Genomic DNA, 144,179 nt, shown 5'->3' on the forward strand with positions numbered 1-144,179 from the left:
TTCCACTTCTAGATCCGCGCATGGAGAAGACCGATACCGGTAATTTTACTGTAATTTTAACCATTTTTATTTAGTTATTCATGTTCATAATTATCAGAAAACCAATATTACCTTTCAAAGCAGTTAAAACTTAAGATACGAACCGTTTAGTCTCGGTGAGTATTGCGTCCGCGTACGAATGAAATGGCAATTTTCAAGAAATTCGGATGGACGATCTGTGTCCTAGGTCGTCCATCCGATTCTTTTTCAGACTAAAAGCTACAGACCTACAGACTCCATGATAATTCAATTTTTTATGTAAATTTAAAAAAAATAGTTGCTGCGAGAAAAAGTGGGGAGAGGACATGTTTATGTAATATAACATGCGAAACTGATTTCATTCCACCCACAAGCTTGAAATAATAAAATAATTTTAATGAAAACAATATAAATAGACGTCATAAATCCCAAATCAAACGACATATTACCACTTGATTCTGCGCGTCTTTTTAATGAATTTATAAACAGCGGCAAATTCTAAAATGTATTTTTAAAGGTAATGTTAGCTGCAAGTCTGTAGACCTTGTATGAAAAATTTCGGATGGTAGTCATTTTTCCGGGATACAGACCGAGCGGTACATATATTCAGCTAAGGTAACTAAGAATGCTTCCAAAAAAATACTTATATTTGTTTAAAATATAACACCCCAATACCTCGTCTTACATTCGCTATTTCTAGAACAAGCAGAACCAGTATCAGTCCGACCGGCCTCACCATATACATTGTTGGAATTTAATTGTCCTAGCATTGCATTGCTCTGTATGTACACAATTTCTTTTAAAAATTAAACACTTAAAGAGTTCATCTATATGGCTACACATAACGTACACACGTGATTCAAATTAACCCAGACGGAAAACGGTAAAGAATTCAGTCATTGAGTCTACATGTTATAGAACTTGTAACAAAAACACGTTGCGGGTCTGAATGTTTGTTGATATGTCAATCTATCAATATACAGTTTGTTAATTATTTTCGATTGCTAAGGCTACAGCGTATTTGATGGACATTGAACAACATTTTTTCCATGCCACTTTTTTCCATATAGCGAGATATAGCGAATAGAAGTATAAAGCATTTATAAAATTTATTTAATTACCTCTTTAGAATTGTGTATGGAATAAATAATTTATAAGTTGCTGCTGAAGGTTGTTTGGTATTTTCGTTTGTAGATGTTTTGCAAGTAAAAAATGTGAAACGCGGGGCAAGTCATAATTAATATCCCTAATAACCGTAACTTAAAACTAGCGGCTTTGGATTCAAATATTATCGTATACGAATATTAAGTTCACCTTTTAAAATCATCTCCACGATGATAATTATATTATATCCATAGCAAATCAGTATTTTTTTTTTTTGCTTTTATCGGGAGCAATCCCGCGTTCGTTTAAATTGATAGCGTACATTTGTCATGTCAGTAATACACATTGTGCTTTATAAGACGGCCGTGTATACGTATTGTAGAACAGTTGAGTTTAATTACCATGCATTGGAACCATTTTATTAACACATCTCCCAGTACTGAAACAATTCAAAATGTCTCTGTTACAGTAACACAATGGGGCGTTAAACGTGTACGTCCAGCTCTACAAGCACATGCACCAGTCTGTCGTCTAGGCGACGGCCTGAATACAGCTAGCGACTCGCCTATCGATCGGTTACCTGAGTTTCGCAATGCATCTAAATATAGACAGGGGCACAGTAATGAAACAAACAACAAAAATAAGGTCAAAGAGGTTCATCTTTATGAAATGAAAATGTATATATCAATAAAAAACATTTGGGAATTTTATGTGGAATTATTTTTGCGCGCTATATGTATCAGTTAGTGCATTACAAGAAGCCCTTTCATAACCTCATAAACGTGCGCACCCCCACAAAAATGGACCGAACTGACAATAATTGTTTCTGCAAATACTGACTATAAATTACGAAAACATTAAATTGAATACCATGGAAGGATTCAAAAATAATTTCTTTACTACTTTGCTTCAATAATGCATTAGAAATTGTTATTCCTTTTTAAGTTATTGACAAGAAACTTTGGACGCCTCTAACTCCCTAATTATAGGGGCCAGCCCCTTTTTCGGTATACCGAATGAAAGGTCTGGGTAAGACAAAGAACTTTTAAATACATATTATAACAAATTTTTATCAGGTAGAAAACTAACACGGAAAATACGCGAATTTTTTTGATTTTTTTTCTTACCTTTGTTTCAACATCTATACCACCCCTTTTATTTGCATTTAAATAATAAATGAAATATATCTCGCACAAATTCAATGTATTAGCTTCCAAACCAGCCCATCTTTGAGACTCTGCCAGTCATCGTTAATCCTAAACCCCCTGGACAAAAGAAGTCGTAAAATTTTACTAAAAGGGGAATAACTCAAAACCGGATAGGGATTTTCCTCAACTAAATTATGCAACGACAACTTCACGCGGCATGTTATCAGTCCTGAAAATTTCAAAACAATCGGTGAACAAACGAGCGCGATATTAAGGATCAAAGTTGGCGTCTAGAAGAAAAAAAAAATAATAAGAAATTTGAAAAATTTTCAGAATAATAGTAAGGTTTTCCGCTCTCAGCGGAAAACCTTAATAATATAATATCAAAATAATGGTATGGGATAGTTTAATATAAATAAGTCGAAAAGTGCGTCACAGTGAAAATAATGCATTGGGTCAAGAGATCGTTGTTTTTAGGGCTTACATAGATTTTTTACGAGTTGATGTTATCAACTCAGTATATTCACTGCAAAGGGGTTTCCGTATATATATATATATATATATATATATATATATATATATATATATATATATATATATATATATATATATATATATATATATATATATATATATATAACTCACCAATATATAGATGATAACTTTGCCTCAAGTTTTGTAGACAAGAATAAATTTGTTTTGTACCCGAACCAAACATATCGGTTGCTGGCAATCTACGACGATCGGATAGGTACACTGTAAGCGTGTTTCATGTGGGAATTTAATCAAACTGGTATATCTCGATAGATATCTCGCAATAAATCACTGTTTGCATTAATAAATTCGCTATATATTTATGATAAGTTATTGTTTCGTGGTGTTACTGAATTTGAAATATCTTATATGTACCTATGAATATGAATGGTTTGGAAAGATAAATGACTTACCATGATTGCAATTGTATTGAAGTATTAAAAATTGTTTTAGAACTTACCGTAAAAGTTACCTTGAAATGAACATTTCAAAATATCAATAATCTATTATTGCACAATAATTTATATGTAGGATACTCTCAATTAGAATTTAAACGGAGCGATATAAGTGGGAACCTCTCAATGAAAGAATATACACTTTTTGTTTATTAAATGTAATAGAAGATGAGTGTCATTTTTTCATTAATTGTACTAAGTATTTTAATTTAAGAACTGAAATATTCAATAATTTCAGATACAGCCCATTATTAGTAATATGAGTAATATGTGTTTATACCATCCTCTATATATTATCTCTCCCAAATTCTCCATGAGTCTGCTATGTTTTTTGCAAATATAAAACTTTAAACAGATTGTGTTGAAAAATAGCATTTATCAAAAAATGACAAAAGTATTGAAAAAATTTATTATACAATGGTCACACTTGGTAGAAAAAAATATAAAGCATCTGCTATCAATAAAAAATAAAAAGTAAAAAAGTACAAATCACCCTTGTCTTCTTTGGCATATCACAAAATTATGGATATGAAAGCATATATAACGTGTAAAAAATGCCAAAAACCTAAAACAAAGATGGTTAAATAGAGTATTACAAATTTAAAATTGTAAACAAATAAAACAAAGATGAAATACAGGATTTTATATTACAGTAACTTGAGCAATGGTAGATATATATTTGACATATAAAATATTGGCGGTCGAAAGGGGAGGAGGTGGTTCGACAATATTTTCTTTGTAAATTAAAGCATGATTGTTCGAAATATTAAATGGCGAGTAGTAAAGAAATAAATGCAAGTGCCTCAATAAATTCAGGAAACTAAAAAAGAAACCGAATACTTAAAGTTAATGATACATGTAATACGGACAAATAACAAAACAGTATATAAGGTACACAAATACTCGAGATGGTATAAATTCCTTTATGCTGCACATATATACAATTATACCATCCTCTTTGTATTATCGCTCCTAAATTCTCTATGAGTATACTCTGCTATGTTTTTGCAAATATGAAACAGATTGTGTTGAAAAATAGCATTTATTAAAAAATGACAAAAGTATTGAACAAGTGTATCATATAATGGTCAAACTTGTAGAAAATATTATACAGCATCTGCTACCAATAAAAATAAAAAGTAAAAAAAAATAACAAATCACCCTTGTTTTCTTTGGAATATCACAAAATAATGTATATGAATGCATATACAACATATAATTGACTAGGAATGGCAAAAAGAGGGGGTATTTATGTGTAAACAATGCCACAAACTTGCCCATAGCTATTAAGATTATGGGCAAGTGCCCGATCCAGAGAAGACGAAATCGAATTTTTTTTTTTTAAAAGAGGGTTTTACCAAGGTAACCACATTTACATTTTATTCAACAAAATACTACTCAAAGTAACTACCATCATATACATGTACTTAAACTAAAACACATGCACATTCATACATGTAAGTCCTTTGACATATTTTCCCAAATGCAATAATACCATACTTTAAAACGCTGCCTCAGACTGTTACTTTAAGTGAGCATCATCCACAATACAACAATTCATACAGAAAATAAAAAAAATTAAATTACTTTTCCTTCCTGAGCACTAGCCCTTGCATATGATACCTGACAGAAGAAATATAACAATTTCAGCTGCGTCAGACAGTCTGATAACATGCAAAACTTTTTAAGAGTAGTCATAGTTTAAACTCTGTCAGCCGCCTCAAACAGTCTGACTTCAGACGAAACATCTATTGCATTAAAAACCGGAATTCTGAAATACCGTTTAACTGCACTTGAGTTCCATCTGCCCATTAACCTTATTTGATCTTCAGAAATGTTTTTAACACTGAAATGCATAGGAGGCTCCCCCTATCCGAAAGTTGTGCGATTTGTAATTTTTGCAATCCAAACCAACAAAGAAAATGACATTTATGAGCTCTGACGTATAAAAAGACTGACGAATTAGTGATAATCCATCAAATGTAAAAGAGGGCCTTGAGAGTTTCCTCTAACTTCCAGATATCTCACCACAGCTCTGACAGGACATATGTGCTAACTACTTTGGGGAGATATTTGTAAACATACAGGTCTGCAAGAGTCATGATGCTTAAAATGACGAAGTGTCAATGTTAGAGATGTTTTCTGCCCAAAAGACTCATCAACAGTGTGGTTATGACATTGATTGATGTTCTTGTGTGTTTTCGAAAACTTTGCAGATATTTCCTCAATGCATAAAAAGGCAAAGAAGCTAAGAGTATACATGGCACTCAAAAGCCTCTTAGTACATTTTCTTGACACTGTAAAATGTAATGATTTGACCAATTTATGCAATATATTTGGTGTAATAGGCAGACGGACATCTGGAGTGCCGGATAACCGTTGTGCCCCTTTTATGGGCTTTTTAGTGATGAAAAACTTAGTAGGATCAGGAAGTTCTCGAATCCGATGATGATAAGAGATTCCTGCCAAATGCGTGCTTATAGTATTATGTGATTTCTTTTGGTCATGTAACCAAGCCACAAAATATAAAATGTGCATTACTGATGAAGGGTAGACGGAAGAGGAATGACATATTTTTATAAAATATTTTTTTATACACTGACAGCGCGGTTCTGTAAGATATTTGAGGGCTTTTAGACACTGCAGCATCCAACATCTTAGATGCTGTTTCTGTCAAATATGCAGGTACTTGGGAGGTATAATGGTTTGGTACAATGTACCTGTCAATATGTGGGGCTAATTCGCTGAATTTCTCTACCTGCAAACATGAAAGTAAATCTGGTAAAATATTTTGTTTGCCAGGAATATGTTCTGCTCGGAATAAAATAGTATATTCCAGACAATCAAGAACTAGTCTTCATACTGATGACATAACCACTGAATCTTAAGAAGACATCTTATTAATAATGTGAACATCTGCCAGATTGTCCGAGAAGAACATTGTGGAACAATTAGATAAAGTCCCCATAGTTCAATGGCAACTACATGTACTATTGGAAAGAGTTCCTTTACCGTGATACTTAATTCCTGCATTTTTATATCAACCTACTTGCTATAAAAACCAATTTCAACCAAAAACAGCTCCATAACCTCAGCTACTAGCAGCATCAGTATACATCTGCAGTTTTTCGGAATCCTTCCAAACTTCATCCAGAAGATTAAATCTTCCATTGAAATTATCTATGAATTCGGCCTTTGCCTTTAGGTCCAACCTAGCTTGTTTATTCAAGGGAATCTTATGATATGGCTTACTGACACCTATCGTAAAATTGAAAAATCATGTAATTTGATTTTTTTTTCTAACAGCTTCCAATGCTAATTTAATTTGGAGTGGATTTTAATCAACTCTCCTATGCACTTACTCGGGCAAAGCGAAAGTGAAACAGTGTTTGGACCTAAGCACAAATCAATACCGCTGACAACACTTAGTTCTTGAAAGTAATCGATAAATTCGATGCTATGTATTCTGAAGCATTGTTTTTCAAGAAAACTTATTTATTAATACCATGAAAATAATAAGATTTTAAATTGTACAAACAGTTTTGATATTTTTTAAATATGTATTCCTACACAAGAGTTCAATGTAGTCTCGTTCAACCAGACGCTTGGCTGTCTCCGTTAATATCCGAGAAAACAGAGTCTCTCTTGCTTGTCGGAGATAAACGGAGACAGTCGAGCGTTAGGTTGAACAAGACAAGAGTTCAATCTTGCCTGGATCCATACAAATTCTCAGAAATATTTCGATTACTGATACTACTCGCCATGCAATATCACATATCGTTGATTTTGAATAAATGATAATCGATAACATCAACTCCCGTCAGAACTTCAATACTTTGATTTTTTGAATCTCATCATCAGGCAACCTGGCTTCCATGAAGCAAGTATCTAATTCAATACCCAGAAAAACTATAGTAGTTGCTGGACCTTCAGTTTTTTCTGACCTGATAGGAATGCTTAAGACGTCACACATTGATATGAACTGTTTCAAGGATGAACAACATATAGAAGAATTTGGGGGCCCAGTAAACAAAAAATCATTTAAAATGTGTAACATCTGAGGTATTCCAATCTTTTTACAAGCAATCCACTCTAAAGATGTGCTAAAGGATTCAAATATGGAGCAGGATATAGAACATCGCATTGGGAGACATTCCGTATGACGTTTCATATCCTTACTCACCTGTTGTCAAATATGTTAAAGAGCTATAATTCAAATCAATGTATTGGCAGGCATGTTGCTCTACTGTACCAAGGCCCACCAATTATTTTCATCTTTATGAAAGAACAACAATTGTCTACAAACAAAGATGATTTTCCGCTGCAATAATTTTTTGAGAACAGCGATAATGCTTTTATTCACATAATAATAATGTGTCAGGACTATGGAAACTGTTTAAAAGGCGTCGTTTTCATATACATGTGTTCGAAAAACTATCAAAAAGAAGATGGGGGAGTAAGATGGTACAACTGCCCACTTGGTTTAGTCGTAAAATACAACTTCAAATTTAAACATTTTTTTTCAATTAAATATAGTTGATGTGTTATAATACAAGTTTTACAAAAGGGTAATTTCTAACTATAATCAGTTTGAAATTTTTCAAAAAATGATAAGAAAAAAAAATCAAGCCTAAAGTTTTTATGGTATCTAACCTAAAACCTACATCCTAAAAACTTATGCTCTATAAAGTTACCTAATGTCTAGTGCTCTAACCACTAAGCCATTTTATTCACAACAAACGAATTTACGGACTTTTATTTTTCTGAAACGTTCACTTGTTGGGCTACAAAATGACATTTTTAAAGTATGGTGGGTCATCTCTCCACATATTTGTTGATTAAAATCTGTTTAAATTCCATCAAACCGCATTTAGACTATACCAAAAAAATGGAGCTCAAACCCACTCTATAAAAGAAAAGGCATTTAAGTTATAAAAATGACATTATTTGGATGTTTTTAGACACATACGCCAGTTTGAATCAACCTAATACAAGTATTTACAATACTTAAATACTTGTAATAGGTTACAAACCAATGTTACTTTAAATAAACATTGTTTTTAATTATTTTATTTTTTTATATTAGATTTAATGATATTTTAATTTTGCAGTATCTAATCATTTCTCATATGGGCGTTTTGCTCGCCTTATTCACCCATATTCTTTGTAAAGATTTTATGCAATTCATCGTTGAAGAAGGTGCACCAGAAAGTAGTTGCAGCATATCATCCTTTTTGGCAAGACATTTCTATTGATCAATCCAATTTTCAGCGTCAATCGTCGAGTTATACATGTGAGCAAGATACATAACTTGGTATTTTCTATTCAGAATGAACAACAGCGTGGCCTCAGTTCTGTGAGCAAAGCTCTGTATCTTGCTTATAATTCGAAACTTGACACAGTTGAATATGGTTAGTAAAGGGAAAATTGTAAACAAATAAAACAAAGGAAACATGCACTAAATTAAAAAAATATGTATGTTGTAAGTGCATCAGATTTTGCTCATTTTGCGCAGGTAAACAATCAACTGTCTGATTTACTGAAGTCTATATTTGATTCGATACGTAAAAATTCCAAAATACAAGCGATATTTTCATAAAGCATAAACGAAACTCAAAACAACGTAAAAACACGGTCACGAGTGAAAATGTCAACGCATTGAAAGATTTAACCTCAGTTCACTTTACGAAATCGACACAAATATATTTAGCATGTTTCGAGTATCCCTTCGTGCGTAAACTGTTGCACAACAAGGAAAATTATCTTTGTCAGTTTGACCCGTTTTTCATGCGTCAACATTCAAACAAACATGGCTGCTTTACACAAAGAACTTTCGTTTTCGATATGGGAAACCGAACCCGAAGTTATAAACTGATTGACCGCGATTTTCTCTTTATTTTTTTTTCGTAAATTACACAAACTTATCGAGGAATCTCATAAATGCTTTGAATTAGTTTTTATTCTGGAGTAGAAAAATTATAAACCTGTAATGACGAACACCTCCCTGCCTTAAATTTTTGGTGAAAAACTTAAAGATCTGATCTACAAAATCATGAATTCAGTTTTCATTTCAGGTGTGGAGTAAAGAAGATAAATTTTAATCATTATATGCATTGACACCTATACATCTATTATGGCCCTGCCCTAGAGTCAAAACTCATACTCCAGGGGACATGAAATTTTAAATTTTAGCAGAAGACTTCCTAGTTAACATAATTATGAAGTCAGTTTTTCATACAGATGTGTGAGAATAGAGAAGAAGATTTTTAAACATTATATGCATTAACACTATATCCCCCATGTCCTGAACCCCTGACCCAGGGGCCATGAATTTCACAATTTTGGTAGAGGAGCTAAGGGACATCATAACCACGTATTTAGTTTTTTTGGCCCACATGTGTGGGAGTTAACCAGAATAAGATTTTTTTTAAGCTTTAAGACATTCTTACTATATGGCCATATTGGCCCCACTCTGGAGCTTGAACTCCTGATACAGGGGTCACGGATTTCACAACTTTGATTGAGGGCTTCAGGGACATCATAATCATGTATTTCGTTTTAAACAAATATATATGGGAGTAGAGAAGAAGATTTTCTAAGATTTAATACATTTTTTTTGGCCATATTTTCCCAACCCGAGAGCCTGAACCACTGTAACAGGGGTCATGAATTTTAAAATTTTGGTAGAGGGTTTCATGGATATCATTATCATGCATTTAGATTTTAACAAATGTATATGGGAGTAGAGAAGAAGATTTTCTAAGATTTAATACATTTTAACTATATGGCCATATTGGCCCCACCCTAGAGCCTGAACCCCTGAACTAGGGGCCAGGAATTTCACAATTTTGGTAGCGGGCGTCATGGACATCATGACCATGCAACCATTTTTTTGTCACATGTGTGGGAGTAGAGAAGACGATTTTTAAAAATTTTGCTTTTTTTGCATATTTGGCCCCACTTGTGGTGCCCCGGGGTGGTAGAGCCATGGATTTCACAAGTTAGATTCCTCTTACCATAGAGATGCCTCATATAAATAAAGGTAACAATTGGACTTTTTAAGAAGTTAAAAATGTTAAATTGCTAACGCACGACGGACGACGTACGACGACGGTCACCTGAGATTACTCAGGTGACCTAAAATATAGGAGGAAATTAATGTGTTTGGAGCTGATTAGTTTTTGGGACAGGTGCCCTTTGATGGCCATATCTAAGTTACTACTGTTCCTGACTTCACCAAACTTGCATGGCTAATGCATATGGTGATATTGATACACGCCACGGTATCAGATGATAAATAGAAGCCGTATGTTTTGAATACTGGATGAGGTTAAAGTGTTTGCAGCTAATTTTTAAAAAGGGGTGCGCTCTATTGAATACAGTACCGATCAGACCCAACCTAACACCAGAGTAAACCCCAACTAAACCCCGGGTTTACTTTCTGGGTATACTTTGGGTTTACTTTTTGAAAATTTGGGTCCACTCGGGGTTTACTGTGGGTTTACTCGGGGTTTACTTTGGGTTTACTCGAGAATTGCTTTTGGAGTCAACTATACGCACTGAAGTGTGAAGCAGACCTGTATTTTATCTTATCATCCTACTGCCTGTACTTCCTGCCCCTTGTATATTCCGAATACACATGTAGTGTCTGCTCTCAGGGTATTCTTCTGATCGGAGTTTACTCTCTGTGTCCACTCTGGGTTTACTTGGGGTTTACTCTGGGTTTACCCTGGGTCCACTCTAGTAAACCCAGAGTAAACCAAGAAAGTAAACCCAGGGTTTAGTTGGGGTTTACTTTCTGTTAGGTTGGGTCTGATCGGTACTGTATATTTAAGTTATTACCGGTCATAACTTCACCAAACTTGCATGTTTGGTGCATCGTGTAATACCTGTGCAATCACCAGCCTTGGATGTTGTGAGCCATATGTTTCGGATGCTGGAGTAGGTGCAGATGCACTTTGATAAGCAAATCTCAATTACTACAGATCCAAACTTTGCCATACTTGCACGAACGGTTTGTGTTATGATACTTATGTCATTGACAGGCATGCATGTTGAATCTGACCTATATATTCTGGATGCTGATTACCATCATCAAAGATGCTACGAAACCTTACCCTGCCTCGCTCAAACTTACTTGATATATGAAATCGTTGATATATGATATATATCATCATGATTACTGTTAATATTGTATTGAATCATATAATAGCATATGATACAATATGATATTGTATCAAATTTCTTTTCAAAATAATTGATATTGCATCATATAATCTGATTTCATATTTTATTGTTTTTGTCATGGCATTACTTTACACCCCCCCCCCCCCCCGCCAAGGTTAAAGATGTAAAAATGGAATTTTAATGCTCATTTGAGAACATATTGTATTTGGCAACAATGTAGGGTATCCATAATAAAATATATTATGCAAGAAAATTGTCATTTTTCACAAAAAAGATAAAAATTATGGAGAAACGCATATTATAAAAATGTTTCCATGGTAACTGAAAAGAAATTTCAATAGGATATTTCTTAATTTAATATGTATTAAGGGTGCAAATCGTGATTTTTATTTTTATATACTATAATGATTGTGCAATTTAGAATTTAGAAATAAAACTGACAAGAGGCCCAGGGGCCACATCGCTCACCTGATCAACAATTGCCTTAATTCTGATCAAATTAGCATTACAGTATCAAAATATCTTGACAACTAAGTACAGTAGATCTTGCTAAAAAAAATAGAAAATCTGTCAATTTTTATCCACCTCTTTTTTTGGGTAAATACCAATCCCCTTTTGTTGTTGTACCTGTAAGAAGATTTTTCTCTATTCCAATTTACCCTCCCCCCCCCCTCCATTTCGTGGCCCCCCTTTTCTCTAGGGAATCATGGTTTCATCAAACTTAAATCTGCATAACCTGTGCTTTCACACTAAGTACTGAGTTTTGGACCGAAAACTTTCCCAGAATATTTTTAAAGATTTTTCTCTATATATTCCTATGTAAAAATTCAAACTGCCGTCACGGCCCAGCCCTATCACTAGGGACTGTGATTTTGCAAACTTGAATTTACACTATCCGAGGATGCCTCTACACAAGTTTAGGCTTTTCTGGCCAAATAGTCTTTAAAAAGAAGATATTAAAGATTTTCTCTATATATTCCTATGTAAAAATTCATCCCCCATTGTGGCCTCACCATACCCCATGACTATTATTTAAACAAACTTGAATCTTTACGATCTTGGGATGCTTCCACTTAAATTTGGGCTTTCCTGGCCTTATAGTTTTGAGAAGAAGATTTTTAAAGATTTTCTCTATATATAAAAATTTATCCCCCATTGTGGCCCCGCCCTACCCCCAGGGACCATGATTTGAACAAACTTGAATCTACATTATCTGAGGATGGTTACAATTTGAGCTTTCTTGGCCATAAAGTTTTGAAAAGAAATTTTTTTAAAGATTTTCTCTATATATTCCTATATAAAAATTTATCCCCTAATTGTGGCCCCACCCTACCCCTGGGGACCATGATTTGAACAAACTTGAATCTGCACTATCTGAGGATGCTTCCACTCAAATTTAAGCTTTTCTGACCTTATAGTTTTTGAGAAGAAGATTTTAAAAAAAAATTTCGATATATTCCTATGTAAAACATGACCCCCCTCTTGTGGCCCCACCCTACCCCCGGGGACCATAATTTGAACAAACTTGAATCTACACAACCTGAGGATGCTTCCATTTTAATTTGAGCTTTTCTGGACTGATAGTTTTTTAGAAGAAGATTTTTAAAGATGTTGTCTATATATTTCTATGTAAAACTTGATCCCCTAATTGTGGCCTCACCCTACCCCTGGGGACCATGATTTGAACAAACTTGAATCTACACTATCTGAGGATGCTTCCACTCAAATTTAAGCTTTTCTGACCTTATAGTTTTTGAGAAGAAGATTTTAAAAAAAATTTTCGATATATTCCTATGTAAAACATGACCCCCCTCTTGTGGCCCCACCCTACCCCCGGGGACCATAATTTGAACAAACTTGAATCTACACTACCTGAGGATGCTTCCATTTTAATTTGAGCTTTTCTGGCCTGATAGTTTTTTAGAAGAAGATTTTTAAAGATTTTGTCTATATATTTCTATGTAAAACTTGATCCCCTAATTGTGGCCCTACCCTAGCCCCGGAGACCATGATTTGAACAAACTTGAGTCTACACTACCTGAGGAAGCTTCCACTTTTATTTGAGCTTTTCTGGCCTAATAATTTTTTAGAAGAAGATTTTTAAAGATTCTCTATATATATTCCTATGTAAAACTTGATCCCCCCATTGTGGCCCCACCCTACCCCTGGGGACCATGATTTGAACAAACTTGAATCTACACTACCTGAGGAAGCTTCCACTTTGATTTGAGCTTCTCTGGCCTAATAATGTTTTAGAAGAAGATTTTTAAAGATTTTCTCTATATATTCCTATGTAAAACTTGATCCCCCCATTGAGGCCCCACCCTACCCCCGGGGACCATGATTTGAACAAACTTGAATCTACACTATCTGAGGAGGCTCCCATTTTAATTTGAGCTTTTCTGGCCTGATAGTTTTTTAGAAGAAGATTTTTAAGGATTTTGTCTATATATTTCTATGTAAAACTTGATCCCCCCATTGTGGCCCCTCCTTACCCCTGGACCCATAATTTGAACAAACTTGAATCTACACTACCTGAGGATGCCGCCACACAAGTTTGAGCTTTTCAGGCCGAATAGTTTTTGAGAAGAAGATTTTTGAAAAATACGAACAAATTTTCAATAATTCTCAATTATCTCCCCTTTAAAGAGGGCGTGGCCCTTCATTTGAACAAACTTGAATCCCCTTCACCTAGTGGTGCTTTGTGCCAAATTTGGTTGAAATCTGCCCAGTGGTTCTTGAGAAGAAGATGAAAATGTGAAAAGTTTACAACGCCAACGCCAACGCCGACAACGACAACGACAACGACGACGACGACAGACAACGGACAAATTGTGATCAGAAAAGCTCACTTGAGCCTTTGGCTCAGGTGAGCTAAAAACCGATTAAAAGAAGATTAAAAGCAAAAAGGTATATTTTGATATTTTGAGGAATTTTTAAATGGGTATTAACATATAAAGTATTTATATTTGAAACCAATTGGTAAGAACAACTCAAGAATGTCCTGACCTTCAAAGCAATTTGAAAAAAAATACTATAGACTTTTTGTAAAGTTTGATTTTTTTATGTGATTTTCTATAAAACTTGTCCATAGCACTTCTGTGTTGCAAAACAAAGCTATCTGTAGTATATAATAAAAATGTAGGCACATTTTTACAAGTTCTAACAAAATTAAGTAGTTAATTTCTATAAACTGAGGAATTACAGCATATCATAAGCATCTTCATTTTTTCCTATCTTTTGGACTTGTAGCCATAGCAACGGGTGTCAATTTTCATAAAAAAATGTATTTTGCATGGGTATTGATAATGATGTAAAACTTTTAATTTCTTTTTTTGACTTAATAAAACTCGTTAATCCCACCTTCAAAATTTCTTAATGTATTAAATGGTGACAATTTCGAATGGTTTCTCCATCATATAAAAAGAAAACAAAAGATGTGTCATATTTGTTCTAATCAAAGTTATATGTATTAATTTATAATCATTTGCTTTGATTTTCCTCAAAACATTGGTCTCATTCATTCATACTTTATTTCCCTCATATGAGGATTATTTTAGAACATACAATTATACATACATGCAACAAAAATCATTATAAGACAAAGCAAAAGTATTTACATCTATACAAATAATAATAATTATAAATATAAAAAAAAAAAAAGGGGGGGGGGGGGGTCCTACACGGGGGACGGGACACACACGTACATAGGTTATGCTGCTAACATTCGGTTAGGTTGACATTTGAGGGTCTGATTATAGCGTGCAGCAGTGTTTGGATGTAACAAAAGTTAAGAATACGAACTGCACGTATATCTTTTTCTGACAACCATGTGAAGTATTTCCCACCTAGAAGAAAGAAGAATATATCATCCTCAGTCATCCGCGGAGAGGTGAATATCAAAGGAGTTGGTGATCTGATCCCACCAGTATGTACGTAAGTCATTAGTAGAGGGGCAGGAACAAGCGATATGTTGAAAAACGTCTACAAACATGGTGTTGCATAGTAGGCAGACAAAGGGAGTCTGTTCCGGAGGGTAAGCTATAAGCTTGCAGATAAATTTACAAAGAGAGGTTCCGTGTGAGTTGGACGGAATAGACCAGATGAAACTTGGGTTTTGGTTTTGGATAATGGATTTGAAACGGTAAAAATCATTGTCATTTATCATTCTAATATTACGGTTTGTTTGGTGTAGCATAGATACAGCAGATCTCACTATCTTTTTCCAAGTCTGTTTCGGTGGAAATGAGCAATCAAGGAGCCATGTTTGTAGGTATTTAGTAAGGTTGTAAGTGGACAAAATATTGATGACATCCGGAATAAACCCTCGCTGTTTATTGGAAATGTTCTCCAGGAATGAAAATAGGCGTGTTGAAAATATCTTCTTTGAAAGAGACTGGTGATCCATGAGACAGAGTCGGCCTAGAAATAAGAGTTTGCAGATATCTATTTCCGATTTGATAGGTAGAACGTTGAAAACACTTTCACAGATATCGGATCGTGTTTTGGTCGACAGGTTGACAGAACTCCACCTTGTCGTACACCTTGTGACACGGGAAACCAGTCTGATTGGGTTTGATTGACAACAATTGCACTGGTTGTGTTTGTATGACAATCATTAATGATTGACCAAAGTTTTCCAGATATACCCATTTCGCGTAATTTGATAAGGAGGCCATGCCTCCAAACCGTATCGAAAGCTTTTGAGATAACTAAAAAGCATGCGTAAATATTGCTGCCCTGTTCAACGTTATGGTAAATAGTTTCTTGCATATTGAAGGAAGCGGTTAAACACCCAAGATGCTTTTGAAAACCCTGCTGTTGTCCGCAGGGGAAATGTCTGTCAATAACAAACTCTGATATTCTTGAATTGATAACATTTTTAAAAACTTTAAGGAAACATGACAACAGGGCAACTGGTCTGTAGCTATTGTAAGATGTCTTAGGTTTGTCTCCTCCCTTGTATAATGGTACGATGAATCCACGTTTCCAGAATTCTGGGATTTTCCCGATATATACAATTGCATTAAAGAGTTTAACGAGACACATATTCAAAAGGTCACCGCCAAAAATTAGATGTTCATAGGTAACAAGGTCTGGTCCCGGAGCTTTGCGGCGTTTGAGTTTGTTGAACACTGCTAATATGTCATTGGTTGATATTTGGCCACCAGGTAGTTCGTCATGCGACTGAGTACATTCGGTTTCGATGTTCGTGTATTTAGATTCAGTTTGAACATAAAAGGTTTCATCAAATGACGGATCCTTAGACGGGGTATATATATTTTCATGGTACATCGCAAATGAACTTGCGACGCCCAGGGTAAATTTGTTTTCAACGTATTTTAATAACACAAAAACATGGTCTTTTGTTCTTGAAGAATATAGATTCAAGAAAAACATTTCATATACTGAGGATACCTTGTTCTTGCCATCAATAGGTTGTATAACAGATATCAAGTATGTTTCTTCATAACCAAGAACATTTTTATTGACTGAAAATATCGCTATAATTAAATTCGACGTATATGTCTGTATATGAAACCTCAGTTATGCCCGCGCTGAAAATGTTAATGAACTCGGCTTAGTAGTGGGCTTTTAACGCTTTCACACACAAAAATTGAAATTCAAGAACATATGGATTTCATTACTTACACTTTATCTATGGTGAAATCATTTTAGTGTGACAAAACAACGAGTTGAAGAACTGAATCAATCTTTAATGATAAAACGCCGCCTAATGATACAAATATCATTAAGCGTTGCAATTGCAACCCCTAATGCTATAAATTCTTGCATTAACAGTTGACAAAAAGCTACAAGGCCAACCCCTAATGATACAAACATTTTCATTATTAAGCGTTGCAAGTGCACTCTTAATGATATAACAACAAACCAAAATGTAAAACTCACGCCAATTTAAAACATAAAAGACAAAGATGGATGGCAGGCAAATTAGAGATACAGAAATAAGATTTTATCCTAACATATTATGCCATACAATGTCATTTCATTCGGAACAATACCAAAATGTAACATATTACACACAACAATATCAATCATGTTACAATATTATATTATATTATATGATATAAAAATAAGATGTTAAGATACATATCATACATATCATATCATACATATTATAAAATGTTGCATTAACCTATAATATACATAACTCTAGGCCCTATCATATTTTATATAAGTATACAATATCGTATCATATGATACAATATTGTATCAGATTATACCATAAAATTTCATATTCTACAACTTCGTATCACATTATTCAATGCAACATCATATCATATTCTACAATATGATCCATATGATTTAAGGTATTAAGGGTTTTATTTTTCTTCTTTAGAGCCACTAGATCAAATTCAGCTAAGGAGAAACAGGAAGGTGGAACTCATTATTTACTTAATAAATATTTGTTAAAGACACTAGAATGTCCTTCGCAAAATATATTAATTTCATTGCCACTTTTTTTTAACCTTGATTCACTGAAATTTAAAATTTGTTTTTCAAAATCAGTTTTTTCCTGTTTGAAAACTGAATATACTGACTTTAAAGTCATATTTTATAAAATGAGTTAAAACATTGGCTTTGATTTATGATGAGCCCCATAACTCATAAAAACACATACTTATAAATTATCGTTTTAGACTCTTAAATTCATAAAAATGCAACATCAAAAAATATCTCTTTTTAGCTCACCTGAGCTGAAAGTGAGCTTTTCTGATCAATATTTGTCAGTTGTCCGTCGGCGTTGGCGTTCATGTTGGCACTTGGCACAAAGCATCACTAGGTGAAGGTAAAGTTTGAATAGGAATACATGTATATAGAGAAAAGCTTTAAAAATCTTCATCTCAAAAAACTATTTGGCCAGAAAAGATCAAATTGGAGTGAAAGCATCCTCAGATAGTGTAGATTCAAGTTTATTCAAATCATGGTCCCCAGGAGTAGGGTGGGCCACAATGGGGGGATCAAATTTTTACATATAAATATAGAGAAAATATTTAAAAATCTTCTTTTCAAAAGTAACTTGGACAGGAAAGCTTAAACTTGAATGGAGGCATCTTCAAATAGTGTAGATTCAACTTTGTTAAAATCATGGTCCCATGGGTTAGGGTGGGGCCACAATGGGGGGATCAAATTTTTACATAGGAATACAGTACCAATCAGACCCAACCTAACACCAGAGTAAACCCCAACTAAACCCTGGATTTACTTTTTGGGTTTACTTTGGGTTTACTCTGGCTTTACTTTTTGAAAATTTGGGTCCACTCGGGGGTTACTTTGGGTGGCCCCAACCTACCCTAGGGTCATGATATGACCTTATGTTTTTACAAAAATGCATATAAAATTTTATTATTTCCTTTTTATCTCTCTTGAAAAAGGGTGTGGTCCTTCTTTCGTACACACTAAAATTTCCTTGGCCCAAGAGTGATCTGTGCCGAGTTTGATGAAATTGACCTAGTAATTATGTAGGAGAGGACGTAAATTCGAAGTGTTTACAACGACGACAAACACGACGATGACTACGACAAAAACAGACACATTTTCATCAGAAAAACTCACTTGAAGTTTCGGCTCAGTTGATATGAAATTGTATAACCTTAGATATTTGTTTCCTTTGTTTCTATATGTTATCTAAGCTTTTGTATAATCTATCACTGCTTTTTATTTGGTCAAATTTAAGTCATGAAGTTTGGTAGACTATGAATGGAAAATAAAGAGCAAATATGTTTTTTTCATAGTCAATTACATAAGGATAAATGAGAACAAAACACATTTTTTCAAGGTATTCTTTAATCGTTTTGTTTCAGATACAATCGTGCATTATGAAATAATATATACACAATATACATCGTATGAATTCAAGAAAGATATTACTTGAAGACCTTGCTTCTGAATTTTTTCTTACAATATCTATTTACCATATATAGAGAGCATATGCTGCAGCCAATAATGCACGTGTAATGAATAATAATGACCTCCATAAAACTTTTCACAACGATATTGTGGTGAATAGTGGGCTATTATCTCCCTTTCTTTAAAGTGTACATCAAACGAGTCACATGGCAGTGGAGGAGACCACTAGAGCTATTATTTTCAGGTCTCAAATGTGGGCTGTATGGATACATGTACCACCAGGTGGTTTCGAGGGGTTTATATCTCCCTTGGTTTTTATCACAAGACGCATTTATATTTCATATTCAGTCGATCTTGACTGCCTCCGAAGTTGTCAATGCTTCTACAAATTATTGATGCATTAATGATCTTGATATTAATTAAAGTATGCCGATGATAAAGTATAATATATTTTCTGTTCGAGTATTCTCAGTACGTTGATGGTTTTTCTTATTGGTCGTTAGCTTTTACTGACTTAGTGATTGCTTACTTCAGCATGATTATTATGCCTAGCAATGGAGTATACTTTTATGTTTTTGGTTTCATCATTTATTCTGGGTGCTGCACTTTCTGGTTTGAAATAAAATGAAAAAATTGACAGCTGTATCAAAAAGAGTAGAGGCCAAATACAGAAGCATTGTATCACATTTTTACACAGGATGAATGACCATCTTTAAGTTCTCCTTAAAGATAGCTTAAAGATGCTTAAAGGTAGCTTAAAGACGATCTTTAAGCCACCTTTAAGCTATAAGTGTTGCTTAAAGATGGCTTAAAGAAAGCGTAAAGATGGCTTAAAGGGAGCTTAAAGGCCATCTTTAAGCTACCTTTAAGGACAACTTATAGGTCCTTAATGTCCAAACTTCTTTAAGCTACCTTTAAGCCACCTTTAAGCTACCTTTAAGCCACCTTAAAGCCATTAAAAATCTTTTAATTCAATATTGTGCTTAATTTACCAACAACATATATTAACTATATGATAATGATAGAAAAGGTATTAAAAACGGTTTTTGTTCTAAAAAATAAAATTAAAAAAAAATAATTAAAACGCCCAAGACGAGAATTGAACCCGGGATCCTTCGTTTACAAGTATCACCTCACTTCCTCTGCGCCACGGCAACTTACATATTTTACATGGTTTTTAAATCCTATATATCGGTGGATATTGAATCAATGTATTCAATGTGTATTTTTTACTTGAAAAGAGTTTGACTTCCATTCAAATTGTAACAATCAATTATATCTAATTTATCAATTACATGCATGCATATATTTAGAAGGAAATACGGAAATTGGTCTTCCATGAACAAAAAATATTATACCTAAATGGAAACCGTTAGGCTTACTTAGTAAAAAATTTAAACCAAGTAGATAATATAAACGTTTATCTAATTCATAGCTAAATGCAATGCAAGGGAGAAGATGAAATCATTTCTTTTATTAAATGCATTGAAACTATTAGGGTATTAGATATACGCAATTTTACCGGTTTTCATGATCATGGCGCCGTTCCAGTGTGTTTAAATATTTAATGGTATACATGATTTTTAGACTATCAATTCTATAACAAACATTATTACCAATTACGGGTGACGTATTTACCACATGTGGTAATTGCAAATGATGTATACATATACTTGTACATACAATTGTATGATGTACCAGGCCGGTATGTGACATATTTACTCTTATACATATATTTGAACAATTAACCCCTATTTATGATCACTGGTACAGTAATTAATTAGCCTCTAGATTTTACTCTTAAATACATGTATCTTTAATTTGTAGACGTAACATTTTTTAAAACCCAGGGTTAGGAAATAATACTTGAATTACAAATGTAAATAAAATTTTATTCACTAGACGTACAAACTAAGATTTCAACGTCTTTAGAAACACTGACTTGCAGCTGGGCACACGACACACCTGTTGTGTACATACTGTATTTTCTGTGTTAGTTCCACGGGTTTTCTTAAGTTGGACAAACTATGGACTCTAATTAGATATACACAAACGTGCACCTGGGCACACGACACAACTGTTGTGTATATCTTTTATATTATGTGTTAGTTCCTGGCAGAAATTAGGTCCCTTAGACCAATATCTTCGCCTTTTCAATCTTTTTCTCGATCTGGTATCTACGCCATTTGGATCAATCACCTTCAGCAATAGTCTAATATTTTCTCTTTTTACTTTGAAACCATTCAACCTACGCTTTTGATACATCCATCTGTAGCCATGATTTTGTCCAGATGTTTCCACCTGATTGTACACGAAACTAAAAACGGATTGTTTAGAGGAGAATTTTTTTGTTTTTGTAAGATTCAAATTTTTAAATTGTCTTTTCAACTGACGAGTGGACATCACGATGCCATTGTTCAGAATTAAAATGTTTACAATATCTTTGTATTGCAAGTCGAAATGGAAGTACTGGTGAATTAAGCTGTAGATTTTCTCCTGCAAGAAAATATATTCATGTATACAATTTAAATTAAACTATTAAAGGAAGCTATCCCGAAAAATACAGTTTTAGACCTAAATTGAATGTGATAAACGCTAGCTATGAGCGAGTTTTTTATGCTTAAAACAAATTATGAGAGAGAGAGAGAGAGAGAGAGAGAGAGAGAGGCTTGAAAAACCGGTATATTGAAACAATGTAAACTAAAACATTGCCTTTTTTCAAGTAAAGAATTGTGAGCTCTGTATTTCGCTGATAACTCGACGACTGACACTCAAATTTTAGTTTATCACTAGAAATATTTTCTAAACCAATGTTATTAATAAAAAGATTTTTTTAAAATGTTTGAATGTTAATACCAGCTGCCAGTATTTGCATGCTACCATATTTTTAGATAAATGTTTTATGATGACTGTCAATATCCAGTGCTTTCTGGCTGCAATATAATAAAAAATGTTTACAAATGAATATCTAACTAGGACAAAAATTGATTTTTAGATAAATTTTTTAGCCATTAATTGACGTTATCATATGCCAACTGACTTTGTCAGACTTATATAATCTAACAATTTATTACAAAGCAAGTATATTGATATAATGCATTTCAAATTAAAGGGCTGGGGGACAATATCTTACCTTTACATTTTGGAAATCGAAGCAAATTTGCTATTCCGTAGTATAGATCAATATTTGGTAACTTGTCCCAGCATTTTTAGGTTAAGACGTTTAAAACATACAATTGGGTTTAAATATATCACTGATGCTATCATTAAACGGATATAAAATAATTAAATCTCTAATCTTTCTCTTTGGTATAACAAATGCTATTTTGAGAACAAGGGTGCATTAAATAAAAAGAAACTTCTTTAACCTCTCTCCAATTATAATTGTTCTACTATTTTAATTATTGTTTTAAGGAAATACTGTGCAAATATTTTTCAATATTTTTTTAACAACTGTTTTTATTACCCCAGAACATGTAGAAGTATTCTTATAGCCGAGGTTGGGGAGCCTTGGAATCTATAAGTTGACATTATATATACTGAAATTTTTGTTTGATACAGGGTATTTTTACAAATAACATCATTCATACACCCACTCATTCAGTTGCATATATATGTACATTACTCTGCATCATAATCAAGGACAAAAATCAGCATTTTACAATGAAACAAAAAAAAGTACTTTGTAATATCTAAGACCATAGGGGCAAAAGGCTTAAAATCAGCAATCATTATTAAAGGACATCCTCACCCATCTCACATGAAATTTCTCTAATTCACAATTTTTCGTGTAAATAAATGTTTCACATTTGTAATAATAAAGTATTTCACGTTTGATTCCAGTAAAGAAGGGTAATTCTTTTCTACTCCTTTTTCTATATATATGTCTCTTTACAATACATAATATTATATTGAAAATGTTATAATATTTGTAGTACCTACCAAATATAACATCAATTTTGTTCAATGGAATATCTAATTCAAATTCTTCCTTCATCCAAACTAGTAAATTATCCCAGATTTCACTTACATATTCACATTCCCCAAAAAGATGACAAAGAGTTTCTGCATTACATCTACAAAATGTACATAGCTCTGATTGAATTATTCCTATCTTACGTAAATAAGTATTAGTCGCAAAATTTCGATGTACAATCCGGTATGGAAACCATCTTAATTGTACGTCGTTAGTTATTTTGAAAAATAATAAATGTTGTCTTTTCCACCATATGTTATTTACATTCATGTCTAGTTCCTTTTCCCATTTCAATTCTGATTTTGGTTTTTTCCATTTCTCATCAATAAAAATGTCATAAAAGTCTCTTGAGCCTTATTTATTTTTCCTAATTATCCGTACAAATTCTGGATAATATGGAATATTTTGAAGAATAATTTCTGTATCATAGTTTAACCGTAACTTTTTAATACAATCTACAATTCCTAAAAAAAAGTGTAAGCGGAGGTTTAATATCATATTGGTTACATAATTGTTCGTATTTTATTATTGTACCATCATTGTTGAAAAAAGTAGTATTTGATGCACACCTTTTAAAAACCATTGCTTATAAAAGACATATTTATTATTCATTAAACCATATCGGGCTTAAAAGACATAATTCACTGTCAGTACATTTTCTCAGTTCAAAGAATGACAAAAAATACGTCTTTCCAAAATAGATTTTTACAAGTTTTTGACAGTTGATATAGTATTTGTCTTCCAACAATTGTCAATTTTAAAATATTTGGAAAAGTACTTATATCAAGTCTTTCCAACTTGACTGACAAGCATCATTAAAAAATCTACGTATCCAAGTGATTTTCAAGCTTTTGCATAAAGACATATCATTCTTAGCCCACCCATTTCATAACTTTGAATACTGCTACTTTTGGCTACTCTCGATGTTTTTAAATTCCATATGTAATTATAAAAAATTGTTTCAATTTCCTTTAAATGTTTTCTTGGGGGATTAGGAAGACTTATTAAGAGATGCGTAATTTTTGGAAGAATCAAATTTTTAATTACTGTGATACGTCCTGCTGTAGATAGCATTCTTCTAGACCATGCGCTTATTGATAGTTTCATTTCATTGATTTTTGGTTTAAAGTTTAACTCGTACATATATGTATTTTCTAAGTTTACACAATAAGTAATGCCTAAAACTGTAAAAGGTTCTGAGACCAGTTAACTTTTTTCAAAACCTTGAAATATTCATTTGATTTGTTTGATAAGGGTCCTATTTTTACACACTTAGTTTTATCATAATTAGGTTTTAGTCCCGAGTATTTTGCATATTCAATAACCAAAGAAAGTGCTGACTTAATTGAATTTTCCGAACCTTATAATAATAACACTGTGTCATCTGCGTATTGTAGTAACTTATATTCTTTGTTCATTACACTAATCCCTTCAATTAATATATTGTGTCTTATCATAAGGCCCATTATTTCCGCACAGAGTATAAAAATAGATGGTGAGATAGGGTCCCCTTGTCTACATCCCCTGCCCATATTAAAAATTCTGAAAATATACCATTTTGTATCACACAGAGTTTTGCATTATTAGATAAAGTTCTTATTGCATTTTGGAAATTCTCACCAAAATTAAAAAGTGTTAAAACTTTAAAATTAAATTTCCACGAGACTGAATCAAATGCCTTTTCAAAATCAAGTAAGAGAATTAGACCTGGGGTATTAAATTCATTGCAGTATTGTATAATATCATAAAGTAGTCTGGAATTCTCCCCGATATATCTCCCTGCTAAAAAATCTTTTTGATTTTCGTGGATTATATCAACAAGAATGGGCTTCATACGGCTAGCCAGGACACTTGATAATAACTTATAGGTTACATTAAGAAGTGAAATTGGCCTCCAATTTTTAAGATATTCTCTGGGTTGTTGTCCTTTTGGTAGTATTGAAATGATTCCTTGTGTTTGTGAGTGAGAAAGGATACCAGAATCAAGACTACATTTGAAGGAATTAAATATATAAGATCCAATATCAGACCAAAAAAATTTAAAAACTTCTGCTGTAAATCCATCTGTTCCTGGTGATTTATCATTTTTAAATAGTTTGAATGCCTCTTATATTTCCTTTTTAGTTATTTCTAATTCTAATTAATTTCTCATACTTTCTGTAACTTTTTTTTACATCCTTTTCCATTATTACTTTTTGAAGATTTACCTCATCAAGTAAATGGTCTTTATTCTCATACAATGACTTATAAAAATTTCATGTAAGATTTCATTTTGATTATTGATCTCTACTCCCTGGTCATTTATTAGCCTAGATATGTTTTTATTTATATAGTTTCTTTTTTCAAGTGCAGCAAAATATTTAGTAGGTTTTTCTCCTTCCCCTATCCATTTGCAATGACTTCTTATAAGTAGTACATTAAGTTCATATTTTCTTATATCTTCCAACTCTGTTTGAAGTTAATTTAATAAATCTGAATAAAGTTGTGAAGGACACATGTCATACATTTCTTGTAGAGTTTTAATCTGAATGATTTAATCTTTGTTCTTATCTGTTCTTTCTTTAGCTTTAAGTGATGAGTAATATATGGATAAGCTTCTGATTTTCATTAGCAATACATCTAAGAATAAATCCTTGCGGATATATAATTCCGCATCAGGCCCTGGCACGTATGGAGGCCTTGTATATTCAAAAACTGTGTCATTAATTATTTCTTTGATTTTCAATATATATTCTTTGTCTCTTAACAAAGAGTTATTGAATCTCCAGAATCCTCTACCTCGTTCAAAATCATGAATCTTAAATTCAATATTAATTATTGGGTGATCTGTTCTATAACCTGGAATAGTTTTAACATTTCCTAAAATTGACATTAACTATTCAGATATGAGAAAATTGTCTAATCGAGCTTGTTTTGTGGGATTTCATTTTTCATATTTTTCAATATTAATATTTCAATCAGACGCATTTTAATGACATTCATGTATCATTGTAATTGTTTTAAAAGAATGTTATGTTTAATATATCTTTACTTAAGATTTTAGTTTTAGTCAAAAGAAGTCGCATATACACGTAGATGTAGTCCTGTACAGTGACATTATAATGCATTATTATTAGGTGGGGGAGGAGTCTTATAAATGATAAAAAAAATACTATTGTCATTGAGTTTTATAGGTGTGTATAACGTTTACTTATATTCTATTATAACCACTATAGACACCAAAGACATTCACAACACGTTGTTCGTCCATTGCAGATCAGTGTTCCACATTTAGATAGATTATTATATCATTAAGAGTGCAATTGCATCGCTTAATGATAAAAATAATTGTATCATTAGGGGTTGACCTTGTAGCTTTTTGCTTGTTTTATTAAGCGTTAGGTCTGCTTTGCATTCGCGACGCCTAGTAATAAAATTGCATCATAAGGCGGCGATTTATCATTTGCGGTTGATATTGTCAACTGTTAATGCAAGAAATTATAGCATTAGGGGTTGCAAACGCAACGCTTAATGATTTTTGTATTATTTGGCGGCGTTTTTACATTAGCGTGGAAGTTACTAGTACTGTACGCCGATTTATAGTATTTAGCAGCGTTAGTCAGGAAATATTTATCATGAACATAGTGGTTTTTGGTTTGTTTTTTTTTTGTTGCAAATTGGTTTGATAAACAGGGACATGTAGTCTATAGAATGGCAGCTTGTAGTTTATGGTGTGCATTTTAAACAAAGTAGAATTTTGTCAGTTTGTTTTTGCTTTCAAATGTAATGATTTAAATATCATATTCAATATATTATATTTATACATCAATGTACAATAATTTTAAATGCTATATATTTACATCTATCAAGCATGACTTCCTCTATTTCTTACAGAAACTTATACTTAATTCATAGCTCTATTAAAATAGCCTGACTGAAATCTATACACACCCCGTTTATTAATTGTTCGAATTTCGACCAATCAATAAACAGGGCATACCTACATCGACTTAAGAAACATCACGGACTGCACGGAATAATCATGATGATGCAGACTGAAATTCCCATAGAATTCACTTTGGTTGTTTCCTTTAGCTAACGTACTGATGTACATTAACAAGAATTTACGAATTGCACTTCCTTTTTTTACAACCAATTTATTAATTTTGTAATGAAGTTCTTTTTTGATTTTGTGGGAGTGATAGCGAAAACGACAAACAGTAAAATAAACAAAACAAAATGAATTTATTTATCAACAAAACAAATTAAAATGATAGACTATGAAAAGACGCACGCTCACAAGCACACACCCTCACTCTCTCACTGAGAAAGAAATATAATTTTAAAAAGTTAATCAATCAACACTGACTATGAAACAACAGTGAATCTATTTTTAACACATTCAATTGTCAGTATCTATGTGAAACAAATAAATGGTTTAAATGCTGGCTAAATATAGCTGTAACAGTCTGAAAGGAATAAACCAACAAATCAAAATTACCAATACTGTTATATGTAATTTCACAGAAAAAGTCAATTGGAATGTTATATGTAATTACACAATCAATTTTAATCACTGGGTAAACTGATAAATCATTTAATCATAAAATAAAATCAAAAGTTTGGCTTCAAATAATTGCAACAACCATCCTAAAATAGTCACCACTGGGCCTCTATAGCACGCAAAACACATAAACAAAACGTTCCGTCTCCAGTTCCGGACTCGAAGGTCTCTCACTGGAAAACTATCCACACAGGGCCTCCTAACCATAAACGTTCGTCAAACACGAGCTCCCGCGCGTCCCACTTGCGTCACGCGCTGCTCCGTTGATAGTTCTCGGTCCTAGTCCTGCCCCACATATGCTACGCTAAGCCTTCAACTGACGTTTCACCACTGACCCATCGGCTTTAACGATATAACTATCCCTGCACTGAAACAATAATTACCTATTCTAAAACCTGTAGACATGCTCATTTATACAACGAAAATAACAAAGTTCACACCCCGTAAATATGCTATGAAACTGACAAAATACATACAAAAACTTATCGGCTGGAGAAAAGCAAATGCCCAAACAGATTCACGGTAATTTATGGCTACCAGTCTACCAGACTAATTTATGGAATTCGCCAAAATTAACAAACTGAAGGAGGATTCAACAACGTGGCCGCACACTTGACAAGCAACCACGCCTCTAACTCATCAAAACAAGTTATACTAAAAATAGCCCTAATACCGAAAACTCTCGATTGACATATATGGGACACAGCTTGGTCCAAAATTACAACTATTTACACAAACAAAATACAAAACTGAAATAAACTGAATTCAACTTCATCACAAATTTGTTAAAAGAAAGATGTATAATACACAATAAAATGCTTTCGTTGATGATTCATGCGGGTTACGAAGGTAGCAACAACTACAGAAAAAAATTGCATAACCCATAAATGCAGGTTTTGTATTTTTTCTGTAATGTCGCAAACTTCATAACCCGCATGAATCACCAAAAAAAGCATTTCATCAGTTTATTTTTAATCTTTTTTATACATGGTGTGGCATAGGATAAAAATAATTCAGATAGTTGGTGCAATTTTAATCTTAAATACATGTAAAGTGCCCAGAAATAGACTTTTTATAATTGTCATATTTTCGATATTGAGTTCTTTTTATTACAATGTTTTAAAAAGACATATGTTTTAGGTCGGTCGGGGCTATATATTTTAAAACAAAATCTTGGGAAACATCAATTGTAAATTATATTTTATGATTTATTTTGATTCTGCTTGTTGAGAGCGTAAAAATGTCAATAGATGTATGATTTCTGAAGCATCAATCCATGTCACCACTTTCAGTACTTTGATTAAGATTTGAAACACTTGAAAGACTTTGATGTCTTTACTATTGAGTTAGTGATTACGTTAACAAAGGGTTTGAGATTGCCAAACATTTTTCTACAAAGTTTAATACCTGAATTCCAAAGTTGTTTTAAAAACACAAAAGAAAATATTATTAACAAAAATCAATATTGATATCCATATTTTGTGGGTTTTTTTTTAGGAAGTTATGCTTCAATAATGGAAGATTAGAATTGAAACAGGAAATTCTGACTTTTTCTCATTTTTTTTTTCCAAATTTTGCCAAAAAACTTTATGTAGCAATGTAATTGCAAAGTAAAGTTTCTCCGTGTTTTTCACATCATTTTGCATAATATTGAAAAATCTTGAAAATACAAAGAACATTAATTCCAGATAGAATGTCTCGAAAATTTGATAATTGACCTTATAAAATATTAATGTCAACATAATACCGCCAATTAAAGTAGTTTAAGGCAATCAGTGGTTTGGAGCTCCTATTCGTCATTTTTTTTTTTTTGTAAAACATTTGAAAATTGATGAAGAAATTTCGGACTTAATTAAATCAAAAATATGAGCTTAAAACGATTCTTTGAGATAAGACATTAGTAAAGCCATTCGTATTTTATCATTTTCCAACCAACAAAATGTTTTATTTTTTCTACTCATTGCAAAATAAAGAAAAACTTTGAAGAGGTGGGGAGTTTTGACAAATTTTTCAATAAACAATCAATAAACATTTAGAGATGACTAACATACAAAGTAGGTTATTGGCATAGTTATTTGAAAGTGATAAACAACTCTACAATAACAGGCAAAGGATGAACCTCTGCCATTCAGTTAACTGAATGTTAACTGAATGGTCTGGAAAGGTGACTGAATGGCACAGCTATGCCATTCAGTCACCTTTCAGTTACCGATCAGTCACATTTCAGTTAACTGAATGGCAGAGATTCATCCTGTGAGGGCTACAACGTACAACAAGTAGTTTTTCGTTCCTATAAGTAAATTGTTTTCGCCCCTGAGTAAACGTAATCCTTAAGGTAAAGTTCTACATTTTTAAGGTCACCTGAAGTAAGCATCAACGAAAATTCCAACGAAGAAGAAATTAAAGAAAACAGCGTAAGTATAATATATATTTTTTATACAATGCCATTTCATTATTTAATGAAACTGAAATCATGAGTGATATTCTCTAGTAGGTATTTCACATATATAACAAGTATTAAAAGGAAAGGCATGGAGTTGGCTATTGCCTAATGATAAAGTGTTTATATTAGTTGTAGTTTGCATTGCGCATGTTTTGTATTAGATTCAAATTAAAAATATAAAACAAACAATGTTCTTCAGAGTTTTTTCAGCATACAGAAATCAATTCAAATCAGATGTTGAACTCACATGAAATTGATAATTTAAAAGTAATTATTTCCTGGAAAAAAAAAATAAGCTCTTATGTAAAACTTTACCCGTCATAATTTCAATTATTATAGACACCAGGAATACCAACAGTTGCGAAAATTAAATCAGATGCTGTTGATTTATGTTGGTCAAAATGCAAAAGGCAAGTCGATTATTACCAAATTCGCTACAAACGAAAAAATGGAGGCGATAAATGGAAATTTGCTGAAACAGATGGCGAACAAAGTGAAATTATCATAACTGGATTAATGGCAAATACAGAATATGTATTTCAAATTCGAGGAGTATATGAAGATCAAGAAGGAAGCTACGGACCAGCAAATTATAATATACAAACACCACAGTCTCTAGCAATACATTTACTTGAATCTTCTGAATGTGTTCGCAGAGGGAACCCCTCTATATTTAAACTTAATGCAGAAGAAATAAAGGAGGCCAGAAATGAATCTGCAAAAATAAAAAAGCTTTGTCTTGGTGGTAAATCTTTGGTTTTATTTAAACATGTTTTTCAAACAACTTTTTAGACTTTTTAAACGATATATTCTAAGATTATTGATACTAACAAATATAATTTTAAATGACAGGTGACCATATCAGAGAAGACGAAAAGACGATAATGCTTGTTGGAGAAATTGGTTCGGGTAAAAGCACACTAATTGACGGCATTGTTAACTACGTGATCGGTGTAAGTTTTGATGATCCATTCAGATTCACGCTTGTAAAGCAAGAAGAAGAGGGGGAAACAACTCATACCCAGGTATTTTTTGTTCAATTTTGAACCTTTGCTTTTAGCAAACGGTTTTGAAATACTATCCACAAGAAAATTTTGAACCCCCGATGAGTATTTTTTGCTATTAGAGAGAGTTTCAAAATATTAAACGCCTATTTTTTCCGTTCTGAATAAAGATAAGAATTTTATAGCTGCGGAAATTTGAACCATCCCTCTAAATTTCTATAGCTATTGGAAGATACTTTTCAAATATCATAGATTCAAAATTGTTTATCGCTCACTTAAGTACCCATTGTAGAGGAGGTTAAACCTATTACTGCTGCATAATATTAATCACCCCTCCTGGTTTTATTTGTATTAAAGATATGGTTAAAAATATTATGCCCATGGAATACGCATACCCTTTCATTTTTTTCAATACCAATTAGAGAGAGGGGCCTCAAAATATATTGAACCATCCTTTTATTTTAAACCCTATGGAAACCGGGTTCAAATTATAAATGCTGCGAAATATTAATCCCCTCCCCATCCCCCGCTATCTTAAATTCCCATCGGATAAGGGGTTAAGAGTAAGATGTCTCCAAAACATTTAATCTCTCTATTTTTTATTTGAATTAGAAAGAGGGTTTAAAATGTCATCCTTGCAAAATTTTGATCTCCTCTGATTTTTCTTGCGATTTAAAAGGAGTTTCAAAAACTTATGGCTGCAAAATAATAAACCCCTACATGTATTTCTTTTGCAAATAAACAGACTGTTCAAAATATTATGGCTGCGAATTATTGACCCCCTCCCCTCTTACTTTCCGTTCCCAATGAGAGATAGGGTTTACAATTTCAATTACGACTGCTCAGAAATGTTAAATTCACTTTGATTATTTTTTAAATTCCCTTTCGTGAGGGGCTAAAAATATCATAGCTGCGAAATGTTATACCACCTACTATTAGCAATTCTAATATGATAGAGGGTTCAAAATATAATTTTTCAAATATATGGAAGTCAGTTCTGATCTCCATTAACATCGGAAATGGGGTTTAAAATAGAAACTCTTTCAATGGGAATTGGAATGGAGAGAATGTTTTAATATATCAAATCCATAAAATTTTGAACCCTCTGTCTACTAGAAATTGAAACCCTTTGGGGGGGGGGGGGGTCAATATGTGAATCGCGGTCTTGGTATTTTGAGCTCAGGTTTGATTTTTTGCGGGGTTCAAAGTTTTGCGGTGTTTAATATTGGTATAAAGTTAGCGACGCTTTGATACGAATACACAGTTTGCGTAATTTTGCAAAAAATCAAACTCACCCAATAATTTATCTCTCCATTGTCTACAATGAACTATTTTTAGAATATTCGTTGATACAGAGTAATTGTTCGATACTACGGTAACTATTATCCAACAGGGCGATTCAGATAAATCGTCATAGGAAGTGTATTGAAATGATAATTTTGGTAGGGGTTTTTCTCGATTTTGTTATTTGAATTCAACAAAATGTAACTCACAACCACACTCTTTCTTTAGGTCAATGCATGAAATCCAACCCTTAAAACCCACGAACCTATTGTTAGCATTTAAACACATCGCTTGTGCGCTTTCCTTGTTACATTTCTTGTGTTTGTGTGTTCTTCTAATTCATAATGTACTTTTAATTTGCAAGATTGTTTATAACAGTGACAATTCACAAAACGTATTCAAACAGACATGGCCGATGTTAGTTTAGTTCACTTATATTTTGGCTCATCTGAACCGAAGGTTAATGTGAGCTTTTCTGACCACCTGCTGTCCGTCCGTCTGTCTGTAAATTTTTAGAATAATTGACCAACTGTAACAAACTCAGTACAAAGCGTCTCCATATAAAATGGATTCTTATAAATTGTTGGAAAATAGGGCACAATCCTTTTAAAAAAGGATAAACATGTATTTGTAAAACAGTGAAAATAAGGTGCATGTGTCTTGAAATATTTGTTCTTAAAAACTACTTCATCGGAAATCCCATTATTTGCAAAAGAGCTTGTACATGAAATAAAATTCTAAATCGTTATAAAATCGTGACCCACGGACTAATACTGGTTTAACATAGAAATATATAGAAACATGTTTGAACATCTTTTCAATAAAACAATGTTACAATTTGTGAGATTACTTTGCAATCACCCGTTATTAACGTAGATTCTAAATTGGTGAAATTGTGACCGCTGGACCAATACTAGCTCCGATTTAAAAAAAAACCCACTAAGTTTATACTGAAGTTTAATCTCAAATCCTGAGAATTTACTCAGCTGAGATTTATCTTAAATAATTATTGCATTTTTCAAAATAAACAAGATTTTTCATTGTCAGAAGAGGATCATTATAACTCTTCTTCGACTTTTATATTTATTCGCAATAAGAACAATTATCTGCTTATGTTTTAAATAGAGAAAAATCAAACGAAATCAACGAGAATCATAAAATGTCAATCAGTCATGAAATGTACACTTTGTCATGCTAAATATAGATAACATATATACATGATCTTAAATATTATATAGCAAACCAGAACATATTAATTTCATCATGGTTACCTTAAATTCATTAGAAAGTAGAATCACTGCAGTTATTCCATTTAACACAAACAAATGAATTAGGTCCCTTTGTTTGCATTTTTATCAGGGGAGATAACTGCACAAAAGTTATTTTGTTGATTGAAAAATATTTTTCAATGCTCCATGAAATATTGCATTTACGCTGATTATTGAGTGAAATAGATCTAAGAAATAAACATTACAAAGAATTAAATACTTTACCAATGATGTTTAGGCCTACGACATATTCATATATGAAATTTGACTTACGTCTGGCTCCGTTTCACAAAAACACCTAAGTCAAAAATCAGACCTAAGTCGAAGTTTTTTATCTCAAATATTTGAGCTTTTTCTAAAATTTGAGAAATCTCAAATCTGTCTATTTCACAAAAAAATCTTAGGCGCGTGTTTTACTCAATTTGAGAAAAAACTTAAGTTACATCCATAGCAGACTTAAGTATTGTCTCTAATGTTCATTTCTTAGATAAATTCCACTCAATAATAAGCGTATATACAATATTTCATGTAGGTTTGATAACTATTTTTTCATTAAAAAAATTTTTTTTAGCGGAGTTACAGTGTATCTCCCTTGACAAAAATGTAAACAAAGGTAACTAATTCATTTGTTTAATTTAAATGGAATTAACTGCACAGTAGTTCTTTTTAGTGATTTTAAGGTAAATATAATGTAATTAATGCGGTTTTTTGCTTGCTATATATTATCTTAGATCATGTTGTTATGTACAAATGTAGTCTATATTTAGCATAACAACGTGTAAATTTCATGACTGGTTTACATTTTATGACTCTTGTTGTTTTAATCCGATTTTTCTCTGTTAAAAACATAAGCAGATAATTGTTTTTATTGAGAATTAATAAAAAGAATTATTATAGAAGTTATAAGGAGCTACTTTAGACCATGAACAATTTTGACTCAGCTATTTAAAAAAGTCACCTCAGCTGAGAATTGACTAAGTTTGTTTTGTGAAACGCAATTTGAGAAAAATCACAGCTGAGTAAATTTTCAGGATTTGAGATTAAACTTAGAAAAAAACCTTAAGTTTATTGTGTAAATCGGAGCCAGTATTGGTCCGGCGGTCACAATTTTAACAATTTAGAATCTACGTTAATTACGGATGATTGCATTTTTGGCGAAATCAGAGCCTGATATAAAGGTAACTCAAGTTTTTTTTCTCAAATTGAGTTAAAAACACGACCAAGACTTTTTTGTACATACAGAGATTTGAGTTTTCTCAAATTCGAGAAAAAACTAAAATATTTGAGAAAAAACTCAAACTTAAGGGTGTTGTTTACTCAGGGTTTGGGTTCTCAAATTTGGATTGTTATAAAGTTCAATGTCATGAGTAAAATTTGTTCTAAACATAAAAATTATTTGTGAAATGAATTATTATTGACATAAAATTCGATATTTCTACTATATTATGGAACTAGGCTCAAACAAAAATAGACTTTTAGCCAAACAGAGGAAATTCGGACTAAATTTTGCAGATTTTGTTTTCCGCTAAAACATTTTTTGCAGTACTCTAAAATTAATAGTTAAAATTTTATATCTTAGTCTACATAATTATGCATATTTTCTGATTGGTTTATCTCACTTATTCATTAAAATAATCGTATCGCACGAATTTCAAAAATATTGAAAAATGCATAAAAGCGATAAAAAATACCATATCTCAAAATGTTGATCATTGACCTCATATAAATTATACACCAACAAAATAAGAGCAATATAAGTAGTTTCCTACCATAAATGTTTTTGTATTATCATCATTAAATTTTTTGTAAAATTGGATCAAAAATGAGTAGGAATGTTAAAAGTGATAGAGGAAATTTGGACTGGAATATTTATAAAAATTGTGAACGAAAACTTAATGCTTTGTATCTATTTAGTGTCATTGCCATTCATAAACTGTATTTCATTTTTAAAAGTGTTGAGCAATCTATATTTTTTTCACAATTAAAAAAATCTCAATCATAGTGTAAAATTTTAAGGGATTTTCCTTTAATTTTCCAAAAATATTTAATGGCCATTAACTCAAAAAGTAGGTCATTGACCTACTTTTTTGAAAGTGAAAAATAACAATACAATAAAAGGTCTATAACACACAATAGATGGATTTTAATTATCATCAGTGGAATTTTTTTTCATTTTGAGTAAACGTCATCCTTAAGTCAATACTTAAATATGATTTTTTTTTTACCTTGACCTTTGACCTTTATGTCATTTTGTTTGGCCAAGGTAGACGCTTCTATTCCAAGTCGTCCAAAGTCTCTAGTGTGAGCAATAAAAAGAAGGAAGTGATTTTATAGAAATTCCAATACTTTCAGGGGCAATAACTACTAGAAGAGGGCCTCCGATCCTTACAGTAGTATAGTTTGAAGAACCCTTTAAGTGTACTAAAGACATTGCTAAAAGTTCCAAGTTTCTATCTCTTATGGTTTCAGAGGAGTAACGATAACTAGCTTTTCGTACAATAGGGACAATAACTCTGTAATTATTTAAAGGTAGGGGCCAAGGAGTCATATTTTTAAAATGACTTAAGATATCCTACTACATCCATGAAACAATTTTCTCTATCAGCATAAACAAAAAAAGATCTAAAAACCCATTCATAAACGGATTTTCTAATGACCTTGACCTTTGACATTGTCATTTTGTTCGGCTAAGGTAGGCGTTTAATATCTACTAGAAGGGGAGCTCAGATCCTTTCGGTATGAATAGATTGAATAACCCCCCAAGAGTACTGAAGACTGGTAAAAGTTACAATGATCTCTATCTTTTATGGTTTTGTATTTATAGCGATAACAAGCCTTTTTTTACACACGGGCAATAACTTTGTACATGTAAGTTCGGGGAATTATGAAACAAATGGTCATTTAGTAACATAACATAAAGAAAAAAATGTTTCAACATCCCATGAAATAAAAAAGCTGTCCCTGAAAAAAAAAGAGAAGAAACACATACTAATTATAATAATAAAAAAACCATAAGAATACAAAACGTCTTTCACCTGAAGGTGGAAAGATCTAAAAAAAAAACCAAAAAAAAAAACCAAAGAATATAAGGTTTTTCGCCTGATAGGTATAAAGACCTAAAAAAAAACTAATAGACTAATTGTTCTCTTTTCACCTCATTATTTTTTTTGTTTTGTTGCAATATAATAAAACATTTTCTCTGCATTACTTTAGAAAGAAAAGTCAAAAACATAAATATGCATTACCTTGACCTTTGACCTTATGTCATATTGACTGGTAAAGGTCAACATTTAGTTTAAAGTAGTTTGATGGCCCTGCGATATAAGGTAGAAAAGTTGTAGGTGTTTTTAACAAACTTAAAAAAACTTTCAGGGGCAATAATTGCTAGAAGGGGGACTCAGACCCTTTTGTTATGATAAACTTGGGAGCCCTCTAAGAGTACTAAAGACACTGGAAAAAGTTTGAAGTCTCTACCTCTAATGGTTTATGAGAAGAGGCAATAACAAGATTTTTGTACAATAGGGGTAATAACTCAATAATTGTTACAAGGTAGGGACTAAAGATTTATATTTTGAAATGCCTCAAGATGTCCTACAACATCCATGAAAAATATTTTCTGTACAACCCTAAAGAAAAGAGATCTGAAAACTCATTAATAAACATGTTTCAAAATAACCTTGATCATTGATCTTTATGCCATGCTAATTGGCTAACGTAGACGCTTCCATCCCAAGTGGTCCGAAGTCTCTATGACAAATAATTAAAAAGTTGAAAGTGAGTTTTTATACATTTAAATACTTTCAGGGGCAATAACTGCCAGAAAGGGGGCCTCAGATTCTTTCGGTATGAATATATTGAAGAATCCTTCCAAGGGTACTAAAGAGATTAGTAAAAATTCCAAGTCTCGAAAATGCTACCATTCGTTAGATAGTTGTGCAATCACCATCAATAATTTAAATTCTAGATTTTTAAAATTGTTACTCCTTCACTTATGTCGAATTCCAAATTTAAACGTAGAAATATATAAAAATAAGGTTTAAAAAGAACTGCATTGTTACAATTTCTTAAATTACAATGCAAAGAATATATTTGTATCCCAAGAAGGGTTCAACGTTCTACATAGAAATGTATAGCGAAAATGTTTTAAAATATTTTTTCACAAGAACTACAATGCTACAACTACATAAACTTGTCAAGCATTCTTAGAAAGGGCGGATCTAAATACTTCAAAGTGTGACCCTATAAGAATACTGTGGCCAGAAGAGCGGTTTAATGTTAAACTTTGAAATACGTGGGGAAAATATTTAAAAACTAAAATAGAATAGTACAATGAAATGTTTTTCAGGTGGCCCATATACACTTTTCTTTTCTTCTTTTATCGCTGATGCGTTATGAGATACAATTGGGGCATAGTATTTAGGATAATAATGAAAAGGGTCATGTTTTAATAAAGAAATCTTTCTAGTTCACACTTCTGGAAGATGTCCGAAGCAGAAATAAGAAATTGCTCTTCAAAAAAGCTTGCCTGACAAATCAAAATTAATAAATTATAAGCATGGGTTGTCGGAAAAAAATCTAACTTTTACTGTTTATAATTTCATGCCAGAACATGTAGATTAAAGTAGTAATGTGTCGGATTTTTTTCACCTTGATTTACTGGCATATATTCACGTAACAAATCACGCTAATACATGTAACGAAGTGCCTGTGACGGGTGATTGTTCTTCTTTATAAGCGTAATTCGTTATATCCATCAAGTATACAAGGAATGAAAAATGACATCGCTGTAAGTAATTTCAAATGCTATGATGTTTTTTAAGGTACATGTATCAGATGTACAATTGATCAAAAATTGATGCCTGGTAAGGTATATATTCTATATACTCATTTAATAGGTATGGGTATGTAGTTTCTAAAAAATATACTTTTTTCTCGCCAAATCACTATGGGGAAGTAACTCTTGGACTGTAAATCATCCACGGTAAATTACGTTTTTCTTTGACGAAAACAAGTGCAATCATGATTAAATTTTTTCAAATAAAAATGTTCAGCATATTATAATTATAATAAAGTTGTAAAATAAATAAATTTCCTTTATCAATATCTTTTTTTTTAATTTTTGAGAATTATTTCATATCACAACGACCACGAAGACGGCATGCGATTTTAACCCCACTCGTCGGCCATCGTAATCATAATCTAACACATATTCCAGTTATCCAGTTATTTAACTGTTTTCTATTCATTTATCATTGAAAACTTGTAATTTTAGAATTAAAAATCTAAACTGTTGAGTTTTTACATTTAGCAAAACGTTTGCACGAAAAATATTGTTATCATTATAACGAAGTCGTTAATCGCGGGTCACATCAAGCGTGTAAAGCTTTGCGAGCAAAGTGTGCGAGTACCGCCTGAAATATTTCATCAGACGTATTATTTGTAAAAAGCAATGTGCATTGGCAATTTCGCCACATATGATTCTGATATGAAGTGCTTTTCATATAAGAATCATATCGAAATCACGTATGAATGATATAAAAATTGATTCATATAAGAATTATATAATCCCAATAATATGATTCTGATATGATTTGAATTATATGATAACTACTTCATATGAGAGTAATATCATAATAAAATCATATCAAAATTATATAAGATTCATATCATAATTATATGATGGTGATTTACATCAAAATATTTCGAAAAGAAATGTATGAAAATTATAAGAGATACCTTCGAATTAATTGCGGCATGATGTTTACTGGTTTGATCTAAAAATTTGTTTGAAATTTTAAGAGAATTAAATAATTATTTAATGAGTTGATTTCTATTGCTTTCAAGTAAACTAGGTAAACAGTGTATACAGTTTACTTACTTCCTATATTTTTGTTACATGAATAAAATCACTATTGATAAAGGCATATAGGATAAAAATATATGTTTTACTAATCATATAATCAAATTAAGCCAGGTGTAAACAATTCCGGAATGAAACCTGAATCGGCTTCGAGTTTGTCGAGTTTGTCGTTCACATGTATACGTCATTTTTTGCATCACGAACGCAGAAGAGATCAGAAACTGCAGGATGATTTCAGATCATAGGTAAAAATTTACCAGTCCTTTTTCTTTTTCCTTTACGAGCAATTAAATTACTCAACTTACGGTAGATTGACATTGACAATTGATCTTTTGAAACTGTTGCTGTGTTTTTTAAAGAAAATTCGAATAGATATCGACGATCGGAATCATTCATCATTTATATTTATAAAACTATTATATTCCATTCTCTGGAGAGAGTCGGAGTGTTTATATAAACGTGTGAGGAAATACAGTTACAAAATTTAATGTAACAATAATCAATTTTTATGATTTAAAATGTATAGGCGTGTTAGATAATAGGCCTATTTCTCACAGAGACAGCTCTGTGCAGCTATAGCTAACTAAATTTGATTTAGATGAACACTTTTGTAAAACAATCTCCAACTCAAAATATATGTCAATTAATGGAAGATCAAGTGCATTCTGAACACTTAAAACTTTCAAAGTTAAAGTAGCCGAAATCTACGGCAAAGCCTGATGTGAAGCAACGAGTAGGCCTTCCTCTCAGCTGTCGAAGATCAACATGGAATGCCTCACTGATTATCTCAGGTCGCATGTCAAGCATGAAATAATGTATAACTATTCATTGAAATTATTTGTGTTTCTTTATGTTATTTAAAAAAATAATTTGCTTTTCAAAAAGATAAATAAATTTTATAAATATGTAAAATGTAAATAGGTTTATTGTTTTTTTCTTCTTTAACGAGTTAGCTCAATACAAGTAGCCTACTAGAATTTGTTGGAAATGATCTGTCAGTAACATAAATGAGTGTTATTTTATCACATTTTAATTAAAACAGGTTAGTTAAAATTTGCTCACATCTTCAAAAAAGTACATGCAGCATGGCATTTATTTCTTCTAAACTTTCAGTAATATTATAGTATGAAAGTCAGTATTTTTTTTTAAATATGAATGTATTTAAACTATGTTTATATTCATCATGTTATTTTGTGTTTTATATTTTTCAGCAAATGGCTATTATAGTACACGAGCTTAGTACTAAGATTTGGCTGGATGTAGTCTGAAGATGTATGACTATATTTCCAAGATCCTGGCATTCTCCCCAAGTTCATAGAGATATTGCGTCCTGTACTGAATCTGGTATGATACATATATGATATCATGGAAATTAATCTAAAATTTAACTGTATTGATAATACTTATATTTAAACTTTCCAGATTCCTCAGAATGGTATTAAACCATTTGGAAGCTCATTTAATAGTTAACAACACATGAATGATTTTGCTTTTTAAAATGTTGTTTCTAAAAGTTATGTTCATTGTCTTAAGTATGGCTATATTAAAGTTGCATTAACATTTCAGGATAAAATCCAAACTTGTCCTATGCTTTAGTTAACACATCAGAAAGGGAGAAGTGGATGGAAAGACTTGAAGCGCTAAATGAACTTGGGGTAATACTTTACTTCGTCAAATTGATATTGATGTTGGACATTTAATATCTATCTCTCTCTCTCTCTCTCTCTCTCTCTCTCTCTATCTATCTATCTATCTATCTCTCCAAGCTTGCAAATGTAATGATTTAGCAATCATTATTACATGGAATATAAATGTGTAAAAGGATGGGAAATTCATTTGCAACAAATTGTCACAAAATCTGGTTAATAACATTGACATATCATCGCATTCAGGAGCTACATGTGTACTTTAGAATTGTGCTTATTTACAAATCATAAAAACTGATATCTAAAGGACTATATTCAGTATGGTCAAATATATGCCCCCAATTTAAACAAATTTTTAAATACTATCGTATAAAAATTAAATTTCTTAAATCATAGTACAGAGGATGCCTATCATTTTAATCTTGATTTTAGTCACCATTACTCATTCGAGATTAACATATATCTTATTCATATTATCATACACATCATACTAAAACATGGTACTTGAGCAAGCCTACGCTCGATGTTTCTCAGTCAAAAAACCGTCGGAAAACATCCATTTTTTGCTACGAACCATCAATTTTGCAAAGTAAGACTATCTTCATGATGTCATCTCTACATTATGACGTCGCTGTAGTGAAAACCTTTTACACACTTATTTTCAATTTGATTTCAACTATCGTCCACCTTATTTTTAAAGCTCTTTATAAAACTTTAATTTGGGGGGCCAAAAAAAGACATACATTTCATACTGCACATAATCCTTTCTAAATGTCAAAATTTGTTTCTTTTTCAGAAAACTAATGAAGCACCAAAGAACAAGAAGAATAGAAATATCTTTATGTTATAATTTAGAGAAATTAAATTTATTTTAATTCTGAATATTGTTGTGTTGTTTTTTTCTCTAGCTATTATATTAGATAAACTTAAGTGGCTTGGAAAGGAAAACGAATGAAATTTCTCGAGATCAATTGATGGGAGGTTAGAACAGCAAGTTGAGGAGTATCAACAAATGATTTTAAAGACTAAAAACATTAAGATGCATTTATGTTACATGTATTTGCCTGTGAAATATGTTGATAGCATACATTCTATGGATCTTATTTAATATCGTGGTGTAACATGTGTAAAATGTGGAGCATATTTGGCGTTGCAAATCCATAGTATGCAGACATATTATATTCATATGATTCTCATATCATGTCAAAAGTACATCATTGTCATATAATAATTATATTATAATTATATAAGCGATCATATCATTTTGATATGAAGCCCTTATCATATAATTCTCATATAAGAATTATATAATTCTCATATAATACCCATGACATGATTCTGATATGATGCCCTTTTTTATCATCTCATATCAGCGCAATTATATCAGAATCATTTTTTTTTTTGAAAATTTTATTTAAACTCGTTTTACAATTTTACACGGAACAAAAAATCAATATATACATAATATTTTGCAATAGAGTTATATATGATAGAGAAAGAAAAAAGAGAAAAAAAGGACAGTCAGGCAATCACATTATGTACATCAAACATAAATCAGCTATGTATATTTTACTTATAGTAACAATTGTAATAAATATTTGGTTCCTTAAGGATTACGTTTACTCAGGGTTTGAGATTTCAAAAAATATTTTTACAAAGTTCAATATCTGAAGTCCAAAATTGTTTTAAAAACACAAAATAACAACGTTATTAACAAATATCGATATTGATATCCATGATTTGTTAATTTGAGGAAGATATGCTCCGACAAAGGTAGATTAATATTACAGAGGAAATTCGGACTAATTTTTTCATTTTCTTTTTTTCTCCTAAAAACTTTCTGTTGAAATTTAATTGCAAAACTAAGGTTTCTATATGTTTTTTCATATCATTTTACATATGTATGGTTGTATTTACTCGTCTATAAATTTATATCACTGGCTGGCGCGCGATTGGAAAAATCTTTAAAATTCATAAAATCGATTCAAGTAGAAATATCTCGAAATTTTTATCATTGACCTCATATAATGTTAATCTCAACATAATACAGACAACAAAAACAGTTTTAGGCAATCAATGGTTTGGAGTTCCTATTAGTCAGTTTTTTGTAAAACTCGATCAAAAATGGGTACAATTTTGGAAATTGATAGAGGAAATTCGGACTATATTAAACTTAAAATATGAGCTTAAACGATTCAGTCAAATATGGAATTAGTAAAGCTATTCGTATTTTATCATTTCCCAACCTACAAATTGTTTTATTATTTCTAATGATTACAAAAAAAAGAAAACTTTGTAAATGGTGGACAATTTTGACAAATTTTGACAATTTTTTCAAAAAAGATTCAGAGGTCACTAGCAGAAAAATTAGGTCAATGACCTAGTTATTTGAAAATGAAAAATAGCACCACAATAGTGGGGATACAATATAGAATAAGTCGTTTTTCGTTCCTATTGGTGGATTTTTTTTCGCACCTGAGTAAACGTAATCCTTAAGTCTATATAATAGCTAATATATATGCTACCTACAGCAAATCACAAATTGCTATCCAAGCTCTTTCATATTCTAAATATTTGAAGTTTTTTAATAGCATGAATTTCTGAATAAGGAATCGGCAATTATGCTACTTAAACTAAAACAGTCACGTGTTTGGATAGGTTTGAATTTACAGGAAAAAGTGTATTGTTTTATAATAAGTATCAATAAGTTCTGAACTCTTTGTAATTTATTATTGTTGTATTTACCGAAAAGTATGCTACTTTTATAAAAAACAAAACAGACATTATATTTTGTTAAGACCAGCTCTTCAATTATATACCATATATCCTTAACTTCAGGGCATACTGTAAATAAATGTTTTATTGTTTTAATGTTTAATTTACAGAAGCTACAAAGAGGATAGTCACTAAGCTTCATTTTATAGAGATAATTATTTGTAGGAACAATTCTATGTAATATTTGATATTGCATCCATTGGATTTTAGATTCAAGAGTAACTTTAAATGGAAGTTCATATGTATTTCCCCAGTCTTATTAATTAATATCATATCCTTTTTCTCTCCAATTTATTATCGAGGTAACTTGCATTTTCTTTTCTCTAGTAAAAAAATTGTACATATCTTTACATCCTTTTTAAAGCGCTAAGCATAGCTGCAGCGCTTTTTTGTCGCCAGATTTCTAAACCTACTTCCACTTTCGTTTTCGCGTTTCCTATATATCGCCACCTACTGGCGGATGCTGGAGAAGTCGTATCATGATGAAATCGTACTCTGGAAAAATCACAACTATGCAGTAGAGAGATCGTAATTATCTTCAAGTTATCATGCATGCAGATGCATTTGTTCTACCAGTATTAAATTAACAATAAGTTTCATTTAAAATGTCATTATTATATATCAGAATCATTGGCGGATCCGGGGGGGGGGGGTTCTGGGGGTCGGGACCCCTCCACCCCCTTTCTCTGGGTCATATGAATTTTTTTGAAAACGTTTAATGCCTATTGAAAGGCGTGTTTTTCCATCTAAAATAGAAATACTGTAATTATCTCAAATAAATGCTTTTAAAATTGCTTGATATTTAAAGAAGTTCGTACTACGTCAATTTTGTTCTTATATGAAAAACCCTATTGATTTTTTCGAAATAAAGTACATTGTACTCCCATTCAGAATCCGGTGTTTATTACACTGAGTAAACATGTGGAAAATTAAATTTCATTAATGATTTAATTTATGTGCAGTATGGACATATTACGCAGTAATAAAAACACTTAGTAACAGTAAATATTGAAAGTTATGTGTAAGATTCAACATTGCTATGAATTAAATATAACTATTATTTAAAGATATCTATAAAGTTAATTATAAAGATATTTAAATGAATTCGAGTATTATGTGATAACTGTACCCATTATATTGGTAAATATGAAATGAAACTTATTGCCAATTTAATATTGCTTGTAAATGTCGAAAATATATTCAAAGTTTTCTATCTGAGTTCAATTTTTCTAAAAGAACCCGTACCCTATTACATGGCTACGAGTTTACTTTAATACGACCTCTGATATGCTGGTAAAAAGAGTTCTTCCATCCAATGGCAACTTCTCGGGCCTTTCCGGCAACCTTGTATGTATTGCAGATGTCACTGCAGTATTAGAGTTTACTATATATCAATACCATACATGCGCATCTTTAGATACAAGTTATAAATTCAATTAAAAACTTCTGCGAAAATCCTTTTGATATTTTTTAAAACAAAACTTCTTCTCCAATTTAGTTTCAAAAACACAGGTACATCCAGCAAGGCACGAGATTTTGTTTACGTCGAAGTTACACGTGTGCTTGAAAAGCACAAGACCACAAGCCAAGAACTTATCACCCGTCTTCCCATAAAAAACAACACACATCACAAAAAATGATCTAGCTCGCATTATCACAAAACGTGAATAGTCAGACATCTTACACATTTTTTTTCATCTCAAAAAATAAAATATACCCCAGAAGAGACCGTCTAGTTGATGCTTAAATGAAAAGAAGCGACTCCATTTTGATATTCTAACATCAGGTAATCTTAATACATTAGGGGTCTTTGCATGGTGTATTGTAAAATGAGGCTGGAAATATTGTTCGAATACCAAGGCTTATATTTTGTAGAAAAAGTAGCATTCCCTGCAAGGCAGATCTGTAATGCGATTAGTATTATTTTACTTCTGTCAAAACTTTTTGGCTTTTTATTTTGCAATAATATTGGCATCGTTATTTGCCACTGTATTTTTTTATAGTTCATCAATTTTTTAATTTTTTGTTTGTTTGGAAGTTGTCAGATGTAAAAACAAAGAAATGATGAAAATTAGCAAATAAACATAAATGAATATTAATCATCATTTGATCGTTGTTATTGGCAACAATCTTATTTTACTTTATTTACTTCACAAGAAGCATGCACTCTGTAGCTCTGCTTAACAATAGCAAAATCTGTTTAAAACTAACAAACAATATCATTATAAAAATACTACAAATGATCTCAATTTCCAGAAATTGCTAAAATTTTAAAATCAAGCATTTTTTAAACGTGCCTTAAGGCAGATTGTTATATTGTAAATTGGAAAATTTGACTTTACAGTCAAATGGATAAATCATTCTATGCTTCAAAAATAAAGATACACTAACATTTATTGCGAAATGCTTTTATTATGATTTTTTAAAAAGTCATCAGCATTTTGTTATCACTGTAACACGACAGCATGCATTAATCATTCAAAAAATTATGCATTTTATAACTGAGACATTTCCAAATTCTACATCATTTCAGAATTCTGAATTCAGTGCATTTTTCTCAATAACGAACAATATGATTCTTTACATGTATTTTCATATCAATCCATATATTTTTAACACTTTCTTCCCGACTTAGCGCTTTTCAGTACTTTCAGTACTTTGATTTACTTTTGTACAACACTTTTAGGGGCATTGGTATATATGGCTGAATATTTTGTTTTACTTGTTTCATATTACATGTCCCTATATATTCAAAAATTGCATTCCTCAGTCCTACATAGTCAACATAATTTGTTTTTACCTTTGAGTTAATAATCGTTTCATAAGTTACGAAATTACCATTTGGATGAAAAAGGTCAATAATAAAAATCATGCCATTATTAAAATATTGTTTTAAAAATAAGAATGCCTTTTTTAGTTTAATTCATGGATTATGCCATATATGTTTAAATGGAATGAATTATTTTATAGTTATCTGGCAATCAGTTATCTTGGTCTAGCTCAGGAGTATTTCTTTCCAGAAACAATTATGTATTAATTTACATATTTTTAGAGTATATTCAGTACCACTTGACCATAAGCTGCTAACACGAGTATTCATTTCAGCTTCAAAAATATGTAACCATTTAGGCGAGGAATAAGGTCTTCTTATCCAAGTTGATTTAAGTGCTAACATAAATTCCATGTAATCAATCATCTTAAGCCCTCCCTGATTGTAGTCTTGAATGATTGTATTCATATCGTTTTGATATGAGAATGATATGTGGCGAAATACACTGTATACATTGTATTACTTATAATCGAAATTGGATTGTTTTTCAATATACAAAATAATAAGTCAGTCTTAAATGGAGACTGCCAATAAAGTTTGTCTATGATGTTTCCGTACCGGTACAATAGGGAAACACACAATGTATCAACATGTTTTATACAATATATAAAATAATATGACTTCATGGAACAAATTCCAAATCACCTATAAATGACGCTGTGATGTTGTAGTAAGCATATATTTTTTCCCGACTAGAGTGTGTACAAATACCACAAACGACATCGGACATCGGCTAACTAGCTGAACCTGTCAATCAAACTTTGAGTGGATGGTAAAGCGCCTCTTTTATGTCAACAGCCAATTGACTTTAAAACAGCAGGAATCAGTATTAAAAAGTATAATTTGAATGATAGAAAATCCAGCAATTTAAATAGGAGTGAAACATATTCTGTTCAAGCACATAATATGAAATGAGAGAAAAGAAAATTGTCTGAAATCCCGATGAAAAAATACAATCAATGGTTAGAAATGTCATTGGTTGACTTTTGTCAGCTTCATTAATGCAAAATACCAGGTAGATGTTTAAAGACAATGATTACAATAAATGTGTAAAAGCAAATTATCGATAACTAGTAAATCCTTATGTTTGGTAAAAATAGTAAGTGGTAAATACTGTAAGCCTTCTGTCTTACAGGATCCTATTGAGGGTCAGCTCAAGCTTATGGATGACAAGTCCAGTATTTCTTTCTCAAGCGGTTTTATTAAGCGTGATCGTATAGTTAAGATTACAACAATCTAAAGCAGCCCAAATCAGGAGTCTGCACAATCTCATTTCATATGGGTATATATAAGGTTTTACTTATGATGGACAGTTTTGACTAGTTCGGCCCATTTACGACGATCATGAGTGAACATTTAGTGTTCAAAATTAAGATTAATATTTTATTCCTAAATAAAGTAACAAAACCGTCAAAACTGCCAATCAAAGAGTCTGGATGCAGGATGTGGGTCTCCGAGTCCTGGGTCTCGGAGCCCCCCCCCCACCTAGTATGAGGCATCACTTACTCACAATACGTTCATTCATACACGGCATAAAAGGTTACAAAGATTAATATATAGAATACACAATACATGACTCAATATAGAATAATAGAGCATTCGTTGCAGACACAGAATCGCCAAATAGGTCACATGTTGTTAAACTCTCAATTTGGATATTATTCTGCCCGTATTATGACCTGGTTTCATAACATCATTTAGGAATACTACGCATTGCTACAAGAGTCACAGAGTTCATTCTGTCAATTATTATTAACACCATTCAGTGCGCAGCATCTAGGTACACATAAATATCATAGTGACCATTATGTAATACTAGCAATTCAAGGTCATAGCATGGCTATCTGTTTACATACGTCCCCCAAACAAAAGAAATATCCCGAAGGGAGATTTCTCATGCCTGGCGCCCGGAATAGGAAAGCGTCCTTGATCTACCCTTGATCAGACGAACTTCCTAGTGACATACCAGTCAGAACATCTATGTTAAGAGATAGTAACAAGTGACATGTTTCCACCTCCGGCTTGGAACACCATTCATCTATAAAAACAAATCTATAACCAGGATGTATACATGTTCATAAAATCATATAGCTTGATTATATCGCATTACAATCATGAAAACAATAATGAAAAAAGTATGATAATAATGACCAAGATGAAATAACCATAGTTGAATATAATCGTAATTCATCATCAAAGTAATACTAAGTATGGCTAAGCTTGATGTCACATATATATATACAAAGTCAGTGCATGCTTATAAGTTCACAAAAATATCTCTTCCTTCCTAGGGGCGAGGTTCGCGTCATAAGTTCGAAGTCCATCGGTTTCTTCCTGAATTTCTCCAGAGTGAATCAACAAATACAAGATTTACATTAGCACAAGATAACGCACATTTCTACTTTAACACATTTCACATTTTTTAATTTTCGCTAAATTTCACAATCCTTTCATAAGGAATACACAACTTCTTCGCGGCTGTAGCTTAATTATTCATCCATCATCGGCACCCGTGGATAGAGGGTCGGCGCGTATGGCGAGGCGACTTCTCGCGGAGCGTCTCCTGCGTTCCTCTGTTGCGTAGATATCGCGGCCTTCTCTTCCAGGTATTTACGTGCCAGCTCTGGGTCCGGTCGATAGTATTTGGTCCATGAATAGTCTTCATTTTTCTCCTCTCCAAGAAATTGTTTTGCTAGTTTAGTCGAAATTGTCCCCGTGTTACCGGTCAATTTGCGAGTTGCGATTCTTCCGCTCCGTCGGGGTTTCTCTTGGATCCTAGTGTCTTTCGGGATTGGTTCAAGTTCAATAATGTCACTAGGGTACATTTCTTTGGATTCACACAACAAAATACAGTGTCTTTGGAAGAACCTTTCTTATCTCCGTCACTACCCCTTTTTCGACAACCTGTCCAGCAACCACTACAGCATATACCACCCACTTTTTAATAGTTTTACGTTTCTTAATACAAAGTCCTATCGTTATTGTTACTGCCAAAGTTAAACACACATAAAACCAGGGGCTTCCCACCCAAGACAAGGATTTCATGGGTTGCAAATTAATTACTGGCAATTCCGCCATTAGTGCATTCATAGGGACAATTTTAATATCTTTAGTCATAAGACATTAAACCATGAAAACCTGAGCAACCTTGTCCCAAACTCAAGATGTTGATCGCAAAATTTGATTGTTTTTACGAATTATCTTAAATCACTTACAAAAATTAGTCTTACAGTTTCTTTACTTAGTCGCTGTTTCATGTATTTCGAGTATATGTTAAGTCTCTTTAACTCCGCATATACATACAAATAACCGAGGTGCTGAGTCCGCGTTTACTAGTCGGCGTATCTCAATACATGTTTTATGTCACAGGGGGTCATCCTGTCATACCTTTTTAAAAGCGTGCAATATATACAAAGCTAAGCTTATTCAAGATTATTTACATCTACACTATACATGTACGATAAATTTAACTTATTTATCCTACTAAATTGAGTAATTGCTTCATAATAGCCAAACAATCCTCAGTATGCCTTTGTTTGCTATTTTCCTTACGGGGCTTAGGGATTAGTTTACGCGGTTTAGGAATTGGTTTGAAGCCTCGACCTACTTTAGGGACTATTTCATCTATTTCCATATTTTCATCTAAGGGTACATTTGGATTATCTAAGGGTATTTCATAGTCTTGACCACTATTTTCATCACATTGTTTTGACTCATGGGTCTCATCCGATTCTGAATCTACGGTCTGATCATTCTCGTGTTTATACTGCTCATCATCCATGATCTTCTTAGCTCTTATACGTCTTTGAAGTTCTGTTAGGGGAATATCCTCTTCGTCTGAAGATCCTTCTCTTTCCCATTGTTTGGACTGTATAGATCTTTCAAGTGGTTCTGGTTGCATGTCTTCATTTTCTGACGACGATTCATCTTCTGGTGGCACCACATAGTTAGTCTTCCTTAGAGTTCTTCCACCATCTTCAGTAGTTTGTGAAAGGGGCCAGTGCGAAATGTCTGCCAGTCTTAATTGTCGCGCATGGCATTTGGTGGTTAATCCAGTCAATTGATCTCTCACCACGAAACTAACTGGTCCTTTCTGCTCTATGATTCGATAATATGGTAGCCACTTTTTATCTAACTTATTTTGTCTTCTGTTGTTCTTAAGGTAGACAGGGTCACCTACCTGAAAATTTTCATCTTTGCTTCTCTTATCGGCCTGAGCTTTCTGTTTCTTCTTGGCTTCCTTCATATTACGATGTACTAGCAGGAAAGCTTTATGTTGTTCTTGAAGGGCGATCTTGTGTTGATCTTCTCCCGCATATCTCCTTCGAGGTTTCATCAACGTATCAAGAGGTAATACGACATCTCTGTTGTACATAAGGTAATATGGGGAAAACTTTGACGAATCGTTAGGATGGAAACGAATGGCTGCCAACGTCTGATTAAGATGAATATCCCATGTTTGAGCGTTGTCTGTTGTTTTCTTAGCCATCACGTCATGAAGAGTTCTATGAAATCTCTCTACTTTACCATTACCTTGAGGGCTGTAATAAGATGTTTTGATATGGTTGATATTCAATTCTTTTAAAGTTTCTTCCACTTTCTTATTCACATTTTCTGTTCCGTTGTCTGTGAGGATTTGAAGAGGACAGCCATATCTTGGATATATTTCTTCTAAGATAAGGTGTACTATGTTGTCAGCTGACTTATCAGGAACGGGAAAAGCTTCTGGCCAACCAGAGTAAATGTCAATAAAAGAAACTATGTACTTGTTTCCCGACAAGGATGTTGGATATGGTCCTGATAGATCAAGTCCTACTTTAGCCATTGGAAAAGGTTGTATATCTGTCTCTTGAAGTGGAGGTTGATTTTTCTTATTGCTCCTCGTTTGGCATACTACACATCCTTCTATATAAGAGTATAACCTTTTGTACAAATTTGGTATGTAGTACTTTTGTCTGATTACGTCATATGTTTTGTCCACTCCCATATGTCCAAGTCCGTCATGATACTGCTGCACTACTAAAAGTTCTAACTCACGTGGTACATACAGGCGAAGTTTTGGGCCTTCTGAGTCTCCATCTGAAAGATAGTACATTAAACCATCAATTTCCAAAAACTTCTTCTCTTCGTTTGCCGTTGCTGTTCCTTTATTTAACCGATTCTTCAGTTTCTTAATCTGCTCATCGTGTTGTTGACTTTCTTTGATGTTGATTTCTTCTGGTAGATCAATAAAGGGTTTGACCAATTCGTCGTGTTGTTTAACTTCACATCTGGCTAATCGCTTAGGCGAAAAGGCATTGGAGTTAAGTACGTTTACTTCAAAGAAATTGTCCTTATCATCTAGTTCATCATGCTCTGATTGTTCTTCCTCTTCACACTCGAGGTTGAATGTCGGTAATCTGGATAAGAGATCTGCACAGCAGTTAAATCTTCCTTCTATGTACTCTACCTTACAGTTATATCCTGCAGTACTTAATGCCCATAGTTGAATTTTTCTTATTTTGCATTGGAGATTCTAAGATATACTTGAGCGGCTTATGGTCTGTTCTTATACTAAACTGAGCACCGTGTAAATAATGGTCTAACTTCTGAAGGGCGTAATGGATTGCGAATGCCTCCTTTTCTATGGTTGACCACTTTTCTTGAGTTTTACTCAGCTTGTGTGATAAGTAATATATTGGCTTATCTTCTCCTTCATCTGTCTTTTGAGTAAGGCACGCTCCAATACAATTGTCGCTGGCATCGGTGTACAGGATGTACGGCTTATTAGTATCTGGATATGCTAGTGAAGGCACTACCGTTAAACTTTCTTTAATAAAATCAAACGCTTTTTGGCAACATGGTGTCCATTTGAACCTTGCATATTTTCTGGTTAAGTCAATCAATGGTTCCGCAATCTTAGAGAAGTTCGGTATAAATCTCCTGTAATAACTACACATACCTATAAAGCCACGAACTTCTCGGACTGTAGTGGGCGCTGGTAACTTTCTTATAGCTTCGACTTTCTTTGGATCAGGTGTAACGCCATGTTCATCAATGATGAAACCAAGATATTCTGTCTGTTCCTTGAAGAAACTACATTTCTTTAGCTTCATTTTAAGTCCATGCTTCCTTAGGCGGTTGATAACGTCTTGAATATGCCGAAGATGATCTTCCGGTGTCTCTGAGAATATAAGAATGTCATCCAGGTATGCGATGGCAAACTCCTCTTGTCCTTGAAGAACTATGTTCATCAGCTCTTGAAAGACTGCCGGTGCATTACTCAACCCAAATGGCATCCGGTTGAATTGGAATAGTCCTTTGTGACATGCAAAGGCCGTTTTTTCTTTACTTGAATCTTCTAATTTCACTTGCCAATATCCACTCTTTAAGTCTAGTGCAGTGAAATATTTTGCCTTACCTAGTAAACATAGGATGTCATCAATCAACGGTAGCGGGAATGATACGGGTTTCACTATCTTATTCAAGCTTCTAAAGTCAACGCACATTCGGTCTGATCCGTCCTTTTTCTTCACCACTACTAAGGGAAATGACCAAGGCGATTGTGATCTCTCAATTATCTTTGCGTCCATCATTTCCAGTATGGCCTTGTCAATTATCTGTCTTTTATTTAAGGGTACACGGTAGGGTCTGTTCTTTATTGGGTGGTGATCTCCAGTTTCTATCTTCATTTTAACAGTATCAGTCACTCCAAGGTCACTGTCTTTCTTTGAAAATAAATCATTGTTTTTGCTCACAAGTCTTTTGATTGAGTGTTCAAATCTTCTAGGTACATCAATTTCTTCTTTTGTGTCTTGAGTAGTCTGTATTTCTGAGATTTCCTTCTGTTTTAATGCGGTAATTCGTCCTACTATGTAGCCTCTTGGAATTTTATAATTTTTGTTAGTTTGGTTAACGAAGATCATTGGAACTTTCTTATCCTTCCGAACTATACAAACGGCGTCTTTTAAATATAGTCCTGGGTCTTCCATAATGCAGTTATTGTCTATGCTGTTCACTTCAACCAAGTCATTTTTTTCCAGAGGAAAATTGTTATTTATTTTTCCATAGAATACAGTCACCGTGTTTGGTCTCATAATAAGTTTCTTAGGAGTTCTTACAATAGTTGAGATATGTAAATCTTCTTTAAGTTCCGCGTATACTTTGCCATCAATACGCATGAGTCCAAGATCAAAGTATAAACGAACATTGTTTTTCTTGAGCCAATCACGACCGAGAATCATGTTTCGGTTGAGTCCCTTTGTCACATAAAGTTTGTGGTCTAAAGTTAACCCTGAAATCTTAAAGGAAATATTTACATACCCTATCGCAATTAAAGAATTGCCATTTGCTGCTTGTAAAGAGGGGATGTCATTATTAAACAACTTGGGGCGGGGAAATAGATTATCATACATTTTCTTACTAATTAGAGATACGGCTGCACCTGTATCTACCAAAGCTCTAAATTTATTTTTAACCTACTTTTAATAAACAGCTACTGGGGTTGTTAGTAAAATTAATTTCATATGTAGGTCTTTGTTTAAAGTTCTTTCTTCGGGCTTCAACGAAGGAAGAACGTCTTAGTTTTCCTGTTTTTGGTTGTCAAAATAAGAGCGCGATTTGAAATTTTGAGACGATCCCCTATTTACTTGATCGCTAGATTTATATGTTCGGCCTTGACGATTTGATGGTCTGCCCCGATTTTGCTGCGTTCTTTGATACATATGCGAGCCCCAACAATCTGCACGCACATGACCTACTTTACCACAATTCCAACATTCCACAGGCGAACGGGGTTTCTGCTCTATATTATGGACGGGTTTGTTTTGACTGGGTCGTTTATCTATTTGAGGACGGGACCTGACTTGGGATTTATTTTGAGTACAAAATCGAGCCCTATGACCCGTCTGTTTACATTTAAAACACCTACTATTACGCGCATGGTCAATTTCCATTGGTTCTACATGCCTTGTTTCTACTGAGGTAAGATTATCTGCTCTATCCTTTAATAAGGGAAGAGTAGTATCAAAATTTGAAAGAGTTCGTCTGTTGTCATTACTTTGTTCAACTTCTGTCATATTTGACCCTCTTATCGCTAGCCTTTGTCTCAGATTTTGTTCTCGCATTGCTATTTGAATTGCGGATTCTAAATCTTTAGGGTTTTCTCGCAAAATTTTCATTCTGAGGTAGTCGAATGTCAACCCGTCACAAAAGATATCTACTAACTGTTGTTGTATCAAAGGGTCTTTTAGTCTGTCATTACTGTAGGCGTCTTCCGCGATTTGCAATAGTCTCTCGGCGAACAACTGAACACTTTCATTTGAATGTTGTCGAGTCTTACGCATTACTGCTAACGCGTGTTGGGGGTCTGTTATTTCTGCAAATCTATTTTTAAGGGATTCCTTAAGATCGTTCCAAGATGGGATTTCTCCAGACGCATCTGTTTCATCTAAATACCTTTTAATATAATCCCCAACTGAACCCTTACTCGTTATGTATGCAAGCATGGGGATCTCATGACCTTGTTTCCCAGACATAACACTGTACTTTTCAACTTCCTTTATCCACTGTTTAAATTTTTGAGCATCTCCCTCAAAAGGAGTTATCACAGAAGATAGGGGCACTGAGAGTGCAGCTGTTATAGCTTTAACTTGACCAATAAAAAAATCTTTTTCATCATCCTGATCTGGGACTCGGTGTCGAGTTTCACGAGTTTCATACGGCCTAGCATCATGATATGTTTCAAAAGTATTTTGTTTAATCTGCTCTTTTTCTGGGGATTTTTGACCTGTTTCTTGCCCTTTATTATACCCGCACTTTCTAAAGAAAGTTCGGGTATATTGTTGTTACCCTGTTCCGTCCGTCCGTCCGTCCGTCCGTCTGTCCGTCCGTCCGTCCGTCCGTCCGTCTGTCACGTTTTACTTTCTCAAACTGCTCTTACATCTTATAAACCAGCAAACTGAACTCTTGGAGTTTGATTTGGGGTATCATGTTGTTTTGTAAAAAGGTTTCAAAAATTCTCTGTTAGTCCTGGGGGTCAAATAATTGGTAAAAAATGACGTTTTTTCACAAAAAACCTTCTTCCTCGAACTCCTCCTACATTTTCAAAAGTAGACAAATCATCTTTTGGAATATGTTTTAGGGTATCCTATAGATGCGCAATAAGGTTTCGGAATTTTCAATTTTGTCTTGGGGGTCATTTAATGGCTAAAAAATGACGTTTTTTTACAAAAAAACTGGTTTAAAAAACGTCATTTTTTTTAAGCAGTAGCCAAATGATCTTCTAGAATATGATTGGGGGTGTCATATTGAGGCATGATCAGGTTCCAGAATTTTTTTTTTAATTAAGGGGATCAGTGGGCAACAAAAAATGACGTTTTTTGGCAAAAAAAATATGGTTCCCAGAACTCCTCTTACAACTTTTGGAGTAGCTACGTCATCTCTTGGGATATAATTGGGGCTGTCCTATAGATGTGCAATAAGGTTTTAAAAATTTAAATTTCATCCTGGGAGTCAAATAGTAGCAGAAAATTGACGTTTATCACTAAAAAAACAAACATTGATCCAAGAGCTCCTCTTATGATTTAATGGATAGACAATCATATCTTGGGATATGATAGGGACTGTTCTATAGATGTGCAGTAAGGTTTTCAAAATTTAAATTTCATCCAGGGAGTCAAAATGTAGCAGAAAATTGACGTTTATCACTTAAAAAAACATAGATCCTAGAACTCCTTTTATGATTTAATGGATAGACACATCATATCTTGGGATATGAAAGGAACTGTTCCATAGATGTGCATTACGGTTTTGAAAAATTAAATTTAACCCTGAGGCCCATTACCTACCGGTACATACCTTTTGATGCCCTTTAAGGATCAAGAATATATATGGTTAAGGGGTGGGGATCTCAACCGTTTTCGAGATATTCGTGCACTTCCTGTTCAAGGGGGGTCATGACCACCCCCGGGGCCCATGACCTACATACCGTTTGATGCCCCTTGACACAAGGAACAAGAATATATATGGTGTAAGGGTGGGGATCTCAACTGTTTTGAAGATATTAAGGGACTTGCTGTTTGAGGGCGTCAGGACCACCCACAGGGCCCATGACCTACATAACATTTGATGCCCCTTGACATCAGAAACATGAATATATATGGTTTAGGGGTCATGATTATAACAGTTTCTGAGATAAATGGTAATTTCAAATTCCTGGGGGGTGGGGATGACCCCAGGGGTCAGATCTAATAAACCCTATATATTGCCAGTAACAGCCAATATATGATAATGAAAACCCTATATTATTATCTTTGTCCGTTTTCAAGTTACCATTTACAATAGAGTCTATGATTCTTCCTACAAGGTTCAATGTTAGACCCCACACCCTTTTGACACCCCCCTCCCCCAAAAAGTGGTTGTCTAACCTAAAATGAGAAAAATCAAACCAGGGTGCACAACTAGATTTGCAGGCCTATCATATCCTAGAGTTTTGTACAATTATGTTCAGCCATCTCTGAGAAACAAGTTCAGAGCGGGAAAGAAGAAAAAGAAGATGAAGAATATATACATGTATTAAGAACCGTACAAAAACAGTAAGTCTCCAAACTTCATTCAGGAGACTTAATAATTAATAAAGATTAAATAGAGATAGGATCATCAAACATCAATAATTTAAAGATAATTGACAATTTCTGATTCTAAGGGGGCCAGGATGACCCCTTAGGGTCATGACTTACATGCCATAATGATCTGATGCGCCTGCATGACCTAAGGAGGAATAATATCTTTGGATTAAGGTGGGGATCTCAATGGTTTTTATGATATTTGATAATTTCAGGAAGAGCACTTGGGATCATGACCTACATACCATCTTAAATGCCTTGAACAAAGAAACAATAATATAATATGTACATGATATATGATTCAATTTGAGAACCCAGATATAGATCAATCATCTGTTTTGTAATACTTCCTATGTATATATACATGTACATGTATTAGTTTGTGTTATGTTCTATACTATTCATGTTCATGACTGTAGTATGGCTTAGTCTTATTTTAAATTACATTAAAAAATTGTCAAATATATGACTTGGAACCCCCACTCCCAAACAAACTCAAATATAAACTGTTCTCTCTCCCCCCCCCCCCACCCCTCCCCCCCCCACCCCCCCTTCCTTGTCGAATAATCTATTAAAATCAAAATATAATTTGGGTGTCTAAAAACTTTTATAAACTGGTAAAAAATGTTATTCTTAAAAAAAATTACACTACACCTTGCATAATTGACAAATGATCTATTGAGATACGATCAGAGGTCATATTTCTACCTTGGGATCAATAAGTAGTATTCATTGACAAGTTAAAATTAATTAATAACAATAAATGATTCAAATTATAAATGTTTATACTCCACATTCATCCCCCCCCCCCAATCTAACCTGCTTATAAAGATTCAGTCTTCTTAATACATTCTTACATGTGTACAGTAGCAAATTTTAAATCATTTCTTGACTGCTTTTTCTCTCGTGATTCACATTAACATTTTGGAAATTGCTTAATTCAATTTTTAAGATCTATAAACAAAATGTTATATGCATCACTGCCATGTGTATTCACCTATTTGGGGCAATTGTAAAGTCTCCTAAACAAAGCAGTGACATCATTAGGCTAGGAATTACCCACATGGATCAAACACTACTGTATAACATATGAATAAGATAAAATACATTATTATTTCTAGTTCTAAAATGTCAGGGTGTCTCCAAGGGGGCATAATCTTACAATACAATTTTACGCGCAATGACACAAAGAGCAAAAATAAATTAAACGGTTTAGGGATGAGGATCTCAGATCTCAGAAGTTAACAAAATATACAGTGTATCATATCATTTCCTATTTCATAAAGGCGGGGGGGATGGGGGGGGGGTTTAAAGACAACACCTGGGGGTCATTAATGTACTTTACACCAGTTGATGCATCATAATGACTTTAGAAGATATTTTGTATTTTCCTGTTTCGTGGGGTCAGAACAGTCCCATTAGGTCATGACCTACATTGTATTTGATGCATTATAATACATTAAGAAAGAAATACTCCTTCCTTCCTATTATTACTCATATAAAAAATATAAGTGTCTACACTTACTTACATATGTAATACACAAATTTAATAAGAAATTGTTTATACAGGGTCAATATGGGGTCAACTCAACAGTGCATGCAGTCTGACAAATGAAAAAAATAACTTTTGCAACTAAAATGACAGAAACTTTACAAATGCGATAGGATAGGTAACAATAATAAGCTTATTTAAATATTAAAAGATGATGATACAGTATGCTGTCAAAGAGAGATTACATTTAGAAAGTGAAAGTAGAACTTATATACATGTGTATGTATGCTGGCAGGAATCCCATGCTGGCATCTTATTATATTGTGCTACTGCTACTACATGTATTATGCTTACCTAAATTGGTCAACATCATAATGATAATCCAATTAAAACACAATAATGAATTCCTTTAGCTGATCTTAACTACCGTAATCCTTTTCTGCATACGGAAAACACAGACATGGGTGTTGCTAAAACGCGGAACGGAAAACGGAACGGAATGGAAAATATCATCACGTTTATCGCTTAAAAAGGGTATAGACTGGCCAGAAACGATTTACTTTGTATCTTTTATTTATATCTAATGAATGATTATCAACATGTTGCTATCTTATTAATATTCATATGAATGTCTCTCAATTATAGCATTGTATTCATTCGGCTTTAGTTGAGTACGAAACGGAAAAATCAAATGTATACGAATTGTGAAACATTAACATGATTAAACGAGCAAATTAGCTATAACTTTTTACTTATTTCTCTTATTATAGCATTGAATGATTTATTTTTGACGTCGTCGTGTCAATAACTGCCGTCAGGTGAGCAGACAAATTGAATAACGCGCGTTAGCGCGTTATGATAATTTGTCTGCTCACCTGACGGCACTTATTGACACGACGACGTCAAAAATAAATCATTTAATGCTTATATTTACATTCCCTTACTGATGAAATTAATTATTTACTTAAATAAATCGATATAAATTGCAGATAACGGAGGGAGTAAATTAGTAACAGCAAGAACAGCTGTTTATAAAACCGGTTTAAACTGGTTATCTAAAAGACTGTTGTGATGAGATCGACGAGCATGAAAATATTATCCATGAAAAATAACTCTTAAAATTTTGCTTTTAATAAAAAAGTCAATTTTTTAAAGAATAACTGTAAAACATGATGTTTTTGACAACATTTATAAAATGTATTTTACACCGATAACATAGAAATCACTGTTTGAGAACTACTTATGTAAATTACTTGTAAATTCATACGTAGTGAATAGGTGTTGCATTTAGAGGCATTTAAACGTCACTGAATTTAATGGAAAAATAAAGTAGAATGTAAATATATGGTATTGCTGGCATATTAGCGTAATTAACGTACTCAGTTAGTGAAAGCGTTTTATGCGTGTTTTGAGTATTTTTATATTATTTTCAAATATGATGTACATGTATATACTTACATCAAAATTGAATTTTCGTTGTTCTAGACGATCTTTTATCATACAGACGATACAGTATCATTGAGATGGAAGAAAAAAACTGTAGGACTGACGACATTAAAAAATTAAAATACAGTAAACATTAAAATACCCGGTAATTTGCGAAACTAGTAATTTGTGAAACTAGTATTTTTAGCAATGCAATTTTGTTTATGTTTGCATTACAAAGCATGCAGTTGTTTATTCCAGCAGCTATATACATATGATCCAAATAGAGAGCTCTAGACGTGGCCTGGTTTGATTTTCCGATTATATATTGGGACTATAGTCTGTCGATCCCAAAATATTCATGCAGCACACTTGGACGATTTATAATGGAAAATGTTGACTTCTTTTCTCCATTTGGAAGTCACTCAGAAGACCTTGCACAATTTTTCAACACTATCATCCGGGTCTGTTAAAATGCAAAACCCCGTAGACTTCTTTATTTTTAGCCGTGTATTTATACCAGCTGATAAGCTAGAGAGGACGTTTTAAAGAAAGAATAATGAGAATGTTAAATGCTTCTAAAAGAGAATCGCTTGAACCCTGAGGTATATATAAATATACAGCAAAAAGTGAATCGAGGATATTTTGGGACAGAATATAGTGGTCAATGCATGTACTGTTAATTTTGAGGAAATAAATATTCTTGAATAAATAATCTAATATTGCTAATCTTTCAAAAAAAATTAAAAAGGTACATAAAGTATATCGTTTTAGCATACTTAACAAATCTATGAGGTAAATAACATTAGATAAGATTTTCCGTTTTCCTTCCGTTCCGTTTTCCGTTCCGCGTTTTAGCAACACCCATGTATGTATACACGTGAACCCCAATCTCTCACCAGAGGGCGCGTTCCGCAAGCTAGCGTAATACGCCCTCTGGTGAGAGATTGACGTGAACCCATCTAATCGAAGAGCTGGGTAAAACTAGTACCCGCTAATGAGATATGCAGACCTGTGTTGTGTACGTAACTTCAGACAAAGATCAGTCATTTGTAACATGCATGTATTTTTATGACCTATTCTTCAAATCCACTTGCACTATTTTATTAGGTAAATAACAGCTTTAAGGTGGTGCAGGACACCTGCATATTGTGATGTACATGTATACATGTACTTCCTATTGAGATTGTTACCTAACATTGAAGCGCAATGGGTTAGAGCGTTTACATGTCTGTAAGAGCATTGGGGTCCAAGGTGTATTTTTGGTAATTTACGAATTTTCATGGGGAGGGGGGGTCTGGACCCCTCACCCCTTCTCTAAATCTGTGCACACGATGATGTTCATGTAGGCACACAGAAGCAAATCTAAAACCGGCAACCGCCACGGGGAGGGGGCATAATTTAATTTTTAATTTTGTTTGTAATAATTATATAGACCATTATACTTCCTATGACATAAAATGTTAAGATTATTGATTAACTGAAAATTCACTGCAAACAGTTCTACCCCAAATTGCACATAAAGTGCTGCTCATGTCACGATGTGTATTATCATATGGGCAGGGATCTCATCCTTCAGTTATGAAAATTATAATTTTTAAATGTATTACTGGAGTTTGCATGTAGCCTTCATTTTTAATTAAACTGGTACAAAACAGTGTTATTTAGGGGCAAACACATGGTGCGGGTATTACTGTCTAATGACAGCATCTAGTTTTCTTTGTTCTGACCCAACCCCGCGAATTGTTTTTCTAATTGCTCCATTTGATTTTTAAATTCTTTTTTATCAAACCCATCACCTGTCGCCATATTGGTTGCTTAGACAAAGTTGTTTACTTCGAGATAGCTATAAGAGACATATAGAAATGGTTCTTACCTTACTCTGTATTGAACTTCGCTCAGTCCTGGTCACTGGCACCAAGAAAGTTCATGTAAGCCTTCTGTCTTACAGGATCCTATTGAGGGTCAGCTCAAGCTTATGGATGACAAGTCCAGTATTTCTTTCTCAAGCGGTTTTATTAAGCGTGATCGTATAGTTAAGATTACAACAATCTAAAGCAGCCCAAATCAGGAGTCTGCACAATCTCATTTCATATGGGTATATATAAGGTTTTACTTATGATGGACAGTTTTGACTAGTTCGGCCCATTTACGACGATCATGAGTGAACATTTAGTGTTCAAAATTAAGATTAATATTTTATTCCTAAATAAAGTAACAAAACCGTCAAAACTGCCAATCAAAGAGTCTGGATGCAGGATGTGGGTCTCCGAGTCCTGGGTCTCGGAGCCCCCCCACCTAGTATGAGGCATCACTTACTCACAATACGTTCATTCATACACGGCATAAAAGGTTACAAAGGTTAATATATAGAATACACAATACATGACTCAATATAGAATACTAGAGCATTCGTTGCAGACACAGAATCGCCAAATAGGTCACATGTTGTTAAACTCTCAATTTGGATATTATTCTGCCCGTATTATGACCTGGTTTCATAACATCATTTAGGAATACTACGCATTGCTACAAGAGTCACAGAGTTCATTCTGTCAATTATTATTAACACCATTCAGTGCGCAGCATCTAGGTACACATAAATATCATAGTGACCATTATGTAATACTAGCAATTCAAGGTCATAGCATGGCTATCTGTTTACAATACGCGTTACACAAATGCTGGGTCCGAAACATTCTGTATGCATAAAGAAATTAGGTATTAAAAAAAATTGCCAAATTGCATAGTGTCATACAATTATCGGATTATCCCATATTTAGGTTAAGCACATTCACGAAATCAATAATTTAAACGACCTTTTTTAGACGGAATATATGACTTGCACACTGGAAACTTTACTCTATAAATGAGGATTTTTTTCTTTCACGTTATCGCAAGAGCACCGTGGAAAAAAGAATAACGTTAAACAACGGCAAATGACGTAAAGCTGTTACCACGTCACAATCAGCGTAACGGGAAAAAAGTTGAAATATTCTGTTTTATAATTTAATAAAAGAAATCTTGCTTGTCAGTTGTTAATTCTTTACCGTTTATTATGTTAAATAAAAAATAATTCGACATTTTTAAAACTTATTTCTATTTCCGTAATCTACCGAGCTCATTCCGGAAAATCCGATCTCTCAGGCTCAATTGTACATCCGATACCTTAAATTAAATAATTTAAAAGAAAATATTTTCTCGAACATTACTATACGCAAGTAGGTTAAGGCAACTCAGATGTTTATGATCGTCTATTCTATGGTCATTTTCAAAAAATGGTTTATTTTTATGATACAAATATCATATTTTTATGATATTTTATATCAGGGTAATATGTTTTCTATGAAATTATATTTCTTCTTCGCAAAACAGTCGCTATTTAAAGCTGTCGTCTCATGGATTCACGTGACAGTCAAAATAGATCACTATACCTTACCTATAACAAAAAATCAAAAAGTGTAAGACTACCCCGAAAATATTTTTAATGTTTATAAAACAATGAGTTAATCGGCAATTAGTTCATGTTTATTAGTATTAAAGTGGTAACAACGTTAATGTTTACGAACTGCACGCACAATTCTGATACACGAACGGGGTGGGTCAAATCCAATATGATAGATTTGACCACGTTCTGACCGAAATTATCACTTCATAATGTTAATAATAATAAGAATAATTCCCTTATTACATGCACTTATATTTTTATTATTTCAAATATCTATACTTTAAAACAATATTTTAAAACCACAATTTTTTTCACAAAGCACATATTCTACAGTGAAACTTCTCAAAACCGGCACCCCTGAAAACCAGCACCCCCTCAATATTGGCCAATTTAAAAAGTCTCTGCCAGCTCTCTCTTTATTTTTTATATATAAACCCTTAGAAAACCGGCACCCCCTGAATACCGGACACTGGCCTTTTTTTGTCGGCCGATCTTTAACAAACGTGTGAAATATACTCCCCCAAAACTGGCATATAGCCAGAGGACAGAGACCCCCCTATAATTGACAGGAGGTGTGAAAACAGCAGGTACACCGACTTGACAGAGTGTCAGTGTGATAGGTGCTAATTACGCGTGTTGAATATGGCGTTATAACGGGTTGTTTAATAAATGTTGTTTTATTTAATGGTTGAGAAATCATGTTTTTGTGTTCTTTTTTTATTCTTTAATTCATTGATTCGATTCGTATTAAGTAATTGTATTCTATTTTATACTACACTGAACTCGGCGAGAATCCTCGGCCCGATAAATCGAACGCCAATGATAGAAGCGGCATAACTGTTTATCATACTGTTATTATTTCGAGATAATAAATTTTTAACTCAGTCTTGAAAAATTAAGTTTCGAGTGACCACCTTCATATTAACAAGCACCATCACAAAAAAGCACCACCATCACATAAAAAAGCACCATTTTCATATAAAAGAGCACCATCTTCATCAAAAAAAGCACCATCTTCATATAAAATGCACCATCTTCATATAAAAAAAGCACCATCTTCATATTATAAAGTACCATCTTCATATAAAAAAGCACCATCTTCATATAATAAAGCACCATCTTCATGTGATAATACACCATCTTAATATAATAAAGCACTATCTTCACACAAAATAACAACAACATAATATAACAAAGCACCATCTTCACATGAAATAGCCACATAAGGCAGCTATGGCGTTCCACATTTTTGTGTCACTCATTTTTTACGAAGTAATCTGGTTTTAGGGTTCAAAGTTCGTAGTGTTATCACAGACAATGACAGCTGAAAATGTAAATATATAACGGGATAATCAATAATATAGGATCCACACACCAATTAAATAGTTTTATACTAAGTTAAAAAAAGAGTAAAATAAATGAAGATAAAACGTAATTTACTCTATTCTATTTAGATACGAGTTAATGTTTATCTGTTCTAATTTCCGGTGTAAGATTTAATTGTGCAAAATACATGGGAAATTTGTTACCATGTTCTAGAGAATTTTCGATTTGAAACATTTAAATTTTTTATCGGTAAATGAGGAAGCTTGATCGCTTTTATTCAACGTGTACAGTCTACCGATCGCTTGACGTTAATAGGGTTATAATTATAATTACGATATAATTAGTCGTTTACGATATATGCTTAGAAGAAAAATGATTACATCATCATGCAAATCCAAATTTAGAGATTAAAGTATAATTATGTGTTGATGAAATACTACGAATTTAATTACAAAAGAGAGATTTTTTTTTAAATTAGTGCTAAAAACGATACATGTATTTTAACAATTGTCAATATTCTTCAATGAAAAGTTTTAAAGTCATATTGTTGCGTTGTTTTTAAAAAAATACTTGTCACTGTTTACAGATTGAATCCAGGCATTCCGTAAACAAGAGGCCCATGGGGCCACATCGCTCACCTGAGCAACAATGGGCGTTCAAAAGATATTGTGCCATATGGTCCCTCGGTAGAAAAACAAAAAATAAATATTGTAAAGTATTCGAATTTTACACTTATTTTTGTATACATGTAATCTTTGACATTGTACCTTCCTGAAATACTATTTTTTACCAGAATAAGAAAATTCTACGCAAGATATAAAACTAAACATTTGGTAGAGGTATACTGTTAAGTTGTTAACTTCCAAATCCCTATATTTTCGTTCTGCCCCCCCCCCCTTTGTAAAGCGATCAAAATATTTGAGAGCATATAGGTACATTTTTTTCATCAACTACTTACTAGTTATTGTATTAAAAAAAAATAATAGTTATTGTTTTTTATTTTAAAAACCCTACATGTATAGATGTGAAGAGGAAAATTGTACCTCAATGTGCTCAATTCCTCAAATTAAAAACATTCAAAAAATTTATTTGTCTTCACCATTATAATTAAATGACTGTTATTTACTTCGCGTACAAACCAGGATAATTTTCCGCTGTGATATTCTTAGGAATAGCGATAATTACTTTATCCCCGCAACTGAAATGTGTCAGAAATATGGAAACTGTTTTAAAGATGTCGTTTTTATTTACTCGTGTCTGAAAAACTATCAACATTGATGTAGATTTCACGTTATTTATTGTACAAAGAGAGGGCCTCAGAGAGTAGATATATACAGAATATCATTCTTTTATGTTGTTTGTACAAGTATTTAACATACTCTAATTCAAAGAGATTTACTAATGTTCAACCAAAATTTCAGCGTCAATTGTAGAATTATAAGCAAGATACAGAGCTCACAGTTCGCCTAGGATTGATTCATATTTTGTTCATATTAGTTTATTACATTCAGCTTATGATTTTTATCTTGGTATTTCCTATTCAGCATTTAAAATGGAAAAAAAGAATGGCCGTAGATTTTATATTCTTATATTCACTCAAGACCAGTTCACTGGTATTTGAGGTTCAAAATCAGTTTATACAAATGTACACAAGCACAGTGAAGGATCACATGTACAGTAGGAGTAATAATGACGACAAAATGTTAAGTTTACAATACAATAAGGTGTTAAAGTTGGTTTCTGGACGAACAGACTTTGAAAATTTTCTTAATAAATATTGACAAATTTTTTACCTTTTTAATCTTTAGTTTTTAAAATCTGTGTACAAACATAGAATTGTGAGCAAATCTCTGTATCTTGCTTATAATTTGAAGCTTAACACTCAAATATGGTTAGTAAATAGAAATTGAAAACAATTAAACACAAGAAACATTCACCATAACAAATAAAGAACACAATTTATTTTTTCGAAATGAATCATACATATACATGTATATACCTACATATTTCCGTCAGCAATGTCAAACTTTATTTCAACTGAATAACTAGAGAAAATGCCGAGCATCGCAACAAAACCTATTGCATTAATCTACCATTACGCAAAAGATAATGCCGATCGAATTACCGATAGAATGAATTGTATTTCATTATTTTTTGATACATCAGATTTTGCTTAATGTGCGCAGGTAAACAGTTAACTGTTTGATTTACCGAAGTCTCTGTTTGATTTGATACGTAAAAATCACGAAATACAGATGATAGTTCCCAGGTTACAAGCAGAAATAATGAAAACGAAACGAAAATCGGAACAAGCTAACACAAACGTTATGTGTGAATACTGTCAACGCATTGAAATATTTAGCCTCAATTTACTTCACAAAATCGGCAACAATATATTTTGCATGTTTCAAAAATGTCCCTTCATACGCGAGCTGTTGCACAACAAGCAAATTCATCATAGTCAGATCGACCCTTTTTCGTATAATGTCATGGCTGCTTTAAACAAAGAACCTCGTATTAGAAGTATGGAATACGAGTCTTGGTAAAACGGGTATGCAAACCCGGGCCGTGGCAAAATAAAAGTCACGGCAGATCGACAATCGTCAATTCCAAATACGCATTATTTTGCAGCAATATTTACAGCGAATACAAATATACTGGTCCATCAAATATCCTGAAATTTTAATGAGATTGGCAGATTAATAACTGCCAATCTTTGTTTTGCCCAGGCCAAGTCTTGCCTACCCATTTTACCGGATGCCGGATTACTGGATGCCGAACCCGAAGCTATTAATATTAAACTGATCGAAACACGCCTTTCCTTTATTATTATTTTCGTAATAACTCAGATTTGAAACAGAATTAGAACTTAATTTTTGCAATTTATATTTTCCTTCCCATAAGGATAATTTATGCTAAACTACGTTGAATGGGAAACAGTAGTTCTTGAGAAGAAGATTTTTAAAAATGCACCCCCCTTTTTCTACAGTTTCAGGGTTTTCTCGGTTTTGAATACAGATCGGACTATTATTTTTGCAATTTATTTCTGCCCTTCCATAAGGATGCTTTGTGCCAAATTGGGTTGAAATTGGATAAGCGGTTTTAGAGAAGAAGTTCAAAATGTAAAAAGTTTACAGACGGACAGACAGACAGACGGACAGACGGACGACGGACAAAATGTGATCAGAATAGCTCACTTAAGCTTTCAGCTCAGGTGAGCTAAAAAGGCTACAAAACCAAAAATTGAACCACAGTACACGAACTATTTAACACGATTGGTTTGTTGATAATAATCTCGTTACCACTGTACTGCTAAAATCCTATTGGCAATGGCGTAGCATGAATATTATCATCATTTATCGCAAATTCTCTAAACTTCTTCAATTTCATTAAATATAGAAACATGAACATAGAATCAAAAGGTTTCAGATGAAAGACATTTGGTATTTCTTAGGTTTTTTATTATTTTTTATTCTTCTCTTTTTTTCCAGCGACAGTTTTTTATTTCAAGTGATAATGAAACAATTTTGTCTTTATGTTATTGACCATAAAAGTTATGGTATCAAATGACACTTTGCTTGAAAACTCCCAGAACTAACAAAGTTATTGCCCTTGTGTACGAACAGTTTGTTATCGCTACTCCTCTAAAACCATTAGAAATAGAGACTTGGAATTTTTATCAATGTTTTTTGTACACTTAGCGGGTTCTTCAATATATTCATACCGAAAGAATCTGAGGCCCTCTTCTACTAGTTATTGCCCCTGAAAGTATAATTTCCATAAAATCACTTCCAACGTTTTTTATTATTTATATCAGAGACTTCAGAATACTTCGGATAGAAACGTCTTTCTTGGCCAAACAAAATAAAATAAAGGTCAATGTCATTTAAAAAGTAGTTAATTAAATAATGTGTTTTAAGATCTATTATGTTTAGGGTGGTAGAGAAAAACCTTTTCATGGATGTAGTAGGACATCTTCGAGAGGTATGGTCACGATTTTGGTCTAATTTTATTTTTATGTTTTTATTATTTACAATGTTTTAGAAATGCATTTCTAATGATTAAATTAAATTTGAGAGTCATTCGTAGAGTTCAAAGCAGGATACAGGGTTCACAATTCTTCTTCTTTTTTTTTTTATCTTTTTATCTATTTTAAGCATAGATATACAATTCCTAAAATTAAACACATTCGTTTTAGGTTTAAAACTAAAATGTTTACTTCAACGTTCAAAATGTAAACAAACACTATATTTACATAGCGAAGAAGTTTAAGTCATGTAATTCTCTTATAACTCAACAAATGAGACTCAAATTTCGGTTGCCTATTCAAAAAGGCCTTTCTGAAACATTATTAATATTAAAATCAAAAAAATAATTTTTGACCAAAATCGTGACCATGCCCCTATAAGGCATTTTGAAATATAGCCCCTTGGCTCATACCTATAAATATTTACAGAGTTATTCCCCCTATTGTACGAAATGCTTGCTATCGCTAATGTCATATTTTATGTCAATTTTTACTTTATTTCTGGTCTAAATTAAAAAAAATACAGGCTTAAAATGTCACTAGAAACATTTCTAACTGAATATATCTTCGATTTTTCTAGATTACGTATATTTATCATTGATGACGTCACATGCATATTTTGTAAAGAATATCAATGTTGGGAGACAAATCATCGGAATACAGTGTAAACAATGCCGAAATAAGACTTATTAAATACTAATACACACTTTTTAGATGAATGTCAGTTTGGATATAATCATGATAATACGGACATGGATATTTTGTTTTATTAGCGAGTGTTATAAGGTAAACAGATAGACATTTATGTAGGTTGACCGGCCTTTCCTCTGTCAGTTTGTACAAAAAGGCAAAAGTGTAACACTACCCCGAATATCATGAAAGTTGAATTTGGCATATATCAAAAGCATATGACCTTAACTACTTCAAAAGTAGCTGCTAGAATATTGTACATTGTTGTTGAAAATAAAAAATAGGTAGTATTTTCAATGAAATGAAAATGAAGAAGTCAACGGGGTTTCCGATAAATATTGATAATATTCATTTTATGCGATTAACAATAGGATTCTAGCAGACACTAACAAACGTGCACTAATTGCCCATCGAATTATTGTATCATACATTCAAATGTACTTTGGGGTAGTGTTACACTTTTTTGATTTTTTGTTAAGGTAAAAAGTTATCTATTTTTTACTGTCACGTGATACCATAGCACGGCAGCTTCAAAGATCGACTCGATTCCGAAGTAGAAAAAATAATATCAAGGCAAACACATTCACTCAATATAGATATTCAGCACTGGTTTCTTAAAAATAAACAATTTTCAAATTGATCGTAATATCAACAGTCATTGAACTCAGAGTTGCATTAACCTTTCCACGTATAAAATCACTTCAACCTTTTTTATTATATGTCATAGAAATTTCGGACCACTTGGGATGGGAGCGTCTACCTTGGCCGAACAAAATAACATAAAGGGTCAAAGGTCAAGTTCATTTGTAAATCCGTTAATTAATGAGTTTTTAGATCTTTTTTGTTTAGGGTGGTACAGAAAACACTTTTCATGGATGTAGTAGGACATCTGGTGACATTTCAAAATATAACCCTTCAGCTGCTTCTTAATAACAAGAATAGAGTTATTTCCCCTGTTGTAGAAAATGATCGCTATGCTTCTTCTCATAGAATGTTAGAGGTAGAGACCGCTAACTTTTACCAATGTCTTCAGTACACTTAGAGAGTTTTTTAATCTATTCATACCAAAAAGGCCCAAGGCCCCTTTCTAACAGTTATCGCCCCTGAAAGTTCCTTACATTTGTTAAAAACACCTATAACTTTTGAACCTTACATCGCAAGGCCTTCAAACCACCTTAAATTGAAATATTAACCTTTACCAGCCAATATGACATAATGGTCAAAGGTCAAGGTCGAGCCAAAAAAAATTGCATATTTCAGTTGTTGACATTTTTTTAAAAAGTAAAGCAGAGAAAAAGTGTTATTAGATATGTTGAATCAAAACATAAAAAATAACAAGGTGGAAATTAAGACCTCTAACTGTTCGAGAACAATTAGTCTATTAGTTCTAATCATATCGTAACTGACACTCATGTAAATCATGGGTATCTGCATTAATTAAGGTTTTTCCCGATGTAGTTTACACTGCATTCCGATGACTTGTCTCCCGATATCGATCTTATCTATTTAACATGCTTTTGATTTTATCAATTACTATGATAACTAATAACGAGAAATCGAAGATAATTCAGTAAAAAGAGTCTTTAGTGACATTTTCCGCGTGTAGTTTTAATAATTTGGACAAGAGATAAAGTTTAAAATGATTACTTATGATGACGTCATATTGATCAGAGGAATTTTGTAATTACTCGGTTGCTGAGAGTTGCCTTATCTTTACGTCATAAATACTAAACTCTATTTTAGGCAGTGTCTCAAACAGAATGGATTACCGTTTACAAAATTGCATCTCAACCAGGGAGTCGATTAAACTATACCCTTAACATCATAGACACGCCGGGATTTGGACATACAAAGGAACCTGGGAGAGATCAGTTTACTCGTGATCAAATCCGCCAGTTGTTTTCTAGCAAAAACACTAAAGGAGTTTTTTATATCGATGCAGTGTGTTTCGTTGTAAAAGCATCTAATGCACGCCTTACCGTTTATCAGAAATACATATTTTCAACAATAATGAACCTTTTTGGTAAAGATATTGAATCAAATATCTGTACATTAGTAACATTTGCTGATGGTGGAGAACCACCAGTTATTGCTCCTCTTACAGAAGCCAAGCTTCCGTTTGGCTTTACTTTTATGTTTAACAACTCAGCACTTTTTGCACCGAACCAAACTTTCGGTTACACTTTGTTGTATCAAAGGTTTTGGGAAATGGGGTGCATAGGTTTTCAAAACCTTTTTGATAAAATCTGTGGTTTTAAAACTTGTCTTGCTTATCAAAAGTATAAGTGCTTTGAAACTAGCTAGAAGTATTTCAAAGATAGAACATTGATTTAGCAAATATTTTTAACAAATCAAGGTTTAATTAAATTGATTAAACATGTTACAACTGTCACATGCCATGAGGATTATAATCCGCAGATGACTATCTAAAGTGAAACTGCTAGGGAAATGAGCAACTATTACGGCACAGTTTGTTTTCACAAATATTTAGTCTTAGCACAAAAATACGCTTAACATTTTTGATATACGACAGAGTTAAGAAATCGTGCACATACTCTCATTAAGGGCTTACCATTGATGTTGATAATCTTCTTGAGTGTGTTAAAGAATGAGGAAAATGAGATATTTAAAGAATGACGCAAAGTTTTTTCGGTGAGACCCGATTCATTATCAAGAGTAGAACGTTTATATAGATCTATGATTAACGCTCAAGATATATTCAGGATATCATCAACAAATACTCATGCTGAATGGATTTCGAAAACTGGTTGTAATTGATTAAGACTTCGAAACTTTTAAAAGAAAATCTATTTTCAAAACAATAAATTTCATTGTTTGGAATTTTTTTAAGCAAAAAAGTACCCTTTTAAGGTAGCTCCATACTCGTAAAATTCTCTGAGGAAAGTTGAAAAACTGAACTGATTTCGACTTAATAGACTTAAATGTCATCAATTGTTAGAAAAAATATACATGTCATCACACTTTTTGAGATGCCAGATAAACATAAACTAAAGCATATTTTAGCATTAGAAAAATGTTTTTTTTTTGGTTAAAAGTAAAATCTTGTAGGCGGAAATTGGTTTTTCTTCTTTAATTTTAATGTCAACTTTATCAGAAAACTTAAAATTACAAAAATATTTTAAAATTAATCGTTGGAATAAGAAAACTATAGCATTTAGACATACAACTGAGAGAAAAGTCAGAAAAAGAGTTATTTCCCCTTTGCATGGATAAAATATATAAAAATTTGGAAATTTAGTATAAAATTAAGTGCGAAAATATCTTGAACCTACCAATAATTCTAATTACATCCATGTGATTATATTCACATAAAATAAATAAAACTATCTTGCACAATGTTTAAAGAATTCAAAGTTTTACAAAAAAGTGTGACGTCACAGAACGCTGGATCTACTTTAAGACAAAGATTTTCTTTGATAAAAGATTTTTCTCACAACCTTCATCCATAACGCCTCTTACCGAAAGCAAACAGGGAAATATACACTCCGCAAGAATAGGAACTAATGCTTAAAAGCACTACTTTATTGTCCTACCGATTCTAAACATAGTCACAGGGATTTACCCAATATGCAATACTCATTGGGATTATTTACAATTATAAGGTTTTATATGCACTCTAGACACTATACAGAACTATGATTTCAAATTTGGAAAAATTAAATACAGAAGTGTCGATTATGCAACATTAATACACATGCATGAAATCTGAAGAAAAAAAAACAGTCCTGTCAAAATTTCTTAAATGTCTGACTTTATAAAATGTGTATCGCACAGATTATGAGTTTTCCTTAAGTTACGAAAAAGAATTGTTTTCAAATACCACGAAAACGGTATTACAAAAGCGTATAGGACTTTTTCTATCTGTCAATGTATTACATGTAGGTATTTGTCTGTAAATAATAAAGTTATATGACTCTGTATTGTCAAGCCCTTAGTTCATGTTTTGCTCCATTTTGATGCTAGCTTGACATTTCGTCACATATGATGTGATAATGACGTCATAGTGATGAGTTGTATTAACTCGTGTGTTATATTTGCTAAACTTTTATTTAAGCCTAGTTTCAGAAGAAATTCACTATAAAGATATGTTATCAGGAGAGGAAACTGATTAAAGAGAAGTTTATTTTTTACTCTTGTATGTGGTTACCATGGTAACAAATTTTAAAAAATATATAGACAGATATAGTCAATGGAAAAGAGTCTACAGTTAACTAGAGTTCAAAATCTTGAAGAACAAAAACTACCCACTAAGTCTGTGAATATTTATAATCAATATCAAGTTTCACTTTCAGTATTTAATATTCCAAATATTATCTGCATATCAAATGCTGAGTTTACAGGTTCCTTCTTTAAACTTGGACGAGTATAATTAGACACCATTGTTACAAAAATAAATTTTACTTACATCAAGTGTGTCTCATTGTTGTGTTTTAGTCTTTAATGAAGTTTCATTTCAATTTACATGAGATTTACAATGAAGGGTTTTGAATTTAATTCTACAACATTTATCAAACACTATCCCCAACATTTGCAATTTCATTTTTATTTAAAAGGTCTTCAGAATACTAACAGTTTTTCTTCTTACACCCATCTAAAATTGTTGATCATTTTTGAGATACAAATGATTGAACATTTTAGGGGCCAGCCTGGATCCTTAGTGGGGACAGACATTGGTGTTTTGATCAGTGTAATCGATTAGAATCATCAAGGCAAACATTTTCTCTTCTACAAAGCTTAACAAAATATTTCTACTTTCTAGATATATTGTGTCAAAGTTTAAGTACTTTGGCCCCTAAAAATCCCAAATAACGTAATAAATGGGCGTGGCAATGATTATACTTGATAGATATTGGTACGATCAACAACTTTGCTTCTATAATGCATTACAAAATCTTGATCGTTTTAAAGTTATTTGTTACAGAGTTCACGAGTCTCTTGGTCCCTAATTAAAGAAGCTAGCCCCTTTTTCTTTAGTTATTCAAAAGGTCTCACGAATACTAAATTTTTTTGTTCTCTCGCCCATCTAAAATTGTTCATTTTTGAGATACGCAGGTAGGTTAAGGCAACTCCGAGTTTAACGACCGTCAAAATCATGTTCAATTTAAAAAATGTTTATTTTTATGAAAACAGCGCGGGATATTAATACCAAGTGAAAGAGTTCACCAAAATATTATTTTTCTACTTCGGAATCGACTCAATCTTTGAAGCTGCCGTGCCATGGTATCACGTGACAGTTAAAAATAGAATACCTTTTTACCTTAACAAAAAATCAAAAAGTGTAACACTACCCCGAGGTTCATTTGCATGTTTGCTACAATAATTCGATTGGCAATTAGTTCATGTTTATTAGTATTACTGCTAGAATCCTATTGTACATCGCATAAAATAAATATTGTAAATATTTATCGGAAACCCTCTCAACTTCTAAAATTTCATTGAAAATACTACGTATTTTTCGTTTAAAACAACAAAGCACAGGATTCCAGCAGCACTTTTAAGGTAGTTTAGGTCATATACCGTTGATATTTACCAAAATCATCTTTCCTAATATCCGGGGTAGTGTTACACTTTTGCCATTTTTTGTACACACTGACAGAGGAAAGGCTGGTCAAGCCATATAAATGTCGTCCCGCTTACCTTATAACACTCGCTGATTAAACAAAATATCCATGCATGTATTATCCTGATTATATTCTAACTGACACTCATCTAAATCTTAGGTATCTGTATTAAATAAGTCTTATTTCGGCATTGTTTACACTGCACTCCGATAATTTGTAACCCGACATGATCTTCTCTTTTAAACATGCTTGTGACGTCATCAATAATAATTATACGTAATAGAGAGAAATCGAAGATATATTCAGTTAGAAGAGTTTCTAGTGATATTTTATGTCTGTAGTTTTTATAATTTAAACCAGAGATAAAGTTGAAATCGACATGTTTCTGAGTAAAATATGACATCATGCTGCTTATTGTGACGTCATATCGATCAGAGGAATTTGATCGCTGTGAGTTGCCTTATCATACCCTCGTACAAATGATTGAATATGTCACGGCCCAGCCCTCTAGATCCTTAATGGTGCCAGACATTGGTGTTTTGATCAGTGGAATCGATTAGAATCAACAATGCATACATTTTCTCTTTTACAATGCTCAACAAAACATGTCTACTTCTCTAGCTATATTGCGTTAAAGTTTGAGTACATTGGCCCCCAATAATCCCTGAAAATACGTAATAAATGGGCGTGGCATTGATTTTACCTGATAGATATTGTTACGATCAACAACTTTGCTTCTTTAATGCATTACAAAGTTTTGATCGTTTTTAAGTTATTTGTAATTGAGTTTACGAGTGTATTGGCCCCTAAAAAAGGGAGCCAGTCCCTTTTTATTGATTTTGTTTGAATGAACTTTTAATGTTTTACCACTTTTACAATATATGTCTTAACAGAATATCAACTGAAAAAGATACAGATCTAAACGTATGAAAATTTGGATTCAAAATTCGTATCCAATTTTCGAGCCTAGGCGAGCTCCAAAACATTGCACCACTGCTTTGTCCACAACTACAAACTATAGTTTACCTATCCTGTAAATTTCATAATTTTATCTCTGATAGTTTTTGAATTTATGTCTGCACAAAATTGGTCGTAAAAACTTACCAAATCGGCTGTAAATCGGAACAGGAAGTGACGATTTCAAAATTTCAAAATATTCTAAAATAATGACCACTGGCAATCACCTGTGAAAAAAATGTCGAAATCAGCCGAATAGTTTTCGAGAAATCGCGTGCACAAAATTAGTGGGGGGGGGGAAAGTAATAACTAGACGCCCGTTGCGAGCAACAAGAGGACTTCCGTTTGAATACACATTAAATAGGGTATCGGGACAGTTTCTTTCATTTATCAACACCTTCTCAAATTCCAGTAAGCATCTCTAAGGATTTCATCAGACATATTTTAAGATTAGGAAAGGGCGCTGTTACTGTGGTTTTTGATAAAATTCAAACAGAAATTATTAAAATTCATCATTTGAAGGATAACTTTTTGCATCGAAACACAATTAAAAAAGAAAAAAGAGTCGGTACTCGGGAATGAACTTGGGTCGCCTATACAAAAGTCTACAACTCCCACGTGGATCAATTCTAGGACAAAAATACATATTCTGTATTCATTTAAGCGTCAGTATCGTAACGTGGCAAAAAATATTTAAAAACAATAAAAGTTGAAAAATAAATGGTTTCTGCTTTCTTCTGGTGACGATCGGAAGTGACGGCGGACGTTCGGATGTGCGAAGTGCACTGCAGCTGAAGAATAACAATAATCACTGAAATTTTGAGAAAGAGAGAGAGTTGCTAGGCTTAGCAAAGTACATGTAAGACTCCTGAATTCAAAATCCAATAATATTCATTGTCTGCACGCGGGGGTGTTAAGGAAGCATAAGGGCAATTTAGCGTCCTATTTTGACTGTTATATTCAAAATCGTGAAATTAAATAACTATTTTAAATACGATTGAAAACTTAGTATTATCCTTTGAAAAAGATGTCAGTGCAATAAAATCGGGTAGTACATTACTGCCACATTGGTGCATTATCACGTGACAACTATAAATAGCTTACGTATATTCCTTAACTTAAAATGAGATAGAACAACACTACCCCGCAGTTTCCAAAATAAAATAAACATACCAAGTGAAGGCAAAACATCTCAGTTTAATCAAAACTGCTGCTAGAATCCTATGTTTTTCTTAATTCAATAGTTATTCAACCGGTTCTCGTAAAACCTTCCCAACTTTAATAAAGTTTGTACGGAAAACGGCAAGTTGCATCAAAACAACACACAACATGGGATTCTAGCAGCACTTTTCAATTTAAGCATTGATAAAACTAACGATACATATACAATTCCAAGTTCAATATATGCGGGGTAGTGTTGTTCTAGTCGGATTTTTATATCGTAAACAACGACAGAGGAAAGCCTGGCCGAGAAATAAAAGCAAATTTACATACCTTTTAGCGAATGATTGATAAAACTATTATCTCTCCCAGTATTCTTATGTTCCATTCTCAATAAATCACACCACAATATTTCATTAGAGTTCTTATATTTTGAGATTAGTTATATTTTGAATATGTTCACAATGCTTTCCGATCAAATTCACACGACATTCAACTTTTAGTCATGACGTCATCAATGTGTAAATCTACGTAATACAAACTAATTTCTGAGAAAAAAATTGACTTCAGTATTTTTATTTGCTTTTGGTCTACGTTTCGTTGCTTAGATAATTGAATATGTACATAATAACTAAGATTTGTGATTTCACGAAATTACAAGTAACTCAGAATCCATATGCTTCCTTAACACCCCCGCGTGACATATACTGTACATTAACTGTACTTCATTGTACCTTTTACTAACTACCAATGTACCGCACTGTACAGTTCTACTAAAGCACTGTACCTCACTGTACGGCACTGTCGGGGGAACTGACGAGCACTGTACCCTTCTAAACACCTGTATCATTATTTGAAAAATTCTCAAAATCTTCAGTATGATTTTATCATCGATATTCATTTTTAATATGATAAATATAGCCTCAACATTTTGTACAAAGAGAAAAATGCATTCATTCAAAATGTTTTATCATTTACTTATTAGGGCTTTTCGACTTTCGGTCGAAAAGACCTATTGTTTTTGTGTTTTTTTATTATTATTATTAGGGCTTTTCGACTTTCGGTCGAAAAGACCTATTGTTTTCGTCTTTTTTTATTATTATACTAGACAGTTTTCTGACAGCTATTTTTTAAAAGCTGTCAGATATATTGATTCAATGATGCAACAGTTATACTGCAAACCTTTTAATCTATGGAATGTAAGGTTTTGGACTTCCGGTTCCGGTACTTCCGGAACCTACAGGGACAATTCTAAAAATTAAAGAAAACGCAATATTTTGTTTATTTTTTAAGTTTGAACGTTCAGATTTTAGAATTAGATGTACCTTGTCTAGCCTTACAACATTGTAAGCGTTGACAAGTATCTATATCTTACCGTTTTTGAAATATAAAGCCCACAAATTTAAAAAGGGGGGATGAAAAAACAAAAACATTCAAATGAACTTTTAAAATTCCATTTGATGCCTGGACATTATTAAGGTAGAAGAAATAAATATAGATTCTGAGTTTCAATAAAATATGTTGACTACTTCCGGTTTAATAGGTCAATGAAAATCGTCTATGGGAGTTTCAATGTTAAACAAAAATCATGCGTCATTCGTTTTCTCAAAACGTTTTAAGTTAAAATGTTACAACATTTCATCTATATAATGACACATACAGTGCGCAGACCGGAAAATGTTTTGGGTAGACAATTCGAAAAAATAAGGGATCTGCAGGGGCCAACGTTTTAAACAGCCCTTTAGCTGTAACTTTTATATTTTTTGTCCGATTTTAAAACTCTTTTCCGTTCATTGTTAAAAACAAATAGATAAATCTAAAAATTGTGGTCCGAGGGGCTACTTTTTGACTCCTTATAGGGGTTTGAAAGGCCTAAAGATCACAACTTGTTTAAATTTCAAACTTGTTTTGGAAAGAGTTATCTCGCTTGGCTCTAAGAATGTATAGCATAACGAGAGGCCCATGGGCCACATCGTTCACCTGAGGAACAATAGGTATGATAAAGTCAGCTTAATGGAGTCATAATACAAACAATCTGGACAATGTACAATAACACATATAGATCCTGTATAAATAAAATCCATTTTTCCCCTTGGAACTCGGATAGCCCTGATTGCTGCAAAGATTTACAAGAGCAGACTTTAATCACCACTCCTGCACATATATAGGGACTCAACATTACGCAGGCAGGGATGACCGCACACCTACACAACTCAACAGAAACCAACGTTAACGCAAGTAGGGATAACCGCACACTTGCGCCAACAGCTCAACCTAACGCAAGCAGGGAGTGCCGAACACTTGCGCTAGAAAGGCCAGAACACCAGCAGGGATGACCATACACTAGTGCTCAGCCCCAACTACCACAAGCAGGTATGACCGCACACTTGTACCAATGCGATACAGGGCAGGAATGACCGCACACTCTGTATCATAGGTTAGAAAACACGAAGATTAGATAGAGCAGGGATGTCCACCCACTCATTGCGTGGACCCTGAGGTCCACGCAGGAAATATATAAGCGAGGTTAAACCGGATGCTATGGGGAAAATTCAGCCTGCGCATGAGCTAGCCTGGTTCCTGTGGGTAATGGGTAGCTCAGGGAACCAGGCTAGCACACGTTTATCTGAATCGGGATCGGGATTCCGTGCCATATGCAAACATAAGTTCAAAGGCGCTGTAATAGTAAAGTTGTCGGTAAACAGCAGTACAGAAACAAAGTATTCCTTTTAAAGAAATGATTGGCATGTGATATGAACTATCGGTATTATGAAATATTAAGTTAATGTTATGCCGAAACTACAATATGCATCAAATAGCATAATTTGCAATGTTTTGTTGTTTTACGAATACACATGTAACTTACTTTACTTTTATAGCAGGCGGGGCTAGAGAACTTCCCGATTAAATTTTTTAAGCATTTAAGTATGATTGAATAATTATGTCACTGTATAAAAGTTTAAATCTCAAGAAAAATGCTTCAAAATATGAAATTTTTAATTTACGCAAAGCTGTCACTGCATAGTTAACAAAGTAGTGCGAATCGTAATGTGTGTGCTGACAGTGCAAATGGTAGAACTCACCAAATGCCTGATATTATACATGCAAGCTTCATTCATAGATATATCATAATTATTTTAGAAGTATGAATCCTTTAAATTCTGAGATAAAAAGTCAGGGCTATACATACATGTATACGTAATACAACGTACAAATTAAGTGGTTAAAAGCAGAGGGCTAGACTCGGTGGAATCTCTGATAATCGTAAGGCTTTCACGTTTTCGTGGAAAAACATGCAAATGGTCCACGTATTGTAGTCCTTTTTTAAAGGACAGCAACTTGTTCTATCCAAACCTGTTCAAGTTTAACCCCAAACAGTCGCTCGTCATAATGTAATAGACACTGTCCCTATATATGTGCCGGCCTAAAATAATTCATAGTATCTAAAAATTGGAAATCAAAATTAAACAAACTAATCCGGCCTTACCCAAAACTACTTATGCAGAACAACTTATATACATTGAATATTCATTATTGTATAAAAATAATCATCACAATAATTGGTTAACAGTGGATGCATTAATTAAAATAATCAAGAATCAATAAATCAAGGGCAATAACTCAATACAGTAATACAAAAGATTCTAATTAAAAAATAGCTGCCTGCTTCAATTTTATAGTCATATCACATGTTGAGTATTGCAGTTCTCAAAAAGATCCTTTACAATTGTTTGTATATGGGATATTTAGCTGCATCAAACTCTGAACCTTCTTGTGAGGCCGAAGAATTGTCCTGGCGCCAAAGTCTTAACAATAATAAAGAATCATCTTGCTAATTAGTTTCTGAGAAGAAGATTTTTAAAGATTTACTCTATATATTCCTATGTAAAATTTTAACACCCCCCCCCCCAATGTGGCCTCACCCTACCCCCAGGGATCATGATTTTCACAACTTTGAATCTACACTACCTGAGGATGCTTCCACACAAGTTTAAGCATTCCTGGCTGATTAGTTTCTGAGAAGAAGATTTTTAAAGATTAACTCCATATTTTCCTATGTTAAACTTCGACCCCCCATTATGGCCCCACCCTACCCCCAGGGGTCATGTTTTTCACAACTTTAAATCTACACTACCTGAGGATGCTTCCACACAAGTTTCAGCTTTCCTGGCTGATTAGTTTCTGAGAAGAAGATTTTTAAAGATTTACTCTATATATTCCTATGTTAAACTTCGACCCCCCATTATGGCCCCACCCTACCCCCAGGGGTCATGTTTTTCACAACTTTGAATCTACACTACCTGAGGATGCTTCCACACAAGTTTAAGCATTCCTGGCTGATTAGTTTCTGAGAAGAAGATTTTTAAAGATTTACTCTATATATTCCTATTTAAAACTTTGACCCCCCATTGTGGCCCCACCCTACCCCCGGGGGTCATGATTTTCACAACTTTGAATCTACATTACCTGAGAATGCTTCCACACAAGTTTCAGCTTTACTGGCAGTTTAGTTTCTGAGAAGAAGATTTTTAAAGATTTACTCTATATATTCCCATGTAAAACTTTAACACCCCCCCCCCCCCCATGTGGCCTCACCCTATCCCCCTGGGATCATGATTTTCACAACTTTGAATCTACACTACCTGAGGATACTTCCACACAAGTTTCAGCTTTCCTGGCTGATTTGTTTCTGAGAAGAAGATTTTTAAATATTTACTCAATATATTCCAATGTAAAACTGCGACCTCCCATTTTGCCCCACCCTACCCCCAGGGATCATGATTTTCACAACTTTGATTCTACACTGCCTGAGGATGCTTCCACAAAAGTTTCAGCTTTCCTGGCTGATTAGTTTCTGAGAAGAAGATTTTTAAATATTTACTCTATATATTTCTATGCAAAAATGTTAACACCCCCCCCCCCCAATGTGGCCTCACCCTACCCCCAGGGATCATGATTTTGACAACTTTGAATCTACACTACCTGAGGATGCTTCCACACAAGTTTCAGATTTCCTGGCTGATTAGTTTCTGAGAAGAAGATTTTATAAGATTTACTCTATATATTCCTATGTAAAACTTTGACCCCCCCCCCCCCCATTGTGGCCCCACCCTACCCCCGGGGGTCATGTTTTTCACAACTTTGAATCTTCACTACCTGAGGATGCTTCCACACAAGTTTCAGCTTTCCTGGCTGATTAGTTTCTGAGAAGAAGATTTTTAAAGATTTACTCTATATATTCCTATGTAAAACTTTGACCCCCCATTGTGGCCACACCCTACCCCCGGGGGTTACGATTTTCACAACTTTGAATCTACACTACCTGAGGATGCTTCCACACAAGTTTCAGATTTCCTGGCTGATTAGTTTCTGAGAAGAAGATTTTTAAAGATTTACTCTATATATTCCTATGTTAAACTTCGACCCTCCATTGTGGCCCTACCCTACCCCCGGGGTCATGAATTTCACAACTTTGAATCTACACTACCTGAGGATGCTTCCACACAAGTTTCAGCTTTCCTGGCTGTTTAGTTTCTGAGAAGAAAATTTTTAAAGATTTACGCTATATATTCCTATGTAAAACTTCGACCCCCCATTGTGGCCCCACCCTACCCCCGGGGATCATGAATTTCACAACTGTGAATCTACACTACCTGAGAATGCTTCCACACAAGTGTCAGCTTTCCTGGCTTTCTGGTTCTTGAGAAGAAGATTTTTGAAAATATCTCGAAATTTTTCTTTAATTTCTACAAATCTCCCTTTGAAAACGGGTGTGGCCCTTAATTTTCACAATTTTGAATCCCCTTTGCCTAAGGATGGTTTGTGTAAAGTTTGGTTGAAATTGGCCTAGTAGTTCTTGAGAAGATGTTGAAAATGTGAAAAGTTTACGGACAGACGGACAGACGGACGGACAGACGGACGACAGACAACATGTGATCAGAATAGCTCACTTGAGCTTTCAGCTCAGGTGAGCTAAAAACTGTAGGCAAATTTTGTGTCCCAGAAATGAATACTTACTTTAAATGATTTTTTGAAAATATTATTCTGAGAACTAGAACTTTTTTTGTCTTCAACAAAAAGTAAGGGCTTTTCGACAGCCCCATTATCCCTTTTTAATTAAATGTTTAAAAAAAATTATTCTCTAATTAATTTTGAATGTGTTCTAAACGCCTTTGTATTCCCGGTTGCTTAGATAAGAACTAATGAGTAGTGCAATGTGAAAAGAAAGATAACTCCAGAATTTTACAAGAAGCTACACTTCTAAGTTCCAGAGGAATATTTTCAAAAAAATCATATTGAAGTAAGTATTCCTTCCTGGGACACAAAACTTGGTATGGCTATATTATTTATGCTCTACATTCTTACAACAAAGCGAGATAACTCTTACCTAAAAAAATTTTTTAATTTAAACAAGTGATGATCTTTGGGCTTTCCAAACCCCTATAAGGAGTCAAAAAGTGGCCCCTCGGACCATAACTTTAAGATTGTACTCTTTATTCTGAACAATAAACTGAAAAGATTTTGGAAATTGAATGAAATGTAAAAAAGTTACAGCTACATGTAAAGGGCTGTTTTGAACGTTGGCCCCTGCGATCCCTTATTCTTTCGAATTGTGTATCCAAAAACTTTTCCGGTCTACGCATTTGTTGTGTCATTATCCCATAAAAATATTGTAATAATTACTCATAAACTTTTTGAGAAAACGAATCACGCGTGATTTTAGTTTAACATTGAAACTCCCATAGACATTTTTTCATAGGCTCATAAAACCGGAAGTACTCAATATTTTGAATTCAAACTTGGAATATATGTTAAATAGTGCTATCTGAACAATGTTTAGGCGTCTGATAAAATTTCTATGGTTTAAAAAAAAAAATTCTTTTTCACCCCCTTTTCTCAAGTTCGAGCTTTAATATCTCAAAAATGGTAAGAGATACAAATGTAGAGGAATGACTACGCTTACGATTTTGTACAACTGGACAAGATGCATCTAATTCTTAAATTTGAATGCTCTAACTTAAAACATAATAAAGATATTACGTTTCAATGAATTCTTAGTATTTTCCTTGTCAAAACCGGAAGTGTCGGAACCGGAAATCCAAAACCTTACATACGCGTGTCATCAAGAATTGCTATAAGACTATTGAATTATTGTTTAAATATTCCTTTCCGTTTTCAAAAAATAGCTGATGGAAATTCTGTCGAGAATATAGAATAATAATAATAAAACATCAGAATAACAATAGGTCTTTTCGACCAAAAGTCGAAAAGCCCGAACTAGAACTTTTTTTGTCTTCAACAAAAAGTAAGGGCTTTTCGACAGCCCCATTATCCCTTTTTAATTAAATGTTTAAAAAAAATTATTCTCTAATTTATTTCCAAGTGTTCTAAACACCTTGGTATCCCCAGTTGCTTAGATAGGAACTTATGCGTAGTGCAATGTGAAAAGAAAGATAACTCCAGAATTTAACAGGTAGCTACACTTCTAATTTCCAAAGGAATATTTTCAAAAAATCATATCGAAGGAAGTATGCATTCCACGGACACAAAACTTGGTATGCCCATAGTATTTATGCTCTACATTCTTACAGCAAAGCGAGATAACTCTTACTAAAAAACATTTTGAAATTTAAACAAATGATGATCTTTGGGCCTTCCTAACCCCTATAAGGACTCAAAAAGTGGCCCATCGGACCATAATTTTAAGATTATACTCTTCATTTTGAACAATAAACTGAAAAGATTTTTAAAATCGGAAGAGAAATAAAAAAGTTACAGCTAAAGGGCTGTTTTGTACGTTGGCCCTTGCAGATCCCTATTTTTTTTAATTGTGTACCCAAAATCTTTTCCGGTCTGTGCATTGTGTGTATTATTATACATCTAAAATATTGTAATGTTAACTTGTAAACTTTTTTTTAATAAACGAACACCGCGTGATTTTAGTTTAACATTGAAACTCCCATAGACAATTTTTCATAGGCTCATAAAACCGGAAGTACTCAATATATTTTATTCAAACTTGGTATATATCTTGAATACTTCTATCTGAACAATGTCTTGGCATCTTATAAAATCTTATCTCAAGTTTGAGCCCTAATATCTCAAAAACGGTAAGAGATAGAGAAATGGCTACGCTTATGATTTTGTACATCATGACAAGATACATCTAATTCTTAAACTTGAATGCTCTAACTATAAAAATAATAAAGATATTGTGCATCGATGAATTTTTAGTATTTTCCTTGTCAAAACCGGATGTGCCGGAACCGGGAGTCCAAAACCTTACATACGCGTGTCACTCAGAGATGCTGTAAGACTATTGTATAATTGTTTCAAAATTATTTCGCGTTTTCAAAAAATCGCTGACGGAAATTCTGTCGAGCATAAGAATAATAATAAGAAACAGAAGAATAACAATAGGTCTTTTCGACCGAAAGTCGAAAAGCCCTAATAAAACAGAACAAAAACAATAGGTCTTTTCGACCGAAAGTCGAAAAGCCCTAACTAGAACTTTTTTTGTCTTCAACAAAAAGTAAGGGCTTTTCGACATCCCATTTTTTTTTTAATCTCTAATCTATTTCCAGAATTTCTGAACGCCTTGGTATAACGAGTTGCATAGATAGGAACTTATTTGTAGTGCAATGTCATAAGAAAGATAACTCCAAAACTTTACAAGTACCTACACTTCTAATTTTAGAAGAATATTTACAAAAAATCATTTTGAAGTAAGTATTCATTCCTGGGACACATAACTTGGTATGCCTACAGTATTTATGCTCTACATTCTTAGAGCAAAGCGAGATAACGCTTATTAAAAAAAGTTTGAAATTTAAACAAGTTGTTGTGATCTTTAGGCCTTTCAAACCCCTATAAGGAGTCAAAAAGTGGCCCCTCGGACCACCATTTTTAGATTTATCTTTTTGTATTTAATAATAAAATGAAAACTTATAAAAAATCGGACAAAAAATAAAAAAGTTATGGCTAAAGGTCTGTTTTAATCGTTAGCCCCTGCAGACCCCTTATTTTTTCGAATTGTCTACCTAAAAACTTTTCTGGTCTGCGGACTATGTGTGCCATTGTATAGATGAAATATTGTAATATTAACTTGAAAACTTTTTGAGAAAACGAATGACGCGTGTTTTTTGTTTAACATTGAAACTCCCAGAGACGATTTTCATTGACCCATTAAACCGGAAGTAGTCAACTTATTTTTACGAAACTCAGAATGTATGTTGATTTTTTCCATTCTAATAATATTCAGGCCTCATTTAAACTTTCAAACGTCATTTGAATTTTTTTGTTTTCTTATCCCTCCTTTTCTAAATTTGTGGGCTTTATATTTCAAAAACGGTAAGATATAGATACTTGTCAACGCTTACAATTTTGTTAGGCTAGACAAGCTTCATCAAATTCTAAAATTTGAACGTTCAAACTTAGAAAATAAACAAAATATTGCGTTTTCTTAAATTTTTAGAATTGTCCCTCTAGGTACCGGAAGTACTGGAACCGGAAGTCCAAAACCTTTACATTCCATAGATTTAAAGATTTGATGAATAACTGTTGCATAATTGGATCGATATATCTGACAGCTTTTAAAAAATCGCTGCCAGAAAACTATCGAGTATAATAATAAAAAAAAGAAGAAAACAATAGGTCTTTTCGACCGAAAGTCGAAAAGCCCTGATAAAAAAAGAAAAAACAATAGGTCTTTTCGACCGAAAGTCGAAAAGCCCTAATAATAAAAAAACACAAAAACAATAGGTCTTTTCGACCGAAAGTCGAAAAGCCCAAAAAAGACATCAGAATAACAATAGGTCTTTTCGACCGAAAGTCGAAAAGCCCTAATTAGAAGTGTAGGTACTTGTAAAGTTCTGGAGTTATCTTTCTTATGACATTGCAGTACTCATAAGTTCCTATCTAAGCAACTGGTTATACCAAGGCGTCCAGAAATTTTGGAAATAGATACGACATGAATTTTTTTTGACATTAAAAAAAGGGGGAAATGGACTGTCGAAAAGCCCTTACTTTTTGTTGAAGACAAAAAAAAGTTCTAGTTATTCTTTTTCTCGACAGAATTTCCGTCAGCGATTTTTTGAAAACCAAAAGACATATTGAAACAATTTTGCAACATTTTTATAGGACTTTTAAATGACACGCGTATGTAAGGTTTTGGACTTCCGGTTCCGGCACTTCCGGTTTTGAAAAGGGAAACGCTAAAAATTCATTGAAGCACAAAATCTCCATTATTTTTTTTAAATAGAGCATTCAAGTTTTAGAATTAGATTCATCTTGTCTAGATGTACCAAATCTTTAGTGTTGGCATTTCTGTATCTCTTACCGTTTTCGAGATATTAGGGCTCAAACCTGAGAAAAGGGGGGATGAAAAACGATTTTTTTTTTAAAAACCTTAGATATTTTAAAAGACGCCAACATATTGTTTAGATAGACCCATTTAACATATATTCCAAGTTCGAATAAAAAAATATTGAGTGCTTCCGGTTTTATGAGCCTATGAAAAATTGTCTATGGGAATTTCAGTGTTAAACTAAAATCACGTGTCGTTCGTTTTCTCAAAAACTTTTCAAGTTAACATTACAATATTTCAGATGTAAAATAATACACAAAATGCGCAGACCGGAAATGTTTTTGGGTAGACAATTCGAGAAAATTAGGGATTTGCAGGGGCCAATGTACAAAACAGCCCCTTAGCTGTAACTTTTTTATTTCTCTTCCGATTATAAACATTTTTTCAGTTTATTGTTAAGAATAAAGAGTACAATTTTAAAATTATGGTCCGAGGGGCAACATTTTGACTCCTTATAGGGGTTTGGAAGGCCAAGATCATCACTTGTTTAAATTTTTAAAAAATGTTTAGTAAGAGTTATTTCGCTTTGCTGTAAGAATGTAGAGCATAAATACTATAGGCATACCAAGTTTTCTGTCCGAGGAAGGAATAATTACTTCAATATGATTTTTTGAAAATATTCCTCTGGAAATTAGAAGTGTAGCTACCTGTAAAGTTCTGGAGTTATCTTTCTTTTCACTACTCATAAGTTCCTATCTAAGCAACTGGGGATACCAAGGCGTTTAGAACACTTGGAAATAAATTAAAGAATAATTTTTTTTAACATTTAATCAAAAAGGGATAATGGGGCTGTCAAAAAGCCCTTACTTTTTGTTGAAGACAAAACAAGTTCTAGTTATTATTATTTTTCTCGACAGCAATTTCTGTCAGCGATTTTTTAAAAACTGGAAGATATATTGATACAATTTTGCAACAGTCTTATAGCAAATTTATCACTCTATGGAATGTAAGGTTTCAGATTTCCGGTTTTGGTACTTCCGGTTTTTAAAAGGAAAATTGCAAAAATTGATTAAACTCAATTTTTTAATTATTTTTCAATCTATAAAGTTCAAACTTTAGAACTACATTTATCACAACTAGTTGTACAAAATTGTAAGGGTATGCAACGTTCTATATCTTACCGTTTTTGAGATATAAAGCTCTAAACTTTTAAAAAGGGGGGATGAAAAAACTCAAATGACCTTTAAAAAATCATTTAACGCCTATATATTATTTAAATAAATGTAATTAACATATATTCTAAGTTTCATTTAAATATATTGACTACTTCCGGTTTTATAGGTCAATGAAAATCGACTAAGGGAATTTTAGTGTTAAACTAAAATCACGCGTCATTCGTTTTCTCAAAAAGTTTTCAAGTCAATGTTACAGTATTTCATCTGTACAATGACACACGTAATCTGCAGACCGGAAAAAGTATTGGGTAGATAATTCGAAAAAATTAGGGATCTGCAAGGCCCAACGTTCAAAACAGCCCTTTAGCTGTAACTTTTTTACCTTTCATCCGAATTTAAAAATCTTTTCAGTTTATTGTTTAGAATAAAGAGTACAATTTGAGTTCTTTCTTACATATGAATTTTTAGAACTTTTCTTTGAGAAACAAACGATATAGTTGGATATAAAATTCTGGAGTTGTCTTTGTTTGGGCATTTTATTTCTTAAATGTTAACGTATGGGTATATGTTCCTGACATTTAGTCTCATTTTATAATATACAGATTTTGAGAAAAAATATTTAAAATTTAAACAAGGGATTTAAATGGCTGTCGAAAAGCCCTTCTTTTTTGTTGGAGACAAAAACAGGTCTAGTTTTTATTGTTATTGAATGTTACGATCACAAAATAATCAAATATTCTTTAACAGGCATGTAGCACCAGTTTTGAAAGTGGGGGGGGGGGGGGCAGACTCATTTAAAGATCGTTACGAGCAAAATAAAAATCATAATTTGTGAGGGAGGTTACGTAGTCCGTTATGTACTTGTAACTTCAATTAATTTTTGAAATGTGGTTTCTGCAAGAAAAGGGGGGGGGGGGGGGTGGCGGCAGCACTCTCCCCCCAGATCCTACCTGCCTGTATAAGACAACTTTTCTAGCAATTGAAGATGAATATTTGAAATTAACATGTTGAATCTGATTTTTAACAAGTGCATGAATTTTATGTAAGTATGTTATTTCGTGAACAGTCATAATAAGACCGTGGAGCATTAACTGACAAGATTGGAAATAGATAGCTTACGTCCATTTCACCTGTTACAGTCAAAACATTTGAAATGGGTGGGAACAAATTGACGCGGACGTCTGAGAATACATCGGATTGAAACTGTTTTTATAAGAAGCATATTTTCAATCCACTTCAGCAATTCTAACTTGCTATGTTTTTTCGACATCTTGAAGATCTCTGAGGGACGTAAATTTTGTAGGAAAGTTTACAATCAAAACTGTGTTGGAACTGGCGGTTGTGATACTGTACGGGTATTTATCGTGTTTTTACCTTTCTGATTCGGGGCAACAAATTTCAGCACTAGAGATACTTGTACGTTAGAGAGAGAGAGAGAGAGAGAGAGAGAGAGAGAGAGAGAGAGAGAGAGAGAGAGAGAGAGAGAGAGAGAGAGAGAGAGAGTTCATAGTGTTTTAAAGTGTTCAGGAAATATATATATAAGCAACGTATGTCAATACACGCATGTATACATGCATGCACGTATCTATATATGTGAATAAATACAAATCAGTCCTCCTTTTAAAGCCATGTAGAATACTTTTATAAAAAACGTGGGTGCATTTGCATTGCTAGATTCCGGCATTTCCTTCTTGCCGGCAAAGCAACCCAGCCCCAACTCTACTACGGTCGTACTGCAGCGGTACTTCAGCGGCACGTCTTTGATGTCGGAGATGAGACAAGCGTTTGAATTTAGCCAACTGCTGACAGGAACGAGCTATCTATTTATACTGAAGAAAAAGCCGCTACTATCTTCATTTATAATAAGAATAAAAGGAAAAACATCAAAATACATCATTTTAAAGATAAGTTCGTTAAACTAAACACAATTAAGGAAGAAAAAATATTCAGCACTCGGGGACTGAACCCGGGTCGCCTGGGCACGAGTCCACACTCTAACGACTGAGCTACTCGGACTCTCGATTCAGGACTTTGGAGCCCAAAATCCCAAGAATACATGGATCGATTTTAAGACAGATTTCATATTCTGAGTTTATTTGAGCGTCTCTATCGAATAGTAACATAAAATATTTACAAAACAAAAAACATTGAAAAATTAAGGTTTTCATTTCCTCCCGGTGACGACCGGAAGTGACGGCAGACGTTCGGATATGCGAGAGACACCGCGGCTAATGATTCTCTACCACCACTGATCTTTGATACTTTTGAGAAAACTCGTGAACAAGCAAAGACATAAAATCTTTAATATCTCGGGACCGGAAGTGAAGACCAAAAATTTGATCGATAAATTTCTTACAAATGTTGTGCTCAGTGAGGTCTGAAAGTTTCATAAAAATTGGCTGAAGCGTTTTGAGAACACGTCAAAGAAAAAAATAATAATAGGGAAAAAGAAACAGAGCAATAATAATAAGGTCTTCCGTTCAAAACGGAAGACCTTAATAACAAACGCTCATTGCGGGCAACAAGAGGTCTTCCGTTTGAAAACACATTTAAAATGCTATCGGGACAGTCGTTTTAATTTCTCAACACTTTCTCAAATTCCAGTATGCCTATCGGCACTCGGGGATTGAACCCATGCCGCCTGGACAAAAGTCTACTTCTCTAATGTGGATCGATTTTTGAACAAAAACACATATTCTGCATTCCTTAATACGTCTGCATCGTACTATGGCAGAAAAAAATATTTAAAAACAAGAAAAAATGGAAAATAAATGTTTCTGCCTTCTTCCGGTGACGACCTGATGTGACTGCGGACGTTCGGATTTGCGAAGTGCACTGCAGCTGAAGAATAACAATCATAATTGAAATTTTGAGAACCAGAAAGAGAAGCTAGGAAGTTAGATTACTGAATTTTAATATCCAATAGTATTCACAAAAATTTACTTACATTGCCTGATATTTTCTGCACATTAACTGTACCTCACTGTAACTTTCACTTTCCAAAAATCTAAAGTATGTTTTTTTTTCTTTAATATTCACTTTATTCTAATATATATATATAGCATTTACATTAGGTACATGGAGAGGAATGCAACAGGTCGTTCAATTTATTTAATGTTTTATTATTTAATATTTTTCATCGTTTTTTTAATGTTAGGATCACAAAATAATGGTATATTCTTTGAGACATTTACCCTAGCTAGAAGATGAAAAATCTAAATTTTATATGCTGAACCTGAATATTTTAAAACGTGCATGAATTTCATATAACAGACATGTTAATTTTGTAAACTGACGGTCATAAGCATATAAAAATACATCTCCCTTACCAGCAAGGATACAAAATTATGACTGCAGAACATTAACTTACAAGATTGGAAATATACAGCTAACGTCACCTGTTACAGTCAAACCATTTGAAATGGGCGGGAACAAATTGAAGCGGACGTCTGAGAAAACACTGTATTGAAACTGTTGTTATAAGAAGCGTATTTTTAATCCACCTCGGCATTTTTAACTTTCTATATCAGTTGATAGAAAACATTTTATTTCATTAATAATAGTCATTTTATTTCATCAATAATAATCGGATTCCCATCCGAGAGAGATTATACGCAGGGCAAAACATACATGTATTGTCCGATGACTTGTGTAATGACCCCCCGGTCATTATTCTACGTAGAAAAATGACCCTTTTGCCTGCAGAATAAGTGTCATTTTCATAAAAATGAGCACACTCCACATGAAGAAAAGTGACCCCTGTAGAATATAGACCCCCTTGTAAATTAATTCTTTTTAGTGTATTTTTTATTATTTTTTATTTTTTGTGAAATGGTCTTTACACTATTGTAATTTTTACTGCTGCAGTTTACAGAAAGTAACAGAAATTATAATTCATACTCAAATAAACTTAAAGTGAAAGGGGTATATCTTTGAAAATAAAAATCCTTCAGTTATAACAAGACATTGACGTATTGCATTGGGGTATGGTTGTCATCTTAAAGGGGCATGGTCACGATTTTAGTGAGCAATTATTTTTCCGATTTTAATGATCACAATGCTTTAGTAAGGCATATTTAATAGGCAACCAAAATTTGAGTGTCATTCGTTGAGTCATAAGCAAGTTACAGAGCTTGCAATTATTTGCTATGTAAACAAAGCCTTTGTTTACATTTTGAATGTGGAAGTGAAAATTCCAATTTTAGACCTAATGAATGTGTTAAACATAAGGAACTGTTTATTTATGCTTAAAATGAATAAGAAGATAGACAAATCAGCTTGAAAAAGATTGTTTACTGGTAGATGTATATTGAACCTAGGTAAACAACAACAGGGCGCGAGCCTTGTTTACATGACAATGAATTGTGAGCCCTGCATCTTGCTTTTAACTTCACAACAGACCCTCAAATTTCATTTGATCAGTAGAAATGCTTTCCTTAAGTATTGTAAAACATGAAAACAGAAAAATAGAATTTGACAAAAATCGTGACCATGCCCCTTTAACAATTACATTTACATATATCTATGGTGTTCCGATAGTGCCACTTCGACCTCAGGGCGAAGATGCGAAGTTGAAAAGGCGATAGTGCGAAGGCGAAGGAGCAAAAGTGCGAAGATGTGATGCCTAAAGTGCGAAGGTTCGAAGGCGAAGGTGCGATATTACTATCGCTCCTTCCCAACTTTGCAGTCTGGCCTTCGCATCTTCGCACTCTCGCCTCGCCTTTTGTGATTGCATTCAGCAAGTTTTTGGTTTTTGTTTTTTTATATAATTTATTTCTTTTTAAGAAACAGACATGCAAAACAGACATTCAATCATACACACACACATACACACTTATGCATAAACACTGAAATTTATAATTTTGTGGTTACTTGCTTACATGGGAAACAAATTAAGTATAGAAAAAAAATATTCATGATACAGTGTAAAAATCAAAGTACTGAAGTACTGAAAGCCGGGCTCTTTTGGTGTGTCTTTATGCATATTGTGTAGTAGAGACTGAAAATCTCTCTCTCTCTCTCTCTCTCTCTCTCTCTCTCTCTCTCTCTCTCTCTCTCTCTCTCTCTCTCTCTCTCTCTCTCTCTCATGCTTTTAATGTCGGCAAAGCATCAGAGAGCGACCAAATTTTGTAAGCGGCTATAAACAAAAAATATGTCTGTCTAGTAGAAGTTAAAAAGTTTAACAGTTGCTGCCTTGTATTTTGCAACAAGCATTATATATTCAATCCCCGTTTCTTCATCGCGCAGCAAAGTAGTTCATGGGAATTCATGCACATTGTATGTGTCCAAAATGCATAGTAATGTTTTAAAAACACGTTATTAATAAGAAAACTAAAAAAGATAGACAATTCATTCGAAATTTAAAAAAAGAAACTAAATGCCAACACTTTTGACAAAACGTGGCTCTTTGTGTAACTATTTGGTATAGCCGAAGCTTTACCTTGACGCTGTTTGGTTTTTTTGTTTATTTCTGCTATTTATAATAACATTGGCGATTTGCCTGCCTATAGCCAGGACTCTGCTTTCAGCAGAGCCCGGCTAAAAATAAATCAGATATCAGCAGCCAAGATATCTTTCCAACTATCCCATAAGTTTTCAAAATATTGTAGTTTACCAGTTTGTATTGCAGCATATCTTTCAATATTGTATTTTAGTTTTAAGTGATAAAGGAAACCGATCAGACATGGTGTCTTATTTGACATAAGACAACAAAAAATATATTGTTTCATATACAGAATTATAAAATTAATTACTTTGTAATAAAATGACAATGGAAGTTGGCCATGTATAATATTAGACATATTAAATTCAATTCTTTCAGAGGTCTTTCTATAAATGTATAAACTAAGTCAACTCCACAGGGTATGTATTTTCTCACAGGAAATAAAAACATGTATTATTGTTTCCACAAAACCCACATGTGTCAGTATTTTTAATATTGATTTTTTTAAGGTAGTATCCAACATGAAGAATTTTGTGTAAAATTCTAAATTGAAGCCATTGTACAGAAGAATCTTTGGTAGTTTTAAAACAAATCTTAAAAATATCATATACAGTAAGATCTTCAACATTATAATCAACCAGATCTGTTTTCCATCTGGTTACAGCAATTGGAACAACCACATTTTTGTTCAAAACATTGTAAATAAATTTTGTACACTTTTCATGGAGTATGATTGTTTGGAAAAAAAAATGGTATACATGGATTAGGATTTCTTTGAACAGAAGTCCTGTCAATGTTAGACATTTTAAAAAACTTAAAAATTAATACTGTTGTATTGCATTATACATATATTCTTGAGATTGTATTTACATTTAAATTCTTCATAACTTAAAAAATTACAATTTTCATCATAAAAATCTTGTATGACCTTTACACCATTCTTGTACCAGGTTTTTATGAAAACATATTTATTTGCTATGAGTATTTTTGAATTGTTCCACACAGGAGAATTTAAAAGATTATCTTTTGCCTTTGGGTGATCAATATAGGTAATAATAAAACATAACTATGAATTTAACACATCTTTCCAAAAATTATTGTTTACCTTGTGTAAACATTCAATTACAAAACTATCACCAAAATGAAACAAATTCTGTAAAAACTAATTTCCATAAATGGTAAATAAAAAATCCATCCATGGTTTGTGTGATTTTGTAAGCCTTTTTATCCATGAACATTTGAGAGATATTATAAAATTGTTAATGTCAACCATTTTCAACCCTCCTGATGAATAGTCCTGTGTAAGAACTGACCTCTTAACTTTATCAATCTTAGATTTCCAAAGAAATTCAAACAAAATTTTATTAAGGTATGAAATTGTTTCTTTCTTTGGATTTGGTAGTGAAATGAATAAATGATTTAATTTCGGTATGAGCAAACTTTTAATAACAGTAATTCTACCAATGGGAGTAAGAATTCGTCGTTTCCATTGCTCTACCATAGCTATACTTTTTGGAATTTGTAAATTATAATTCATATCGACAATATTATGAAGATTTACTGAGAACTGAATTCCTAAAAGGTTGAATGTTGTTGACCCCCAATCCAATTTCCATCTTGTGTGATGATAAACCTGATCTGAAATTTTTTTTGATCCAATCCAAATAATCTTTGTCTTAGATGTATTTATTTTAAGATCAGAAAAACTAGAAAAAAATTCTATGGTTTTAAGAGCTGCAAAAAGAGATTTTGGCGAACCATCAAGGACTAGTGAAGTGTCATCTGCATATTGTGATATCTTATGTTCAATATCATTAATAAAAATACCTTTAATATCTTTGTTTTGTTTAATAATTATTGCTAAAATTTCTGCACACATGATAAATAAATATGGAGCAACAGGGTATCAGGGTATCATTGCCTGCATCCCCTTTGTACAACAAACTGTTGTGATAAATGGCCGCACTGTAAAATAGCAGCATGGAAGTTTGTATTTAAAATCTTAATCCACTGAATAATATTTTCTCCAAAGCCAAAATATTTAAGGACTTGGTATATGAATGACCACGACATAGAATCAAAAGCCTTTTCAAAATCTATAAGTATTAAAAGACGAAGTATGTTTTTGAACTCAGTGTAAGATAACAGGTCATATATAAATCTGGTATTTTCTCCAATGTATCTTCCCTTCATAAATCCAGACTGTGTATCAGATATTAAATAATCTAATACTTTCTTAATTCTAAAACTAACACAACCTGAAACAATCTTTTACAAAACATTTGAAAGAGTAATTGGTCGCCAGTTTTTTAAAAACTGTCTAGGCTTATCACCTTTAGGTAGACATGAGATGATTCCAAGCCTCTGTGAGATGGGGAGTTCCTTCTTCAAAAATATACAGTTAATGGCTCGTACAACAAAATTTGTAATATCTTTCCGAAAAAATTAAAAAAATTCAGCAGTGTACCCATCACTCCCAGGAGATTTGTTGTTCTTCATATGTTTTATGATATTTAATACCTCTTTTTCTAAAAAAAAACCATCTTCTAGACCATTTGACAATTCATTTTCTAACTTAGGTGAATTGTAATTAAAAATAATATTATCTAAATCAATCCTTACTAAATTTGTGTCCTCACTTGCATATAAATTTTCATAGTACTTCTTAACATAATCTAGTATTTTTTCTTGCTCATATACCCTTCCAATACCCTCAACTTCAATTTTTTTTATTGTTTTGTTTATATAATTTCTAGATTCCTAATTGCAAAAATATTTTGAAGGTTTTTCGCCTTCCTTCATCCAATGGGCACGAGACCTTATCATATGTCCAAACAACTTTTCCTTGCGTAGCTTTTCAAGAGCACTTTTTTTTCATCCAAAATATTAATATCAACAGTAGAATCTGATTCCATACATTCTGTTTCCTGGACAAGATTTTTTTCAGTATTATTTCTGACCTTTTTTCTATATGTTGAATAAGAAATAGTCACCCCCTTATTTCCATCATTAACACCTCAAAAAAAAGACTTTCATCAATACCATTTTTACATTGAAAATCACAACTCTCTATATTATCTAGATATTGTTTACTAATTGACTGAATAGTTTCTTGAACTTTTATTACATATTCTTTGTCAGACAGAAGAGAATTGTTAAACTTTCAAAGCCCACACCCTTTGGTGAAGGTATTAAATTTTATCTCAAGCAAAACAATGGAGTGATCAGACCTGTAACCCGGCTTAATGGAACAGTTTTCAACTAAATTTGAAAGTCTATCAGAAATAAGAAAAATATCAAGACGACTTTGTTTCAAAGGATTTTTCTTGCGCCATGTGTAAACTTTTTTGTCTGGATTTAGAACTCTATAATAATCGATAAGTTGCAAATTTTCCATAATTTCTAAGACTTTACTACGAGCCTTAGGGTTATTAATTCCAGTGTAATTACAAGTATCAAGCGAAGGATTTAGAGTTAGGTTAAAATCACCACACAGTATGAAATAATCATTGTTAAATTCTAAGAAAATATCTCTTATATTTTCATAAAAACTACGGGTTTCAATATTAGGCCCATATATATTGATAAGTGTTACTTTGTTTTCTTCAATGATTAGATCCAATGCAAGCAAGTTACCGTCTGTGTCCTTTTTTTCTCTTAGGATTTTGAATTCAAAATTGTTGTTAAAAAGTATGCAGACACCTCTTGAATTTGACAAATATGAATTAAAAACGCATTTGTATCCCCACTGGGATTCAATGAATGGTTCGTTTTCATGTATAAAATGAGTGTCCTGAAAACAAATGATAGAGTATTGTTTTTGTTTATAGTAATTTAAAACATCTTGACGTTTGTTAAAAGTTGCTAGCCCCTGGCAGTTCACCTTTGCTATTGTAATATTACCCGACTGTGGTATCCTAGGAAAATTGTGAAGAAACAGAAAGTAAATAAAAATGACAATTTAAAATTAAGCAAGTAACCACTTACCAGACTATCATTTGACAAATACATAAACACACATTCACACACCATACACACAATCATCGTTTTTTAAGTATGACGATCCCGATCTCGTTAGGCAATACACGTTCACAGTTCAGTTCACTTCGATCCTGATCGAATTTCCGCACCCCGCCGCATTACCAACCTCTAGTGTTTTTTCAGCTTCTTGTCAATCGAATCAAGTATGTCGAATTTAAGTCGCACACCTTGGTTATCTAACGCGAAGATCTTGCCGTTATAATACCAGGAACTTTGTATCCGTTCGTCCTTGTTCAGTTGTCGAAGGAGTTCTGCGTTCTGATGGGTAATGTGGTCGTACATTTAAAAGTGGCTTTTCACACATCTTTTGATCTGTGTTTGATTATTTTAATTTTCGAATCACTGTTCCTCAGTTTGGCAATAACGGGGCGAATCCTTCCCTGTTCCCCTGTGATACGGTGTATTTCAAGGATATCGCTGGGTTCTACGGTTACGCCTGTCGTTTGTTTCATGATGGCTATCAAGTCGGAGCGCAAGTTTTCCTGCGCCTTTTCCTTCCACCCTATAAACTTGATGTTATTTTTCTGAGAGTACTGCATATTTTGGTTTGCCTGAGTGTATGCTGTCACGGTTAGTGATTTATACTCCTGTAGGTTGGCTTTTAGATATCGTAGTTCTGCTAGCTGCTCGTGAAATTTCTCCTTCAGGTCATGCATATCCATGTTCATCCCGTCGGCTATTTCTTACGTGTGCGACTCGAATATTTTGGATTTTTCATCTATCTCTTTGATAAACTCGTCCTTCACCTGTGTAGTAACGGTAGTTGAGAGTTCTTTTGTCAGTGTATCCTTCACCTCTGTGATCACCTCTGTTATGATTTCTTTCTTGAGCTCCCCCTTTATTTCCGAGACAATGTCCGTAACAATATATTTAATGTCGTCTTTTTTCATCATTGTTGCTCGGATTTCCAACAGACTTTCTTGAATGGATTTAAGTTCATCAAAGACATCAGTATTAATGGGTTCAGTATCGGAGCTACTGGTTCTTTGTACTTTGGACGGCCTTTTGTCCGAAACATGGGCGCTTTTGATAGACGACGACACCGATTGTAAATTTATTGCACCAGTCGTTTGTCTGAAACCTTTTCACTCTTTTTTTCTAACTTTTTTTCTGGTTTATCTGATTTTTCTGACTTGTTCTTTCCTTCCATATTTACGGACATTTATTGCAAATAAAAAAAAGAATGACTAAGAAAGTTCGATGAGTAAGTACTCACGGTTTTGCGGTTAAGCTTCGTCACAGTCACAAAGAATTTTACAACTCTCCAGTAGGATTCACAGACTGTAAATCACACACCATGTACAAAATACAAATCACTACCTTTTCTACTGTTGTAGAAATATTTAGAAGCTTTAGTAACGTTTTTAAGTGACAAAAAAGGCAATTTTTGCGGAGCGCTAAAAAAACGTTAGGCCATTACCATCACGTGACCGGAAGTCGCATTCAGCATTCAGCAAGTCTTGGTCGATAACATAATATTTAATGCAGGCACCGTTCTTGCAAAGGTTTTCCGATTAATTCAGGCTATTATTGGTACGCATGCGCTGGGCCATCGCGCTTTCTATGAATGTTTATAAATATTTCAATGTGTACATGTGACATATATGTTTCCCAGTGCCTTATCATCATCTACTCCACACAAAATTTAATGTCCACCATAATTTGTGTACATATGCACTTCCAGACCTCGGCCACTTACCAGCCGTCTGTTTACCGTGGACCAAACATAGTAACATTATAATTTCATTATGCGACACTCCTTGCTCATGCATGGATCTAGAGGGGGAGAGGTGGTCCGTCCCCCTGGAAAATTCAATATTAATAATTTCACACAGTAAAAGGGGAGAGGGGGTCCGGACCCTTTCCCTTGGATAATTTAATTTTATTAATTTTATATAAATAAAATTTCCAAAATATGCCTAGGAACCCTTAAACGATAGAGAGCTCCGCAATTATAAAACATATATAATCACAGATTACAAAGCTCACCGAGACGAGGCATCACCTTTATGAGACCACCTTTATCATATCATATGAAAACCATCCTTATGATCTTGGATATTCATGGATTTTGTTTTGACATAATATCGTATATAGCATCTGTTAAAAAATAATCATATGATCATATGTAAATCAATACAATAATATAAAATTAAAAATTACAGCATCCTATCATACTTAAAATATATATCATCTAATGCCATAAAATACCGTACAAAAATTGTGAGATATGATATTGTAACGTATGATATTGTAATGATATGACATTGCATTGTGTTACACATTATTGTATTTGATCAAATTATACAATATCATAAAACATAATACAATATAGTATTAAATGAAACAATATCAAATTGCAATAAAACATCATAACATTGAAACATATGTTATTATATTTTGTATTGTACGATACTGTATCATATTTGATAAATAATATGATATTGTATTACATGATACAATATAATTTGATACAACATTGTATCATATCAAATGATACAATATCATGGGATAAAATAAAATATTATGTAATACAATTGTATTATACATACTGTATCATATGATACAATAATATATATTACAACATCATAAAATACAATTTCATGTGATATGATAATATATCATATAAACCAATATCATATTACACAATATCGTATGATACGATATTTTATAATATTACAATAGCATATATACAATTTTATTTGATTACTTTTATATTACAGAAACCAATATCATATTATACAATGCTGTATAATACAATATCATAGAATATACAATATTATATCATTGGATGCAATATTACATATTGCAATATCATACGTAATAGTATCATGTGATCAAATAATTAATTAATGATACAATATAATATTATACAATATTGTATCATATATACAATACTATACATAACAATATCATGATACAATATCATATAATAAAATATAAAAAAAAATGATACAATATTATATCGTATCATATAACGTTTTACAATATAACATATGGTATTATATTGTATCTTATGAAATAATAGTGTTTCATATCATACAATACCATATCAAAGGAATCATGTTATATCATTTAACAACAACCACATCTATCTATCAAGCAGGTTTGAGTGAGGTAGGAGATTTCTTTAGCATCCTTGATAATAGAGATGAGGCTCTGCTTCTGACGCAACCTCTGCGTTTCATTTATAATATAGTTAAATCAACTATGCAAGCTATCATCTATAAAACATGACCTGTTCCAAAAAGCTAAACCTCATCAAGCATCATAAACCTTTGACTCAGATTCAGCATTCAAGCCTGTCAGGTGCATCAGTATCATAAGACGCACCATCCATGCAAGTTTGATGAAGTTAGGACCAGTAAAAACTAAGATATTATCATCAGAGGGCCTTTAAAACTTTTACCTCCTCAAGCATCCCCAACCTATGGCTCTGATTCAGCATCCATGCCTGTCAGGTGCATCTGTATCATAAGACACACCATCCATTCAGGTGAGGTGAAGTTAGCAAGTTTGGTGAAGATAGGACAAGTACTAGCTTAGATACGGGACCAGCAACGAAAACTTCAACTAGTTCCGGACGCCTACGCCGGGGGGTATAGCATAAGTTCCGTTTTGTCTCGGTGAGCAAAAAAGCCAAAGCGCGAAGATTCAAAGGCGAGAATGCGAAGTTGCAAAGGAGAAGAAGCGACAGTAGTATCACTTCTTCGCCTTCGCAACTTAGCACTTTCGTATTCACATCTTCGCGCTTCGCCTTCGCATCTTCTATATTCTTCATACTTTTTCACTATTACAAACTGCTGAGTATGCAAGTGCATCACAGGGAATTCATGATGAAACCAAAATTATGAAAAGTTTACTCCACTGTTAGGCATTATAACCAAGCTGAAGTTAGTAGGCACTGATAACAGCCATAACGCCAGTAGAGGTTAACGGCCAATAAGGAAAAATCGTCAAAGTACTGAGAGTACTCGTACAGAAAATAAATTTTACTTTATCGTCGGCATACTTTAGTAAGTTTAGTTAATATCAAGATGATTAATGCATCAATAGTTTGTATGAGCATTGGTAACTTTGGATACAATAAAGATCGTGTGATCAAAATCAGCGGGGATATAAACCCCTAACATTGGCCCAAACCTCTTATCAACGCTTTTAGGAAAAATATTTTATTATAATCGATCAGGGTTTATTATCTCTTAAGATTTACTATAGTCAGGTACTCTTCACACATTTGCTCTCAAAGGATAAAGTCTATTCATGATCACAAATACAATATTAAAACAAATGTTTAGAATATTGATGTTCATAAATTACGTAGAGGAAAATGAAACTAACGCAAAATGATTTATTAAAAATCCTCTTCCTCAAGAAATGTAAATAAGAAGAATTCTTATTCCTACGTTACCTGCTCCCTTAGTTTTTTTCTATTGATACATGTATCATTCTAAGATACACAATTCATTCACAAATGAATATTGCTTATATTATTACAACAATTATTCTTTAATGACTATTGTTCGTTAATTATCATACAATATACTCATTGTGTATGCATCTTTCTTTATTTGCGTCATTTCCCGCCGTATGTCGACGAGAGAAGTGACGTAACTGTTAACAATCAATTTGTGGCAATGTAAGAGCGTTTTGTGTGTGCTTGCTACGGATATGAAAAATTTACAAATTCAGTTGAACAGAGTGAAAAATTAAGTAATATCTTGGATACGTGGTAACCAATTTATATTCATGGGGTATTTTTCTATGGGGGTCATTTTTCTTTATGTTAAACATGAAAATAATAACCCCTGGGTCTTTTTTCTTCAGAAAAATCCAATTATTCTTCAGCTAGGGGAGTCATTATTCTATGTCGAAAAATGACCTCCGGTCATTATTCTACGTGGGTCATTATTCTTCATTACAACGGCAAAGCGACAAAGCGAAATCTAATGCGGTCGTACTGCAGGAGTGCTTCGGCGGCATGTCTTTGATATCGGCGATGCGATGAGCCTCGGAATTTAGAGTGCTGCTGACAAAAAAAGAGTTCCATATTTGTACTGAAAAAAGCCGCTTTTTTTTTTATTTATGACAGAAATAAAACAGAAAACGTTCAAATACATCATTTTAAAGATAAAATCATTAATCAAAACACAATTTAAAGAGAAAATACATTCATCACTTGGAGACTGCACCCCGGTCGCCTGGGCACAAGTCCACCACTCCAACGACTGAGCAATGCAGACCCTCGCTTCAGTACTTTGGAGTCCAAAATCTCAAGAATGCATGGATTGATTTTAAAACAAATTTCATATTCAGAACTTTTAAGAGCGTCTCTATCGAATGAAAAAATAAGAAAAATTCAAATAAAAAAATGAAAACGACCGGAAGTGACAGCGGACGTTCGGATATTCAAAGGGCACTGCGGCCGTTTACTCTCTACCTTCTCTGAAAATTTGAAAGTCCTATCTTGAATACTTTTTGAGAAAAATCGTGAACAAGCAAAAACATAAAATCTTTAATATCTCGGTACCGGAAGTGACGACCAAACAAATCTCATGTTATTTTTTTTACAACTTTTGTCATTAATAAGATTTGAAAGTTTCATGAAAATCGGCTGAAGCATTTTTGAGAAAACATGACAGAAAAAAAAAAAATAATAATAATGATAGGGAAAAAGAAACAAAGCAATAACAGTAAGGTATTCCGTTTTTAACGGAACACCTTAATAAGAAACAGTGCGAAAACAATCAGGTCTTCCGTTGTAAACGAAAGACTTAATAAATACAGGTAAATATCTACTTAAAATGATTACAGATAGATTCCTTGGTTTATGGATTAAGTACTACACAACAAGGTAGGCTTTCACATATCAATAGTCATGATGCATGCATGACAGATTCACTTACGCAAATTTAATGCAAATCTATAATTATAAATATAGAATCGGAACCTACCGGGCATTCATACAACTTCCTTACAATTAAACTGATATTTGACAGCTTGACACTACTTGAATGAAGTGTTTATCCTCACTGTAACGTTTACTTTTACCCGCTTGAAATGATCGCACTAAAAACCAAAAGAGATATTTGATAATAAAATTTATAACAAATGTCTTTCAAACTCATATATAAGTACATAATTATACACATACATTTTTTAAATTAAAAATTCAAAATAAATTTAATTTAAGTTAAAATCACAATAATTTATTTCTTAATTCATTAAATTGGTTTTCTGTACGCCTATGGAATGTTTTATTTAAATAAATTAAATTTTTAAACTTGTTGAAAATTTAGTTTGTTCACATAAATGAGAGGTTTACAAAAGAGAAATGCAGGTTTATCATAAAAATTGAAAAGGAGTATGCATTGCCAGCATTGAGCAAATGCATTTTCCAAGGGCGGTAATGTTAACATTAAGGTTCATACCTCCGGTCCTAATTTTGTTCAGCAACGAGGTACTTCTTGAATGAAAGCTAAGCGAACTGTTTCTCTCCTGTTAAATTTTTTTGGTGTGAAGTCGGATTCATTTTTCGGCAAAATGTGTCTGTATTGTAAAACTCTGAAAATGAAATTAAAAGAAGCCTAAGGGAATTTCACAATGTTGGAAAGAGTGTACATCTTACAATTTCATTTCTTTCATTCAAATGGTAATTCAATTTTGACACTTGCTATTACAATTGCGAATCCTTTTTTCTTATATTCTGACTTAACAAGGCCGAGTACAGTTCGAGTACGCACGCTTTAGCGCAGCGTTTCATTTGCATTGTGACGTCATTTTTTTGCATAATGACGCAATTACGTTATGTCTTCAACTGGAGATATTCAGCAAAATTCGTCTAAAATAGATCGTTTGAGGCGTTAAAAGGAGCGCAGCTCGCCGGCGCGAAGCGAGCTCTACCGGCAAGGAGCTTGTGAATAGAAAATTCGGAGTAGTTGCACATTCATTCCCGGGTTTTTTTGGCGTAAGTAAATCGGACCAGTAATGCATTGTTTTAATCGTCCCAGTAGTTCCCTGTAATCATGGCAATTTTCACCACTTCACACTATCACGAGAATCAGCAAGACAATAAAAACAATATTGATATACATGTATGAGCCTACTATAGGGCATATAGTCAGTGCTCCTCTAAAGTTTACCTCAGTACACTCTCAAAAATAATCGAGTGACGTCACAAAGGTTAACACATTGATCCGATAGATTTTTTTCACACTCTCGCGAGAATCAAACAACATATATACATACTTGTGTAATTTTAGGAACATCATGCTTTTCAAGTAAATAAAACAGTATACTTAGCGTACTTTTATTTCTCAGGGGAGTTTTAATTTACAAAGTCAGACGACACCTAACCAACGTGAACTTTGACGTCACAATAAGGGGAAATAACTCTAACTAAAGTTATTGTAAATCTGCTGAAATTCCTCTCAAAATCTTGCAAAGCTAAAGAATGAGGACATTTCTACAGATATAGGAAACAGTTGTAACTTGCACTCATTTGGATGGATGCTTACATTTATTTTATTCACTATAATTACGGTAACGTTAATTTCCAGGAACGTACACATAGCATCGTTTTTTAAAGGGGGTTAGGTGGGTGGATGGCAGCCTCATCTAAAAAAAAATTCTAAAAAATAAAATGATAATTCTCAAATTCATGAAAGAAAATTCTAATACTTCAGCTCTTTAGCAGTCCAATGGTTTTGTTTTCACTTCCATTTATTAAATGCTCTCAATCCCAATGTGGGGGGATTCCATTTTCTTTTTATAATAAGATAACCAATTTTTTAGAGCGTAAAGTAAAAAAAAAAAATGTAATTAATTTTTTTTTAAAGTGGAGAGGGCAACTCCATGATAAGTCGTTTTGCTATGTGCAAATTGAAAAAAAAAATAACATGGTGGGGGGCTCCATGATAAGTCAATTTTTGTATGTAATTTTAAGAAAAAATGTCTACTGCAAAAAAGGGGTTGAACTGACGTACAGTAGTTGGCCATAAGCATGTTCCCAAAATGGTTGACGTTAACGTAGATCTCGTCATATCACCTGAAGTTTTTTGACTAACTACTTTTAACAACAAAGTAAAATGACTAGGCAAACATATATATTACTTTGTATTATATCCTAGGATATGAAATATTCTTGCAATTTTCCTCGTTTAACGATGTAAATGCTCGCAATCAATATAAAGTGAGACTACTCGAAATGTCAACTACAACTTTTTCTAGGTCACGGAAAATTCGGATTTCGTTTTTTGACCTTTGTAACCGTATTAGTATTTTTCACGTAATTTCAATGATATCAATGTCTGAAGAGTATGTAAGCCAAAGTTTGTGTTGATGCTGTCAGTCTGCTCTGTTTAATTGGGCCTAGAAGTCTGGTTATCTTTTTTAAATAAACTATTGGCGATATGTGAAGTGACGAACAACTACAGATGAGAAGAAGTCTACTTACAATTTTAATCATCACATTATACTTTGGTGTTGCTGTAAATCAATCTGTTTGATTTTTGAAAGCATGTTTTGGTTGGTTCTGGGGACTTTGAAATGGGATTCAGTCATCTCGTGAGTACCTAATCTCACAACTTTCAGATCGAGTTACGATTTTACCATTATTCCGGTCTTCCGTATTTTTAAACTTTACATAACAGTTTCGGCTGTTTATTCCGTTGATCCTTCCAGTTTTATTTATGTATTAATCCCAAATCTTACATCTGTATTACGACTTGTTTCTGTCTTCCCATACGTTTTATGTCGTTCGTCGCCATGTTGTTGTGCAGACGATAAATGTTTACCAAAGGGGAATAACTCCAAAAATAAACTCGGCAAAAGAAGAAAAAAAGTCGGAGAATCATAGGGCACATTTTTTAAATCTGGCCATCAAAGAAAAATATGCTTTATTTCCTTTTAAAATGTGCCCTACAGAAAAAAAAATGTTATGGCGGCCATTTTGGGAACGTACTTATGGCCAACTACTGTACGTTACAATCACTTTAAAAGAGGAGATAGAGTGCAATAAACATTTACATTAAAATTTTTATTATTCAAAAACATTGTATCTGAGATTGAACTATTGTTATACTTAAAACAAATCTTATAAACTGCCGCTGGTTTTAAAGTTTTCGGATTTAAGATAACTTCTTATTTGAAATTCAAAATATCCTCAAAGTATGTTAAAGGCGATTAACTCATGTAAATTTTTATATTCCCTAACGGATAACCTCGATAAACCCGAACTTATATATACCCGCTAAAAGGAGTAGATAGGTCTATAAATAATGATAGCTCTTTTTTATTGGAAGACGGAATATGTGTCACAAAGCAACTTCAAATAAAAATTTAGAAAAAGAATGTGATGTTTTAATGAATATTACGCTATTTGTTTTAAATGAAAAAAATTATCTCCTTAACCGGTACCTGGCTCTTCCAATCCAAAGATTATGCCAGAAATTAATGAAACCTCTGGCGCGCTGACCGCGCTTCATTTGATCTAAAAGTGTTCTCTAGTTTATGATACTTTAATGATAAGCATGATCCTTTTTTCTAACTTGTTAAATTTGATACCATAAAACAAGGATTCGGCTCATACACTACATAATATGTGAACCGAAAGATCAAGTCTTTGCAATTACAATATTTAAATTAATTACGGTATTACTACTTTATCACCTCTTACTACAGCATTTAACTTTGAAAGATTTGCTATATTTGAGATGTATAATTAGAGGAGATATGTGTTTTTGACAGAGTTTACTAAAGATAATTTCAAATTTCATGATTTCTTTTTTAAGTTAAATGATTTAAAACGATTAATTCTCTAATAAATACATTTTTTTTTATTTAGGCAGTGTCTTCAACAGAATGGATCACCATTTACAAAATTGCAAATCTACCTGGAAGTCGATTAAACTATACCCTTAACATCATAAACACACCGGGATTTGAACAGACAAGAGGACTCGAGAGAGATCAGTGTACTATTGCTCAAATCCGCCAGTTGTTTTCTAGAAAAAACCCTAAAGGAGTTTTTTGCATCGATGCAGTGTGTTTCATTGTAAAAGCCCCTGATGCAGGCCTTACCGCATTTCAGAAATATATATTTAGTGAAATAATGGACCTTTTTGGTAAAGATCTTGAATCAAATATTTGTACATTAGTTACATTTGCTGATGGTGGAGAACCACCAGTCTTCGCTTCTCTAAAAGAAGACAAACTTCCCTTTGGTTCTACTTTTGAGTTTAACAACTCTGCATTATTTGCAGCTAACAAACACCTTACTTCCACTTCATTGTCACCAATATTTTGGGAGTTGGGGTGTAAGAGTTTTCAAATGTTTTTCGATAAAATCTTTTATTTTAAAACGAGGAGTCTTCTCCAAACAAATTATGTTTCAGAAGAGAGAGAACAACTGAAACAGGTTATTGTTAGCATCTTTCCTCAGGTTAAATCAGGTTTATCAAACCTCTCAGAACTTCGAAACCATTTAAACATATTTCAAAAACATAGAGCAGATATTGAAAATTATAAAGATTTTGAATATGAAGTCGACGAAGTTAAACAAATTAAGTTAGAGTTAAAACCAGGACAACATGTAATGAACTGTCTTACTTGCAATATTAAATGTCACGAGAATTGTTCATGTGAAGATGACGATGAGAAACGTAACTGTAGTGTAATGAACAACGGTTTTTGCACAGTATGTACAAAGAAATGTATTTGGTCTGACCACAAAAGTTCGCGTTACACTTTTAAATATACCACAGAAAGAGTAAAAAAAACTTACAAAGAAATGAAAGAAAAATACGAAAAAGCTAAAGGGTTTAAAAAGACTCAAGAGACTATCATTCAAGGGCTTATCCGCGATGTTGAAAGTCTTTTTAATTTTGTCAATACAAGAATGAGGGAAATAGAATGTTGCAAAAGTAGACTTGAAAAAATTGCATTAAGATACGATCCACTTTCGACAGTAGACTATTTAGACCTAATGATTCAGGAAGAAGACAAAGAAAGACACCTAGGTTTTGAACAACGAATAAAAACATTGAATGAATATCGACAAATGGCCCTTTTTGAAAAAGACATTGACAATTTTAATGAGGAATTTCAATTAACGAAAGAACAAATGGCATCGTATGGAATTGCCTTAAACCAAAAGGATGCAACCAAGCAAGGAATTGATTTTATAAACCATCTTTTTTACTCGCAAACACAAGGCTCCGTATTTAAAAAAAAGTAAAAGAAAAAGGGATTTTCGTTTAGGCGCTTGTTGAGGCGGTACGGGGCACCTTTATACAGTATAAACAATAAATTCAAATATAGTTATATATTTTTGTCTCCCTAAAACCATTATCTAACAGCGTAGTGTAACGTGTTAAAGCGTTTAATACCAATCTGTAAATCACGAGTTTAAATACTGCTAAGGTTTTTATAATATTTACCTTAAGTAACCTACAACTTTTTGAAACACATTTTTGGGTCAAAAAATTCGACAGGTGTCCCATACCACATTAAGGAGAGATGAAGTAAAATAGCAAACATTTGATACCGTACCGAAGGTAGTATGTACTTGTATCTTGCAGGTAATAATTATTAGAAATAGTTTAACTATGAATTAAAGATTTTTTTTATTTCATTTCTTGCACTAATAGAAGCATCGATTTCTTAGCATAGTTTAAAACATAGTATTACTACCTGTAAAAATGGAACAACGGTCAGAATGGCTAAAAAAATTGAATATGTTGATAATTTGCTTCGAACACAACGATAAAATGTGGTGCATTGTGTTTTCACGTATATTTTTTCATTCCTTACATCATTTTTTTTTTTTCGAAAAAAAATTTAGTAAATTATATATAAGATAGACCACGTGCATCATAATAAACAAATTTATAGTTTTTTTTTTTAATTCACTTGATTCAATATTTTCATTTTTCACTTTTATTAAATGTAAGAAAGATTGAATAAGTAATAATATCTACCAACATTTTCTCGAAAATATAAAGTAGATTACGGATTACGTTTATTCAGAATGAAAAAGAATCCACCAATGATATTGAAAAACCAACTATTATTTGTTGTAGACCTTCATGGTAGTGTTATTCTTCACTTTCAAAAAAGTAGGTCAATGTCCTACCATATTTTTGGAAAATTTAAGAAAAATCCCTTAAAATTTTACACTATGATTGAGATTTTCTAAATTGTGAAAATACAAATTGCTAAACTCTTTAACAAATTAAATACAGTTAATGAATGATAGTGACATTAAATAGATATAAAGTATTAATTTTTTATTCACAATTTTTATAGGTATTCAAGTCCGAATTTCCTCTGTAATTTTTCAAATCCTTACCCATTTTTGATTTAGTAAAACAGAAAACTGAATGATGATAATGCTAAAACATTTATAGTATTAAACTAAGTATATTGACCTTTCTCTGCTGGCATAAAGTTTTTATGAGGTCAATGATCAAAATTTTATAATTTGGTGTCTTGTTATCATTTTTGAGCATTTTCAATATTTTTGTATTATGTGCCATACTATTATCTGAACGAAAAGTGAGATAAAACCAACAGAAAGATGCAAAATTATGTTGACTAACAAATAAAATCTTAACTTTAAATATTAATCTACAAGGAAATTTTTTTAGCGGAAAACTAAATCTGAAATTCCTCTGTTTTGCTAAATGTCAAACTTTTTTTTAGCCTTATGTCATAACTTAGTAAAAATATCGGATGTTGTTTCAATAATAATTCGTTTCATTCATACTATTTGTGTTTAAACAAATTTTACTTTTTAACCATCGAGATTTTAGAACCTAAACCCTGATTAAACAACGTCCTTAATAAAAAAAAAAACATTTTTTTGTTAAAAAATCATTTGCGCTTTCAACGAGACATTCTAGTAAATCGCTAAGATTGTACTTCATAACGTCAAAAAAGTTATTTTATATACTCGGTTTGGCTTTACATGATTTTGTCTTTGTTTACATACGTACCTTTGTCTTATTGACTTTATCGCATTTTTCTGCCTTTTAAAACCAGTGTCAACACGTCATCCAAGTGAAATTAGTTGACGGGCATTAAAATTAAGCATCCTGATTGGCCAATGAATGCAATTCCGAAAATAGCCAAATAAAAGGCAAATTTACTTATTCACTTCCAATCCAATGCTTCAATAACAAAGATACTGCATTATCAATGAATTTGCTTCGCTTGATTAATAATTGAGATTTTTATGTTATTGTTTATAATTTTAGCTAGATTAGTATTGTTTAAGAAAGTGTTAGACATTCAATTAGCTTTTTTCTAATGCTGAAATTTTAATTTGTCATATATAAACCACAATTGTATATTTTATTTCAAAAATCATTTAAATGATATATATTATATTTTTTCCGCTTTAATTTCATTTTGAAATTTAAATATGTGATTCCCTGATTTAACTTTTCATGCAAAATGTTCAATTCTACCATAATAATTTTGAATTAATCCCGCTGTAAACCTAAAGGGAACTCCCTGCTGTAAAAATGTAAATTTTATAACCATGACATAATGTTGCAAGGTGTCAGCTTATTAAGTATTTTTAATTTCTTCGTCCTTTTATTTTAATGACAACAGCTAACTTAACGATCTCTAATTGTCTATATATTAGCATTCAATATTATAGCATCCCTGTGTTTTACTACAAGGTGTTTTAAAGTTTTTCATGATTTATTTTAATATATCCTCCTTTGATGCTTTCAAAATAGAGTTTCAAATGACAAGAATTAGTAAGTTTATGAACATATGTGATGACATAAAAAAGACATTAGGTTTGAATTTGTATATTATATATGATTAAATGTTTTCAAAGGTTGAATGCATGAAAATAAATTATATGCAACTATTGCCATTTTATTTATTTGAAAATAATTGTCTTGAATGACTGAAAAAAAAATCACTTTCCTTCTTTTTAATACTCATACACGACTTACTTTGTTCAAGAATGATATCCCTCAACATATGTCACCGGACCCTTTTTATACGTGGAATAATAGAAAATCTAACATAATTTTGATATTTTAAACTAAGCGTAAAAAACGTGATAAATCTGATTTAGTGGGGAAAACTTATAATAAAATATTTGAAGATTTGTCGATGATTTTGAAAAACCATTAACAATACTTTTCATTCTGGTTCGTGATCTTTTCCTTACAATAAATAACTAGATGCTGTCATTAGACAGTAATACCCGCACCATGTGTTTGCCCCTAAATAACACTGTTTTGTACCAGTTTAATTCAAAATGAAGGCTATATGCAAGTTCCGGTAATACAATTAAAACTCATAATTTTCACAACAGAAGGATGCGATCCCTTCCAATATTATGATACACATCGTGACATAAGCAGCACTTTATGTGCAATTTGGGGTAGAACTGTTTGCAGTGAATTTTCAGTTAATCAATAATCTTAACATTTTATGTCATAGAAAGTATAATGGTCTACATAATTATTACAAACAAAATCAAAAATTAAATTATGCCCCCTCCCCGTGGCGGTTGCCGGTTTTAGATTTGCTTCTGTGTGCCTACATGAACATCTTCGTGTGCACAGATTTAGAGAAGGGGTGGGAGTGAGGGGTCCAGACCCCCCCCCCCCTCCCCATGAAAATTCATTTATATATCAATTGTAAAATTACCAAAAATACACCTTGGACCCCAATGCTCTTACAGACATGTAAACGCTCAAACCCATTGCGCTTCAATGTTAGGTAACATTATTTGGGGGGTAAATATTTAATCAATATTTAATATACTTTATTGTTTATCTCAATAGAAAGTATACATGTACATCACAATATGCAGGTGTCCTGCACCACCTTAAAGCTGTTATTTACCTAATAAAATAGTGCAAATAGATTTGAAGAATAGGTCATAAAAATACATGCATGTTACAAATGAATGATCTTTGTCTGAAGTTACGTACACAACACAGGTCTGCATGTCTCATTAGCGGGTACTAGTTTTACCCAGCTCTTCGATTAGATGGGTTCACGTGTATATATACATGGGTTTTGCTAAAACGCGGAACGGAAAACGGAATGGAAGGGAAAACGGAAAATCTTATCTAATGTTATTTACCTCATAGATTTGTTAATCATGCTAAAACGATATACTTTATGTACCTGTTTAATTTTTTTGAAAGATTTGCAATATTAGATTATTAATTCAAGAATATTTATTTCCTCAAAATTAACAGTACATGCATTGACCACTATATTCTGTCCCAAAATATCCTCGATTCACTTTTTGCTGTATATTTATATATACCTCAGAGTTCAAGCAATTCTCTTTTAGAAGCATTAAACATTCTCATTATTCTTTCTTTAAAACGTCCTCTCTAGCTTATCAACTGGTATAAATACACGGCTAAAAATAAAGAAGTCTACGGGGTTTTGCATTTCAACAGACCCGGATGATAGTGTTGAAAAATTGTGCAAGGTCTTCTGAGTGACTTCCAAATGGAGAAAAGATGTCAACATTTTCCATTATAAATCGTCCAAATGTGCTGCATGAATATTTTGGGATCGACAGACTATAGTCCCAATATATAATCGGAAAATCAAACCCGGCAACGTCTAGAGCTCTCTATTTGGATCATATGTATATAGCTGCTGGAATAAACAACTGCTTAGTAATGCAAACGTAAACAAAATTGCATTGCTAAAAATACTAGTTTCACAAATTACCGGTTATTTTAATGTTTACTGTATTTTAATTTTTAATGTCGTCAGTCCTACGTTTTTTTTTATTACATCTCCAAGATACTGTACGTATCGCCTGTATGATAAAAGATCGTCTAGAACACAGAAAATTCAATTTTGATGTAAGTATATACCTATACATCATATTTGAAATATAAAAATACTAAAAACAAGAGTAGTATAAGGCGCCTAGATAGGGGGGTCAAGTGAGGTCAAATCCAAAATGGCGTCGAATATTATTTAGGTCAAATCCAAAATGGCGTCTGAATAAAGGTAAACAAAGGCAGTATAGACAGAACAAGTCAAATTTTATTGAATTCAAAGCAAATAAAATGAACAAATGAACATATATACAGTGTTTAAAGGAGAAAAATGTTAATAAAGAACAAATTTTTTTCACTCGGAAACGTTTATTTCCTGATTTCACATGATGTTTCTCCGCCTTTGAGGGCTTGATCCGTGAAGAAGATCGAGAAATAATCATTGTCGTTGAACTTCGCGGCCATGGACCATTTTTCAGTGGCTTGTTCCTTCGGTCCTCCGTTCAGATAGATGTTTGGTCCCAGGAGTTTGTTGAGTTCTTTGATGTTGAGTGGTTTTTTGAGCTGAATTTCCCCGCTGATATTGTGGGTTCTTCCGTTTCTGACGAAGCAGAATTTTTTGCAATGTTCGGTGAAGAGTTCCTTGAGACTTTTGAATTTTTCTTCCGTGGCGATTTTGGGTTCGACATAGATGCTCCATGCTTCTCTTTCTTGTCCTGTGGCTGCTGCTTTCACCCATTCGTCGGCTTCGTTGAAAGTTTCTGTCATATCCTTGATGTGGGGGAGGATTTGGTCCAGTATTTCTGCGAATATTTTGACGTTTTCTGTGTTGTCCATCTTGAGTGCGTCGACTTCTGCTTCCATGAGGGCCAATTTTTCTTTAGCTTTTTGGATTTGTTCATCAGCTTTCCGTTGAATTTCTCGGATGAAAGTTGCGGCTTCTGAGGTATCGTATAAGGGAGTGGCTTGTACTTCATCTTTCATTTTCTGGTTGATATTTTCCATTTCTTTGACATGTTCTTTGTATTCTTTGAGGTCTTTTTCTTTTTCTGTCATTTTTTTATCCAGGACTGTTTCTTTATCTTGGAATTGTTTAGCATTGCTGTCCATATAAGTGAACAAATTGGCTTCCATGCGAGTTATGTAGTCATCCTTTTGTTGGAGTTCTTTTTCTTTTTCAGCCAGTTTTTTCTCCATTTCGATGGATTTTTTTACGTAATCGATGTATGGAGATTCGATTTCGATTTCCATGCGTTTCATTATTTCTCTGTTTTCTTGGAGATTGTACTTCAATTCCTGCAGTTCTTTTTCTTTTTCATCCAGTTTTTTCTCCAATTCCTTGGATTTTTGTACGTAATCGAAGTCGATCCAAGTTTCCATTTCGCATTCCATGCGTTTCATTATTTCTCTGTTTTCTTGGAGATTGTCCTTCAATTCCTGCAGTTCGTTTTCTTTTTCGGTCAGTTTTTCTTCCAGTTCAGCTTTTTTCATTTCTGCTCTCTCTAGTTCGTTTTCTATTATCCAATTGAAGGTTTTTAGTTTTTTGTACTCTTCCTCGGAGAAGAATAGGGGAGGAGCTTTTTCTAGTTTGTGGATTTTTTCTTGCAGGTTTTCGACTTCTTCTTCCAGTTTGTCTATTTCTTTATCCTGTTCGTCATTTTCTTTTTCTTGTTCTTCAATTTCTTTTTCTTGCTCTGCGACTTCTTCTTTCAAATCCTGAATTTTCTTAGTGGCTTTTTGATTTTCTTTGATGACCTTTTGTAGTTCTTCTTTGGTGATCTGCAGTTCCGTTTCCACGTCTATTTTCTGTTGTAGTTCTGCTTCAGCCTCTTCCTTCATTTTTTCTGCTAGAATGACGTCCAATTTCAGCCTGTTGAACTCGTTTTCTGGGTAATAGTAATCCTTGAGCAGGTCTTGTATTTTGTCGTAGAGGGATTTTGTGCCTGTTCCGGGTCCAAAGGTTCCTGTCACTAAGTGAGGGTTCTTAGCCAGTCTTCTTTTTTCCTGGATGACAATCATTTTGTAGAATTCCTTGTCTTCCTGCTTTTCTCTTTTCAGTATGTCTAAGTAAGTTTCTCCGCCATCATTTCTGGGAGGCTTTAGAAGAAAATCTGGTTTTTCTTCTTTTTCTTTTTTCCCGGCGAATGAGAATCCCAAAAACTGCCTGTCTGGTTCAATCTGAACCATTTCTTCTTCTTTTGGCTCTTCTTTGATTTTCTTTTCCTCTGCCATGTTGCTGAATTTCTCTCTGATTTTTTCTACTATAAGGTTCTGAAGGATGTCCATTCAATGGTGTGAGGAACTGAAGAGAAACGCTGTGTTATATACCCTCCGTGTACGTGACTTGAGTCAATGCAGCTGCGACGTAAACAACACCTGTGTGACCTCGCTAGCTCTGTGTACGTGTTTGGAGTCAATGTAGCTGCGACGTAAACAACAGCTGTGTGACCTAGACAGCTGTGTGACCTAGATTATAATACTCTGACGTAGCTGTCTAGCGACCTTGATATGAGTTCGTAAACATGTTTTGATGAATATAACTATAGCATTATTAAATATTTTTTTCATTTTGGATCCTTCCCTTGAAAGCGAGAGAGATGAATGTAGACGAAAGCATTTTGTTGAATAAATCTCGTTTGTTGAGATATAAGAGAAAGCGATTGATTGATGAAAATTTAAAACTTTTAAAGAAAAAAAAAGCGGTCAGAAAAGCTGTTAAGAAAAAAGTGGTTTCTGACTTTTACAACGTTAGATTAGACAGGGGGCGACAATCTCGCAAATTTAAAGTGAAACAAAATGTTTATACGGTCAGCTTTCGACCTTTCCCTCAGAAATCAGATAGCGGTTTTGTGAAACGTTTATTGAGCGACATGTTGAAAGAAGTGAAAGAGCGCATGCAATGTAATCCTAACGATTATTTGAGATTGAATTTGCGCCATCCCTCTTTAGATTCTGAGATTTGGTATGAATTTACTCAATCAAAGAATTTGAACGAAGCTACTATTTTGAATAAAGTTCAGGCAGTGCAGCAATCGAAAAAAGATTTTACTATTACGGACGGATCTGCTGAATTTGAATTGTTTCACGTCAAATATCCTCAGGGAAGCGGAGGTCAAAAAGTCAGACATCTACATGCTAATAAAGAGAAGTTTAAAAAAGGAAAAAGATCTGTATTGAAAATTAAAAATGTAGGTGATCATCTCTGTCTCCCTCGAGCTATTGTTGTAGCTCGGTTACACAGCCAGCGCCCCTCGGATCCCTTGGAATTGCCCCGTTGGAAAAAACAGTGGGATCGTATTAAAAGGAATGATATTCTTTCCCCCCAGCAGAAAAAAGAAGCTTTAGAGTTGATGAAAAAAGCTCATTGTGATGCTAATTTGCCCTGCGGTCCCTTGGAATGGAACAAGTTACAAGAAGTATTGCTTCCTGAATATCGATTGAAAATATTTCAATTTAAAACGGTCTCTTCTCGACTGAAATTAGAGGCTATTTACAAAGGAAAAGGAAATGGAAAATGTTTGAATGTTTTGTTGAATGATGAACACTACGATACTATTTTGTCTATGCCTGGATTGACCGAAAAGCAATATTACTGCGATTATTGCGGTGTAGGATATAGTCACATTGAAGATCATAGAGTCAAATGTCCTTACCTTTGTTTCTTTTTGTTTGGGGGACACCCCATGTATTTCCGATGGGAGTAGCATTGTTTGTTCTGATTGTAAGGGGTATTTTAAAAGCAAGATTTGTTATCAGAGACATTTAGAGTCTTACAGTAAAAACTCTGAAACTAGTGTATGCAGTTTAATGGATCGATGTTCTCACTGTCAAAAATGGATGAGTAAAAAGTTACTCCCTTATCACAAATGTGGGGACGGAAAATGGTGTAAGATTTGTAGAGAAATGGTCGAGAAAGATCACCAATGTTTTGTTCAAGTCAAACCTACTCTGAAAGAGAGAGGGAAAAAACTTCAAATGTACATTTATTTTGATTTTGAATGTACTCAAGAAAATGGAACTCACGTCCCTAATTTATGTGTAGCTCATCGTGTGTGTCAGTATTGTGATCATTTAAAGGTAGATCAGCCCTGTTCTCACTGTGAACATTTAGGCCCTCGACGCCATTTGTTTCGTGGTTCTGAAACTTTGAAACAATTCATGGAATGGCTTTTTCAGGCCCAGCCTCACGCTACACAAAAAAGTCAATCTCAGCTTTTGCACGAAGGGGCCATTGTCATAGCTCACAATTTCAAGGGATACGATGGGCAATTTATTTTGAATTATTTGGTGCATACTGCATGCATAACTCCCTCGGTGATCATGAATGGAACTAAGATTTTATCGATGGAAGTTCTTGGTTTGAAATTTATAGATTCTTATAATTATTTGCCTTTTGCTTTATCAAAAATGCCTTCGGCTTTTGGATTTGAGGAAATGAAGAAAGGATATTTTCCCCATTTTTTTAATACGGAGCAAAATCAGAATTATGTGGGTCCCTATCCCCCCGCTTCTTATTACAATCCTGACGACATGACTTGTTCTGGACGAAAAGCGTTTTATGATTGGTATCGGCAACAAGAAGGCAAATTGTTTGATTTTCAAAAAGAATTCGTAGATTACTGTATCTCTGACGTAGACATTTTACAACGATGTTGCGCTCAATTTAGAAAGACCATACAGAGTTTGGTACAAGTCAATCCTTTTCAAGAAGCCATTACTTTTGCCAGTACTGCTAATTTAGCCTATCGAAGAGGATTCATGCCGGAAGACAGTATTGCCATCATACCGAATTTGGGATACGACCCAGCCCGACAATTTTCAATGAAAGCTTGTCGATGGTTAGCTTGGATGAGTCGAGACGGGCGAAGGATTTATCATGCTAAAAATGGGGGAGAAATAAATTTAGGGCCCTATACCGTAGACGGGTACGATCCAGAATCGAATACCGTGTACGAATTTCATGGATGTTACTGGCACGGTTGCCCTCAATGTCATTCTGATTTACAGAATGAAAATCATCCTCATCGAGTCGATTGTACTTACGGGACGTTGTACGAACAGACTTTAATTAGAGAACATCATTTGAGAGAACAGGGGTATAAAGTAGTTTCTATTTGGGAACACGATTTTGATTTGGAAATGAAAAATAATTTTGAATTGCAAGAGTTTGTGGGAAATTTAAATTTTCAAGATCCTTTGAATCCTAGGGAAGCTTTGTATGGGGGGCGCACCAATGCCACGCGTTTATTTTGTACCGAGGGAGACATGAGATATGTAGACGTTTGTTCTTAATATCCTTTTGTTTTGAAACATAGACCTTTTCCCATGGGTCATCCAGAAATCATCACGGAGAATTTTGAGGAGATTTCTAATTATTTCGGGTTGATTCAATGTCAGGTTTTACCCCCTCGGGGTCTCTATCATCCCGTTTTACCCTATCGTACCGGAGGAAAATTATTGTTTCCCTTATGTCGTACTTGTGCCCAAAAACTTTGTCAAGATCCTCAGTATCGCTGTCAACATACAGATTCTGAACGCTGTATCACCGGAACTTGGGTGACTAGCGAACTTCAAAAAGCCTTAGAATGCGGATACCAGTTAAAGAAAATTTACGAAGTATGGCATTTTCCAGAAAAAAGTCAGGATCTCTTTCGCAGTTACATTGACACGTTTTTGAAAATCAAACAGGAAGCCTCTGGATATCCCCCCGATTGCGAGACCGAGGAACAACGGGTAGCTTACATCCGCGACATATTTGATCGAGAGAAATTGATGTTGAACCCTATAGAAATCGAGAAAAATCCCGTGAAACGAACTATTGCCAAGTTATTTTTGAATTGCTTGTGGGGAAAATTTGCTCAGCGCCTTCAATTACCTAAAATTGAATATTTGAAAGAAGAAGAACAATTGACGAGAATGTTACAGGACAGCACTCTTGAAATCAAAGGAGTTGAGTTATTAAACAACTTAGAACAACCCGAACGAGATTTGATTTTAATTAATTATCTGGAAAAACAAGATTTCATCGAAGACTGCCCCTTTGGAAACGTGGTGTTAGCTGCTTTTACTACTGCTCATGCTCGTTTACATTTATACGACACCTTAGAAAAATTAGGAGATCGGGTTCTTTATTTCGATACCGACAGTATTATTTATCAACACGTAGAAGGGTTGTATAATCCTACTATAGTCAATAGTTTAGGAGGATGGACCGACGAATTGGAGGGAGGTCATATTACCAAATTCATGTCTGGTGGCCCTAAGAATTATGCGTTTGAAACAGATACTGGAAAAAGCGTGCAAAAAGTCAAAGGCCTTACTTTGAATCATCGAGCTTCTCAAATCGTAACCATGAAGGCTTTAGAGAAAATGATTTTTAAAGAATTGGATGAAGTGACGGTCACTTATCCTCATAAAATCCAGAGAACCAAGAGACATGAATTATTGACCAAACATTTTACTAAGAAATATCAAATTGTATATGATAAACGGCAGATCATTGATGATTTTAAGACTCTTCCTTTTGGTTATTAAACTTGTTTGTTCGAATAAAATATATGAAAAAATATCACCTCTTGTTTTTTTCTTAGGACCAGAGTCCTCTTTATATATGATAAAATAATAAACAATGGATTTCAAATGCAAAAAAAACTTTAATTGGAAACTCAGCAAACAAACATACAACATATTTACATGATTTTTTGAAAGACATTTAGTAATGAGAAAAAAACATATTTACCATTAATGATTAAAGAATCCAAAAAAACTTCACATATATACACAGATTGATTTTTTTTCTCACACGGATTTCACACGGATTTCACATATTTTTAATTCTTTCCATGACTCTGCAGACTTGGAGCAGTTTCAGGAGTTCCTTGTTGTTCCCAAGCATTTTCATTTTCAGGTAAGACTGGTAGAGTAATTGTTTTTTAGCAATTCGTAGTTTTTTCCTACTTCTTTCTTCTTCTTCTTTTTCCTCTTCTCTTTTTCTTTTCTCTCCTGCCAAACGGTTGACCATTTTGCTGTATGTTTCGCAATTCAGCCATAATCCCGTCAATTCTTCTTTGGCTTTCCCGTAATCCGTACAAATTTTGTAAACCCCGCTTACTTTGTCTGCTTTGGCTCCCTCGATTTCCTCCAGCTCCTGTTGACTCATGTTCTCTACCAATTTGTCCGTGTCGATTTCTTCTCCCATCCATTGCATCTCGTTCCAGTCACCGTCCTCTTCAGTACCAGTGAGATCATTTAATATTTCTTGGAAATCGGATGCGACCACTTCTAAGGGGGTTTGATCAGTTCCCTCCTCCATTTTACTGCTCACCAGGAAAATTTCTGTCTCCGCCTCTTTTCCTTCTTCTTCTATTTCCTCCTCATCTGTTTCTTCTTCTTTCTCTCTTTCTTCTCCTTCTTTCTTTTCTTCTTCTTCTTCTTCTTTCTCTCTTTCTTCCTCCTTCTCTTCTTCCTTCTCTCCTTCTTTCTCTTTTTCTTCCTCCTTTTTTATCAAATAAAGTTTCTCTGGTTCCATCTTCTCTACTTCCATCGGTTCAAATATTGAGGGAGGACATTCGACTTTTGGCATCAGGTATCCAACACCGCCGTCCGCTAAGGGTACCGCGATTATAGCTCTTATCTCTTCCATTTTATTGTTGCGTTTTACTTTACTGTGGCACTTCCCCATCCAAATTGTGACGAATAATGATTTGAGCTGTCTTTTTATATGCTATCAATAACGAAAGTAGTTTGCTTCTCGGTACCGGACTACGTGACGTGTCACAGCCAGGTGTTTCATTCACTAGCTGAACTAGGGTGACCTCTCTTGCCAAGTCTGATCGTAACTCTTACAGCATTGACCTTTGTGCGTTTTAGGCTTTTTATAGTTTTCTTTGAACCATCGTCTCACGTAACGATCTGTTTGTTTTGGTGTCCAGTGTTTAGGAAATAATTGTTTTAATACTTTACGGCCTCTTCTATGACGATGATGTAAAAAATAGACACAATATTCCCCGCACACTTTACTTGTAAAATCTTGATAACGTCTTCCATTATATATCATGTGATGACTGTTTCTTTCAATAAATTCTTCAATTTCCTTATACAAGGGGGGAAATCCATAAGAATCGAAATATTCTATCGTATCTCCGTCTAAATATAAACACACCCAATGAGCTCCCGGTTGATCTTGAGGATCTGTGTTTATGACCATGGCTTTTTCTTTAAAATTTAAATGTTTAGGAATTATATCTAGGGCATAGACACCTGCAAAAGAAGATCCTAAATCTGGCTTTAAGACTTTTTTCAATTGATAGGTATCCATTTTTTTTTAAAAGTCAGTGCTGACTTCTCTTTGTTTGTTGATTTCTAGCACGTTATCAAATTCAGCGTAGACTAAACAATTCAGAGTTTCTGCCGTGTTTTCTGCAAATTGAATTTCGATTCTCAAATTTCCTGTTTCAATGAGATGAAACTTGTCTAGCTGTGCCTCCTGATCTTTGGTGAAATCTATACAACATAGGTTTAGCCGTCTTTATACTCGTCGAAAGTAATTCCTAGGGCCCAATCGGCACCGAATTTTCCCAGTCCTTGATACAGACTCAAGTAGGATCTGAGATACAAGTCGTTCTCGAAATCCGGCTCATAGGGTCGGGTACTGATGGTTTCTCCGTTAATGGTGACATCTAATCTTTTGACTTTGGCGTTTTTGAAATTGAACGGGTTTTTGTTGGATGTGCCATTGAAAGCGTCATTAGCTACCAGACCCAAAACGATTCGTTTTGGCATTTGCCCTTGAAACAGATGATCGCTGATTTTGGATTGGGTTCCTGTAGGAATGGTGAACGTTTTAACGTCTACCCGTCTTAGGGGATACTTGGCCGTTTCTACGTTCAACCTCTCGTTGACAGTATTTAACACGGCTGCAGTAGGTCTGACTTTTCTGACCCACAGTAACACGTTCAGAAGTTTTATTTTTCCTGAACTCCCTGCATAAGTCATCATGTGAAAATCAGATTTCGTTCGGTTAAATCTCAAACGAATATCTACTCCGTTGGGAATGAATTTGTCCTGTTGAAAGAGATCTAGATACAGACGATCGATTAAAGTAATCTTTTTGCTGTTCTCGATGACATTGCGACGCTTTCTCAACCCGTCGTTTTCAGAATCGGCTGGGTAGGACAGTGCTATATTTGCAGGAGTTATGGTGATTTTGTCATTAACGGCAGTATATTCCCTTTTACCTAGAGCTGCAGCCGCTACATTACAATCATCCATATGTCCTGCCGTGTCTTTTTCCCACAGACTGCAAGCAAACATTTGAGAGTCTAAGGTTTCGGGTCTGTAAGAAAGTAATTTCTCTAAATAGGCTTTGTAAGGATAGGTATCTGTTCCTGGGGTAACGATTTTACCATTCAGAGTGAGATCGATTTCTGAGAACAAGGAATGTATGATGTTATTCACGGGAGTGGAAGCGGAATTAGCTCCCGTTAAAGCAGCGCCATCGCTTTTGGTGAATTTACAAACTATTTGTAAATAAGTCTGTGAGAGATCTATGTATTCGTCTCCCTGTCCCTGAATATCGAATTCAATGGGGGCTGTATCGGAATCGAGGGTACTGGGAATGGGATAATATTCCATCCATTTCGATTCTTCCAAGGCTATGTTGGTGGGGGGAACCTGGAACAATTCTAAATTGTCCATCCCACACATGCATGACTCTCTGTGCATCATTTTTGAAGGGTAAAAAGTGTGTGTGCGTGACTTTTGAATTAAGCTACTCGACTGTCTAGGGTGAGGGGTCTGACTCTCTTTTTATAGGGAATTGGTCAGTCAAAAATATCCATGAGTCTTGCTTTTTTACCTGTTCCCACTTTTATTGTTCTTTTTCTTTTTTTAGTAGGTCCTCCCTTCGCTAGAATTGGTAATGTTTTCCCTAAATTTTGTTCTGCTTTTTGAATGCCTTGTATGGCTCGGGCAACACTCGCTTCTTTTATATTTTTTCCTTTAAGGACATCTATGCCTGTTTTAGCAGCAGTCTGTATCGCTTGTTTAGTTCCTTCTTTAATGATTTTTTTAGCGCCTCTTTGAATTCCTCTTTTTATTCCTTTTTTAATTCCTCTTTTCATTAGGGCTTGAGTCCCCTTTTTAAATAATTGAGGGAGTTGTTTTATTCCTCCTTTGACTAGGTCACTGACTACTCCTTCGCCTCTTTGTTTTCTTCTTCTTCTTCTTTTTCTTGTCCCACTACCCCATTGATTTGGCATTAGGAGATTAACTTTTCGTTCAATAGCTGAGGCTAGCTTATTTTTTATCATTGGTATCACTTTACTACTAAGCACTGAACCAATGATAGGAGATCCCATAAGGGGAAGTTTTTGTCTTAGAAGACTATCTGCTAAAGGAACAGCAATATTTTTAAGTCTATTACTACTCCTGACTCTTAAATTATGTAAAATGGTATCTTTACTGGTGTTCAGACCTTGAGTTAGGGCATCTCTGACTCCTACCCCACGCATAAAGGCATTTTTACTGACGTTAAAACCTTGTTTTAGGGCATCAGTCACGAAACCTCGTCCCGTTTGTTTGTTTTTTTTCTTTCTTATCAAACCTCCTACAAAATCTCCGAGGAGAGGTGCTAAGGCACTGGCCGCTACGGACCCTCCTAATTTAAGGAGAGTACCTAAGCCTCCGTGACCTTTTTGGCGTAATAATCCGCTATAAACATCCATGAAGACTGAAAAATATACTTAGTGATTTCTCTTTTTATATCATTTTGAATTAGGGTCTGTTTCTATATCTGTATCTTCTTGCTACTATTCTTCTTCTTCCTCTCCCTCGTTGAGGGAGTAATCTAGAAGAAATTTTAGAAAGTGCCATTCCTGCTACCGTGGGGGCAAGAGCACTCATTAGAGCTGGTATAAATTGTACAAATCCTCCTTTCTGACCCCTTCTTCTTCGTCTATGTCTATAGGCCATGTTGATTGATAATGAGGTCAAATTGTAAATAACTCTCTATTTATATACTCTCAGTATCGTCTTATACATTCAATACACCAACTAAATATCAAAATTGTCGATATCGTTAGAGTAACAATCAGAATCCACAGCTCCATGTTTAATAGGCTTTTTTAAAATGAAGTTTTACCACCGTTCTTCCACTTAAAAAAGGAAATACGGTTCCTAAAGGAGTTCTGATCTGAATTTCAATCGTGTCAAAATGTTTCTTACTCAATTTCAAATATTCTACTCTTCTGGGTTCCCACACATTTTGGTAATTATCCCAATTGGGTGGGTGAGTTGCGTAGATGGGGACTACTCTCATCAATTTTAATTGATTAGATCCTACGATCTGGGGTTCTACGACGTCACAGTAGATGAATAATTGTTTCAGGTTTACTGATAAGTCAAGGCTGTAACGAGGATGATAAGCCACGTTGATCCATTTGGTATGACCAAACCCTATCGCTTCATCTTTTTTTCCCTGAGCTTGATTGTACATTGTAGCTAAAGCAATAAATTTGCCAACGTCATGGTTACTTTCAAGAAAAAGAGCAGCATCATCAAATCCCAATTTATAAGCTAAGGAGATAGGAAAACGAATGGCAAAAAGGCATTCTTCACGTAATTTCCTTCCATTGATATGATACTCTAATCGGTCAAAAGTCTTGTCGTGAAACAACTGCAGATTATTGTTAGATAGTATTCTCTCTTCTATTTTTTCTGTTTGTTTAGCTAATTGTTTTCTTGCCTCGTCTGCACTTAAACTTAATATCTGTTCTTTTGTCAATCTTTGTTGTGGAACACCGCCACCACACTGTATCCACAGTTTTCTAAACGTTCGTAGAAGAGCCAGATTGATTTCATTAATCAGTTCGTCAACATTAGCATACTCTCCACTTTTAAAAAAAAGTCTATGAATGGTCATTTTCGTATCCTCGGGTGGGATTTTTTTATTTTCTTCTCTTTTCTTAAAATTATTATTATAAAAAGAGTCCTTCCAGTCGGTCATAGGCAAGATATTTCTCAGATTTACAGCCGTTAATTGTTCATCTCTAAATCGCCCAGTTTTGCCTTGGTCTGGATTCTCTATCAAGTTTTCATATTTGTTTTCAAAGATTACATCTACATAAGATTCCTTTTCTGAAATGTTTTCAACATTACCGGAATACTGAACTTCAGTAAGACCCACTTCCCATTCACCACTCGTTAAATCTATGGTTTGAGGTAATAACGTTTTAAATTCGGCCACAGTATTTTCTGGAAATGTTTTATAGGACCCATCACTGGGTAAAGTCATGAAAAAACCTTCTCCTGCATCCATGATCAATTCAAAATGAATAAAAAAATAAAATTACAAGTTTATTTATATATGAACAAATTTTAATTCAAACATACAACACAAATTCAGAAAAAGTTTTTTAAACATGAGAAAGTTTTTTTTTAATTCATTTCGTCTCCATGTCTTCATTTTTCTCTTCCATGACCCTCTCCATTTTCTGAGCGGCTTTTTCATCAATCTCGGGAAAATTCTTTTCTTCTTCTTTTTGGACTGCGGGTTCAAAGGGAGGAAGATGTTCAAGGGGAAAAGGTTTTCTCATATACAGGTACTCGATGGGGTCACAGCAATCCACATAAGAGTATCCAGATCTTCTAAATTTTTTCAATTCCATTAAAGTTTTGCCCAGTCGGTTTCCCCATTTCGATTCGTACATGGTCCACATTGGCTCCTGACGGTAAAAGGCTGCTTTTATTTTGTACTTGTACTGGTTATACTGGGTTTTACCAAAGACCAGAAAGTGTTTAGGCAATACGACTCTCTTGTACAAATAAGGCTGATCATGGGCTTCCATTAAATCATGCTGCTTTAAAAAATCTTTGTAACAGGCGGTCTTGGAAGGTAGCCATTCTCCCTTGTGAGAAGCCTTCTTGTCTGTTCTTGAGTGGAAGGCACATTCAATTTTCCAACGATATTGATATCTTCGAGTCATTTTGGTCAGAATGCCGATAACAGTTCAGAGTGTTCTTTATATGGGTTTTTTCAAGGTTAAATGACGTCAATAAGGGACCCCAGGTGTCAGGTGTTGTTATTGTTATGGTAGATCATGTTTAGACTTGGGAGGGCTGGGACTGGGCATAATGTACCCCATGACCGAGCTAAGAATAACCATCCAGAAATCTCGATTCGTATCGTGTAAGGCTAACATTGCAATAGAGGCAATAATTAAAGTAATACAAATCAATAATTGAGCAAAAAAGATAATTTCAGCTCTAGGTATTTTTCCACAGCATAGTTTCCAATGTTCTATTTTGGAAGAATGAGATCCGATTGGGGTATCCATGAATCAAAACTGGAAGGATATCCCTTCCAACTCACTTTGACAAGAGAAATGGATTTTTTTCCGACCCGTCCCTTTTTATATCCTAAAATTTCATCCACTTCATAGACTTCGTCTTTTTTAGTCACTTTCTGTAATTCAGATTCGTAAAAAGTGCCTTCTAATTCTTCTCCGTTAAAATCTTTTACCTTATATCTATAAGGTACAGATTCCTGGATTAAACGAGATACTTTAAATATCTCTCGAGTCCAATTCGGTAAATAACCTTTTTCAAAGGTACGTTTAGCTTTACTGATTCTCACTCGATCTCCGTCTTTAAACTTAGGTTTTTTAAGACTTATTTTCTTATCATACAATGTTTTCCACACTTCTAACACATTGGAGGAATTGACCTCAGCAGGAGCTCTCTTGATACTTCGATGGTAACTGTGATTATAAGCATATACTAAATCGGGTAAAATATCCACATAACGTCGAGTTTTTTGACGAGTGAAATACCGCCACATTCTTCCTTTGAGAGTACGTTGAAATCGTTCTACGATACTGGCTTTAGTTTCTGCATTTCGGGTGGTAAAAAAATGAATGGATTTAAAAGCACTTAATAATTCCTTGTTGGTAAATTCCCGTCCTTGATCTGATTGAATGCGAAGAGGTTGTCTGCCGTCTTGTTTAATAATTTCCTTTAATCCCCGAATCATTTCTTTCCCCGATTTCTGTTTTATGGGTACTACCCAGGCATATTTAGATAAGACATCAATAGCACACAGTAAAAAAGTATAGCCGTCATTGTCTTTTTTTAATTGAGAGACATCCGCTAAATCTAATTGCCATTGTTCGTCGATACCGGTCACTCTCGTTTGTCCTCTTATGAATTTTCTTTTTATGGGTTTATGCAGAGTATAAGCTTCTTGTTCTTTGAGCCATTTTCTAATTTCAGATAAAGAAATAGAATAGCCTTTGCTCCGTAATTGGCGATATAATGACTGTACTCCGCCATACCCTGTTTTAGGATCATAATAAATATCTTCTAACACAGAGTCTATATTCTTTTCTTTTTTCTCTTCTTTTTTTATTTTCTTAAGACGTCCCATGAGAGATTTTTTACTTTGGACGAGCGAGGGGTGGGTTGTATTGGAGATAACTCTTGACTTATACTCCTTTTTCTAGCTCTTTGCAATCTTTCTAGGGGAGATTCATGAGGAGTATAACTAGAAGCATCTTGAAATCCAGTATCATCATCCTCGTCCTCATCATATTCTTTTAGGGGAGCAAGGGCTCTAGGGGTACTGATTTTTCCAGGTCTTTCCATAGCTTTTATAACGTTAGGATTTACCAGATAATCTCTAGGGACTTTGGTTTCTTTCAAAGCTTGAGCAAATTCATCAGAACCTGGCAGTGCAGGTAACCTAGTACTAGATTTAGTTTTCATTGTATTGGTAACTAAATCTACAATATTAGAACCAGGAATGGGTTCTCCCCGATAACTAATTTCTCCATCGTCGTTCCATTTTATGACATTAGATTTTTTAAGGTGATCTAAAAGAAGGCCTGCTTTTCTTTGCATTTTATTAGAAACACTTCTGATTACTTGCTGATCCATTTCCCTGGTTTTAGGAATAGCATCATCAGGGGCAGCAGCTCCATCAGCAGGGGCACCATCAGCGGGGGCAGCAGGGGCAGCAGCAGCAGCAGCAGGGGTACGGGTAGCAGCAGCGGCAGCAGCGACAGAAGCAAGAGGATTTTGTTGAATACGAGCTTGAGCTAAATAATTTTGATACCGATATAATTGTTGCCCATACAAAGCTGCTTTTTCTTCAGGGGTCAAATCTGTTCTCGATTCAATCTGATCTAATTGTTGTCCTAACCCAATAGCAGCAGAAAATTCGGGAGGTTTAGGTAATTTACCTTTTAATTCCAATAACATACTCTCGGGAACCAATACCATTTTACGACTCATTTTGGTACAATTTGTAAAATTTTCCTTAAAACTAAATTAAGAAGAGACCCTCCTTTTTGTTTCAACAACAATTGTCTTCTTTTTTTAGTACTCTGAGGTTTAACTAGTTTTCTCAAGATGTGCTTCTTAGTAGAGAGTTCTTGCTTCTGAGAAGGGGACAAAGGAATGTTACCTTTTAATAGGTTATAAACAACCTCACAAATTTTATGAATGCAATCACCACTGCAATTTTTTAAGGCTTCATTTCTTAATTTCCCTGAGGTTTCAGGAGACACTAAGACTTGAAACATAGGCATGTGAGGTCTCAACCGGCATTCACAAGACGTATTCTTCTTTTTCTTCTTCATATCTGAAGCCATGATGAAAAACTGATAAAAATCTCTTTTTTAAACGTCTTTTATAGGGAATTTTTTTATCTATTGAAAAAGGTACTGATAGAAGGAAGATGAGCAGTAGCCATATGACGATCGTAATTTTCTTTCAATCGGAATCCAACCCCATCGTGAGGGCAAAAATATTTTAAACCTTTCAACCCTTGATTCACAGGATGAGGATCATAAACTTTCTCCCATGGTTTTTTTAACCCCGCAAAAGGATCTTTTGCTTTCTTCTTCAGTTTCAGAGAGGGTCTGCGCTTAGGGGTAGAGGCAGCAGGCACTTCAGGAGATACAGGTCCCGTTAAAGGGGAGAAAGGAAGAATGTGATCAAATAATGAGGGGGCCGGGGAAGATCTTGTGGGGGTAGACGTCAATATATTGTCACTGGTTCTAGCAGCTCCTATGGGTCCTGTCATAGCCCTATCCATTATCTGAACGGCTTTATCGTCCATGTAGGGGAGAGTAGCATCTAAATCTTCATCTTGATAAGATACATTAGGGGTTACAAGACTTGCAGGGCTTCCAGGGGTGGGGTTCTGATAAGGCAATCTAACCATCAATTGCATCTTACCCCCAGGAGTTCTAGTTATCTTATCCATGTTAGGGGGTTGAGGTGGGGCTTGGCCTGTTTGACCTTGTCGATGTAAATCTACTTGCTCCTGAATCCAATCAGGTAAGTCTTTTCTCAGAGGAGCGGTTTTTACAAAATCTTTTATATTTAATTTCTGTGTTATTTTCTTCTTTGATTTACTCTTTGCTTTACTCTTTCTAGGTTTAGCAATTCTCTCTTTACTCAGATTCCATTTCAACAAGTGACGAATGATCACCCCGCCTAAAAATCCAGCACCTCCTCGTTTCAAAATCGCTTTTAATCTATTATCATCATTGACATGTTTATCAGCAATGACGCTCAAATCTTCTCGATGTTTATCGATAAAACGTTGAGTTTGCTTATCGATAGGAATAGTCCCTTTCAGCAAATTCTTAGCCCCAATCAAAAACCATTTCAATAAAGTCTTACGACTTAACTCGATGATCTCTTGTCTCTTTTCTGGATCTCTTTCTCCCTGCAAAAGTTTCAGGAGTCTCAAAATTTTCTTTTGTCCTGCCATGATGTTCCAAGTCAAAATGATATAAATCGTACGTGACCTTTTATTTATATTTCTCTTGGCATATACACCACTAAATTCTCAAACATTTGACTTCTCAATCTCAATTCATCGGGAGTCTGTGGACTCAAATCTACTAACAGATATCCGTGAGGCATGCGAGTAGCATCTAAATAAGCTGACATTAAATTAGGCATATCTATTTGTCGACTCAAAACCGTGATTTGAGATTTGTCTCTGGGATTTTTAAACAACACCATGTAATGAGTATTCAAACTAATCGTCCGGTGTTGAACGGCTCGATCAAATACATTTTGAGTAATGTAAATCACACTGGTGTTACGGTGATGAGCTTTGCGAGTAAACCAATCGACAATAGATTCGATGGCTTTCCCCCCCATCATATCATCAAAAATTAAAAGGTGGCGTAGGCTAAAATCACTCACTAATTCCTCGTCGTTTTCTGGTATATCGCGAATAAACTTAACTTGATCTTTTAAACTTTCATAGGCCGGTTGCCATTCTCGATAACACCAAACTATTCTGTCTGGGGGAGGGGAGATCCAATGTTTATTTAATATTAAGTTTTTTACAAATTCTGTTTTCCCCGATTTTGAAGGACCCGCTACCACCATAGTAAATTCGTGTTTCAATTGAAAAGGAGAGAGTGAATCGTAAGAATACATGATTGGGTATGAGGGAAATGTGACTGGTGTTTCATGTTTTATTTCATATTTTGTTTCTATTGTACTGTACTAGATAGCATCTTTTCGAAAAATATGGGTGGCCCTGAAAAGGGCCGTTTGGGGCTAGATGGAATTAGCCTGCCTGGAAAACTGCTGGATGGTGCTGCTGGGCTGCCTCTTCTAAAACTCTCCCCGGTATCTGCACATGGGGCAAGGGTTAATGGATTGGTAGACCCCTACCACGCATATGCAACACACCCGCATCGTCCCACAGTTCTGGCAGCGAATCTGGAGATGCTCCCGCTCCCCGTAGCAGATCACACACTCCCCAGTCAGTTCTTTCTCTGCCTTGACCGCCCAGCTCGGAATGATCGAGAGGTGGCTGCGGTCATCGATGGGGTGGCGCCCGTGCTGGTACAACTCCAGAAATATATCTGGAGACGGGGTCCTGGATACCGGAACAGCAAGAAGAGGCGGAGACGGGGTCCTGGGAGGCTCAGGCGGAGACGGGGTCCTGGGAGGCTCAGGTGGAGTCTGGGTCCTGGGAGGCTGCACCGGAACAGATTCCTGGCCCGAACAAAGGCGGACTGCTGGGAAGGAGTGAGTCCACGGGGCCTCGTATCCGCCAAAGGGTTGCTGGGACGGGGTCCTCCTCGGCCAACAGGATACGGCCCTCCTCTTCCACGTCCGATAGCTCGGGGGGGCGATGGGGGCGATGGCGCTCTCCTCCGGAATGGGGTCCTAGGCTGCGGAGCGGGCTGGAGGGGCGGATTCGCCGGGGAAAAGGGCCCCGCTGGTCTTACTGGCTGATTGTCAGGACAGGACACTGGCAAAGCAAACTGGTGATCTTGGCGGGCCACAAAGTAAGACCGGTCGCAGTGGAGCCGGTTCGGAGAAAATGGCGGCGGGGAGGGAGGTATCTTTTTCGTAGGCGTATCCGTAGGAGAATAGGGCTCCGACGGATCTGGACTGGCTGGCGACTCAATCACGGCTGCCTGTCTCGCCGCTGCCTGTCTCGCCGCTGGCTGACTCACCGGAACAGGAATAATGGCGGGCCCTGCTGCTCCAAAGTTGGGTGGCGGCGGTCTGGCTGGGGGCACAATAGCTGCCGGTCTAGTAGTATCCGGCATCCTCCGCTGGACGTTCTCAGGCAGCTCACTCACCATGATGGGGTTAGGTCGAAAAAACTCTCCATCCGAGGGGTCCTGGGGATTCGCCTCATCCTCGAAAAGGTGTAGCGGCCTAAAACACACCCGTTCGTACTGCTGCCGGACCGGGTTCCACTGGTAATCCCAGAGTTCTATCACCTGCCTGGTGAATAACCGCGGGTAGCTATGGCTCACATGTACTGTTGTGGTAGATTCCATCTTTAAGCGTGATTGCTGCAAATACTAGGTAACTAGTGAAGTGCGGGGATAGAAAACGCCGCTATTTACGATAAGAAGGCGGAGCTTAACAAAAGGGGCGGAGTTTCAACCCAACTAAATGACAGTTGTCTAGGAAATCAGAGTTCACAATAGTTCAAGTACCTTGAAATAGACAGTTTCAGCACGCGCTGTGGCTATGACGTCATATCATTGGTTTTAACTCTTTTTGCACTCAAGATACACCATAGAAAAAAATTTTTTTTTTTGGTAAATCAATTTTTATTAACATAATAACTCAAATAAAAAACACATTTTAACTCAGAACACAAAACATATTAAATCAACTTATACAATTTTTTAATCAAATGTCCAGGCACACTAAAAAGTTCGTAACCGTTGTAAGGAGTACGCCAAAACCAGGTATACAATTCATAGCGTTTTCTTAAAAGCGGATCAAGGAGATGGCTCATCTCTTCAATACGCCGTTCAAATCGAATCCGGTCTGCTGCAGCGGTCATCCATTCGCTCGTCCGATCCTCGTTAGGAACTTCGTAAATTTTCAATTCAGGATCAAATCTTACTTTTTTTATTGGGTTTCTTGGCTTTCTTGTTTTAACACATCCACGTCGGGGACAATGGCTTCTTCGTCCATGGGCTGAGCGTCCTCGCTGTCGTCCTCTACAATCAAACATTGAGGCATGTCCAGATTTCTCTTTAGTTTCATGTAGGCAAACTCTAAAGCCGCAATTTTCATTTGATCGATCTGCCGAATTATGTGAGAACATTCTCGTCCTTTTCGGGTAAACATTCTCTTCATACAATTCCATTCCTGATATTCTTTTAGAGTCACCCCGGTTAATTTCAGCAGCAACCCTGGTTTGGCTCCCTCGGCTGTCCAATAAATCGTCGGCAATCTTCCGGGATTCGCGTTTTCCGCAATCATTATCAGTACTTTCTGAAGCCATCTCAGGTTGTCGATTTGTTTGCTCATCTCCACGATCTGTTTCAATCTCTGTCGTTTCTCCCCGCTCGCCAACGCGTTCCATTTCGTCACCAACAAATACCCTTCAAAGGAAAAGCAAGCAATATCCATATTTGCTCTAGTATCATACTCTTTTTGAAATGATAAAAAACCCTCTATTATATACCCTCAGACAAACATGTTTACGAACTTTTTCTCAAGGCCACTACACACCTGCAGGTGTTTACGTCAAACTCACTTGTTTTTTTAGGTCAAACAGCTGCAGAAATTTTAACAATAACAACTTCAGTCACGTAAACAACGAGGGTATATAAGACAGGCCTTTTTATTAAATAAAATCATTCTATAAAAATCATGAACTATGATCCATCTCTCTTGACCCAGTCGCAGGATCCCGTAGCCTTAGAAATGGCTGCATATGATCAAGAGGATCCCTCATACATGAGCAAGGAAGACTTCGGAATTATAACTACCACTCAAGAAGGAATTCTGAATACCATGCAAGTCATGAGCAATGAAATTGCTAATCATACCGACGTCATCTTGAAAAAACTTCAAAAAGGAATTCTGGATATCCTCGAAGTCATGACCAGTGAAATTAGTACTCATACTGATCTCATCTTGAAAAAAATTCAAGAAATACAGCAAAAAAAAGGAGGAATGACTACCGTTTATAAATGCTATACCTGCGGAGAGGAAGGACACTTTTCACCCGAATGCCCTCACAAAGAAGAATACCAAAAGAAAAAAAAAAACTAACAGCGCCGAAGAAATCAAACCAAAATTTACCTGCTTCACTTGCGGAGAACAAGGACATTATTCTACCAACTGTCCTGAAAAAGAAAACGTAAAACCAGCACCAACTAAATCCAACGAATGCTTCAATTGCGGGGAAGAAGGACACTGGGCTAATAAATGCCCACACGAAAAACAGAAAAAGAAAACAACAGCACAAAAAAGAAGCGCTTGCTATACTTGCGGAGAAACAGGCCATTGGACCAAGGACTGCCCAAAAATCGAAGAAGTCATTCAAACTTCCGATATTGAAGATAATGAACCACCCAAGAAAATCAAAAAAGAGAGAAAAAAACCAACCAAAAAACCTAAAAAAGAAGACTGGGACGAGGAAATGAAAATCGAACAAAAAATACCGGGACGAATGAAGAGAATCAACAATCAAAACATGTTCGTGGAGGAACCCGACCTCGATTAAAAACCGAAATCCGTGAAAGAAAAGGATTATTTCTTCAATGTAAATACGTTTAATAACTTTAACTTTAACCGTTTATCATTATTTTCTTGTTCTAATTGCATGTTTTCATTCAATAAATTCGTTTTCACTTTATAATGCCTTTGTTTACCTTTATTCAGACGCCATTTTGGATTTGACCTAAATAATATTCGACGCCATTTTGGATTTGACCTCACTTGACCCCCCTATCTAGGCGCCTTATACTACTAACAAGCATAAAACGCTTTCACTAACTGCGTACGTTACGCTGATATGCCAGCAATACCATAAAAGAAAAATAAGTAAAAAGTTATAGCTAATTTGCTCGTTTAATCATGTTAATGTTTCACAATTCGTATACATTTGATTTTTCCGTTTCCGTACTCAACTAAAGCCGAATAAATACAATGCTATAATTGATAGACATTCATATGAATATTAATAAGATAACAACATGTTGATAATCATTCATTAGATATAAATAAAAGATACAAAGTAAATCGTTTCTGGCCAGTCTATATACCCTTTTTAAGCGATAAACGTGATGATATTTTCCATTCCGTTCCGCTTTCCGTTCCGTTTTCCGTTCCGTTTTCCGTTCCGCGTTTTAGCAACACCCATACCCAATGGGCACGGAACGTTGTTTTAACGTTGAGGAAAGGTTGAAATCAAGTTGCAACGTTGATCAACCATTATTCAACGTTGATTCAACGTTGAGGTTTCAACGTTGAAACCCAAACCATATATCAACGTTGATTTCACGTTGAAGACCCAACTTTCTCTAAACGTTGAATACATCAACCACTTTTCAACGTTGAAACAACGTTTTAATAAATGAAACAGACCACATATTTTCAAACTTGAAATTCCTTTTTTTTTTTTTTTAATTTAGCTTTTACTTATATTTTGTCAATTGTGGAAGCATGAAATAATGTGTTTTACAAATATTAATGTTATTTTGAATATATGTTCATCTTATTTGATTTCGAATTAAACTATTATTTTATTGGGTTTTTTCCAATTTTAATATCAAAGATTTTTTAAATGAAAGGTTATAAAAAAAAATTCCATTTCATTTTAAAAGAAAAGATTGTTTTGATGGAAGAAAATTGAGATTGAGCTGTGAGTACAGCAAATGGCTAATTGCATTTTCAGTAGGTCAGTGTGAAGGGAGTGCGGGCCAGGCTGCCTTATGTCAGCTTGACCACTAAAGACGCTATTGGTGAACAAAGAAATTCAGTTCTTAGGTACACCTCGTGCAGTCATACACAGATTTTATGTACAGTAAAAGGCCGGGATTTCTAAGCTTTTGGACTATTTTGACTATTTCATACTTTAAATTGGAATATTTTGGGAGTCATTTTTAGAACAGTCTGCAGAGTACAAATGATGAACTGATCATTGTGGATTCTACATTTTTGTGTTGACCTCCTTTGTTCCATATCATGGAAAACAAGCATGGCTACCATTTGGCGGAATGTACATGTACAGTGTACGCGTGGTTTCTTTGTGTTCATTTTTCCCAGGCTTATGGAAAACATTAAGAAATTCAACACTGGATGAAAAATCAAGTTTCAGCAAAACTGAAACTATATGGAAACCTTGCTGAAACTTGAAGTTGAAGTTTCATGTATAGTTTCCGCAATGCGGAAACCATTATATCGATTCAGCAAGTATCCGTTAGGTTTCAGTCAGCAGAAACTTTAGTCTAAGATTCCTGATGGTTTCCGCAATGCGGAAACTAAATTTGAATCGTGTGAATAGTTGTGTAAATTATTATGGAAATATCAATCAGTTTCAGAACATTTCCGCTAGGTTTCAGTATGCTGAAACTTTAAGTTAAGATTCCTGATGGTTTCCGCAATGCGGAAACTAAATTTGAATCATGTGAAAAGTTGTGTAAATTATTATGGAAATATCAATCAGTTTCAGAACATTTTCGATAGGTTTCAGTATGCTGAAACTTTAAGTTAAGATTCCAAATGGTTTACGCATTGCTGAAACTATTACTAAATTTAATTTGAGTTTAATAGTAATATCATTTATTTTCAACAGGTTTAAGTTTAATTCTAGCCTAATGATAATGAATCCGTACATACTAAAATGTATAGTAAGGTTTCAGCGTGACTGAAACTATATGTATACGTGTAACTATCTTCAAATGTGGCAAATAAGGCGATTAAGAACCTTACTAAGTAATTAATTGAATTTGAAAAGAAAAACTGATGTCTGATCTTGTTTAATGCATATGATGAAATCATTAATCTTAGGTACTCGGGCACGTGTATACACGTGTATACATTCTTTGTCCAGGTGACCTCCCCTGTGATTTTCCTGTATATTCTGTGTGGATTGCAGGGTTTTTTCTGTCAGGAGTGAACAAAAGACTGTTACATAACATATACACAGTACGAAGCGTGACTTTATAACTGGAGCCCGGTGGGAATTTTTTTTCAATTTGTGTGTACCTGAGTTAGAAAACTGATAAGTAAATTATAATTATTTAGTAAAATAAATTAATATACCTATTTTGTAAGACTCCTTCTTAAATCATTTAGTTATCATTTGAATGAGCCTTGAGGTACAGTAACTAATTAAGCAAACAAATTAAGGTAAAGTCGTTGTTAATTTTTACAAATCGTACCAAATATTCGTACAACCTGAAGTTTAGAGCTAATTTATTTCTTTTTTAATACCACGCAACCACATGTACACAGGAATTTTTTTTTTTAAATTCTACAGTTGATAATAACAAGTAAAACCCACTTGGAGTTTGAGTCTAATATAATAATTGTTTAATTATTTACATGCATTTCAGACTTTACTGCATGTATGACTGTATCATGATTCACTGGCGTCGGAAGCAAATTGAAAGGGGGGCTAGACTTATCCTCAGAAATATTGAGGAAAAACCCTAAAAAAACCCTAATTCCCAAAATCATGAAAATCCTAATCCGTGGTGGGGGGGGGGGGGTATACCTATACTATATACTTCCGAAAATAAATTTCCCTACCCAATTTTTTTTTCGCAAAATCATGAAATTCCTAATCCGTGTCGGGGGGGGGGGGGGGGGGGGAGGGCTAGTATGCCTATTACTCCAACTTCTCAATCTTTCAAGGTAAATTTAGGAACAATTACATTTCCGGCGAGAAAAAGTGGGGGGGGGGGGGCTATATGCCTATTGGTTAAGTCTAACTTTGCACTAACCCCCCCCCCCCCCCCGGTTCGACGCCTATGTGATTCGTGCATTTCTATACTTTGTGTTTACTTTCTGTACTGTAAACACAGATATTGATACATGTTTATGAAACATGCACATGTTTCTGTTATAATATATAATAAGCATTATTTATAATTTTACTGAAGTTATACGTTATATTACAAAATCAGTTTAAAATCCAGCACTAGCCATGTGGTGCACGTGATTTTAATCCCATTTTTAAAATTTGATTATACATTCGTATACATTTGATGTAGAAAGTATACCAAATAATTAAAATTATATTTGTTTATATATCAGTCCGACGTGTACGTCTTACTTCCCGGCTTGTTTAACGCGTTTGTATTTTAATTTCATAAGTATTCTTAACGTACTGTTCATCGCATGACCAATCAGTGCATATGTGTAACTGTAAAATAATTGCCATCAATTCATCGTAGTTGTAAATTCACCGTATGGGTGAACGCTGTTACCCGGACCCCGTTAATTGATCGGCATTTAATTATATTTGTGATTTCTGTGTGTTCATGCAGAACCTGCTCTGTGATGAAAATAATATTTTCACACCTCTATATTTTGAATAAGAATATGACCGAGCTTAGAATCGCGGTGAAAATTGGACAAGTCAAGACTAACTTGTCAGTAAACTATATATGGCTCTATCATATTTAGTTTGGCAAAATCATCAGAACATGTATATAAAATATAGTTAAAGACAAAATCTGATACATATGTCTCATTAAAACTTGTTTAATTTCATTAGACATTTGTAAACAAACGGTCGGCCATTTTTTTTTTGGTTAATCACGTGTTACAAATACAATTGTAACAAACACACGCCAATACTTTGTCGTATTTAACCAGGAAATACTGACTCCGACAGTTCTTATTTAAAATAATTGTACATGTAAAAAGTAAACTATTTGGTAAAAAATGATAATTTTGATTAAACATTATTCATTTTAAACTATCCCAAGATGCACTTTTCCAAGATTTAGCGGGTTCTGATTGGTCAGTATTGGCGCACTTTGTGATTCCGAGCGAAGGTTAAAGTGGACAAGAAGGTGCTGTTGTAAAATGGAGAATTGAGAAGCATTAATAGCCTCTACAACAAGGAGATAATGCAGGAACGAAGAACTCATGTCAAGGTAACTTAATTCACAATATAGATGCTCCCAATAACATTTTCAAGGCTCTAATTTATCCCTCATTTGTAAACGAGATCTCGCGCCATCAAATCAAGATGGCGTCATTTTTTCAAACTTGGTTCGGCGTTTTAATTTTTATTACCGTATTTCTTTTAAATATACGTTTTGACCAAGTTAACCATTAACCAACTTTATATGCATGATAATCAAGATTATCCAGGGTATACACATATATAATTATATAAACGTCCCTAATATATGAATGCTTGGTTGGTAAACAAGACGAACAAAGCATCTTTCGCACATTATACAATTTACAAACTCTAAATGTAACGAAAAAAATTTATTAAATAAATCCGGAAAATGAAATCTTTCACGTTTTTCTTTTTCAGCATTGACAGCATACAAACTAAATGTTTCCGGTGATTAGTTGCATCCTCTGTTCCGACTTCGGTGATTCGGGTGAATGTTTTGACCAGCTGGACGATGTGAACGCAAGGTATTGCTTTGAAATTGATTATTTTCACCATTAACTTATACATGTGTTGGATGTTTATAATTTACTGTAGTAATTTTTGGGAAATCCAGGTCTTAGTTCTGGAAAAGGAGGTTGATGGGGGGGGGGGGGGGTGAAACACACTTATTGTTGATTATCTTTTCCATTGTTCAACAAACAATAATTGAATCAAAATGAAAATAACATAGCTTCAAACATAAAGTGAAACATTTTAGACCAGATACTACTGTAGTCATTATATGACATAGTTTAAAAAGCAACTGGCAACTGCATAGTAGCTTCTGTATTCAGAATTTTATTCAGAATGCTTTTATTACATGTTAGGCTGAATGACTTATGTTAATTGTTTAAAAATCTAAATGAAACTTTATTATCCTTGTTTAAGATAAATAGAACAGACATCATAAAGTACAGCCCAGTGAAAGGAACAAGTTCATCGCAAAAAGAAGAATTTTAATGCTACCATTGTCCAGAACTACTAAGTCTGCTGTAGCCATGATGAGATCATATGAGTGCTTCACCGGTCTGGACAATGCTCGAAAGTCCCCTAAAAAGGCCTATTTCAATAAACTACGACTCGGGTTACATCAACAACAGCCAAGGACACTCCTTATTGATTCGAATGGACACATCTCTACGACCCGACTAAACCTCTGCAGAACAAGACTTTTTAACTGGAAAGTATTCTCATTTCAAAAAACCTATAAACTATAAAAGTACTTTTTTATATGATCAAATACCAGTATATTACAATGTCTGTCTGTAAGCTAGAATCTTAGAAAATCACATGGTTTTGACTTATTAAATGATTGATTAGACCTTGCAGATATTAACTTTCATTTTCTTAGATAATTTGTTATATTTGCAAATATTGCATAAAATATTAGACTCCATGTAACATATATCCTCACACCTCCAAGTTGATAAGTGTTAACTACTTTTTTTCCATTTTCTTTGTTTTAACTTAGTTTTTATTTGCAGCAATATATGAAAAATTAAGAAACCAATCTTAAATGTAAAAACACTGCATTAGGAGATGAATGCATGGGTCATAGAAATGATAAAATACACCAAACAATATTCAATTATGTCGTATATGAAAATATATAAAGACAACATATACCCCATGTATTACAATTTTTATATTACAAAATTACTTGGATGGAAAGTTGTTTCCATGTGGGTTTTATTTTAATCTGTGTTATGTAACTAATATATAATTGGAATTAGCTTTTATATCATAAGTAAAATGCTGGTATTGATGAGAATTGTATGGTGAATGATCTGTGTGATACTTTGTATTTTATACATTCATGCTACAAAAAGCAAGTACATGTACATGTAGTAATACTTGTCATATATAAACAATGTATATTTTACTTCATGTCTTGGATTTAAAAATATTAATGTAGGTAAAGTAGTGAAATGTAGGAAGGTAAACCGTGTGTAAAGAAGAATATTCATCAGGAATGAAGTGTGTTGCAATCAGCATAATTAATTAAATGTGTACATCATATTTTTGCACATGATTTGACAGACTGCTCCATTGTTAGCTTTTTATTGGCCAACAAGCTTTTCATATCTCCCTCTGGGTCATCTATTAAATACTGACAGGCTTATGATATTAAAATCTGATCAGTTGGTACATCATGGGTGGAAATGAAAAGTTCACTTTGGACTTAATGGATTATCAAAAAAATGATATCAAATCCTGTTCTATTGTAAAACATTAGATTATATTACTAACAAAGAAAAGGTTTATCCCAACTTGTAAGTGGGTCACTTTGACCTCATTTTGGAATTTATTGACGTATTCAAATCAAATATGGGTCATACCTCTATAGTCAACTACTATCTTGTAGTGTTTTTTTTGTTTTTTTAAAAGATGGATACTTTAGACTTTTCAAAAATATTTTATGGTGTACATATTCATTGTAGTTCAAAACAAATTGAGACAAGTGTATCATGTTCATGTAACAGTGAAGTTTTCTTTGTTTATTCATGTACGTGCAGTTATTTTGTAAATTGCATTCATATTTTTAAAAAAGTAAGATCTTTGTTGCATTTTTAAAGGGAGATTTGATAGGCATTTAATCGAGATGAAAAAAATACAAATGTAAAGATTTCTATGGGAGTTTTTTTTCTTGTGCAATTTTATCATTTTTTTAAATAAAAGTCCCTAATAAGGGAATTGCCATATGGATGTTTCTCCATTATTGTATCTTGGCTGTATTTTATTTATTATTGGAAACAATTTCAGATTTTTGAACAAAATAAATTTGGAACTGTTTGAAATTGTTTTGTTTTTACATAAAGTAGACACCTTGCTCAGCTTTTGTGAAAGCAAAAATATAAAAAGTTTCAGTAAGTTTCAGTTGCGGAAACCCTTTGTAAACAATATGTTTCCCAATTGTATATGGAGGTTGAAACTATGCAAAAACTTCAAGTTTCAGTAAGTTTCCGTCGCGGAAACCATTTGTAAACAATATGTATCCCAAACGTATATGGAGATTGAAACTATGCAGAAACTTCAAGTTTCAGTAAGTTTCCGTTGCGGAAACCATTTGGATTCATGGACAGCCTAAGTTTCAGCACTGCGGAAACTTAATGAAACTTGAAGTTTCCGTGCTGAAACCTGTCGGAAACTTAAAGTAACCTTAAGTTTCCGCAGAGTTTCCAAAGGGTTTCCGCAGCGCTGAAACCAGATATTTCATCCAGTGCAAAGTTCAACATTTTAACAAGGATTTTATACAAAAGCTGTTGGCGAAGGCTTTACTCGTATATTACCAGTATTTAAAATGAAGAGCGACTTTTTTACATTTGGATCACATCTTCTTTTAATAAAGTGTCAAAACACATTAAACAGCACAACACAATTAAAAATATGTTTAAAAGAAAAATTTAACAAAAAACTCACTTAATTTCAACTTTTTTTCAACGTCATATCCGCATATTTTCAACCAGATTTCAACACTTTTTCTACGTTGAATCAACGTTGAATTTAGACGTTGAAACAAAGTTACATTTTCAACGTTGCCTCAACTTTCATATGCAACCTTTTTTCAACGTTGATTCAACGTTGATGCCCGACGTTGAAACAACGTTGTTTCAACGTTGAAATGCCCGCTGGGATACATACATGTCTGTGTTTTCCGTATGCAGAAAAGGATTAGTTAAGATCAGCTAAAGGAATTCAATATTGTGTTTTAATTGGAGTATCATTATGATGTTGACCAATTTAGGGAAGCATAATACATGTAGTAGCAGTAGCACAATATAATGAGATGCCAGCATACATATATAAGTTCTACTTTCACTTTCTAAATGTGATCTCCCTTTGACAGCATACTGTATCATCATCTTTTAATATTTAAATAAGCTTATCATCGTTACCTATCCTATCGCATTTGTTAAGTTTATCATTTTAGTTGCAAAAGTTATTTTTTTCATTTGTCAGACTGCATGCACTATTGAGTTGACCCTATCTTGACCCTGTATAAACAATTTCTTATTAAAGTTGTGTATTACATGTAAGTAGGTGTACACACTTATCATTTTGATATGAGTTATAATGGGTAGGAAAGAGTATTTCTTTCTTAATGTATTATAATGCATCAAATACAATGTAGGTCATGACCTTATGGAACTGTTCTGGCCCCACGAAACAGGAAAATACAAAATATCTTCTAATGTCATTATGATGCATCAAATGGTGTAAACTACATGAATGACCCCCAGGTATTGTCTTTAACCCCCCCCCCCCCACCTTTATGAAATAGAAATGATATGATACACTGTATATTTTGTTAACTTCTGAGATCTGAGATCCTCATCCCTAAACCAT

The 144,179-nt window shown here is 33.8% G+C and overlaps 3 protein-coding genes and 1 long non-coding RNA gene across 4 annotated transcripts; 2 read left to right on the top strand and 2 right to left on the bottom strand.

Moving 5' to 3' along the window:
* Nucleotides 1-30,625: 30,625 nt before the first annotated feature.
* On the top strand, nt 30,626-112,487 carry LOC128183356 (uncharacterized). Its single transcript, XM_052852336.1, has 3 exons — nt 30,626-31,025; nt 31,133-31,305; nt 108,469-112,487. The coding sequence occupies exons 1-3, from the start codon at nt 30,797-30,799 to the stop codon at nt 109,858-109,860; spliced, it is 1,794 nt and encodes a 597-aa protein (XP_052708296.1). The 5' UTR covers nt 30,626-30,796; the 3' UTR covers nt 109,861-112,487.
* Nucleotides 112,488-114,714: 2,227 nt separating this feature from the next.
* Nucleotides 114,715-117,059, bottom strand: LOC128183357 (trichohyalin-like). The gene has a single exon (XM_052852337.1). The coding sequence runs from the start codon at nt 116,693-116,695 to the stop codon at nt 114,779-114,781; it is 1,917 nt and encodes a 638-aa protein (XP_052708297.1). The 5' UTR covers nt 116,696-117,059; the 3' UTR covers nt 114,715-114,778.
* Nucleotides 117,060-122,926: 5,867 nt separating this feature from the next.
* LOC128185442 (uncharacterized protein F54H12.2-like) lies at nt 122,927-124,114 on the bottom strand. The gene has a single exon (XM_052855034.1). It carries the CDS (start codon nt 124,112-124,114, stop codon nt 122,927-122,929), a length of 1,188 nt encoding a protein of 395 aa, XP_052710994.1.
* A 16,102-nt stretch (nt 124,115-140,216) lies between these two features.
* LOC128183358 (uncharacterized) lies at nt 140,217-142,630 on the top strand. The gene is made up of 2 exons (XR_008243582.1): nt 140,217-140,317; nt 140,721-142,630. It is a non-coding gene; the product is annotated as an uncharacterized LOC128183358 (long non-coding RNA).
* The last annotated feature ends 1,549 nt before the right edge of the window (nt 142,631-144,179 follow it).

Source organism: Crassostrea angulata, chromosome 5, assembly GCF_025612915.1.
Source record: "Crassostrea angulata isolate pt1a10 chromosome 5, ASM2561291v2, whole genome shotgun sequence".
In the NCBI taxonomy this organism is placed as follows: domain Eukaryota; kingdom Metazoa; phylum Mollusca; class Bivalvia; order Ostreida; family Ostreidae; genus Magallana; species Magallana angulata.

Excerpts from the sequence above, each read along its gene's own strand:
- LOC128183356 (XM_052852336.1), top strand. The coding sequence starts at position 30,797 with ATGGCAAATACAGAATATGTATTTCAAATTCGAGGAGTATATGAAGAT. Across the intron at positions 31,026-31,132 it reads AAAAAAGCTTTGTCTTGGTG|GTGACCATATCAGAGAAGAC; the intron begins GTAAATCTTTGG and ends TTTAAATGACAG. Across the intron at positions 31,306-108,468 it reads GGGAAACAACTCATACCCAG|GCAGTGTCTTCAACAGAATG; the intron begins GTATTTTTTGTT and ends TTTTTTATTTAG.
- LOC128185442 (XM_052855034.1), bottom strand. The coding sequence starts at position 124,114 with ATGTGTGGGATGGACAATTTAGAATTGTTCCAGGTTCCCCCCACCAAC.
- LOC128183357 (XM_052852337.1), bottom strand. The coding sequence starts at position 116,695 with ATGGACATCCTTCAGAACCTTATAGTAGAAAAAATCAGAGAGAAATTC.